General features: G+C 36.9%; 3 protein-coding genes across 5 annotated transcripts; 2 read left to right on the plus strand and 1 right to left on the minus strand.

Annotated features, from left to right (window-relative positions):
* Positions 1–6,611: 6,611 nt before the first annotated feature.
* LOC306863604 (cyclin-Y) lies at positions 6,612–64,993 on the plus strand. 3 transcript variants are annotated; one of them, XM_079407040.1, is made up of 11 exons: positions 6,612–7,097; positions 41,696–41,770; positions 42,275–42,295; positions 50,997–51,031; positions 52,058–52,161; positions 53,120–53,155; positions 53,443–53,500; positions 53,581–53,700; positions 55,983–56,149; positions 59,985–60,147; positions 63,629–64,993. In XM_079407040.1, the coding sequence occupies exons 1-11, from the start codon at positions 6,944–6,946 to the stop codon at positions 63,743–63,745; spliced, it is 1,050 nt and encodes a 349-aa protein (XP_079263166.1). In that variant the 5' UTR covers positions 6,612–6,943; the 3' UTR covers positions 63,746–64,993. The 3 variants fall into 3 exon arrangements, with proteins under 3 accessions (XP_079263166.1, XP_079263167.1, XP_079263168.1); XM_079407041.1 differs by lacking the exon at positions 42,275–42,295 and having other exon boundaries at positions 6,617–7,097; XM_079407042.1 differs by lacking the exons at positions 6,612–7,097; positions 41,696–41,770; positions 42,275–42,295; positions 50,997–51,031 and adding an exon at positions 51,729–51,746.
* Positions 64,994–69,839: 4,846 nt separating this feature from the next.
* On the plus strand, positions 69,840–72,245 carry LOC306862980 (gap junction delta-4 protein-like; the record flags this gene model as incomplete). Its single annotated transcript, XM_079406107.1, has 2 exons — positions 69,840–69,903; positions 71,041–72,245. The coding sequence occupies 2 exons, from the start codon at positions 69,840–69,842 to the stop codon at positions 72,243–72,245; spliced, it is 1,269 nt and encodes a 422-aa protein (XP_079262233.1).
* Positions 72,246–76,312: 4,067 nt separating this feature from the next.
* On the minus strand, positions 76,313–78,918 carry LOC306863487 (frizzled-8-like). Its single transcript, XM_079406836.1, has one exon. It carries the CDS (start codon positions 78,581–78,583, stop codon positions 76,844–76,846), a length of 1,740 nt encoding a protein of 579 aa, XP_079262962.1. The 5' UTR covers positions 78,584–78,918; the 3' UTR covers positions 76,313–76,843.
* Positions 78,919–144,179: the final 65,261 nt, after the last annotated feature.

The following is a 144,179-nucleotide window of genomic DNA, read 5'->3' on the forward strand; positions in this document are numbered from 1 at the left end:
GAAAGTCAATCAGTGTTGACTAGGCTACTACTGTTGGTTAACCCTGTCTGCTTTAAATGTTTGAAAATGATTAACAGTTGAAAACATTCATTAGAAAAGTAATTAAATATGATCAGTTACATTACTTTAATAAAGTAATTGAAATAGTTACACTACTTATTACATTTTGAATAGGGTAACTTGTAACCTATTAAATTCCCAGCTCTGGTTTTGGATAAAAATGGTTATAAATCCATCTTTCACAAGTGCAATGATAAAATACTAAATACCCACCTCATTCAGTGTTTTATTCTTTTTCTTATAAAATATCGCGTTACTTTTTTGGTGTGAGAAACTGCTGCAAACGATGCAGTGTGTGAGTGAACTGTCCTAATGAATCAAACTGAATCATGAACAATTTCAGATCTTTTTGCAAACCCATTTGATTGATTAGATCAAAAAATTGTGAATCTGGCATCACTAGCTTTGATTCTAAACAGCAAACAAACAGACATGACTTGGTTGTTGATATATTATCAGAAAAACTTAATCTCGGGTCGGTATACGTCAATCCCGTTGACACATAAGGATTTATCTGTAATATATACTGAGTAAAAGGGTCTACTGACGCCCCTGCCAAGACCACCAGACATTCACCCCTTGAACTATACAAGCCTCAAGCAGCCTTTCTCGCACAGGATCAAACTGCTCAAAAATATATTCCTGTGCCACTTCCACCCAATCAGACTGCAAGGTGCTACAAGTACCAACCTCCATTCTCAGTATAGAGATCATGATTGTTAATGGCTCTGGTTTCTGTGTATATTTCATGCCTGCTGTCCATTAAAGCACTTTGCGATGCAGCACACACAGTCTCTCGCTTCATATGAAGCTGTGCACACTGCTATACTGACACTATTGCTCTCTGTAAACATTGTTCATAAGCTGCGTTAATCATCTGTATATTGTAAGTTGTGAACAGTGTCGTTGTCTGAGTCTGTTAGACAGTAATAATCATTTGTCCTGTAGAGTCTTGTATTAAATGGTTTGTGGAGACACTTCTGCTGCTAGAGGAAATAAATGATGCAATAAAATGGGAATCAAAATGAGCAAATTATCAGCCTTTGAGTATAAATGCATTGTCTTCAGATGATATCATGATTATTAAGGACGGGTTTGTCTGTCAAAACATCATAATGACCTCTTTATTGCTAATGAAAGGAAAACATTATCTGAAATCAACCCGCTCTAATTAAAGGTTCAGATTAAATGACTTGGTCCAGAGCCGTGAGCACAACCCAACATGCCTGGACTGTTAAAAAGCTCTTGGACTGTGATAAAGACATTATTTCAGTCAGAAAACATTCATTGTCTATGATCTTTTATATTAGGTTGATAATAACATTCATTTGTGTAGCATCTATCAATGTCTTACTGTTTTTACACACAGCTTTTCAATTTGAAATCCTCACATAAAAGTACCATGAAAAAATATAGTCTACATCATTGGTCTCAAACTCAATTCCTGGAGGGCCACGGCTCTGCGTAGTTTAGCTCCAACCCTAATCAGGATACCCTAAGCTCTTCAGGATCACTAGAAACATCCAAGCAGGTGTGATTTGGAGCTAAACTGCGCAGAGCTGCGGCCCTCCAGGAATTGAGTTTGAGACCAATGGTCTATATAGTCTACTTTTTTTAAGTAGCACGCACACACACACACACACACACACACACACACGTGGTGGCAGCAGGAGGCAATGCCTGTAGTTTCTTTTCCATTATATTATGGCTTTTTAATTATATTATTACTTGACTGGTGAACTAAAGTTTTTAATCTAAAAAATAAAGGTTTTTTATTTGCTATGTAGGCTAATTATTTTCGGTGTGAGTAATTTTATTTCATTTCTCCCGTTATTGCAAACACAGCTGTCTTACGGTGAACAAAGTACAAGTACAAAATGTTCCTGGATCAACATCCTTGTTAATCCTGGAACAACATTCCAATCAACCAATCAGAATTGAGGGATCATCTTTCAGGAAATATCTGCTTCTGCGCCCTTGTTAATCAGCTATCATTTCACACTGAATTTAGGAATACATTATGGGTAGGGTTAGGTTTAGGGGTAGGGATTGGGTTAGGATTAGAAAGAATCCAAGAGCTGAAGCAGCGTCCAGCTCTGGTGATGCACAGTCCTTCAATACTCCTTCTGGCCGCTCTCCCGCCTCGCCGAGGCCCGCCCCCACGGCCTAGGCCCATCACCCACCACCAATATATTTGGTCTTTCTATTGAACCACAGACAGTGAGATTTTTAAATGTTTGAACGAGTATTATTTTTAATTATAAGTGTTATTTATTAAGGTTTTTATAGGTGTTATTTATTAATCCGACATTTCCGCTGAGGGTTAGTTTTTAGGTATTTATTAATACTTATGGATGATACTTCTCAATGTAATTTATTAGGGGTGGAAAGGGTAGGTTTAGGGATGGTGGGGTTTTGTCCATAAGGGGTGAAATGGGTAGGTTTTAGTGTGTCTGAGGGGTGGAAAGGGTAGGTTTAGGGATGGTGGGGTTGTGTCCATAAGGGGTGAAATGGGTAGGTTTTAGGAATGGTAGGGGTATATATGTATATATAATCTATAATGTAGGCATATCAATTATAATATATGAAAAATCTCACTGTCTTGGAAGGACAGGAATACAATTCTCCTCAATGGTTCTCACCCATCTCCTAGGCCTCATTCAGTCCTTTGGGATACAGAGTGATGAGTCTGTTTATCCAAAGTCTTTCTGCGCTCAATCTGTCCCATAGACTCCACAAGGGGTTGGTTTGTAGTATGGTTGCTCTAAGAGAAGAGAGGCCATGTAATAAGAAATGTTGGATCAAAAACCTGCGTTTGTGGATTTTATGGATGATGTTATGAGTGTGCTGGTATATTCTCGTTCTCACGTCATTCTTAGTCTGTCCGACATACTGTTTTTTGCACTTGGTGCAGAAAATTAAGTAGACACAATTAAGGGTGTCTGGAGAGAGAGTTCTGTCGACTTGATAAATTTGCTTCGTGGTTACATTTTTTATCCATTTCAGAGCAAGATAGTACTTGCACGGTCTTTGTTTCCCGATTGTTCTTTTACTCTTAACTTTACTTTGTACTAGAATATCTAATAAGTTTGTGTTCCTCTTGTATGCTGCAATTGGTTTATGTCTTTGTAGAATCTCTGTGTCCTCTAAAAATTTGGAGAAATTTTGTTTGATGGTTGAATTGAGTTGCTTGCTCTGGAATGAATAAAAAGCCACTAAGGGAACTTTTTTTGTTGTTGTTTCATCAGTTTGAGTTGGCAGTTTGGGGTCGTTGATGGATTTAAGGAAGTTTCTGAGGACTGATCTTAAAAATCCTCTACCGTATCCTCTGTCTTTCAGTGCTCTAAAGAGTACCGTTGTGGCTTTTATAAACTCGTTCTCTTCCGAGCAGATTCGGTGGAATCTTAAAAGCTGGGATTTAAGTATCCCTCTAAAAGTATGCCCGGGATGAAAACTGCTTTTATGTAGAAGGCAATGAGTGTCCGCCTCTTTAAAGTAAACACGGTAGTCCAGTTTGTTGTTTTCCTCAAATTGGGTGCCTTTATACGTGACTATATCCAAAAAGTTAACTTCCCTACTGTTCAACTCATACTTCACCGTAATTGATGTCTGATGTGCGTTTAGATGCTCAATAAATTTAATAAACTCTTCTCTCGAATGCTCCCAGATGCCCCAAATGTCGTCTAAAAATCTGTAATAGGCGAATGGTTTCACAGTGGCCGTTAGGGTTAGGTTAGGGTTAGGTTAGGTTAGGGTTAGGGTTAGGGTTAACCCCCTAGGGTTAAAGTGATTTAGCCAATGTCTTACTTGGCAAAATCACAGTGACAGTAGCGCGTCCTGTCGGTGAAGGCTGAACAGCATTAAAACTAAACCGATCTGGGGTGTGTTTCCCAAAAGCATCATTGGCTACATGATCGTTAATTCCATTGAACTCTATTGGTAACGACTATAGTTGCTTCTCATTTACGTGCAATTATCACGTTGAACCACTAGAAGGTGCTGCTGCATTGCATTGATTAAAAGTGAGCAGAGCTTGTCTGTCCACATGACAAGAACCTTTGCCTTGCCTTACAATCTTGAAAGATGTGATAGCCTACTTATTAATAACTGACTTGGAAATGAGAAATACCTGATGTTGCTGATATTGTATTTTTCTTGCCTCTACGGACAATATGTTTTGTATTTATACAAGTCTGTTTTAAGTTTATACAGTCTTCAATACTGTTACATTAGTTTGGGAATTTATGTTTGAAACAGAAAGATTTGAATTAGTGATATGATGACATATTCATGACATCAATGACATTAAACCAAACCAGGCTCTGATGACATAAACACAATGCTGGCCAACATGAACTTTCATTAAGGAGGCCTTTTGTGTGAAGCTTAAATAAAGCCTCTTTTGTTGGCGCCGATAAAGGTCACGGAACCTGTAATCTTACTTGCATTCCAAACAGCCGTGTCTTGTTTACAGAGATATTGTTGCTGTAGGTGATATTCAATAGCTTTTGTAGATTTACAAGTATATGACAAACACACACACACATGCACAGACACACATTCACACACAGACATAACTCTCACAGAAAAATTGAGAAAACATTTTGAGAATTTCATAAAAACAGTATGTATAATTGTATTCTTAATTACAATTGTTTACTTGTAAACATTACTTATAATTGTGCATGCTTAGCGTAGCAATATATAAGCAATATTCCATATTCTCAATATGCCTTAAAGTGGTATTGTCCCTATAAATCCTATATCTGATACATGCATTTCTAAATCCTCTAAATGATTGACATTATCAATAATTTGATACAAAATCCTGTTGTAAACACAATCTACTACATGCCTTCTGTCTGCTTATTTTAGCAAGTAACAGGCCTTTAGTATCATTCTATAAACATTTCCTTCAGGCCATGGTTCATGTGTGTTTTGTGAGTAATTTTAAGAATAACTTTTTATATTGTTACAAACTATTTAAGATAACCACTTACTGGACTGAAGCAACTTTATTGTTTATATATCAGCGGCGAGCAGTGACTTCTTTAAGCGGGTATGCTATATCATAGGCTATAATAAACTCCATGGAAGATGTCGATTTTAAAAGTAGGGCTGTAACCACACCATCAAAAGTGATAAAAAAAATTGAGAAAACCCATTGCCTTAAAATTATTAAATAAATAATAATTAAAAAATAAAAAGTTAAGTGACAATTGACAATCCACTTAACTTATACTTTCTTATTATTAATTACTTAATAATTTTAAGGAAACGGGTTTCCTCAATTTTTTAAGTTAAGTCAACTTATCACTTTTTTTTTTGTTTCATCTTAAAATAATTTGTTACCCCGCTGACTTAACATTTTTAGTTTAGTCAACTAAAATATTCCAGTTGTCCCTTAAATTAACATTGAAGTATCTTTAAATTTCAAGTCGACTAAAGTCAGCGGGGGTAACAAATTATTTTAAGTTGAAACAGCTTTTTTTATGGTTTTTCTTATGAAAAAAATCCCTACAAAGGTCAAAAGTGACTGATATTTCAATTCTTGTGTGGACATTTGGTCCCCATAATGCAGGGAATACCAGAAACACACACACACACACACACACACACACACACACAATTTGTCAAGCATGTTTTTTGTTTGTTTTTTCCATTAAAACTTGTTAAATTTGAATATGATCAATCAAAACTCTGACTACTACTGCTAATACGTTTTCATTAATAGCACTTTTTGCTCAAAGCACGTTACAATCAACAATGAACATAATACCATGATTTTTTTTTTTTTTTTGTGGAGAATGAAGTGTATTCTGAGTTGGATATTGTATTTGTCTTGTGTGTTTATGCATTTTGTTTCATATGTCAGAGTCAAGCAAATGTATATATCTGAAAATTAACCATGGTATTATTGTAGTAAAAACGTAGTAACTATGTTTTTTTTTTTTTTATGGCGTTTTGATTACCATTTGTATAAGCACAGTTTTACTACAAATACCATGGTTAAACTATAGTGCAGCCAAACCAAGGTTAATGTTTGGTTACCCTGGTTTGACTATAGTAACCATGTTTTTGTGGTTTTATTTGTAGTAAAAGCATGGTTAATATGTGTGTACAGCATTTTGCATGCAGTATATAAACCTACAAAATACAAACATTGTCTATAATATATGGTTATTCAACCTCATGGCACTTAATATATTATTGTACATCAAAATATTTCATGAATACAACACAAACAGTTTAATGTGTAACCAGTTTAACGTGGTTTAATAGAGACAATAAAAAAGATAAAATCAGCCATTCATATCGTGTTAATATAACAATCTCGGTTGCACTTTATTGTACAGTAACGTGTACTCTTACTTAAGAGAGTACTGGTAATACAAGTAACTACATACGTTATTACCTAGTTATTGCAATTACAATAAGTACATAGTATGTACACGAGAAACATTATTATGTAAAATAAAGTGCTACCACCATCTCTTCCAACAGATAGAAGATGTGTATCGTTCGGAAAGACGTCAGGCGCTGAACCGGAAGCTGTTCCGCGGTGTGTGTGTGTGTGTGTGTGAGCGAGCTCGGTGATACACTGACAGCTGAGCTATACGATGTAACAGCGACGCGCGGGGAATGGAATAATAACGCGCACATACACCTCCCCGAGAGCAGTCGGCATGGATCATGTGTTGATTTGCGGAGGGAAGTCGTGATTTAAGACGCTGATGTCGTTACACGAGCGTTTCTCACGGGAGTGATCTTCTCGCAGATCGCAGCCCGGGTTTCATCCCGTCATCCGCAGCTGTTACGCCCATCATCTGCGGCGGGGCTCCGTCGATCAGTGCCGCTCGTTGATCCGCACACACCGGGACTCATGGGGAACAGCACGTCCTGCTGCGTGTCCTCCAGCCCGAAGCTCCGGCGGAATGCGCACTCGAGGCTGGAGCCGTACCGGCCCGAACCGGAGCTGAGTCGCGAGGACACGGGCTGCAACCTGCAGCACATCAGCGACAGAGAGAACATAGACGGTGGGTGTGATCCAGCATCATCCACACACTCGAATATTATTCATGTGTGTTCATTAATAACGGCGCACTGAAGTGAAAACTCCTCGTGAGGGTTTTGTATTCAAAAAGTACGGTGTTGGTTTTGGATGGTGCACCACGGTAAACGGTATTAGGTAAAGTACCACGCAAATGCCATCATTCATACAGTATGGTATTACCCCACTGTACCATGGTAACGCCCTTAAGAGATCCACACATTGTTATGTAAATAGCACGGTGTTTTGCTGCCAGTAGTTGTGTCAGTTGCGGTAAAACACTAGTAAGTTGGATTTAACCATCATTGTTATGCATTATACAGCGTGGTCTACGACAAGTATGCACGTTTACCATAGTATTTATTTGCATATACACTACATCTTGGACATGCACCATGTAATAATGCATGATTATCCTCCTCTTTCCAAGGTACTTCATAGAATACTGTAGAATTACCATGGTAGAGTACCGTAGTGCTAGTGATAGTACCAGTATAACAATAATGCTATTTTTGGACATGCATTGATGATAATACCATGTTTTTTTGTTGTTGTTTGGAGTCCCATGTAAAAGTCATGTTACAGTAGATACAAATACCATGGTAACCTTACTTTATTTCTAAGGAAAGCACACATTATGATAAAAGCACTACTGTCTTGTCAGTGTATTACACAAATATCATAGTTACTGCCGTAAAACTCTAGTAAACTATGCATTATGATATACAGTGTGGTCTACAGAAAGTAAGGACTTTACTATTCATATTTACTATAGTATTTATTTACATAATACACCACTATTACCACAAATATACAATCTTGGAAATGTGCTATGTAGTAATATGCATTATTATCCTATACTCGCACTTCTAGGTATTTCAAAGAAAACTATGATATTATGGACTTTTATAGTACTTCTTTGTGGTTTGTTTTACTCACTTACCATGATAGTACCACGGTAATGCAATTTTTGCACATTGATTGTTGATAATACTGTAATTTTCTAGTAGCATGTTAATGTTGTGACACTTGAGTTTGGTAATCATTCAGTACTATGGTATATATTTAAATATCATGGTTTTACCATCTGTTGCCATGGTTTCTCCATCCAACGTTGCCATAGTACCACTGACTTTGGTGTTATTGATTCTTATTGTAGATTTATAGCTGAATGTTTTTGTACGTGATCGTTGCTACAGATAGAGTTCTCTTTTATTTGTTTTCTGAATTTGGCAGTAGATCTGATCTGTGGTGTGCAGTTAATGGACATCTGCTGAAGTGGAGAGTGGATCCAGCTATGTTCTAATTTAATTTAACATCTAGCAGAAGATAGAGGCAGATGAGAGTGTCATGTGACAGCAGGCAGAGCTCATGTACAGTATATGAGGTATAGCTGTCTGAAATAAAATATGTTTATTTTATTTCAGGTAGCATTTGTTTTATTTTCAAGTAAAACAAATATATATATATATGGTTTTAGTTTTAGTTTCAGTTGACTATAACAGCCCCGTTTCTTCCCCCCCATTTAATAATAATAAAAATAATAAATCTTTATTCAGTATCAGCAATTACAAATGTCCTCCCTTGTGCACCCTTCTAAAGGTACACTTCTGAATATGATTTTAAGTGTGTTTAAAGAAGCACAAGTACATCCCTAAATACATTGACATAGAAATCCTTTTATTGCACACACCCATGATGATACACTGCACTTTGAGGAAGTCCCATATTTCATCACCGCTAGCCCACCCATGGCAGCTGAGCTCTTGTGCCATGAGAGGAGAAGGGTGTTTTGGGTTTGGGGTCAGTCTGTGCCAGTCTCCTGTGATGGGAGAGGAGCTCTATTGTGATTAACACTGTCCATTGTGATTCAGACAGCTGCTGTGTGAATCAGCTTTATCCCACAGAATAAATCAGAGCTCTAATTCTCATTCTCTCATTCATGAAAAGCAGTGTTTTTATCACGTTATCACATTGCTTATTGCATCAAACCTTAGTAAAGTATTCCAGGTTACCAAGCTCATTCAACAGCATTTTGTAGCATATTGTTGATAAACAATTCAAAAAAAAAAAAAAAAATCTTGGCTACAGTGAGGCACTTACAGTCAAGTGAATGGAGCCAGTTTGTTACAATAGGCTTACTTAAGAGACTTATGGGAAAGGTTCTGAGAGACGAGCTCAACCTCTTTAACCCTTAAATGCATGAATGTTTCGCCAATCACTATTTTATATTCGGGTCTTTAGCGACCCAGACCTATATATCCAGCATGTATGGATCTCTAACTGCTGCAATACCAAACGACTCGCTTGATATTTTAAGAACAATTACAGAAGAATAAAATAAAGCATATTTCGTTACCTTTTGAAACTTAAAAAAAATTATATTTTTAATTTTCTTTTTTTTTCTTGTTATATTGTTTATATAACAACAAAAAAATTATATATTATTTAATTAAAATGAAAATGAATGAAAATTCCTTTTATAGATTATGGTCCTTTTATAGAATTTCTAGAACATATTAAAGTGTTATTACAGGTTATTTAATTAATTGGCCTCTGGTCACCCAGTCGTATGGTTCATGAGCTACACAATATAAATGTCCTTGGATTTCACATCGCTTTCCACATGCTTTTACTCATTCATATGATTCTGTACAACATCTATTTTGTTGCCACACCAGTCCTGCAATGCAATGTGACTCTAGCATGATTGAGAGTGCAGTACAGTAGGACATTTGTTTGCGAGTACACTGCCTTAGGCTTGTGTTTAGAACTGACCCTCCAAATGTGTGACTTGAAGTCAGACATTAGAACTGCTGACTTTCAACCCCGAAGCGTCTGTCTAGAAATCCCCTCGTCTCCCTTTGCCAAGTCAAACATGTTGCCTCCATCACCTTCTCAAATCTTCATTAGTCTTGTTCTCTTTATCCAGTGAGAACATACTCCAGGAGTTCTGCCCTGTTCACAATGCTGACGTGATCTAATCGTTAGCACACCCTGAGCATATTTGAGTTAATGTATGCCTCTTATCGGCAAGACATATCGGCACAATTGTTCATATCGGGCCGATATTTACATTTAAAGTCATTATCGGCCGATTCCGATATTGGTCCGATTATATCGTGCATCCCTACTTTTTGGGTAATTATAATACATCCTGAAGATGTTCAAAATATGTTTTGCTTATTTATTTGTTTATTTCATGGCTTAAATACACTGTAACAAAAAAAAAAGTTGAGAGAACTTAACATTTTAAGGCAACCAGCTTCAGCAGATTTTTGAGTCTTTTGTAGGAGATTCTCAACTTTTTGTTGTATAAACTTAAAACAACAAGTTGAGAACTCAAAAATCTGCTGAAGCTGGTTGCCTTAAAATTTTAAGTTGGCTCAACTTTTTGTTTTTTTACAGTTTACATTATGTTACTCAGAGACTGACAGAGACTGCTTGTCAAGAAATGATACGTCACAAAAATTTGTCAAGTTCACGTTTCACCAGGAAAGGAGTGGTTTTGATGCACAAAGTTGTTTTATTGTCTCTTATAACAAAAGTCTTGTATTTAAACCTTTTGTAAATAATAGTGAAAAACACTTTTTATAATGGTCGTTTCATTATTACCACTTAAGAGATTTTGACTTGTATACTGATGCAAAAATAACTGAAAGGAAACCAACAAAAAAATGCACAACTCCAGAAGGTGACAATAGAGAAGTGACAAACATATTCTATTTGAAGATTCCGTTCTAAATCATCTGATGTCACATGAGAGGGAGGGAGCTCAAACGAGACTAATTTTAGCCAAAATTCAGGGCTCATATTTGCACTGGCAGAAATGATAGGGAGATTTGTGTTAATTCTTGCTATTGCAACAGAGCACAGGTCTGGAGATTAGTAGTGTTTTAAAATCCCTCTGGATTAACACAGAGACGCTGGCAGTTTGGGATGCACCGTACGGGAATGCAACCGCTTAAATGGGCGTTCAAAACTTTGTAAAGCACATAAAATGTCATGCAGTGATGTAATGACAATTCTATTGAAAATAGACCATTTGAAAGAACTGAATCTTGGGACTGTCAGCATTTTTACTACAGATTTTAAGAATGCATTTAAATGCATTCAAATTTTCAACAATCTTATGTTGCAGATAAAATATTGAATGTATTCCGTGTTTAATCCAGCTTTAATCCAGTGTGAGATTGTGTTGCTGTTTCCTCAGATGCTTTCTAAAGCACTGACTTTAGTGGAGGAAGGTATGAGTATGCCTAAGGTAGACAGGAAAGTAAATATGAGATGGCTGTGAATGTGGAAAGACTGCTGACTGACTGCTTTAGCTGATGACAAACCTCAGCAGAAATTAAAGTGCATCTACATAAAACGAGTCAGCGGTGAAAACGCTCTCTAATCGTCCTTAATCACTGTCAGTCTTAGTCATGAATGAACCCGACTCATCTTTGACATTTGACATGTTCTCACTGTGATTTTGTCCTCTGAAGGAAATGACATACAGGAAGTGCATTGGTTTCCCTGCCTCACCCGTGTCCGTGCGGTGTGTGCTAGATTGTTTCATGTAGGAGCTGCAGAAATGTGCACGTTTGATGGGGTTTTGTGAAATATTCAAAAGCCCTTGCTAGGACTGGGCGATGTAGCCAGCAATGATTAATCTGATGCGGTTTTACAAGATTCAGAAGTTAAAAGTTTGTTCAGAGTTTTCTTAAAAGTTTTTTTTTCTTTCAAACTTATGAGGGACTTTAAAGCAAGTTTACTAAATCAAATTTAAATTTAAAATACAATAGAAATTTAGAAACAAACATATGTTTTAGGCTGTGTTAACTATATTTATTTGTTTATTTATTACAATAATGCATTATTGACTTACTACTGTTCTAAAGTTTGGGGTCTGTATTTTTGAAAGTTTTGAAAGAAGTCTCTTCTGCTCACATAAGCTGCATTTATTTGATCAAAACAGTAATATTGTGGAATATTATTGCAATTTTAAAGAACTATTTTCTATTTTAACTTTTTTTTTTAAATATTAAAAGTATTTTTTTATGATGCAAAGCTGAATTTTCAGTGTTACAATATATATATATATTTACAGAATACATTTGGAATTTTTTCAGTATTCTTTGATAAATAGAAAGTTCAAAAGAACAGCATTTATTTGAAATAGAAATATTTTGTGACATTTATATGTCTTTCCTGTCACTTTTGATTAATGCATCCTTGGAAAATAAAAGTATTAATAAAAACAATCTTACCGACCTCAAACTTTTGAATATGTTTTACTAAAACATTTTAGATTATATAACTTACCACGCAGTGAATCACTGAATTTATGTTTGTATTTATGAACGGAATCAGATTCACAGAAATGTAACACTCTCTTTTGTTACTGAGGGTTATTCAGGAGACATTAAAATGTTTGCCATATTCATAAGTGACAGGATGATAATTGCAATCTTTGGGAAGTTTAATGGCTAAATAAAAAAGCACATTAAAATCATTGCAATATTCGTGGTGTAGGTTAATGTTGTAATAAGTAATATTGTGTCAAACCACCCAGCCATAAGTCCCCCACAGCTTTGCTTTGCGTCTCTTTAATGGTGTCTCTCATGTTTCATGTGGAGTCCTTTTAAAAGCGGTTCTACCCACAGCCATGCTTATGTTTCTTTGCCTACTTTCCTAAGTAGGTCTGTAGACAGTCTGGCCTGAACTTCTCTGCATACACATGGGCAGCCGACCTCTTTCCAAACCACTTTCTCAGATTCACTTTTGTAGGTCAGCGGATGCCCCTCTTTCTTTACCTCCCACTTTTGTGCGAGTGAATCATGATATACTGTCCTCACTATCACATTTCCTCTATTATTTCATCATACTTTTTTCAGTTTGACTAGGTTTTGCTGTAGGAAAGCATCTTAAAACTGCTCTTAGAAAACATCAAAGATGAGCGTGACCGATTCCTCGATGGAGACGTGTGATGTGGCCGACTTAGATTGCTGCTTTATTCAGTATTGTAGCCCTGGAAACGGCTGATAATGCCAGCATGGTGCTCTGAATGCTTTCATGACGTGTGGAATATATTAGCTTATCAGCATAATCCCTCCCTGTCGATGCTGATTTGTGAAATATTCTTAATATGAATGGAAAATGCATGAATGGTTTAATACACAATCAAGCGTTTAGTGACTATTTTAACACACACACATATACATATATATATATATATATATATATATATATATATATATATATATATATATATATATATATATATATATATATTAATGTTTAAAAGTTTAGTAACAGTAAGATTTTTTATATTTCTGAAAGTCTCTTCTGCTCACCAAGGCTGCATTTATTGAATTAAAAATACCGTAAAATCAGTAATATTGTGAAATAATTATATGATTTAAGATAACTTTTTTTTATTCGAATATATTTAAAAAATGTAGTTTATTCCTGTGATGCAAAGCTGAATTTTCAGCATCATTACTCTAGTCTTCAGTGTCACATGATTGTTCAGAAATCATTCTAATATGCTGATTTGCTGCTCAAGACACATTTCTGATTATTATCATTGTTAATGTTTTGTGCAAATACATTTTTTTCAGACACTTTGTTAAATGGAAAGATACAAGGAACATTATTTAGGCTTTTTAAAATCTTTTGTGACATTGTAAATAGCTTTATTGTCACATTTGATTCATTTCTACTGAATAAAATAATTTCATTCAATAAATAAATAACCCACCCACCCCAAACTTTTATACATTTTTGTGTAAATGACAATCGCAATGCATGTTGTATTCATTCAGATGCTTAAACGTGGAACTCAGTTGACTAGTTTCCAGATAAATGCCGGGGAAAGATTAAAAGTTTGCTCTTTATAGGAAACACATAAAACTTCAGCATTTGAAAAGGACTGTGGGAATGGATATGAGTTGTTAAAGCAGCATGAGGAGGGAAGCCTGGGGCGCTGGGCGGCTCTGTTAAAGACTCGTCATTGCGCTACATGTTCAAAGGATGAGTTGTGTGAGATCCTCCTGTAAAGCCGTGGTGGGAAGATCAGTGGATGTGGGAGAGGGGGCATGTTCTTCAACGTGAGTCTGCACACGTGGATATATTTTTCAGATGCAAGACAAGGCCTTGAGGCAAACCTAGACCCTGCTTTGAGGAGTTTGACTCTTGACATACTACCAAATAATCAAATGTTTGAAATTTGAGAGTGTTTGATCTTTTGTGGGAAACCTTGTGGTCAGAACAGACACTCTGATAATATCAGCTTTCAGATGGACTGCAACACTATATAAAGCTTTTTGAACGAAGGACATACTACTACTAATATTAATGATAAAATATATTTATTAAGCAGCAAATCAGAATTTTAAAATTTCTGAAGTTCCATGTGGCATTGATGACTAGGGTAATGATGTTGAAAATTCAGCTTTACATCACATTTGTGAAACAAACAAACAAATAAATCATATTTTTTAAATAAAATACATGTAATTCACCCCGCCCAAACATTTAAATGGTAGCCGATATTATACTATATTACATTATATTATTTGCATTAGATTAAATTTAGGGCTGTCAGTCGATTTTTAATCTAATTAATTAAATGAAGTGTTGATTAATTAATCTAATTAATCGCAAATTAAATTTGGCTGTAAAATTACCCACAAAAGATCATTTAAAGCTATTATTGTGTTAAGTGGGAAAGTATCAGGTAGACATGGCAAATAGTAGCTTTAGAAAGAAATTATTTATTTGATTCAACAAAATGTATTACACAAACATTTAGGCTACCATCTCACAGAAAAAAAGTGAGAAACATTGTTCATACAACGAAATACAAATACTATAGAAGTCATTATAATCAGTGATGCTGTCTACACTGGATGCTGCGTGGTTCGACACGACAAATCCCCGGCAGAAAACTGCTGCCACATTCTATTTAGAGATCGACCGCTATATCGATTTACTGATATTTTTCCCGATATTTAAGAATTTTTCCATAATCGGATATCGGTTTTGTAATATCGGATTCCCGATAAATCAGCATGAGCGCGAAGGTGTGCATCGCGGACGGAGCGCAACAGAGGATTTTGTTTTCAAACTAAAGTAAAAGGCTGCTTCTTAAACCAGAGAAGGTGAACATGGTGGTGTTCTTGTAGAAAAAACATGGTCAGCGACAGCCAGTTTAGTTTTACTTTTCTTTTTGTTTTCGTTTTGAGAAGCTTGTTATCTTTGCTGTTTACCTCATGTTATGCTATGGAGGCTTTCCTTAATTGAAAAAAAAAATATATATATATTTATTTGCTTCCTCAGAGTTTGCTAAACATTCTGTAATATACTCGGTATATAGTACAGCATGTGATGTGTCCTGTGCCATGCCTCGTCTTATTAGTTTTTGTTAATAAATGTTATGTAAGCTAGTGTGTCATTGTCAACGTACTGTTTTATTGTTGTTGTGCTTTTTAATTAAGAATAACAATGAATCCATCTTTTGTTTTAGTCTTAAAAAAATGAAAGGTGTATAGATATAAGCAAAACAGACAATTATCTTTTCTTGTAAAATGTGACACTAAGATCGCAAATTTGAAAGTGAAAGCATACAAAAGGAATTCCTGTTCACAAAATTTAAATCACAAATAATACAGATGAAAAAGAACGGGTTGAATGTTGGAACACTTTCGTTACCATATAACTATAAACTATGATAAAAGTTCATCAGCATGCATCAAATGTTCAAATGTGCAAAAACAAAAAAATTAAAAACAAATTGCAACCAAATTATGTGCTTGTGCGACCGATTGAGAAAGTTAGTCGCAAAAGTGAGATCAGTGGGAAGAATGAGTCTAGAGCCCTGCATGAAAGACTGCTAATTCTCAAAACATTTTTTGTTAAGATGACTGAAAGGAGGAAAAACCAAAGTGAAGTATGGACTTACTTCACGCAGTCATTTATTTACTTTCCAGTAAATAAATATCGGTTCCGCATATCGGTTATCGGGCACACAAACATGAAAATAATTGGTATCGGTATCGGTTATAAAAAAATATCAATATCGGTCGATCACTAATTCTGTTTATGACGCGCTGACACAAATTTCGAATGATTTTCAACAGACTTAAGCTGGTGCAGCGTGCCGCGTCCGGTGTAGACCCGGTGTTACTAACCTATCGAGAAGAACCAACGCAACCTCGGCGTCCGATCGCAGGCCTTCCGCTTCTTGAGTTCACTCCAGCGCTGGGAAGCTGATCCGATATTTACACGGGTCCTACTTCTTGCCTTATCGTTCCGCAGATGTTTTCCTCTTTTGTTTTTTATCTGCCATCTCTCTTTCTGTCGATCGGCTCGGCTGTTCACTGAACGCTCTCTCCTCCACATCATGAGACACGCCCCTTACTGCTGATTGGCTACTAGTTTGTTTTGGTACTCGTTTTCTAAATTGTTTTTGAAAAATTACATACACCATCTTTAATTAATAATTAAAGAGTCTTTCATTCATTAGATTCTTTCAAACGGCTGATTCATTCAGGAATTCAGTAAACAGAATTAATTTTAGGGCATAACTGCTTTTATGGAGTTGTTGCTCTGCATCATATTTATCAACAGGCGACTGTATGAAATGTTAGATAATGTTACAGGTCTGGGGGCAGAGCCAGTGCGTTAACTGCGTTAAAATATTTTAATCACGTTATTTTTCATAACTAATTAAGTTTACGCGTTAAACTGACAGCCCTAATTTTATATTATTTGATATTATATTGTATTACATTATAAAGTGTCAATATATATATATATATATATATATATATATATATAAATAAAACATATAACATGGTTTAATAATAATCACAATAAACAATTTTACACAGAGTATTATAGTTTGTTAGCCCAATGACGGTGATGTTGTAGATATGTAGAGTTAGAACTATCTGATTTATTTCAGCACATCGACATTTATTTTGTTTAAAGAGACATTGATGTAGGCCAAATTAATCAGAATTGAATCAGAATCAGGCTGTTTGTATGCATAATCATTATGCTAATGGAATCTACTTCAAAAGACTCAATGTGCTGTAAACAAATAAATCCTCTCAAACCTCTCTCTTGGTTTTGTGAGGCCAAATGACCAACATAATGAGCTGAATGGAGGAGAAGAGTTTCAGTGACAGCTCTTTTAATCTGCACAGTAAACATTAGAGGTATAGGCCTTTTGCACTGGTCTGCAAATCTCTGTAGTAATTAAAGGAAGAGTCCACCCCAAAATGAAAATTTGCTAAGATTTACTTACCCTCAGCACATCTAATTAGAACAAGGTCCGAACAGATGTGGAGAAATGTAGCATTGCATCACTTCCTCACCAATGGATCCTCTCCAGTGAATGGGTGCCGTCAGAATGAGAGTCCAAACAGCTGATAAAAACATCACAATAATCCACAAGCAATCCACAGTCCAATAATTAATGTGTTTGTAAGAAACAAATCCATCAAGACTTTTTAACTTCAAACCATTGCTTCGGGCTAATTAAATGTGTGTTCACAATCCATAATATTGATTTCTCCTGTGAAAATCAACTTGAAATATGTACAGAACATGCATTTTTTACAACACTAGTTAGACTATTTATTTATTTTATTTTTTTAATGTGAGGGAAACAAGGGATTTTTCCACTGGAAAGAAGAGTTATTATTCAATAACTCATATTTTGGCCAGAAATGCCTTTTGTGTGTGAAAACACAGCTGTTCACTTCACAAGATGTTAATTGAAGGACTGGAGAGGTGTGGATTACTTGTGGATTTTTGTGATGTTTTTATGTCAACTGTTTGGACTCATTCTGATGGCACCTATTCACTGCAGAGGATCCATTGGTGAGCAATTAAAGTAATGATAGATTTCTCCAAATCTGTTGATGAACAAGCAAACTCTTCATCTTGGATGGCTTGATTGGGAGTACATTTTCTTTGAAAGTTAAATTTTTACCTCAAAATATGTTATTAATTACTAACCCTCATGTTGTTTCAAACCTTTATAATAAACAAATAGTGAGCTGTTTGTCATGCTTAGCTATTGCATGGCTTTAGAAGTCAAGGGATATAGTGCATGAGTTGCATGCACTTTTATTCTGACACTTGGTGCTTGAGTAAATGATGATGAGATGTTCGTTTTTGGTTTGTGTTTTGTTTGGGAATGAAAAGCAGGCGGCTGCATCGAATGCATGGCGGGTGAATCCGTAGGGGCTATTGTTCAGGGGGTGTAGGAGACATAGACTGGCTTCAGAGCCATGCATAAATATCACACAACCCTTTCATTAAAGCACACAGACATGAGGCAGCTGGTAAAATCCCCCCCGTTTCAGATCTCAGCTGTTTTCTTCCTGTCTAGCCTCTTTTTCCTCGAGTCTCCTCTTCTCTCTGTAACATCGCTACAGTAAGGCGTCTCCCCTCCTCCCTTTTCAACGCTATGGAAACGCATCCCGGCCCTTGAGCATCTCAGAGGGCGGAGCTTATATTCTACTAATTATGCATGGCACTTCCCGCTAATCAGTGTAGGAGACATGCCCAGATTTTTCTCCCTCCCAGCAGTTTTTGCGTCATTATTTGGAGAGGTTCGAAATGCTGCAGTGAGATGTTGGAAGTAGACTATATTTATCTGAGTCTGTGCCACACACGAACAAAAACTGTTCTCAGATGACTAGTGTTTTTATGTGGTCGAGACGAGGAGGAATTATTCCCATGACATCACTGCAGCTGCTGTATGTTGTTGGGTGAGGAGCTGCCACATGAAAGGGAAGCCCTTATGAATATGCAAAAAGGGGGTGTGGCTGCTGAACGTGTTTGGAGCGTATCTGATGACCTGAATGGAGATCAGAATTAAATTGAATTAGATTTTTTTTTTTTTTTTTTATGTTTCAAATGGACAGGAAATGACAATTTGAAAAAAAAAAAAAAAAAAAAGTGCATAATAATAATATATATATATATATTATTATTAGTAGTATTTATTTATATTTGAAGGATCATGTGACATTGTAGACTGGAGCAATGGTGCTGAAAATTCAGCCTTGGCTCACAGAAATAAGTTACACTTTTTAAAATATTCATATGGAAAACCATTCTTTTTCATTGTAATATTTCACAATATTGATGTTTTTACTGTATTTTTGATTACATAAATGCAGCCTTGGTGAGCAGAAGGAACTTATTTGAAAAAAAAAAAAAAACATTTTAAAAACTTACCTGTGAGTGTGCATGTTATGAAATAATTTATTTATTAGTTTAAAGCTAGGTTATGTCTGTTTTCTGTGTCTTCCTTCAGTGTGGAAATTGTATCTGGTTCGGTTATCATATTGGGCAGACTGTGTGTAATGCATAGTGTGCATATTGTGTTGCGATGCTGGCACAGATGGCATCACAGTCAGACCTGCTTCCTTACCAGCATGACACATACACACATTCTCACACACTGCAGTAGGAAAACCATTCCTCAAGTTACTTGAGTATCTGAAAATAAAGCCTCCAGGATTCACTCAAGATGTCCCCGATTAGACATGGTTACCGTTAGCTGATCCTTCACTAGAAGAACATAGTAACTTTATCAGGACAACATGTGATACTTTCTTAACATTTTAGATTTTGTCAGCTGATAGCATAATCTGAAAACCATTTAGGGTTGTAGATGTGCTGCACATGTTAGCAAACACACTGTAAATAATGGTGCTATTTATTTAATTTAAATATACCTTTTTTATAATGTATTTTTAATAGGACTGTCGATCGATTCAAATATTTAATCGCGATTAAACGCATGATTGTCATGAGTTAACTTAATCGCACATTTTTATCTGTTCTAAATGTATCTTAAATTAATATTTTCAAGTTTTTAATACTCTAATCAACATGGGCATGGACAAATATGGATGCTTTATATGTTTATTATTAGTGAAACCATAGTCAACATAGAGCATGAAGAGTAGACATGTTTTAAAGGTCATAGATGTTTTTCATAGAACTTGTTCATGTCCATTTAACACATGAAAAAAAGAACATAGAAATACCAGGTACCATACTTATATGGTACCAGGTACTCAATACCATACTTCTCTTCTTTTTCTTACACAAACCTGTTTACTATATTTTGATGCAGCTATTTATTTTTAATTGATATATTTGACTGTTGACAACGGAATGAATATGAAATAGTGACTGAAACGCAACCCATTAAGACCAACTTAACCAGCTCTCCCTTCCAAGATGTTAATCTGCACAAAATTCCTGATTTATAATCGAGCCATCATCCGATGAAATCAAATACACATAAGATAATGACAATAGTGCTGTGATTTCGGCTATACTTGCATGTAAAATTAGAGAAGCAAGCAACATAATATCTGTTTTAACTGAAAGCGCTGCTTTCAGCCGCACGCTGAACAGGGCAGATGCAGAAAGAGGTGTGTGCGCAGCGGGAAAGAGAGACCAACGCGTTCATACGGCAGTACCGGCAAGTCTTAGAAATTAAACAAGGTTTGGGCTAACCCTAAAGATGTGTCGCTACTCGTTTTTTGAAAAAAAAAAGGAATGTCGCAAAGTTGGCAACACTGTGCATCTCCATTTCTCCAACTACTAGGCCATGGTCCAAAAAGAAAATGTGCGTTAATAAAATTAGTGCCGTTAAAATGAATTTGCGTTAATGCCTCCATTTCTCCAACTACTAGGCCATGGTTCAAACTGAAAATGTGCGTTAATAAAATTAGTACCGTTAAAATTAATTTGCGTTAACGCCTCCATTTCTCCAACTACTAGGCCATGGTTCAAAAAGAAAATGTGCGTTAATAAAATTAGTACCGTTAAAATGAATTTGCGTTAACGCCTCCATTTCTCCAACTACTAGGCCATGGTTCAAACTGAAAATGTGCGTTAATAAAATTAGTACCGTTAAAATTAATTTGCGTTAACGCCTCCATTTCTCCAACTACTAGGCCATGGTTCAAACTGAAAATGTGCGTTAATAAAATTAGTGCCGTTAAAATGAATTTACGTTAACGCCTCCATTTCTCCAACTACTAGGCCATGGTTCAAACTGAAAATGTGCGTTAATAAAATTAGTGCCGTTAAAATGAATTTACGTTAACGCCTCCATTTCTCCAACTACTAGGCCATGGTTCAAACTGAAAATGTGCGTTAATAAAATTAGTACCGTTAGAATTAATTTGCGTTAACGCCTCCATTTCTCCAACTACTAGGCCATGGTTCAAACTGAAAATGTGCGTTAATAAAATTAGTGCCGTTAAAATGAATTTACGTTAACGCCTCCATTTCTCCAACTACTAGGCCATGGTTCAAACTGAAAATGTGCGTTAATAAAATTAGTGCCGTTAAAATGAATTTGCGTTAACGCCTCCATTTCTCCAACTACTAGGCCATGGTTCAAACTGAAAATGTGCGTTAATAAAATTAGTACCGTTAAAATGAATTTGCATTAATGCCTCCATTTCTCCAACTACTAGGCCATGGTTCAAACTGAAAATGTGCGTTAATAAAATTAGTGCCGTTAAAATTAATTTGCGTTAACGCCTCCATTTCTCCAACTACTAGGCCATGGTTCAAACTGAAAATGTGCGTTAATAAAATTAGTACCGTTAAAATGAATTTGCGTTAATGCCTCCATTTCTCCAACTACTAGGCCATGGTTCAAACTGAAAATGTGCGTTAATAAAATTAGTACCGTTTCATAGAGGAGATCAACACTTTTTGTCCAATAACACATATAGGGCCAGATTTACTAACAGCTTGCACCAGCGCATACCGTCTTTTGCCATTAAAATAATATTGTCAGGATTTCAATGTGCTAAATCATGCTAGTAACACATGAAAACATGCTAGCAATTTGCTAAATCATGCTAGCAACACATCAACCCCTACAAAAATTAACCATTTTATTATAGTAATAGTGTAGTAACCTTGGTTCTTTAGTAGATTACCATTTGTATAATCATAGTTTTGCAACTACAAATAGCACTGTTAAACTTTGGTTAGTGGAGCGAATGGGGGAAATTGATTCTCTAGGATTGACCCTGCAGGCTTGTTCCTAGAACTATGCGGTGCAAATGAAACCCCCTGTGGTTAAGTTGTGGTTCTCATCGCTTAAAGTGCCCCTATTATGCCCTTTTTAAGGTTGCTAATATTGTTTTATGAGTCTCCTAAAACAGGTTTACATGCATCCAAGGTCAAAAAACACTTTAGTTTTCTCAAAAAATAGCTTTAATTTTACCTCATTTCTAAATGATTCCTAAACGACTCGTGCGAAGCAGATCAAAGAATCAGTCTCTCTAAACCCCTCCTTTCCGTGAGCCCTCGCTGCTGTGATTGGTCAGATGGCGCAGTCCTTTGTGATTGGTCTACCGCGTACAGTGCGAATGACAGCCCATGAGCAGACATTATGCAAATGTGTTACTTCGTGACGTACAGCCATAAGAGAATAAGATTCGCATTCCTAACGACTCATTTAGGCGACTGCGAGCCAACTCTTTTTTTTGATAGGCAATAACTTTATATATATCGTCCACTTTCGACTTCACAACTTTGCAGAAAGTTTAAGTTCACACACTGCTACATGGCACACTGCATGAAAGGTAATATTCGAAAAGGCATAATAGGGGCACTTAAACTACAATAATCATGTTTCGTCTTGTTTTTTTCTTTTTCTTTTCCATGGTTAATTTTTGTAAGGGAAAACATGCTAGCAACATGTTAGCAATGTGTTAAATTATGTTAGAAACATTTTATTGACTTATGGTCAAATCTTCAAACTTCTCAGAATTATTGAAAACTTTCGGACAGAGCTTTGTCAAGCAATCGTCAAAGTGTGTAATCACACTTTGCTAATACTAATAATTAATATAGTGGTTTTTTTTGCCTTAAATGTTGCCTTTGTTTGTTTTGCTGAGCTTTCTACTGCCCATTAAATATTACATTTATTAAGTGTGTCTTACTCTAACCTTTCTTCATTGACACGCACACACACTCAGCATATGTGTGAAGCTTCATTGAGCTTGTGTTGTGATCAGGCACCTGTTAACACCTCAGCACTGCACAGATTCTGATATGGGCTCTAATGCCCTCAGCAGGTGCCGCTGGCCTGTTTTCTGCCCACACATTAACACGACTCGCAGCTGCCACACTTCACTGGCACACGCCGCACTGTTTGGACAGCTTGCTTACCATCACGCACAGGAAGCTCTCTGATATCAGCCGTGCAGATTAATGAGCGCTGTGTGTGAGGTTGTATTGATTTTTATTCTTTGAAGGCCGAGTTACCCTGATCTTCAGCTAATTTTAGCTGAGAACAATAAACATGTAGAAAAACTAGCAAAGATTTCAGAATCTGTTTAAACAAACCTTTCATTTCCAAGTGCATGAGGAGAATTGATGGTGAACTTATTTCATTTCACAGTAATATTGTGAAATATTGTTGCAATTTCAAAATACTGGTTTTCTATTCTAAAATATTTTAAAATGTCTTATTTCAGTGATGCAAAGATGAATTTTCAGCATCATTACTCCAGTACTCAGTGTCACATGATCCTTCAGAGATTATATATGTGACACTGAATATGAATACTTGAGAAATGATGTTAGTTAAAAACATTGTGCCTGCCCCTTTTGTTCTTTTTTGGCTCGTGTTCACCTGTTAAAACACAGTAGCTCCAGCTGTCTACTTTCATGTTTGTTTGCCCAGTGATAATGCAGAGGGTGGTCAGTGGGGAGGAAGCACTGAGGGGTCGTTCTCCAGCTGTGATGTTTCCTGATGGGCCTGTGAACACTAAACCTTCCTCATCACACAATCTCATTTATCATTACTGCCCTCCAGGTGCTTAGTTTCCTCACATACACCTTGGCACAGTAATATTTCATTAAAAAAAACTACATTTTGTCCACATCTGAAGTGACTTTTCTGCGCATAAAAACATAATACAATACCCAACAATTAACCAATAATTTTCGTATCCATCTATTTTGATATCATGATCCAAAAATATATTGTCTCACTCAAATCCTGATGGTTAAAATCATGTCATGCACTACCTTTAACTTTTGCTTACTTACACTATATAGACAACAATATTAGACACCGGTCCATTACTCCAACAGGGACCTTAATTATATTGTTTTCTAAATACATAAACATTAATATGGAGCTGGTCCCTCATTTGTTGCTATAACAGCATCCACTCTTCTGAGAAGGTGTTCCACTAGATTTAGGTAGGACCCTATAAAATCTTTTTTTTTTATAATTTTTTTCATAATTCAGTTTTTTTTTTCTGGATTCTGTTCTAATTTTTTTATATGGTTTTAATGGTTAAATTAAATTGTATTAATCAAAAAGCATGTTAAATAATTAAAATCATGAAACTTACACTATTTACATTTAGTCATTTAGCAGACAATTTTATCCAAAGCGACTTACAAATGAGGACAATGGAAGCCATCTAAATCAACAAAAGAGCAATGATCTATAACACGTCTCAGTTAGCTTAACACAGTACATGTAGAACATTTGTTTTTATTATATAATAAATAAAAAGAAAACATTGAATAGAAAAAGAATAGAGCAAGCTAGTGTTAGAGGCCTTTTGTGCTTTTGTTAATTGTATAATAAATAAAAAGAAAATAAATAGATAGAATACAAAAAGATTAGAAAAGCTAGTATTAGGTTTTTTTTTTTTTTTTAAGAAAACAAGCAGAAAATGAATAGAGTGCAAATCTATTCTTTTTTTTAAATAATATAATTATAATAGAGAGTGCTAGAGTTAGAGAGTCAAATAAAGATGGAATAAATGTGTTTTTAGCCGATTCTTGAAGATGGCTAAGGACTCAGCTGCTGGATTGAGTTGGGCAGGTCATTCCACCTGGAGGGAACATTTAATTTAAAAGTCCGTGAAAGTGATTTTGTGCCTCTTTGGGATGGAACAATAAAGCGAGCAGCTATTGCTAGCCAGTGCAAATTGATAAACAGAGGCGTGACGTGCATTCTTTTTGGCTCATTAAAAATGAATCTTTCTTCTGCTGCATTCTGGATTAATTGTAGAGATTTGATAGAACTGACTGGAAGACCTGCCAAGAGAGCATTGCAATAGTCCAGCCTGGACAGAACAAGAGCTTGAACAAGGAGTTGTGAAGCATGTTCTGAAAGAAAGGGCCTGATCTCCTTGATGTTGAATAAAGCAAAGCTGCAGGACCGGGCCATTTTAGTTATGTGATCTGTGAAAGTCAGCTGATTATCAATCATTACACCAAGGTTTCTGGCTGTTTTTGAAGGAGTTACAGTTGACAAGCCGGATGGTGAAATTGTGATGAAATGATGGGTTTGATGGAACCACAAGTAGTTCTGTCTTGGTAAGATTGAGTTGAAGGTGATGGTCCTTCATCCAGCAAGAAATGTCTGTTAGACAAGCTGAGAGGCAAGCAGCTATCGTCGTATCATCAGGATGGAATGAGAGGTAGAGTTGAGTGTCATCATCAAAGCAGTGATATGAAAAGCTATGTTTCTGAATGACAGAACCTAGTGATGCCATGTAGACAGAGAAGAGAAGTGGTCCAAGAACTGAGCCCTGATGCACCCCAGTAGTTAGATGTTGCGACTTGGACACCTCACCTCTCCAAGATAGCTTGAAGGACCTATCTGAGAGGTAAGACTTAAACCACTGGAGTGTGGTTCCTGAGATGCCCTTTGCCAATAGGGTTGACATGAGGATCTGGTGGTTAATCATGTCAAAAGCAGCGGACAGATCCAGCAAGATAAGTACTGAAGATTTGGAATCAGCTCTTGCCAATCTTAGGGCTTCAGCAACTGAGAGCAAGGCAGTCTCGATTGAATGTCCACTTCTGAAATCAGACTGGTTGCTGTCGAAGAGGTTGATCTGTGTGAGAAAGGCAGAGACTTGGTTGAACACAGCAGCGAAACGAAGAAGGGAAGGGTCAGTAGTTCTCTAAAAAGATGGGTTAAGGGTGGTTTTCTTAAGTAGTGGGGTTATACGAGCCTATCTAAATGCTGACGGAAAAACAGTTTAACAGCCATTTATTGAAAAAGGCATCTTTAATTAATTTAATTTATAAGGAAAAAAAAAAAACGATTTCATTTTAATGATTTATTTGTTTCTAAAATACTCTGTATTTACATTTTTCTGCTAAATAAATTCTGTTAAAAATTCTTCTGGTAAATATTCCTTAAAAATATGTTTTAATAATAATTTATTATTAGTTGTAGTAATATCATTACATTAAGTAATATGTTTCTGTCACCGTTTCTTCAAGTTAAACAGAACTTTTATTTTTATTTTGGGTTGCTGTGAAGACCTTTAAGTTTCCGTTTGTATATATGATGGTGGTTTTTCTCAAAAGAAATGGTAAAATGCTCATGACTCTCAGATCAGTTCTAGGGATTGTTCATGTGTTCATTTACTCATGAGGCGACAGAGGCTGAAAACACCGGGAGCGTCACACGCACTTTAGTATGTGTAGTAAAGGAAACTGTGCGTTTGCACCATTCATTCACACAGAGACACAGAACATGCAGGATTTATATGTAAATAGTCTTTTTGCAGCTTAATATTCACATACACTAATCCATATCGCGTTTTGATTTAAATGTACTGACCTAATTTGGATGTATTCATTCAAAAGTACACTGTAAAAAAAAAAAAGTTTTTAAAAAGTTGTTTCAACTTAAGGGGCGTGTCCCAATACTTTTGTCCATATAATATATGATAAATGACCTAGAAATGTTGTAGAATCTTAAACATTATTTGCTTAAAGTGACCAAACACAGTAGATGTGTGCTCTAGAGATGTACATAGGCAGTGCTGCTGGCTGAACCATTAATAGAGAGCAAGTCCGCTATACTTGATCTGGTGTTTCCATGGTACTGCTGCCCAGGCGACAGGCGAGGACGCAACGACAAGACAGAACAAAGTATGAACACAGGCTAATTACTGCTCTCCACCCTGCTGAACACTCAAACACGCATGCGCACATGCACACACACACACACTGCTGTTTCATCATCCATATCCAACTGTCAGGATGCACCACATAATTACTTGATGTGGTAGTTATCCACATCATTCCACATACAGCTTATGAATATCTCAGTTTAAAAAGAATGATGATCCCTTTTGGATTTGCAGTAAATGTTTCAGAGACTGTATTTGAGAGAATCTCGTGCATTACAGAATGTAAAGTTTATGCAGTGGTTCTTTCTGGAGTGGGAAACACAATTGACTTTCCTTCCTCTCTAATGGCTGCAGTGCGTCAGCGTGATGCTTTGATTTATTTAACCCTTTTTGAAAAGCTGGGGATGAGGAGGGTGTTGGCCGTTCTGTTCTTTTCTTCATTTTCATTAAAGGAATAGTTGATCAACATTCAATTGATGTCATCACTTACTCACTGTCATGCAGCTTCATACCTGCATGATCGGTCCTTCTTTTGTGGAGCACAGGAGTTTAGCAGAATGCTCAAGCTACTCTTTTCCATACAATGAAGACATACAGTGACCGGGACTGTCAGATCTGGTATTTAGTGTTATCGATATACTGTTATAGTATTTATTAATATTTTGAATTAGCTTTTATTTTTAAAGTTCAGGAATTTTGTTACGGGTTTAGTATTAGTAGTAGTAGCAGTAGCAAATAATTTCTGAATTATTATTTCAATTAAGAAATAATTGAATAGTTAAATAGTTTAAATAGTTTTATTAAACTATATGGCTGCTATAGTGATTTTTAGTTAATATCACAATTTAAGATTAAATTAAATTGTGGTCTTGATGCTTGAAAATATGAAAATTGATAATGTGACAAAGCCTTAAAACATTCGACATACAGTGTTGTTGAAAAGTTTGGGATCAGTAAAATGTTTAGTTTTTTTTTAAGAAGTTTCTTATGCGCATCAAGGCTGTATCTGTTTGATCAAAAATACAGAAAAAATTATAATTTTGTGAAATATTATTGCAATTTAAAATACCAGTTTTCTATTTTAATATACTTTGACATATAATTTATTCCTATGAAGCAAAGCTGTATTTTCAGCACCATTGCTCCAGTCTTCAGTGTCACATGATCTTTCAGAAATCATTCTAATATACTGATTTATAATCAATGTTGGAAACAGTTGTGCTGCTTATTTTATTTTTTTGGGAAATGTGATATTTTTCAGGATTCTTTTATAAATAAAAAGTTTAAAAGAACAGTGTTTATTCAAACTTTTGTTACAATATACACTACTATTCAAAAGTTTGGGGTCAGTAATTTCCTTTTTTTTTTTTTTTTTTAAGAAATTAATATGTTATATTAAGCAAGGATGTCTTAAATGGATAAAAAGTGATAGTAAATACTTAAAAAAATAACAGCATTTATTCAAAATAGAAATATTTTCTATGTATCAAAAAATCTAAGAAAAAAGTTTCACATTTAAAAAATATTCTGACAATAAATCAGCATATTAGGATGATTTCTGAAGGATCACTGACTACGTTTACATGGACATCAATACTCTGATTTTAATACGATTAAGTCAATACTCTGATTACGAATCTACACAGACATATACACACCTTAATCAAGCTATTACCGTTGTGTAGGCCTTTTCGCCGCATTTTGCGATAGTATACACAGACGGCAGTGGCCAACCTTTTGACGGCAAATAAAAGAACTTCAATGCCACCGTCATCTGTATGCGTGTACAAATAATTAACTGCACTTGAAGCTTTCATAAAATGAAAAATGAAACACCCAAAACTGTATATGACATCATCACGAAGACAAACTATATGTTTATAATTCTGGAGGGGACGTCGGATGGCGTGTGCCATTAATCGATCTATGCACTGTAACATATAAAACGGGAACATGAAAGGAGTATTCTAAAAGAAACTCATGTAAACACCTTAATCATAATATTGTCTGATTCAGAATAAGGTAAATAATTAAATTACTGACGTCTATGTAAACGTAGTCACTGAAGACTGGAGTAATGGCTGATGAAAATTCAGTGCTGCGTCAGAGAAATAAATGATATTTTAAAGTATATTAAAGTAGGAAACTGATATTAGAAATTGTAATAATGACTAAATATTACTGGGGTTTTTTCCCTCTGTATTTTTGATCAAATAAATACAGCCTTGATGAGCATAAGAGAATATTAAAAAGCTTACTGATCCCAAACTCTTGAACAGCTTCATTCATGTTGTCATTTTTGTCAAACAAAACAGCAGCTTTTGTGTAACACAGAACAAGTTTGCAACTACATTAAGGTTAATAATAAATACAGAAATCAATTTTTGGATGATATAACTGATTATTAGACTATTAAACCCCTCGTTCCGTGCCATCTGCGAAGCTAAAATGCATGAGGTTTTGGCCCGATCTGTTGTACTGGCTTCCTTCACTTCTCAAATCATTCCGTGTGCACACAAAAGCCGTGTTTTCTTTTTATGCAGAGCACCATTGTTTACACAATATAGCTTTCAATGACCGCCAAAACATTATATCCAAAGAGAGGATATGATGTCGTCTCCTGACAGGAATTGGGCTCACAGGAAGTGTGATTGGGGCATGTGGCAGGCCACAGATGGCTCATTTGCACCAGATAATGACTCAAAAAGAAATACCATCACCATCCAACTGTCTGTCCCATTAGACTCTGGGCACAAGGGCTGATTGAAGATGCAGACGCAATCTCACATTCGTTATCATATTTGATTTATTGCAGGCATGCACTGATAAAACTATTTGTGCAGTGCAACTGTTCAGTTCAGGATTACAGTGAGGAAACAGCACTCGTCTCGGTCTTTCCTATATGTCACTTCCTGTCGTCTGAGGATGTTGTTTGCTGTTTGTGTTGAGTGACCACCTTGTGTGTTTGTGCATGTCCATTTCAGTCTGTTGATGACCAGTGTTGTTACTGTTAACCAAAATTAAAGTCATTAAAGATTGATTTAGTTAATTGAACCTATTGAATATAAACCTATTGAATATCAGGGCTCGCAAAATCGCTAGTCTGACGTCCCGGGGCTATTGTGTTTTCCAGTCGGGCTACCAAAATGTATCACTGCCCGACGGGCCTTAAATACAGGGCTCCCACGCAGTGTTCCCTCTTAGCTGAGTGTGCGCGCGACCACGCTCTTCTTCCACCGCGACCGCGCAGAAGAAATAATGTGCCTCGCGCACACAAAAATGAGTTGGGAAGCCACTTGATTGAATGCCGCAGTAAAAGGGAAAGAATAGTAATGCTCGGGCAAAGCGCTATAGAGCTGATGTCACGACAGAGTTAGAACCGGTGAATAGAAAGAGAACGATACGCATCAAATGAGTCGCTGTAGAAACTCAATACTTCAATAGTTGCGGTGCGCTCAACGCGAGAGACAACGCAAACACAATGACATTAAATAAAACGTCCACATGTAGTAAAGAAGAGTGGCTTGATTAAGTGCTGGAAATAGCAGAGGAAGGGCAAAGAATGGTAACAAAACTCTGAAACATGTTCAGTCACACACAAGAGTATTGTATATATATATATAGACTCATCTATTGTTATGTATAGACTCGTCTAAATGCAAAACCGCAAAGGAAAAACTTTTCCATTTTTCATTTAATTGCTGTTGTGTGAAAGTACCCTTAGCAATCAGCACTGAAATGGAGTTCATCATCTCTGCTGCTCATGTTCATCTGTGAGAGGAACAGTCAGGCTGACACGGCTCTCTCAGACTCTGTTAGTTAACAGTCAAGATTTGCAACCTCCGGTTTGAGTGAAAGAAGCAGGCTGGTGTCTTGTGAGAGTTGAGCGAGTTCAGTGAGACGTCCGTCAGCATCAGCGCAGAGCTCACTGAACACCTCCATTATGCTGCATGCGCTCTCAAACGCTGTTTTCTCAGAAATCTCACACCCTGGAGACTTTAAAGTGCACAGAACTGGAAGTTAAGAAATGTTGTTAAAAAAAAGACCCTCAGTTTTAAAAGCAAATCACAATTGTGTTTAGAAAAATAATCATTTACAAAAGGAGTTACATGCATGCAAAGCATTTCAGAGGGTTAAATGTGCTTTTTACATGTAATAATATTAATAGTTTTAAAATTGTTATTAATATGTTTTAATATTGTGGTTACTCGGATCCTCGGATACAAAAAATAATAATAATTTAGTAGAGAACTTGGTAAATATATGCCAAAAAAATATTATATAAAATGTGTTTATTTAAGGTTGATACTACATTATTTGGGATTTAATTGTGTAAATATATTCATGATAAGTTGTTATGTTAGAGTTAATGTAAAAGTGTGATTAATCACCGAAAACTGCAATCAATAAAAAAAAAACATAATTTTAAGCCCTAATTTTAACGTGTCGCATCAACTTTTTTTTAATTACAGCAGTGGCCAAAATTGGTCGAAGACTTGGCATATTTAAGAGGTTTCAGTTGTTTTTGGCCATTACGATACCCATAAAGGGCAATTCACACTGCACAGACAAACGCCAACAAACAAGTTGGCTGTTGGATTTCGAATTTTATTAAAAATAACTTTCATGTTCACACTGCCCCAACAAACACCAACCAACTTCAAGTCACAGAGAGTCAAGTAACACCGTGCCTACAACGGACGCGACAGTTGTAATATTATTACAATCAAGCAGATGGTGTAAAGGCCCGTTCACACCAAGCACGATAACTATAAAGATACAGTTCTAAAAATCATTCTCAATATTAAAGAATAGCAGAGTCCACACCAGAACTATAATGATAAATGCACAGAGAAACCACATCGTTGGAATCACTTTCAGAATGATTTTTTCCAGCTGATGAACGATACAAACATTGACAGTCAATCAGAATCAATCCTGCTATAACGAGCTGAAGAATTTAAAGCGGCAGACGCTCGTGCGCTTTGATATACAAACGATATCGCTATCGTGTGCTAATATAACAGACCTCAACACCAAGAGAGGGATGTCAGTGAAAAAGAGCAGTTATGTCTTCATAAAAAAAGGAAGTACATATTTCACAACTTCCTTGAGTAGCTCATGTGACAAGTAGACTTTTTTGATCCTATCATGTGGTTTTGTGTCAGTGTTTGGTAAATATCCAGGAGGCACTGTCCACTGAAGTGTGTGTGTGTGTGTGTGCTGTGGGCAAGATGCCCAGAAGCTCTCCTGTTATCAGGTCTCTGACATCAGCTGTACCAAACACATACACACACACACATTTATATATACATTATTTGATTCCACATTACAAGTCAAATTTCATTAGGAATCAAATTTTTTGAATGATCCAACAGATTAAAACAGATCAGCACATTGTTATGGATTATACAGTTCTAAGGGTACAGGAAACATCGCCTTTTCCAAATAAACATGCTTCCTATAATTGCTGAGATTGAACAGTACTTTGCCAACTGTTTGGTCCTTGTTTTAGATAGCCCCCCAATGCAAAGTCCACGGATCGCCAGCCTGTGTACATGACCCAGACTACCAAACACCAGCACAATAAACTGGCATTTGTATCCAAGGTTCTCGATGGTAGATATCAATGACTGATATTTTATAATCTTAGAGCAATAAGAATCCTCCATAAACAAGTCAAATGCACATGACACCTCAAATAGTGTAACTGTTTTGCTGAGAGGTGTTAACGATATCTGGTGTATTAGCAATTCCTAGAAAAGTGTTTGCAGGTGAGTTAAACCATTCAGACTGTATGTTTAAAGATCTGCTCATCAGCCACGCAGGGAATCTGAGCAGCAATGAGGTCCACAAGTCTGTCATGTCTGGCAGTATATAATGCTTTAAATGATGAACAACTGTTCATGATGTGGGCTACTGACTCCAGGTGTTGAGGGGGGTCATGCAGCAGGCAGAGGGGGCAATGGGTGGAGGGAAAGCACAGTGATAAGTTGTATTTTGTAGGAAGAAAATACAACATCACCTCACTGATGGTGGCATTGCTTGTAGATGGTGAGTGATACAGAGTGGTCCGCACAGGGCAGTTTTGCCAACTTTCCCTGGAGTTTTAGACTGGACCAGTACTCCATATTTTGGGCTCTTTGAATAGACAAGAGAGTCTGCCTTGATGTTCTAGGCTGGAGCAGGTGAACAATGTTGTTATGGTGCAGCCTGGCTTCCACGATGACAGATGGGCCCTCTACGACTGCATCAGAGACCTCTATAGGTTGGTAGTGGGAGGTCCACTTCAGTTCAGTACCTGTCCTCCAGCATAGGTCATATAAGTCTGACCAGTCTGATGACACACCAAATCCCTGTGCCTGTCCATCCAGCTTTCCATTGGTCTTTCTTTTAAAACCCAGGAAGCTCTCTTCCCCACCACATGAGTGTAGCGCCTTCCGTCTTTTAAAATCCAGCATTAAGGATGCTCTGGCCATTTGCCTCACGCTGACATCATCACAGTTTAGCATGCTGGTAAGGTGAGACTGTCTTGTGGCTATATACTCCCACATGCAGTTTGGAACTTCAAGCCCCCCGTCCTGTCTTTTCTGGAAGATAAATCTTGTGGAATGTGTGTTGAGACAAAGCCATTTCCTAACCACGTTTACGGTTTTGTTGTCCATTTCACGCAATACTTTGTGGAATATGGACATTTGCAAAAAGACGTTGAATTTTAGAAAAAGCTAGTCTCTTATTGCTTGCACTTTTAGAGTTACAGGATGAGGTGATGCGTCAATGAGATCCAGTCTGGTCATAAACTGATGTGCCATGTCAGTCACTTGCAGACTCCATTCTCCAGCAATGTTAAACTTGTGACCCAGGTAGTTGTAGGTCTCATGTCTAGTGAACACTCTGTGGCTGGTCTAAGATGGTAAAAGAGGGGGGTTGGTCAGCCCTTGATCTATACCAACGGTTGCCACCGCTTCTCCTCTCATAGAAAACTTTTACTGTGCTTTACTTGTAGGCCAGACCATGTCAGGAATCTGTCAGTGCATGACGACATGTTTTTAATCACGCCTTCATCTCGGGATGCGACGACCACATCATCAGCATAGCCCTGGACTGGGTTCGGTGACAGGACATGGGGCATGTGCGCAAAGCCATTTTAGCCATTGATTTATTGCAATAAAGTTTACAGCACTCCATGGACAGCCAGTTTTGATTCCTACCTCAAGTGGTATTGGTCTGGTGAGGTCTTTTCCACAGATCACTTGTAGGTAGGAATCATAATATAAATCTTTTATTATGTCCACATAGATCTTAGGGAGCTATATCTTTTCCAATGCATCAATCATAACTCTATGAGGCAATGTGCCAAAGGCATCTCTGAAGTCAAGGAAGACAATGTATAGCTTAGCAGATTCGTGCTTAAAATCGTCAATGGCAGTTTAAACAAAACACATGCTCATTCATGCCTTGTCGCTCAACATAAGCTTTTTGTTTGTTGGACAAAATTCCAGCATCAACCAGCTAAGGTAGTATTCTTGAAAGACATGAACTCCATGTTGAGGGGTCTTCTGGTACATTGTATTTCTTCGGTATTCTATGAATGAGTGCTCCCTTCCATGAACTAGGGACTTCACCATTAATCAAACAGGTGTTAAATATGCTTTTCAATATGTAGCAGGATGTTTGCCTAGTGGCTTTCAGATTCTCGTAAGTAATACCATCTGAGCCGCTGGCTTTGTTATTGGGCAGATTTACAATTACTTTCTCAATCTCTTCTATTGTAAACGCCAATGTAAGCGGTGGCGACTCAGTCATTATGTTATCTAAGTCATCATTCCACGGGGGTAATTCAAGCGTGATATTAGTTTGATCGGACTGGCATTTTTCCAATAATAATTGTAAGCTTGCTCAATGTTACCAGGATCAAGCGGTGGCGTGGGAAACATGTAGTCATTTAGGATAATGTCAATCGCCTTTGCTCTGCGATGCTGCCATAGGTAGGTTAGTTTATTTTTGCCTACCTTTTGAGGGTTTCTCTGATGCTGTCTTGTGGCAGAGACAATCACTGGTTGTATCACCTCCCGCAGATACCGCAGTTGTTTTTCAATCCAATCGGCCCGGGTTTGCAACAGAGTTTGATTTGGGTCGCGCATTATCGTCCAGTGGCAATGTTCTTAAAATCCACACTACATACTTCAGTAACGGTAGTCCAAGTTGTCCTCCATCTGTGCGTTTTATGGACAAAATATTCCGGTTTTGAAGAAGGCCCCATTGAGAACTGTAAACAGCTTTGACCACTTCCTTGAAATCTCCAGTGAGTACACAGATTTGTTTTTCTTGTAATCGTTTTGTATCCAGACCTTTCCTAAATTGTCTTTCATGATACTGGAAATTTATCAATTCGTTTTCTGTCAGCAATCGTTCGTAATCCATGAACTCTGTAGATGGAATTTTGCAGGCTGACGGTAGATGTTCTGGGGTAGAGTCCAGGACTTGCTGGCGGTGTTTGTAAATTTTACCGCTTTCTATCGCCTGCTTAAAGGCTACTTTGATAGATGTTATCAAACACATAACAAGAAGTGCTGTGCGTAAAAAAATCATGTCAGAAGATTCTCTACATTTATGGCGGCAGTTGCGTCGTCACCACACTCTATAACTCTATAAATTTATTTATGAAATCTAATCACATTTTTAAATTACTTTTAATTGAATATTGCCTTTGAAAATGAATTGATTTAGCTCAATATTTAGACAAATGTTGAGTTAAAATTAGTGCATACGCTTCTTTATATTTTAAATGGTATATGACAAGGTGTAAGGTATATATCTTTTTTTTTCCTTAAAGGGATAGTTCAATCAAAATTGAAAATTTTCATAATTTAATGGCCCTTGCCAGTATATAAACCAGAGTTCATAACAAAATTATGACTACAACTAAAACTACCGATGCACCAATATTATATGTATCTGCTGATTCAGTTAGCTGATTATTCAGAATGATATCTGCTGATACTGATACCAATAATGATGGCCTCTCCCAATTGGCTGAAGACCGATAGTGTAGACAATTGCTTTTATCGAATGATACCGATTATTGGCTGATACAATAGTTCATCCTTAAAACTAAAACCATAAAAATATTGTACTTAAAATATGTTTAAATTAAAATGATAAATGTTTACATGGCATACAGCTGAAATAAAATATTTAAAAAATCTAGTTTAACTTGTTGAACTAAAATAACTAACTAAAACAGACAGCTGCAGCGAAGAGTTTAATGTTACTTGAACTTGAATTTGACGACTTAAATATTTATCTGTACCTCACATTAAACTATGGAACGGCTTCAGAACACTTGGACTTGACTTTATGGTGCTTTATAATGTTTTTGTGCTTTTGTGGGGCTTAACAATAACACAGAATAGTATACGCACAATATCGGATTTGTATCGGTCTCATCTGACCGATAGCCCGATCTGGCGGAAAATGCCAGTATAGCAGCCGATACCGATACTGAGTATCGGATCTATGCATCCCTAAAAGAAACAAAAACTAAAAAAATAACAACAAAAAAACACAACAAAACTAAAACTTTAACAAAAATTTAAATGAGAATGGAAAATACAAAAAATAACAAATTTAAACTATTAAGAAAACTATAATAATATTTCAAATGATACTAAAGTAAGTAATTTTAGCATTGTTTACAAAAAGAGAAAAAAAACAAGTCTTTTGAACTATTCAAAATTATAATATATATCCATTTTTTCCCTCAAACAAGAGAAAAGACAGTCCGTTGACTTGCACAGATCAGGTAAAATTTGTAGCTGATCCTTTGTTTCATTGTATTGTAACGCACTGAACAGTAGATCTGGATTAACTCACTGTCATTCATACATCTGCATGGATTTCTTTCACAGCACAGCACCACGAGTAGATTTTCACATCAGTCTCTGAGGATGTGATTCACCAATGCTCTGTTACTGCCAGCCTCTAGGCCCTTTAACACCACTGCAGTGTTAGGCTCTTAGAGGCAGAGAGCTTTTTTAAAACTGTATGGTAATAGTTATCTGCTTATCATATTCATATTAGTAGTATTCTTGCTGTGAAAGGGCCTTTAAACTAGTGCACACTGGTTTTGACCATGAGTGACCAATTTTGGGAAGGTTTCAGTCATAAGGCATAATCATCAGTCTTAATTGAAGATGTTGCATGATGTTTGTTTTAGTAAAATGTTATATTGTTGTTTATATAGTAATATTATGTAGTGTTATTTTTTATTTTTATTATGTAAGAAAAATAATAATAAATTCTTATTGTTGTTATTGCATGTTATTTGTTGTTGTCAGCAATTTTGGTTTTAATTTGTTTATAATAATAATAATAATTTATATAGCGCCTTTCCCAAGCTCAAGGACGTTGTACAAAAGCAGAAACAGAAAAGACAGTCGATTCACATAATGATAACTGTCTATTTAACTGATTAATTGATTGTGAAAGGACTGTTGCCCAGCCCGGGGATAGACATGATTGACGTTGCATATCATGGTACAATTATGTACGGAAAATAGAGATACAAACATAGAAAACATAAAACATATATACCACAGCTGGTAGTTCAAAATGAGCGGAGTGTCTAAAGAACATGATATGACTGAAAATATTGGGTAAACAAGTAGGTTTTGAGTTGTGATTTAAATACAGAGAGGCAGGTTATTGTCCTTATTGCCAGAGGTATAGAGTTCCATAGTTTAGGTGCAGTGATGGAAAATGATCTGCCACCCATTGAGGATAAACAAAATCTAGGTACAGTAAGAAGTTCACAACCTAACGATCGAAGTGATCGAGGCGGAACGTAAGGAGACAGTAGATCAGAGAGATAAGGGGGAGGTCATTGAGTAATTTAAAAGTAAGCAGAAGAATTTTATAAGTAATGCGAGACGATACAGGGAGCCAATGGAGTTTAAATAAGATTGGGGTAATGTGAGCAGATCGCTTAGTATGGGTTAATATTCTTGCAGCAGAGTTTTGAATATATTGTAAACGAGAGATAGAGTGCAATGGTAATCCAGCAAAAAGAGCTTTGCAGTATATAATAAAAGCATGCACTAATGATTCAGCATCTTTTAGAGAAACATATGATCGAAGTTGTGCTAACCGATGAAGCTGGAAAAATGCAGCTTTGGATAGTTTACTAATGTAAGCATCCAGAGTCAGTGCAGAATCAAGAGTAATGACAAAATTTCTGACAGTAGCAGATGGAAAAACTGTCGTAGCATCAAGGTTGAAACTGAAAGCATTTAGTGTTTAGTTAGTGAAGGGGGGCCAGTAATTAAAATTTCTGTTTTGTTTAAATTCAAACTCAGAAAATTAGAACTGAGGCAGGCGTTTAGGTCATTAACAGGCAGTATAAATCTGAATATCATCAGCATAACAGTGATAATGAAATCCATGACGACGGATAATATGTCCAAGCGGCATGATGTAAGTAATAAATAGTAATGGCCCGAGAACAGAGCCCTGGGGAACACCCTGACTGAGTAAAGTAGTGGGAGATTTATAATTATGCATAGTGATATAGTATTGTCTATCAGTGAGATAGGAAGAGAACCAGGATAGTGCAGCACCTGAGACACCTATCTCAGAAAGGCGGGAAAGTAATAACTTGTGACAGACTGTATCAAATGCTGAGCCGAGGTCAAGCAGCAGGAGAATGGAGAGATTACCTGAGTCACCAGAGAGTAACAGATCATTGACAACCTTAACTAAAGCAGATTCAGTGCTGTGATGAGAGCGAAAACCAGATTGAAATGCATCGAACTGATCACTGAGAGCTACAAAAGACTGTAGCTGATTGGCAACAACTTTTTTCATAATTTTCTAAATAAATGGTAAATTGGAGATTGGATGATAATTGGTGAAATCTGCTGGGTCCAGGTTTGGTTTTTAAGAATAGGAGTAGCGGCAGCAGTTTTCAGTGAAATTGGAACAGTGGCAGAGATAAGGGACATATTTACTAAGTGAGAGATAGGAGCAGAAATGACAGAAGTACAGTTTTTCAGAAGGAATGTGGTGCAGGATCTAACTGACATGAAGAAGAATTAGAGTTCTGTATTATCTCAGCAATTAAAGTTTGAGTTGTCAAGGTAAAATTAATTAACAGTTGAATAGATTGAGCTTGCAGTTACCTTACAGTTTGTGCAGCACTTTGTTTGAAAAAAGAAACAAATATATATTTAAAGTTTCATGCATTTATTTTATCATCACCATTTTTGATAATAATTTTGTATTAAGTCATAAAATACAGTCCAGGTAAATTAAAACCATATTTATTTTCACAAGGCATTATTTACATTTTAATAAATATTATTAAATAATTTTCAAAAAGCAACAATAACAACAGAAATACTACTTCTACTACTGATGATATTATTGTTATTATTATTAATGTTGTTGTCGTTTTTTTATTTTTGCTTTGATTTTAAAATAAAAACAACAAAAAATAAAAAAAAAATACTAATATATGTATATGTTTAAAACAAAAACTAACTCAGCTAAAATAATACAACTGATTAGACAATTTTATTAAAATTGTATTAAACCATGAAAAAGCAATTCAGAAAAAAATAAAATCAAAAACAGTTTGGTTAAAATAAATCAATAAATAAATAGAAACAGAGCTTGGTTTTAAACAATAATAATAAATTCTCAATAATTAATAAATAAATGTTATTTCACGGGGTCTTAAACAGTTTTGCACATGCTTGAAAGATGTTCTTGACATGGCTGTGTGAAAACTGTAGTGTATTTGTTGGAAGCAGCTTTTTCCTGAGTTTGAGGAAGTGGTGGGCTGTTCAGATCGGACCCCCTCCGAACACTCGAGCCCCTCTTCACAATATAAAGAGGGTGGGTCACAGGAAGAGAGGAAATGACTCAATCCCATTGAAAACTCTACTGTTTCCACACGTTCTGCCATATATGTGCACATTTTTTCAATAAGACACATTAATATTAAAGCATGTGTCCAGCTTCTCTGAGACCGGCAGCACATTCACCGTTCTCTGCTTTCCTTTCCTTTTTTCATCCATCTTCCACCTCTCTCTCCCACACGGCACCATCTTTTATTAATCAGTCTTTCCTCTGCACCCCAGAGTGCTCCATACATCTCACGGTCGAGGCTCCTTTGAGATTCAAGTGGCTCTTCCGCATAAAAGACGCTGCTTCAAAAGACTGAATACACAATGCAGCGGCTGCTCACGTGGAGGCTGTTTTTGAACTGTTTCACTGTCACGGGTTTATTAGATTTCACAAATCTCAGCGCGCATGTTGCAGCTGACACCTGAACACTGCAGTAAGAAATAAAGATGGTGTGCTTTAGGATCGGCTGTGAACTCGGGGTTCCTAGTTTCCTGGTCAGGGTGTGTGCCATTGCTTTTTCCTCTGATGACATCATGCGTGCATGTGTGTGTGTGTGTGTGTTAGTCGCTACAAGTTCAGGGTGGGAATTTGTGGGAAAACAGAGCAGAAGGGAAGTTTTAAGTCTCTGTATTTATGATGACGAAACCAAAAAAAAAGAAAAAAATATAAATATATATATATATATATAGTCAATTTTATAAATATTACTATATTATCTGCCTGAAGGTCTGGGTTGTAAAGTATAAAATAAAATAAAAATAAAATTAATTAATTAATTAATAAATATCACTATATTATACAATCAGTATGGGGAAACTGAGGAAGGAAGGGAGTTTCAAATCTCTGTGTTGGTGACAACTTGATGAGAATTGGTGGCAGACCAAAAAAATAAAATCATTTTGTAATAAATATAATAAATATTACTATAAGCTAAATAGAAATATAAAATCGAATATAATAAGTATATTGTAGTATTACTGTAAAAGTTAATAAACTAATGGTGGAGTAGACTGTCCTTGTATCTCACAATCATTAGGTCTGCCCCCTAGTGTTGGCATAATTACATAACATGGTAATAACATATTACTATTTTTACAGTATTTATGCTGTGCACAGTATAGACATTTTCATTATGAAATGATGATTAAAATGCATCAAATACGTTTTTTTTTTTCCTACAAAAAAGTATGGTGGTGTGACAAATCTAAATATTACATTATATAGTTATATTAGATTAAATAGTTAGATTATTGCTTTGGCAATCAAATGAAATTCTAATTATTTTAAGTTGCAGTACTAAAATAACTAAAACTGAAAAAAAAAAATAGCGAAAAATTAAAGCTAAAAAAAAATAAAAATACAAAATCACAACATTATTAAAGCTTAAATTAAAATCAGAATGAACACAGAAAATAGGGAAGGTAATTCAAAATAATAATACTGTAATAGTATATAAATTATACATAAATCACACCTTTCTCAACACAGTCAGAATTTTGCTACTTCTAATTGTAATTCAAATTCATATTCATATATCTCTGTATTTTAATACTATGTGTACGCTGCAACCACTCCGTGTTGTGGCTCGCCTGACTAAATGTTTCCCATCATTCTGTCAGAAATATACGATTATTTTTGGGGCTGTTCTAGTAATACTAGAATAGTACCTGAAGCCTCAGTCTTAAATAATAAATGGTATTTTTCTCTCTCTCCTCAGAGCTCAACATGGAGTACAATCCTTCGGACCACCCGCGCGCCAGCACCATCTTTCTCAGCAAGTCTCAAACAGACGGTGAGAGAAAGTCCATGTCTTCTGACTCACAGGACGAGTGGGACCGTCTCCCCTTAAGCCTGGATGCTGGAAGCGAACGTTAATTAAAACAAAACCGCGGTCAGGATTGCCTCAGTCTGATCCAACGATCAGGAGGCGACCTCACAGATGGCCCTGACTTAGTCAGACCAAACATTCCCTCCTCAGAGAAGACTTGCAATAATAGTCTGATTGAACACGATACCCCTGGGTGATGATGCTTTGTTAACTGTCAGCTCTTCTCAATGGGTGATATTTCTACCCAGGCTAATCTTATGATATTCTCCTTGTTTCTCAGTGAATTGTTAGCGTAACGTTTTTGGATTCTGGTCTCTCAGACGTCTTGGGATTCCAGTGACATTATAAAGGGAAAATTCAGTGATATAAACAAAATTAGTGGCGTATGAACTCTAAAGTCAAGAATAAGTAAATGCCAGCCTTGTTATCCATGCTCAGATTTAATTTAGAAACCTTCTTGTTTTTCAGTTCTTTTACCCAACAAGAAAGGTACGTTTGATCTCAGCGTGTTTGTTAGTCTGCTCTTGTGTTGTGTCGAAGCTTTATAGATTCAAAATGTCTGTAGTTTGATTTTGTGCTGCAAGCTGTTATTTGTTCAGGAATCTTCTTTGAAGCGTTAGCTTGCTAAGCTACAAGCTACTCTATTTAACTGCACTGAAGCTACACTTTGTAGTTAGCTATGCTAAAAGCTAACCAAAAGTAGCTATCTACATTAAAGCTGCTTAATGGGGCAACAGATTAATATCATTGAAAAAAAAAAGTCACAATGGTATTTTCAGACATTTACACTCAGTTTAGCAGCATTAAGAGGTTATGCATGTTGACCATGTCTGTGAATCTGTCCCATTTGTCTGGCTGCGCAGCTGTTTGTTTAGATTCATGTACGCTTTTCTGTCATCTGTAGGCCTCTAGTGCTGTTGTTTAAATTAATAGTTATGTTATTGATGAAAAATAGTCAAACTGCTAATATGCGAGTCATACAGTAGCTTTCATATTTGTGTGTGTGCGTGCGCATGAGGGGCGTCAGACTCCAGGGACTCTGATAAAATGTGTATCCCACATGACCACACACACAATGCCTCTTCATTTTGACCTGCACTCTCAGTTTGTTTTCTGCGTCAGGCTTTTAACACATCACATGTCAAAGTAACAAAGTAACAGATACAATAGTGGTAATTAAATGCGAAATGTAGTTTAGTCATTGTGGTATGGTGAATCATTTGGGTGCTAATGGAAATTATCGTATGGGTAAGATGTCTCAGAGGTCTCTTTTGTTGCATTCAAGCAATTAAACAAACTACCAGACACACCAAAACGACATCAAAGAAAAAAAGTTGTGCTTGAACACACCGCAAATAGCGTTGGGTACTTTTAAGAGCATCGGCCAAATTACATCGGTACTACAGAGTACCAATTCACATTAAATTAATCAAATTTCCCAATTGCCAAATTTCGGAATGCATCTGGGCGTGAGAGTAAAGTGGGTCACACACCGGACAAGAAGCGCAGCACCACGCCACGTCTTTAAAATTTGAACACATTGTTTTCTATGAGTGTATGCACACCGGCGGCGATGCTGTTCAAAATCCTGCCGCGCTACTCACATAGTTTCCCATAAAATCATATTATATTTGTCCCAAATTATTGCGAATGTACATAATGACTTCATCCTATGATGGAATATTGTGTATTGTGCATCTTTCAACACAATTTTTGTCTTTCTGTGGCTCTAATACAGTCCATATGCTTTATATAGAGCGCCATAATAATATAGATCGCACTTTCTATTTCCATTTTTTAAAATACTAAATCAACGCAACTTTATTCATTCTTGAAGTGAACAAGATGTGGCACAACGCTTTTCATCCAGTGTGCAAATGCCTTGTTTATACTTTCGTGAACCTCTGCAAACTGCGTGTGCACCTCTCTAAACGGACGAGGCGTTTATACTTTTCATGCAACTAGGTGTAATTGTCCTCTAAAACTATATATATATATATATATATATATATATATATATATATATATATATATATATATATATATATATATATATACCTGATACATTGCACTTGTGGAAACTCCAAGAAGGTTGCAGTTCTGGAAAATGATGGTGCTGGAGACTAAATGGTTCCTGATGGTTTTTCACCTAATTCTTCACATTTATTCTTATTTCTTTTGCAGTTAACGTGTCTTTTCTTCTCCAGCTGTTTTTTCTGACCGTGCTGACCCAATGAACATTTCGCTGCCCAATGGTCATGCCTTAACTTTGCTAATTCTATTATTGCATTAGCATTGCATCCTTCTCATGGCTGTACTTCGTTCGCCTGATGGGCCTTTTTAACAATAGAGTCAATGTGAATGTCCCACTTCAGGTCCTGAGAGATGGTTCTGCCCAGGAATATGAATGACTCCACTGTTGTTACAGTGCTGTTCATGATGGTGAGTGGGGGGAGAGCAGGGGGGTTTCTCCTGAAGTCCACGATCATCTCCACAGTTTTGAGCGTGTTGAGCTCCAGGTTGTTAAGACTGCACCAGACAGCCAACTACTTAACATCCTGTCTGTAAGCAGACTCGTCACCATCCTGAATGAGGCCGGTCAGTGTGGTGTCGTCTGCAAACTTCAGGAGCTTGACAGAGGGGTCTTTAGATGTGCAGTAATTGGTGTACAGAGAGAAGAGCAGTGGGGAGAGAACGCAGCCCTGAGGAGCTCCAGTGCTGATCGTACGGGTGCTGGATGTGTATTTTCCCAGCCTCACTAGCTGCTGCCTGTTTGTCAGGAAGCTGTTGATCCACTGACAGACAGTGGTGGGGACAGAGAGCTGAGTTAGTTTGGGCAGGAGGAGGTTTGGAATGATAGTGTTAAAGGCCGAGCTGAAGTCCACAAACAGGATCCTCACATAAGTCACTGGTCTGTCCAGGTGTTGCAGTATGTAATGCAGTCCCATGTTGACTGCATCATCCACAGACCTCTGTGCTCTGTAAGCAAACTGCAGGGGGTCCAGTAAGGGTCCAATGATGTCCTTCAGATAAGCCAAAACCAGTTTTTCAAATGACTTCATGACCTCAGATGTTAGAGCCACAGGTCTGTAGTCATTAAGTCCTGTTATCTTGGGTTTCTTTGGGACGGGGAGGATGGTGGAGCGTTTGAAGCATGAAGGGACTTCACACAGCTCCAGTGATCTGTTGAAGATCTGTGTGAAGATGCGGGCCAGCTGCTCAGCACAGGATTTCAGACAGGCTGGTGTCACACCGTCTCGGCCTGGTGCCTTTCTTCTCTTGTTCTTTTTGAAGACTTGGCGCATGTCATCTTCTCTTATCTGCAGTGCAGGTGTGGGGGAGAGGGGGGTTGCAGGAGGTGTGAATGATGGTTTTTCAAACCTACAATAGAACTCATTCAGATTGTCTGCCAGTTGTTGATTCTCCACAGTACTGGGGGATGGTGTCTTGTAACTGGTGACGTCTTTCAGACCTTTCCACACTGAAGCCGTGTCACTGGAAGAGAATTGTATCCTTAACTTATCGGAATAATTCCTCTTTGCCACTCTGATCTCCTTTTCCAGTGTGTATTTGGTCTGTTTATACAAGACTGTGTCCCCATTCCTGTAAGCATCTTCTTTGGCCTGACGGAGCTGTCTGAGTTTTGCAGTGAACCATGGTTTGTCGTTGTTGTTGTAAGTTAGATAAGTCTTGGTAGGAATGCACATATCCTCACAGAAACTGATATAAGATGTTACAGCCTCTGTGAGCTTGTCCAGATCGTTTGCAGCAGCTTCAAAAACCCTCCAATCAGTGAGAGAGAAACAGGCTTGTAAAACACGTTCTGTCTCATCTCTTTACAGTCCTTAATACAGGTTTAGCTGACTTCAGTTTCTGCCTGTAGGTCGGAATAAGATGAACCAAACAGTGCTCCACGGGCAGCTTTAGGACTCTCTGATCAGAGTGATATGCGTCCTTTATTGTTGTGTAACAGTGATCCAGTATATTACTGTCTCTGGTGGGACATGTAACATGCTGTCTGTATTTTGGCAATACACGGGAAAGATTTGCTTTATTAAAGGCTTTATTAGAAGGCCTTCTATATGTACTTTCTATATGTAAATTACCACTTTTATGTTTGGTTAACCTCATCAAGACAGATGCTAATCTATAAATATCTGTGGGCATAAGTTTATATGCTTATGGTTCTAATCTTAATATCACAATCTAAAGAAACCTTTTGTGTTTTAAAGAAGCTTTCTGAGAATGTTACAGTATGTTTATGTAATAGTACATATGTGCACATTAAACTTTGTTCTACAGAGACCAACAATGGCAAATAAATAGAAAGGTTTATGAAGCTTTGAGAGAGCAAACAACATTTGAAAGTCTAAACTCTAAACCCTTGGCAAACATCGCCAGCACTGTTTAATAGCTTGTGCAACTGCTGCATGATAATTTGAATGTGCTGTTATGTGCTGACAGATTTACTCACCGATATATAGATTTACTTAGTTTTTAAGTAAAAAAAATAAAATAAATAACTTTAGTAATTAGTTTAGATCGGGGTGGGCAACCTTTTTGACTCGAGGGCCACATCAAATTTTCCACATTAAGTGAGGGGCCGCATAATATGTTTATGACAAATTAAGCTTTGATTTTTTTTTATTCTAAATTGACACTCACTTACTACTGTACTATGTATACTTGTACATACATGGCAGTTCTTTTCTTGTACCATCTCTACCTATTTGTATGAGCACTTTATGACACACAGATAAGTTGCATTGGTGTACAAGTCTATGTATAAGACACATTTTATCATTTCTTTCAGAAATAATGTAAAATAAACAAAACGTTTACAAACATTAGAAACATGTTTCTATATTCCCTACACTCCACAAAAAGTCCTGTAAATTTAGCAGTGTTCAGAATAGAAAAAAAATGAAAACTTAAGTAAAAAACAAACAAATTATAGTGGCATTCACCATAAACATATTATAAACGCCCAGCCTTAAATATTTAAAGCGAAACTAAAAACTAGCGGCGTGGTTGCTGGAATATGCACAATTTAAACTCACTTGCCTTTTCTCATTCATCACCAATCCTGATGTGCGCGCTTTGCGCTTGAACTTGATTGCTTTATATAAATCACCTTGGAAATTACAGCACGTTTCAGATAAAAAAAACGCAATTTGTAATCCAGAAAAAACTGTACTATATCCATTTTCATAAAAATGTGTGTGGGAAACAGAAGAAGAAATCATATCTTTGCAAGATAAAATGACAAATTATTTCCATGTTTTCCCCAAATGACAGCACCCGTGAGCAGGAGGATAACACTGGCATTTGTTCTGATACTGGAAAGTCTTTTAAGCATTTTTAAAACAGTTCCAATACAAGGCATTTTTCAAAACAAATGAACACTTTCACATTTTTAAAACATGTAACTTATTTACTATTGTGCCAGTTTTGTAGTGTATATAGCTATTTTGACTTTTTATTTTGTATTCGCTGTGCGGCTTGAACGCGGCGTCCGTCAAAAATAGACGCGGCGCCTGTCTTTAGTGAAGCCGCGTGGAGAGCCGCTTCTGAAACGCGCCGCGGATCGACTGGAGCGGCGGGATGGTGTAAATCAGGGGTTATATACTGCACTACAGGCTACAGCGCCATCTATTGGATTTAACTGATATTGCATATTGGAACAACTGCCTCACGGACTGGATGAAAACGCCCGTAGTTTGCCCACCTCTGCAGATTCTTTTTTTTTTTTAAGTCCCTCGCAGGCCGCCACAAAAAAAAAAAAAGAGTGCACTCTGAAAGGTTATGCAGGGCTCTAAACTCATTCTTCCCACTGGTCGTTTTTTTGCGACTAACTTTCTCAGTCGGTCGCACGTGCACATGATTTTGTCTTTTGCTACATTATGGGATTAATCAATGCATGCTGATGAACTTTTATCATAGTTTATAGTTATATTAGGGGTGGGAGAAAAAATCTATTCTCCGATGCATCGCGATTTTCTCTTCAACGATTCTGAGCTTGTTTTTTTTCGCATATGGCACGTGTGCGCGCTAAAGACGCGGCGGCCTTCATTGCACAGAATTTGCGCTGTGAGACATGTGCGCATTGCTTGACAGTGTGTGCATCCACCCGCTGTGTTTTAGTTTAGATATGCTTTCATTTATGCAGCTTAGAATGCAGTAATATTAGATGCACGAAACTCGCGCACTGACAGACTTTCACGTGCACTTTGTGTTTGTTTGTCCCGAAGCTCGATTGCGGCTGAGGTTAAATGCACTTGCATTTTCGAATACTTTTATACGAAAAATTGATGTAGGTCACACAGTCCGTTATGTTTTCAGAGCAGGACAAAACATCTGATATATCGAAATAGATCTGTGCATTAGTGTGAATGCAGCCTGTTAAAGCTACCACTGTCTATGATCTCATCAGTAATAATCAAACGGCAATAATGCAGAGGGAAAAAGAAAAACCCATAACTATTGTCTGTAAACTTCCGGATACTTAAAGAACACTTATTTGAAATAAGTAATTTTTTTAAAGTAGCCTGCTTATATAATAGTAAATTTTGCACAAAATAAATTTGATATAAAATTGATATGAAAATGTAACCGTGTGCAGTAATATTGAAAACTGAGAATGGGATGCATTGTGATATTGAGTTGAAAATGATAATAGTAATTGAACTGAATCGTGAAACCAGTGAAGATTCACACCCCTATTTTTAAGAGAGCAGTACTGACATACAGAGATTCCAACTATAAACAAAAAGCATAGAAACTGCAATTTTGGTTAAAATGTAAAGTTGTAAAGATGTATTTGCACAGCAGAAGAATAAATTGGTGAAAAAATGTAGATCAAGAATCGTTTTGGAATCGGATCGTGAAGTGCCTGTAGATTCCCACCCCTAAGTTATATGGTAACAAAATGGTTAATATTCAACCCATTCTTTTTCATCAGTAGCCTAGTATTATTATTTGTGATTTGAATTTTGTGAACGGGAGTTGCTTTTGTGCTATGATATAAGCCGGGCTTTGGATGCTTTCGAATTCGATATCTTGTTGTCACGTTTCACTAGAAAAAATAATTGTCTGTTTTGCTTACATCTATACACCCTTCACATTTTAAGACTGAAACAAAATTATGGATTTATTGTTATTCTTAATTAAAAAGCACAACAACAATAAAACCGAAAGCTACAATGACAAACTAGCTTGCATGAGGTTTATTAACAAAAATGAATAAGATGAGGCATGGCATACACCACATGCTGTTTTATATACCGACTAATAAATTACAGAATGTTTAGCAAAAACGGAGGAATCAGATAAATAAATAATAAAAAAAGAAAGCATCCATAGCGTAATGTAAGGTAAACAGCAAAGATATCTTGCTTTTCAAAATGAAAAGTAAAACAAACTGGCTGTGGTGACAGTGCTTGCATGTTTTGTTTTACACAAGAATACCAACATGTTTACCACCTCTGGTTTAAGTTGCGGTCTTTTATTTTACTTTAGCTTGAAAACCAAATCCTCCACCCGCCGCCGATTCATTAATATTTGCATAATTTTTTACCGCGCGCACTTAGGGATGAGACAATACACCTACCTCCCGATTCGATACTATCACGATACTTGGGTGCTGATACAGTATTGCGATTTTTTTTAAGAATTTTGATTCTACAAGTATTGCGTTTCGATATTGCTGTGTTGCGATTTGTGTTTTTAACTCCAGACCATGGGAAAAAGTTGAATGATACACTTAATATACAGACTGTCACAATAATAAAAATAAAAAACACACATCTTAGCAGTCACTATTTCGATTCGATATTACAATTTATTGTGATTTTTGTTTGCTTATTAAAGACTAGACAATGGCAAATAGTTGATTATACCCATAAAAGAGACTGCATATGATGAGTCATATTAACAAAAACAATGCATGACATCTTTCTAAACTTTATTTCAGGAGCATACGCATGCACAGTGTATATTTAAATTTTATATACCTTGAACTATGAAACTTTAAAGTACCAAAACCCTGAACTTGCACATGAATATAATAGTCAAATGTTCAACAAAATGCTGTTACATTGCATACCGTTTCAGTCATGTTTAGTCATGTTTTCCCGGCAGTTGGGATTCAAAACGTGAAGGTGCAAAAAGAACTCTGGAAGAGGTTTGATCCTCTGCGTCCGTCATTGTTTTGCTTTCTCGCGCCGGCTTTAAGCGTATATGGCGTCATCTAATGCAGCGGCACTGCGCACGCAGAACGATCGCTGTATGACATCAAAGTACCGCAAGAGCTATAGAGAACAGATGCTCCGCGTGCTTTCGAATCGCTCTCGCGGTACTTTGATGTCATGCGCTGATCGGCTGCGTGGTGCTGCTCCAAGTCCAACACACCTATACATTTCGCCCTCTGTTGGAATTACAAAGTGCTAACTTCTCCCCATCACCTCTTAGGAAAAATTAAATAATGAAATAAAATCGATTCGTAGGTAAATCAATCGATTTTTCAATCGTTTGAAAAAGAATTGTGATAGTTACGTGAATCGATTTTTTTGCACTAGTGCAAAATGTAGAGAGTATAAACCAGGCTCTACACCTGAAGCACTCTCACTGACAGCGCCTCTCTGAATCCTGAATCTGAATCCTGCGACTCAGCAACACACGCTGTATGGAGCAGACGCTTTGGAGCAGCGCAGACCATGCACTCGTACAAATGCGACCATGTCAAATTTGAACTCGCACATTCTCAAAAAATTGGCGCAGTCTAGAGCCCTGTTATGTCTTCAGCTGTATACAATCAGTAACCGTTTGCATCAAAACTTAAGTATGCTTTGGGTTAATTGGGTCTTTCTTGGCTAGAATAACACCCAAATTGGACCAGACTTCATGCTGATTTTCAAAGATCTCTGTAAGAGACTAACCAGCTAGATTAAAGAAATATTAAGGATGGTTTAATTAAAGCACATTTTCTTTTGGCACCTTTTCCTTTTCATTTCTCTGCCCCCCAAACTGTTAATGAAATACCGTCCAACAGTTTAAGACCTCAGATTGTTTGAAACATTCCTCTTGATATTACTGACATCACTTTAATTGTGGCTTTTGTCTTTTTGCCTCTCTCTAATTAACTGTAGTGACTGTTGTGCTAGTGTTACTAATTATGCGTTTCTCTTTCCAGTTCGGGAAAAACGGAAAAGTCTGTACGTCAACCATGTAAGTAGCAGCAGCTATGACACCAGTGGATATGTGTTTTCTGTTTCTCATAATGCTTGTGTCTGCGATGAAGTCATCTCCCCACGTGTCACAACACCCACAGAACTGATCAAATCCCACACTCAATCACATGAGAATGCAGAAACCAGTGCTGCATGAGTCTCTGGGCTTGTGTTGCATCATTAACAGCATTGCTTTTCTGTTCTACTCTTGTTCATTCTATATAAATGTTTTAAAGAAATAATTCACCCAAAAATGGCAATTTGCTGAAAATCTACCCTCAGGCCTTCCAAAACGTAGAAGAGTTTGTTTTTTCATTGGAACGGATTTGGAGAAATATAGCTTTACATCAGTTGCTCATCTGCAGTGAATGGGTGCCATCAGAATGAGAGTCCAAAGAACTGATAAACACATCACAGTAATCCACACCACTTTATCAGCTGTTCGGACGGCACCCATTCACTGCAGAGGATCCATTGTTGAGCAAGTGATGTAATGCTAAATTTCTCCCAATCTAGATAAGGAAACAAAGTCATCTCAGATTTCAGAACATCTCATTTTTAGGTGGACTATTCCTTTAATATGCATGGCTTGATATTCTTCATTTCATTACTGCATGCTATTCATACACAATGTGCAATGAATAGCTTATGTTTTGTTCCTATTTTAATGTCTTCTATTACTTTGCAAGTTAACACACATTGCGGAGTCCAAGGTAAATATTTGCTCATTGCTCTGTTTACTTCCCTCACACTGATATTGTGTCTGTTTTGACACTGTAATGCTTTGTTTACATTATTATTGTTGCTTATCAGTTTGAAATCTTGCATAATACATTACTGTGTTTATATTGTAATGGATTGGGATTCTAACCCACACATTAAGCGAGAATCACTCGGGTATAAATGAGATGATAATGGCTTATCTGGGGCTGCAGGTGGCCTAATTTTCAGCCTGTTTGCTGAAAGTGTGTGTTTGAGAATAAATTATATTCTAGTTTGAACTCTGTGTGTCCTTGTCTTTCAGCAACATCCATCTGGCCCAATGAGACGCAAGTACAGCTCCTGTTCGACGATCTTCCTGGACGACAGCACCGTTAGCCAACCCAACCTCAAATACACCATTAAATGGTACTCGAACCCTTAGCGTAACACTGATTAAAAGGTTTATGATGGATATCTAAATAAGGGTATGGTAAGAGAATTGGATCTTCAAAAGGATGGCTAGAGGATTTGGAAATTGTGCCTAAGAGCTTGTTACATTGATAAATAACCACTTGTACAATCACATGAATGGATTCAGTCTGGAAGTGAGTTTTCTAAATCATTCAGTCCATGATTCAAACCAGTGGCCAGTTCCACTCATCATATTCATTATGGATTTAAGTATGTTAGGTAGTAAGCCAATAACTTTTATTTTATTTTTTGGCCAATAACCAAAAAAATGGTCAATACAAAAATGATATACTATTTGAAGAAATGTAATAATAATATTAATAAAAAAATATATAATTCATCAAAATAAAATGTCAAATCAATGATTAGATGTCACAACATTATAATGCACAGTATAATAACTTTGCTAAATATTTAACAACGTTAATACATTTGTGTTTTTAAGGATGAGTGATGCATTATTAGATGACAGCAAAGGTAATTTTAATGAAAAAAATTAGCATGCATAATCATATATACTGTGCATAATGAACCACAAAATATTGTGAGAACGGTTCAATATATGGATTTACAAAGAAATGTATTCTTTTATATGAGGCCCCTTTGTTGCATTGAATTCTATGTGAATTTATTCAGGATTAGTTTTACAAATGATTGACAAAAATCCACATTGCCTGTGTTTTGTCAAACATACTGTAGTATGGTTTGGATTCCATATAATTCATTGATCTACAGATTCATACAGCATATTCTTTGATATGCACATTGCACAGTTAGCGAGGACAACGCAATAGCAGCACAATACAAAAGATAAAGCTATATACAACTTCTCCTTCAGCTTGAATTTATTTGATGCTTTATCTTGTTGACTACTGTTATATCAACTTCTTGCTGCTATTTCTTCTGTTTGCAGTGTTTCCCTCGCAATATACTACCACATAAAGAACAGGTATGTTTTGCATTTCTCTATCTACCTACATACCAACCAATTTTTTATCAGTCTTTTTCTCTGTCTCTGGCTTTGTGTCTTATCTTTCTGTTAAATCTGTAATACCATATAAACCTTAAAGCTCCAAGGCTTCACAGCTGCTGAAATATAACTTTTAGACACGGTTTTGGCAACATTGAAAATTTATCACCACACACTTTCCTGGTTCTTTACTCTTCATATGAATACAGCGTAGAATAAGTACCAGTCTTCCCTAATCTAATTTCAATTCACCCTTCTCCTTTCAGAAATGTGGATGGGCGAATGCTGTTAGACATTTTTGATGAAAAACTTCATCCACTTTCAGTAAGTGTTTAGTTTCTTCAGCTTATTTATAAGATGTGTAATTACAAGTTTGAATGTCCTAAAACTTCCTCTTTCCACAGAAATCAGAGGTGCCGTCAGACTATGACAAGCACGATCCTGAACAGAAACAGATCTACAGATTCGTCCGTACGCTCTTCAGTGCCGCCCAGCTCACGGCTGAGTGTGCCATAGTTACTCTGGTGAGTGAAAGGTCATGTGACTTGTTGGCGGACAAATGAGAGTTCATCTGTGTCTTTTTGGATTGGCTGGTAGCACAAGTTAAAATAGGGTTTACCATCAGTGAAGTGGATTTACCATCACTCTGTCATATTTAGCGCTTTATTAGTGGGCGCTAAGTCCAGCAGCTGTCTGAGTGTGACTGATCCTCCTCTATGATGAAATCCATCTTTTGAAGCCTTGTTGGTGTGTAATTTGCCCATTTGCTGACACTAGTTCATATTGAACAGCATAGAGTAGATTAGCTCACAAACATACTCTTATAAGCACATATTTAATACACAGCTTCCCTCGGATGAGCCGAAGCCCCCTGATGCAGAGGAACCAATTAAATGTGATTTCGGTCTTACACTTTGTACAAAAAATTAGCTCTTATTAGATTTCTTTTCCACTGTGGGAAAACTAATATTATTTGACATTGTTGTCCCCAAATTGTGTGTATATGTGTATTTGCGCTGCTTAGTGCTTCTACGTCTTTTTTGCATTGCATACATCATGCGCTCTTCATTTCATAAGGACTTCTTTGTTCGCCCTACATCCATCAGCAGTGTTTATGAATGCTAAACACGGCCATGGCTATAGCATACTGTCATACACCACGTCAACAGAGCACAGACTTACAATTCAACCACTCAATAAATAGTTTATAACTTTCCTTTAGAAGTACACACAAAAATATTATTGGAGTTACCTAGGAAACCATCACTTTTGCTGGTGATCATACTCGTTCTTTGCCATTAAACATATCAATTGCCTTTGTTTGACATGTTACTTGTGCAACAGACAGGAAGAATCATGTGGCATGTTAAAAAGAGGTGTGCTATTTTTTTCATAATGTCTAGTTGCTAAAGCAACAGACTTTAAAGTGGATAAAACAGAAATAAGGGCTCGGTAATCTATCTGTTCTCCTTCAAAATTCCTGTGCTTTTTAACAGTACGTCTCAACCTTGTGCAGTCTCATAACACAGAGAACCTTTCAACAGACATGGAAAATGTATGAGCGCCTCAGGAAGCAGTTTGATCAGAATGTATTTTTCTCTCATCTTTATGGTATAAAATTGAAATGCCTAAAGTTTTAGATAAAATAATGTATCCTTGTGATTTAGGAGTCAGTGGTACATAGTGAGTTTTTGTTAATCAAGTGTGTATTTCTGCCTTTTTCAAAAATCATGAAATATAGCAAAATTCCAGAGCAAAAAGATTAGCCAAAATCGCTTAATTAGGGGATCTGTCTTATTTTCAAGTACTGTAATCTTTGTCATAGTACTGAACAATCATCTTAAGCATAATTAAATCATTGCTTTCCACATTTGTTTGTATAATGCTTTTCATTATGTCGATGGTTTCAAAACGGCAGAAAATGCTTTTTGCTATATTTGTTATTTGGCAGGAATCTTATGAACAGGAATCTTAAATTTAATCTTAATGAGGCCCAGTGAGCAGTCACAGGTAACTGTGTCAAGGTGGTGAAGTGTTGGAGAAAAACCTTAAAGAGAACCAAACTCAACTAATCCAAATTTTTGTTCATATTTCCAAAGGGCAGCATGTATACTGAAAACAGCAGGGGGCCTAAAACAGATCCGTGTGGTACCCCATACTTACTAATGTTAGATTTGCTAGTTCCACGTTTAAACATACAAATTGGTAATAGTCAAGTCTAAACTAGCTGAAAGCAATGCAATTTTCTAATCAATGTAAGAGTATGTCATCATGATCTATAGTGTCAAAAGCTCTAAGCTCTACTAAAACTGGAGTGAAATGCAGTCTTGGTCATATACCGGAAGCAACTCCTTTGTAATTCTAAATGCAGTCTCTGGTCTATGATGGGCCCTGAAACCTGGCTGAAATTCTTCATAATCTTTGTATTTACATAGCATATTTTTTTATAGGATTCATAGTGTGTCCAAAAAAAGTACTTTTCTATTAGTGCTATTAAAACTGAATGGTGTTGGTTTGCAGTTTGTTATCAGTGAGGCATCAGGTGTTTTTGTTGGTTGGCTGAGCATGTGTGTTTGTTTGTCTTTCGGCATTTATGCCCCCTGACCTACGTGTCAGTCTTGCAGTAATCACATATTTGCAGTAACCTTGCTCCAAAAACAGAAATGCAAGGGTCAGTCGCCAGAATCTAATAACAAACATTGTTTTCTTTAAAGTTAACTTGATTGACAAGATGCTTTATAAGCATATTAGTCAAATCTCGTTTATGTTTCACTTAAAATTTATGGAATTTCTTTCTTTCTTTTAGGTGTATCTGGAGAGATTATTAACATATGCAGAGATTGACATTTGTCCTGCTTATTGGAAGAGGATTGTTTTGGGTGCTATCCTGTTGGCGTCAAAAGTGTGGGATGATCAGGCCGTATGGAATGTTGACTACTGCCAGATCCTCAAAGACATCACCGTGGAAGACATGTAAGTGTGTCTCTTGAGCCTCCAGATTCAATATAACGTTTCGCTCTGAGGTGCAAGTAATTTAATATGTAGGAAAAACGAGCTACAGCGGTATGGAAGCATATGTGTAGCTAAATTCAATTTGAAATGTAATAGGCAAAATGGCAATGCAATATGTAAAATAACAATGTATTTCTGTATTTAAATTTACGTTTTCCCATACATATGTGCAACATTTAGTGCAAAATGAAAATGAAAATTCAATTGTATAATTTAAATTTGCCATTTTCTACACTAATTTTAGTATGCAAATTAAAAACATTTTAAAGCTTTATAAGTTGCAAAATTAAAATGAAAATGTATTACCCAAATTGATTAGATAGGTTTAACATGTCCTAGGGGTAGGACACTTGGGATTGCATTTTCATCGTGATACCGCGTGATAATTGTATCAAAATGCAAGGAGAGTTCCAAAATGCATTCTGAGCCAAAGGTGCAGCAAAAGGGTGGCAAAATGGTGATTTAAATGTCTTTTATTTTTCTTAAATGCATTGACACTTACATATATGACGTTTCAATTCCATTTTCATTAAATACCCCGTGATGAATATAGTTTAAGTCATTGTGGATTTGAAAATGCATTCTGAGCCAAGCACGCTACATGTCCATCATTACATCAAGGCGGGTCTCGGCAACAGGACGCACAATAGGTCAATATTCATCGTTAACCAAACACTTTTCACCTGCCTGAACATCTTTCACTTTTTACACTCGGATTGATGCACATAAGCAAACAGACAGTGCTATTCTACACTTATTTACTACCTTCCCTTATATTTTATTACTCTTATTTTTAATCCGTAAAATAGCGCATGTTCCATGGCACCTGAACTTCACGCGCCTGCCACAACATCTCTCACCTATCGTGCATCCTGTTGCCGAGCCCCGCCTTGATGTAATGATTGACAGGTAGGGGGCGTGCTTGGCTCAGAACGCATTTTCATATCCACAATGTCTTAAACCAAATTCTAGCGAAAGTTTGGAGTGAGATTAGGGGAGGGGTCACACAAAGGGGAGGGGTCACTCAAATATTTGCAGCACCCAAATTTTTGCTAGCATTTCAATTTTACCTATTGTTCATAATTGACCAGCACAAATAGAAATGATAACATCTGGTACATCTGATGAAAGACAAATTCATTCTAATAAAATACAAAGATTTATGTATTTAAAAATACAAAATGTATCAAAAATAAAAATCAATTTTGACCCAAACGAGCCAACTGAACAGCAGTACTCAATGTACATACTGTACACATATACAGTAGGATTACAGTACTTACCCTGAGCATGTATGTCAAGCTGTGTGTTTGTTTGTGTGTGTGTGTGTGAGACAGAGAGAGTACACATTTCAGCTTATGTTTCTGTAGTAAATGTTTGTTGCACATTTTGATGCCTGATGGGTAGAGGACTACCACATAAAGCACTGTCATGATGGATAATAGTGTTCCATTCAGAGTCAAACTGTTCCTAGTTTTGGTTTTGTTCAAACCCACCATGGAAAACACACTGCATCTGAATTTGAGTGGGGAAGCCACAGTGCTTTATTTGGGAGCCCCCTACCCCTGTCATCAAGGCATCAAAATGTGCAACAAACACAACAGAAAAAAAACATAAGCTGAAATGTGTACTCTCTCTTTCACACACACACACACACAGCTTGACATACATGCTCAGGACAAGTTTTGCAATCCCACTGTGTGTGTACATTGAGCACTGCTGTTCAGTTGGCATGTTTGGGGCCAAACGTTTTGTATTTTTTATACTTTTTATGTAAAACAATTTAATTTATTTGGATTAATTTATCTGTCTTTTATCAGATTTACCAACCGTTATAACATCTCTAGTGCTTTCCTTTCAGGAAACCAATGCTAAGTTAAAGCTTCTGGTTGCAAAGCAGTTGGGAGAGTTTTTTTTGTTTTGACTGCATCAATACTTTAGCACGAATTTGGCTATATTCCCCAAAATCAGCTCTCACTATCTTTTCACAGGCAAGTGATTTTGTCCAGGAATCTTAAGATCGAAAAAAAGAAATGAAGGGGTTACCTACAGCATTCATCGGATCTTTCTCTTCCAACTTACACTCCATGTGAGCGCGCATCCATGTTGCTTAGTAAAGAACGCGCGTACGACAGAATTGTGTAATTTAAACGGAAACAACAACATCCTAATTTCTGATTGGCTGGTAGGTAGCATTTAACTCTGTATAACTCGAGAGTCCAGAGAGTTATGAACTCAGCAGAGAACTTACCTCCGTATTCCCTCGTCTATTAATTGTATAGCGGGACAAGTTATCCCTTTCTCAGCGTGAGAAATACAAGGTGTGGCGTGAGAGCGTGTGAACTGGTTGAAATGCGTGAGTCTCGACTTGAGAGCCCTGCTTAAACTATATTCATCACGGGGTATTTAATGAAAATGCAATTGAAACATCATATATGTAAGTGTCAATGCATTTAAGAAAAATAAAAGACATTTAAATCACCATTTTGCTGCACCTTTGGCTCAGAATGCTTTCTGAGTGACATTCTCACTGTATTTTGCTACAATTATCACGCGGTATCACGATGAAAATGCAATCCCAAGTGTCCTACCCCTAAGTCTAAATGCATTTAGGAAAAACTACAGTTTTTACTTGGACATGTTAAACATATCTAATCAATTTGGGTAATACATTTTCATTTTAATTGTGCAAATTATAAAGCTTTAAAATATGTTTTGAATTTGCATATTAAAACTCGTGTAGAAAATGGCAAATTTAAATTATACAATTGAATTTTCATTTTGCTCTAAATGTTGCACATATATATGAGAAAATGTCAATTTAAATACAGAAATACATTTTACATTTTGCATATCACATTTCAAACTGAATTTTGCTACACGTATGCTTCCATACAGCGGCTTAGTTTTCAATAACTTCCATTTTTATTATTGATCATTTGCACCAGTTTCCCAGGACGCAAAAAGTATCTTGAACAAAATTCTCTTGAACCCAAGATGAAAACGGTGCTTTACTCTCTGAAGTTTTATGTATTATTACAATTTTCGTACAAGTTGAATTTGCAACTGTGGCTGGAAACAGCTTTGATGCACAGCCTTCAAACATTTCTAAGATATATGCTGACTTACAGTTGATGTAAAATGTTTATGATGTAATGGATTCTGAATGAAGCAAGATAATCACCAAATCATATACAATAAGGAACGTATTAATTGTATGTAGAGTCTGTTTTAATTTTATGTTGAACACAGAGGATACTTGACACTTTCAGCATTTTGTCACATCTGCCCTGTTATTTTAAAGGCCGTCCTGACTAAAGATTCAGTGAAGGAGGCAGTCATATTGTCCTCAAAGCACACCGCAAACAGCATAGAGGACCATAGAGTGTGGGTTTGTGGGTGTTTGTTGCCTTTTTGTTGTCAGAGGCCTCACAGTTGGTTATATTTAGCTGGACGGTTTCTGCACGAGTTGGAATAATTATGCGGTTGGTAGGAAGGGGTGACAATAGATTGTTCATTTTGAACTTTGAGGAGTTTCATCGGTGGTTAGAAATTCGGGAGTGAATAAATGTAGATTTTTAATATGAACAGATGATCAAGGCTTGTCGTTTGGTATTCTTGACAGGATTGTAGTTTTAAAATGAAAAGACATTGATGTTCATTGAAACATGCTAAATCAGAATTCCCTTCAATAGCTAAACTGTCAAGGTTTTCTTTTCGCTCATTTCCACCCACTGACAAATGTCAAAAGGAACATACGCCAAACTATTAATCTTTGCTTTCTCTCTCCCACCAGGAATGAGTTGGAGAGACAATTTCTGGAGTTGCTGCAGTTCAATATTAACGTTCCATCAAGCGTCTACGCCAAGTACTATTTTGACTTGCGTTCGCTTTCAGAGGCGAACAACCTCAGCTTTCCCCTTGAGCCTCTCAGCAGAGACAAGGCCCAGAAACTTGAGGTGAGTGGTCGATACTATCATTGCATAATGATACTTGCTTAATATCATTAGCACACATTATATAGCTCAAGATATTTATCTCAGATTGTCACTCAAGATGTCATTCATAGCCCAGTGTGTTGTGGTTTCTATTGTTCATTGTTCTAGCAAGTTACAAAGAATAATGGAAGTAAAACATGAAAGCTTGCGTTGGTACAGCTTTCGCTCACCATGCGTTCACACCGCCACCGACGACAGCGTCAAAGTGGCTGGAAGTCGTTCATTTTCAATGTGAGCCGGCAGCGAGCTCCGGCGAGAGTCGCGCGGCGCGTCTTGGACGGTGAGGGCGTCGAGGAGGGTTAAAGTCAGGTCAACTTTATGGTAATGAGCTATAACGCGGTTGGGCGGCAACCAATCGGAATGTAGAAGTCCTCCGCTTGAGAGGGTTCCAGAGAACACAGTCCTGTAAACTTTGGTTACGACCACATTACTTCCAAAGCATTTTCACGCTAGAACGCATGTTTTACAGCGGAAATGCAATTAATTTGCTCAAAACAACATCGATTTGACCAATTGCATTTAGGCTACACTTCTACCTGGACAGTTTGGAATGTAGGCTGCGCACAAATTAATGTTAATGTTAATTAAAGACCTATTCTAGTAAAGGTCTCCTAAAAACTGCATGTTGAAATTAGACTAACATAGCACTTAACCATGAACACAAAAACACACCACAAAAATGGCTTTTATTGGTTTATTTTGTTAGCAAACAAGTAACTATAATTAAATTCTTTCCATCTATCACTTTCTTACCTTCACAATTAAAATATTTAACAAATATTTTTTTCAGCGTCGTTGGCAGGACGGCCAGATACAATTTTGACACTCTTGCTGGCAGCGGTGTGAACGCACAGTAAGAAGGGATATCGTGACATGTTGTAACTGGTCCATTGGTTCAGTAGCAGCAGGGCTGAGTAATTACCTCGGCTGAATCCCCATGTGTCTCATGCCAGCATTCAGCCTTGATGCTGTACAATTACAGTCCTGACAAGACCAGGCCTATAATGATGTTAGTTAGTTCAGCTGTGTGTGTCTGTGTGTGCGCGTGCAGTTACCTTTGGTGGCATAATAGCCCACTAGTCCATCTAGAGTCAGTGGTCTGTGGGTGGACAGCTCAATCGATCAGTGGTTTGTGATCCATTTCTTTCATGAGGACCAGCCCCCCTGCTTCTAACTTGCACTGGTCCTCTTAATACGCTCCCACACACAATCATCTGTCATCTCAAAATAATGGACACAAGTTGTATCTTGTATCAAGAATGAAACGTTGTCCCACTTATTCTTGGAGGTTCTGGTACTTGGAAATTTGGTTCTTGCATCAGAAAGTACAGGTTTGGCCAATGCTTTTTCTGTTACACCTTCAGTTGTATCAGATGTGAATTGTATGACATTTTTAACTCTTATAAGTCAGCAGATAACTTGCAAGTCAATAATATAAGGTTATACTACTACTACTACTAATAATAATACTGTAGAAAAATAAAAGGGCCAAAAACAGAACCCTGGGGAACACCTTGAGTAAGAGGAGATTTGTCTTATTTCCACATTTGTGAAAAAAACAACAACATGCTGGGCCTGAAAAAGTCAAGTCAATAAATGTATAAAAGCTGTTGAAGTAATTTACATTTCTAAAAAAAAAAAAAAAAAAAAAAAATTATATATATATATATATATATATATATATATATATATACACATACATACACACACACACACACACACACACACACATACAGTGCCCTCCAAAAGTATTGGAACAGTAAAGACAAAATTGCTCTGTTGGCTGTGGAGTCAAGACATTTACAAATATGAATAAAAGACGAATGAGACAAAACTACAGAATGTCACATTTTATTGTTAGCCGTTTCAACACATACATGTTTTACCAAATAAAAAGAACAGCACTTTTAGAGTTCATCCCACTCATTGATGTGAGCATAAGTATTGGGACAGTTGAACATAAGGCAGATATAAAAGATTAAAAGCTATTATTTAGTTGTAGATCCCTTGCACACAATCACAGCAGTGAGTCTGTGACCCATAGACATCACCAGACTCTTGGTCTCATCCTTTGAAATGGTTTTCCCAGCCTTTAATGCAGCCAATACCAATTGTTTCTTGTTTTGGGGAGTTTCTGCCTTTACTCTCCTCTCCAGCTGGTGAAATTCATGTTCAATCAGATTTAAATCTGGAGATTGACTTGGGCAATCTAAGACTTTCCATTTCTTTGCCCTTATAAATTCCTTGACTGAACTGGCAGGGTGTTTTGGGTCATTGTCCTGATGCAATATGAAGCACTTCCCAATGAATCTGGTGGCATTTTCTTGAATATTGGTAGGCAAGATGGTTTTGTACCCTTCCAAATTCATTCTGCGACTGTCATCATACATTAAGTCATCAGTAAAGTTGAGAGGGCCTGTTCCAGAGACAGCCATGCATGCCCATGCCATGACACCACCTCCACCATGCTTCACAGATGAAGATGTATGCTTTGGATCATTTGCAGTTCCCTTTTTTTCTCCAGATTTTTGCTTTCCCGTCACTTAGATAAAGGTTCATCTTTGTCTCATCAGTCCATAAACACAGTTTCAAAACTCTTCTGGCTCACCTTTGTGCTTTTTTGCAAACTCTAATCTTGTCTTTCTATTTTTGGTGCTGGTCAGAGGTTTGTATCTTGCTGTGTAGCATCTGTAATTCTGTGTCAAAGTCTCCGGAGGACAGTAGATTGTCAGAGCATCACCCCAGCTTTCTGGAAGTTGTTGGCGATTTTACAGACACGTCTTTTATGGTTAATTTTCACAGGTTTTATGATTTGTCTGTCATCAGCTACTGTTGTTTTCTCAGCCGATCAGGTCGTTGTTGGTTGCTGGTGGTTTCCAAACTCTTGATTTGTCCATGCTCTTTGTTTTTGCTATAGCTATAATTGACTTCCTCTTTTCTTTTAGCATCCAAATCACTTACTTTTCTCTCAAAGTCAGCTCCCTCATCTTCATCCTGGTTTGTGTGTGTCATCATCGAATGCAAGATTCAGAATACAGAAGTAATGGATATAACTGATACGACACATTCCCTGCTTTTAATAACTGAAGAATTAATGCAACAGGACACAGCTGATCACTTAGAAAGACCTGTGAGGCAACTGTTCCAATACTTATGCTCACATCAGATAGAGGGATCAAACACTAAAAGTGCTGAACTTCTTAGCTGGTAAAACATCTATGTGTTGAATCACCCAATAATAAAATGTGACATTCTGTAGTTTTAGCTCATATTCATCTTTTAATCATATTTGCAAATGTATTGACTCCACAGCCATCAGAGCAATTTTGTCTTTACTGTTCCAATACTTTTGGAGGGCACTGTATATATATTTATTTATTTAGTTTTTTTTATATAAGTTGTCAAATATAGAATAATAAAATGTTTCTCATGTTTCTCACAGGCGATCTCCAGGCTTTGTGACGACAAATATAAAGACTTGAGAAAAGCAGCCAAGAAGCGCTCAGTGAGCGCAGATAACCTGACTGTGGTCAGATGGTCGCCGGCCATCATATCCTAATAACGGTGGACATTGGGGACTTTCACGAGAGACTGAGAGAAAAAGACTGTCAGAAGAAGCGTTCTCTAAGAGGACATACGTGCTTAGTGCCTCCACAAGACTCTTGAGCCAGAGGTTTTTGTTCTAAAGAGTGCCCTTGCTGGTCGTATGGCTGCTGTATATACAAGACACCCACACAAAGATCACTTTCCAACCTGTGGCTTAGAGAAGAGAGGAGGACACTGCTACTGCAGTTCAGAAAAAACTGGAGTATGTGAATATAAATGAGGGAGAAAGACGCCTAATGACTGGAACAGCATTCCAACAGCTCTGTATCATACGTGTTTGCCATTCTAGGTGAGGAAGTACTCGTACTGCGTTAATTGATCTTGTATGGTTAGAAAAATTCCACCTGGATGCTCAAAGATGTGTCGTATCAAGATCAAGAGCCAAAATCAACCACTTCAAGATATTCCCTAGATATTCTTCTATTGCTTAAAGTATTTCTCTCCAAATGGCTGTGAGCTGATCAAAATATAAAATTACCACTGTTCTTACATACATTTATGTAACATTTTATCACATTAAGATTTATTTTAAATTAAAAACATACTTAATGGCGGTTAAAATTAGTCACAATGCAAATTAATGGGAAAATATACAATATGGACCTCTTTTTTTAGACTGATTATTGTTTTTGTTTGTTTTGTTTCTTCAATTTGTAATACCCGATAAATGCAGTTTGCACCATTTAGTCTTATTATATAAGAGTAAAGGAAGCTGACTTTGTATTTTCAAAAGGAAAGTGTTGTGTAGGGTTTCCAAATGAAGTTCGTGGGACTTTCCTTTTGAAACACAAGATTCGATAAATGAATGCCTTGAAATAATATGTTTCAATTGAAAATGTACAATGTCGAAACGGACTAAAATTGGAAGTTTTAATACTGAAATCAAAGGTTTTTCTTCTGCTGAGCCAACAATGACATTCCATCATCAATGACCATGAACGTGTATATTTGTGTCGCTATTTTTTTTTTTTATAACCTCAACAAACGCCAGATATACACATGCTGTGTCACTCATTTCCAATTCTCAAAGCAATACATTGTGTGTTCTACCTATTCCGTACAATGCCTGCTGGAAAGATTGAAGCGGATATTTGAAAGGCTCCTGGGGAACTTTCAGATAACATTGAGTTAAAATTGGTGTCTTGAAGTCAAAATGCTTGTTATTAAAGGTGACGCTCCAAGTGCCACTGCGATACAAATGTTTGGACTGATTGCAGTGATTATTTCTCAATTACGATGCGTCAAACCAGAGACTGAATTGAATTCCTGCTGTATCCACTGCCATCACCTGCGGTGCCTGCGTTTAGCGGGGAAAATGGCCTTCGATGTAGAATACGAAGTTAACCATTTTATCATCCCTTCTCATTAAGACAGCTAAATATGTTTTTAGTAGTGCTGTCGATTAACGATTAATCGCATCCAAAATAAGTTTATGTTTGCATAATATATGTGTGTTCTGTGTATATTTATTATGTATATATAAATACACACACATACAGTATATATTTAAAAAATATGCACATGTATGTAAATGTCTGTTTATATTCATATAATTTATAATATAAATAAATACATTTAATACATAAAATAACATATTCCTCTGCATGTGTATTTATATATACGTAATACATATACACAGTACACATAAAAACCTTTATTTTGGATGAAATTAATCATTTGACAGCAGTTTTTAGACAGCAGAATTAGTTTTAAAATCAGTTCTTCAAAGCAAGTGTTGCATTATGCCATCAGATGTATGTGAAAAATATTCATTGTTATCTGTTGAGAGTAACTGAGACATTTTCATTTGGGAGACTTCACTCAGAAACACCTTGAGAATTAGAACTTCTAAAAATAGATTTTGTATATTGTACATACATACTTAAACATAAGAAATTGAATTATGATCTTGGGATATTTATATGAGACCAGTATTTACTTTGGTTAATTCCTGAATTCTGGACAATTATGGATAAAAACTTAAATATGTCAGTTGTTTTATCAGGAATAAGTACATCTTCTGGAATCCGACACCGTTTCTAAGCACTGTCATTGAAGTGTTTTTTTTTTTTTTTGTCTTTAGTGGTAATCTTCTGTCCTCGATTGAATTTCCAGTTGAGTTTAATCTTTTTTCTGCATCACAAAATTATTTTTTCACATTTATCACATTTTTTTTTTTTTTTTTGCAGCAATGAAAACAGCTTTTTTCCCTTAGTAATTGCTTCAGATTACATCAAAAAGACCATTATTTTCAAGCAGCATGTGCTTGTTCTTACATTAATTATAATTCTATTTTTCTTTTCTATGTATTTTATCTCCAATGCCCAAAAGTAAAAAACAAACATTTTTTACTTAAAAAAAGTTGAATCTAAATATAGTGCACACTTTGTGTCTTTTGTATACAATACATTAAGTAGGCTATGTGATGCTAACATATCCGACTGGACATACAAAGGTTAAATATTTCCTGCAAAATCAAAAAAACATTTTGCAAGAAGAAAATTAAGCCTATTTTAGGATGACAAGATTGTATTGTCATTATGTTTTGTGGGCGTAATTATTTTATTCATACAATATATCATTTTTAATTTTGTGGTGAAATATGATCTAGACAGGTTTTGTGAGAATCATTCCCCATGTTTAGATACTTTTTTTTAAAATCAGAGACATGATACTAGACAAAACATGTAACTAAGGCAGTGAACCCAGATGTCTGTTTTGGTTTATTTCCTTAAGATGAAGGAAGATTGACCAAAATACTTCAAGGAAGGTCTGTTTTTTGAAAATGGTGGTGCTTTAGACTCCCTTCGCACACTTTAAGAGTGTTGGAAACTGTTTGAAATCAGGCAAAACGTTCGAGAAAAGTGTCTTTGGGGAAGCAAACGTAAGCATGAATCGAAAGACTGATTTGAAGCATTTGAAGATTGTATTATTCTATTTATTTTCTATGAGCATGTGGGGATGCGGCCCAGTGTTGGACCTGAAGGCGGTGTTATAAACTCGAGTCCTGATAAGAGGCAGTAGGCAGGCGAGTGGCAGTTTTAGCCATGTGCACTGAACTCTACCTCTGCATAGAGTCTTTGTTTCTTATTTAATACCTCTCTCTTGCTCTTTCTGTCTGTAATCTTATTTTCATTGCAATTTCTAGGAAATTACCAATTCAAATCTTTCAGAACATTTATACTATAAGTGGTTTCCTGTGAAAAAAAGAAAGAAAACTGCTGTAGTTGTGACTTTTTAATTTTATGTTCGGTTACTGATTGTATGCCTGTTATTATGAATACATTGTTGTTGTCATTTGTTTCTGTTCCAAAGTCAAACCCTTCTTCAGTATGTGCCAAAGGCTGAATCCTATCTCCTATGTATGATCTTAGTTGATTCTACTTTAACTAAGTGAACCCAGTCGCCTGCGGCCGTCCGCCAAGGAGCTAGAGGCTACAATGGTCGCATGCAGTTTTTTTTTTTTGTTCTCAAACTTATGATTTTAACTGATGCTCCCAGTACAGAAGCAATGTTTAGAAACCGCCACAAGAATAAACTTTTAAAAGTTGCAATAAAAACTGGTCTAATGTGTTTTCAATGAGCCTCATCACATTATAAGCTGTAAAGGGAGGACTGGGTCATATTTTTCAGGGTAGGATTTATGTATTTTGTTTTATTTTTCTCCCCTTTTGATGTAAAAAACAGTGTGTTAAAACAGAAAACCTTGGTTGAAGCTGTTCAGAGACTGAAAAGTATAAAACATGAGGCATTTAATAATTCACAGCTATTTTTTTATTTTTATTTAAATTTTCTAAATTAGCTGTACATATCAATGAATGAATACCTGTAGTGACTATTTGCACACAGACATGCAAATTACTATATGTTAGTAATAGTATAATATTATTTGTCCTTTGTGGTATGTATTGCTATTTTTACATCATTTGCCTCATTTTCTCAAACCCTTGCATGGGTAAAATGGATTTCTCATAATTATTTCCAGTGCTAACCGCTGAAAAACAACCTTTGTTTTTGATCTATTTTTATTTTTTCACTGTGAAACTCAAATGAGTCTCAATTTTGAGTAAACTTTAAGATTTAATTTTCAGAGGTTCTTAGGTATTTCATATTTTAGTGTTTGACAAGTTACAGTAAAGGTTTTCTGCTTTTTACCTGACTCTTTAGTGTTTCTCAAAGTGTTGATTTTTGGAAAATTGCACATACCATAAAAATAAACATAAAATGTACCATACTTTTCAGACGGATTTAACTAGAAACCACTGAGAGAGAGAATAGACGTGTGAACTTTGGACCCTTGCAATAACTAAATCGTCTTTTTTTATTATTATCATTCAGTAAATACTGTGTATAAAATCAAATTTACTGTTCATTGTTTTAAGATCTAGAAATAAGGTTTGATGCATTTTACTTGACCGAACAAATTCAGTCATAAGTTGCACTGCACCTCATTTTATGAAATAAATAGTTCAATGACATTCAAAAATAGAGCATCAATTATAACAGCAAGCCATTCTGAACCGAGAGCATATGGCGCATGCGTTTCCATCCTAAGTCTTTGGCTTTGCTCCTCTAAATGTGTCCCTGGTGAACTACACCGCTGCTTGTTACTTTAAAATATGTCTTTATCTAGCAGAGTCGGCCTGCAGAGATACAGAGGCGAAAAAGATACAATTATAGAAATATTTTAGACTGTAATAAGTCATCTGGGACATACAGTATCTGTTCTAAATTGCCAGTCACCACAAATGTGGGAAATGTATTTGTGTGTTGAAAAGAACAAATTTGGTTAGACTTGCAAATGCTGTATGATTTGCAATTGTCTCTTCAATGCAGGCATCAAATTAAACTGTTGTTCGCCTACTCGCTTTAAAAAACAGGATGCAATTTGCTGTACTCCTAGTGTAATCAATCTAATAAACACGTTCCAAAATAAGAACCAATTCCCCTACTTGACTATCCAAGACAGATTAATAATAATATTTAAGCGGGGTGCCTGACGCAAAGTAGCCTTTATTTTTGCAAATATTTCTTGTTAATGAATACGTGTACGTTTTTATTTATAAAGTGATTGCAAAATAACTTACAGACCTAATTTAGGTCCACCACAGTTTCCCTCTCACTTAATGTGTCGAAAAAGTTTTAAAGTAAGTGTTCACTACCCAAGCAGCTGACAATATAGTTTGCATACCCGTAAGTCTCCATTGATTAGAACGCAAGTCCTTCAAACCCTCTGTCCAGATGTCCCTCATTCAGAGGTCATTTAGACAGGGCTAAAAGCTTCTAGAGATTCCACTATGATCTACTCTGATCCCATGGCATAGAGTCATGCCAAACAACTCAAGGACAGAGCTAAAGAGGGGATTCTTTTTAATAATGTAATAATATTAGAACCACCTTGCGCATCTCTAACAGAAGCCAACCAAAAATGTCCTTGTAGAATTCATATGATAAGGTGAATTAATTTGACCTCAACACCCAACAAACAACTTAGACACAAGTATGCAAAAGTCTTCAGTATCCTAAAAGGTTCAAATAAATGAAATTCACGTCAACACAGAAAGTGTTTCCTAACGATTCTGCGACCCACGACCTCATGTGACTGACACTGAACTGTCATTGAAATGCTTTCCATCATACATGAGAATTTAATATGGTTACTTGATGCCTGATCCAGCAAGTTATTCTCCTGTAAGGACAAACAGAGCCTAAATATCACAGCAAGGCCTGCATGCCGACATGCCTTTGGTGGGTAAGAATAGCCTCACAATGGAGCTCACGTCTCTCGTCTTCTGTTGTCTGGGAACAGTTGTTGTCAGGATAGAGGCAGAGGTAAGATGGGAAGCCAAGTTGGTGGATACGCGTGAGTCTTGCTGTTGCGGATTTCACCTGACCGGGAATTTGAGTGCTTGTAAATAGGGCTTATTTTTAATGCCTACTTGGACTGAGTTTAATACAGACTGTAAAATATCTTTCTTGTGTGGAATCAAGTGGGCTGTGAGTTGACCAGTGGGATATCCTGGGTTTGGAGGTCTAAATCTGCTGGCATGGCTAAACACACTGCATCTGAAATTATCTTCATAACATTGAACCACAACATCACCCTTATAGGTATGTATACAGTTTTGGTATTTTAATACGAATTCATACAGGAGCTCCAGAAAGTATTTGGGCACTTAAGTGAAAACCTTCAAAGTCATTGTATTAGACTTTCAAAGCATTTGTTTTAAAGATAGCACATTTGTACATGGAAAACGTTCATAGAAACATCGGTTAGATTTTAAATAATAAAACAATAGATATGCTGTCGAAAAAAATTAAGATGAAAAGTATTTGGACACTTGCTGGTTGGTAAACTTTAGATGTTGCAAAGATACCTGTGTAAAGTTCATCAACTAAAAAAAAAAAAAAAATGTAGACCAATTCCTTCATTTAAAAAAAATGGCTAATTCGTTGGCAGATGCCACTTATTTTTCCTTTGTTATTTATTGTGTATCTAATGCAATGACATTTGTACATTCTGAACTGTTCAAATATTTTTTGGGAGCCACTGTATATTGCATGTGGACAAATGTCATCCACCAGTTTTCACAGGTGTAATGTAAAAAAATATATATAATCCAGGATGATTTGCCAACACAATCTCACGACCAATTTGTACGTATTTCACAAGGTCGCTAATTCATACGAATTCGTATGACCTCACATGTTTTGTATGATTTCTGTGAGGGGTAGGTTTAGGGGCAGCGTTTGGGTGGTCATTCATATGAATTCCTATGAATTTACCACCTTGCAAAATACATAAGATTTTTCACAATTTGTAGGAGTGAGCTCATAAAATATGCATGAATTGCCTTGAGATCAGGTTGTGATTTGCTTGTATAAATATTCTAAAATGTATTTATATTATTATTTTAATTTTTGTTATTACTATTAAGAGACAAAATGTCTTTATAGTAGAATAGTACAAAAAAGAAAAAAAATTAGACAAAATCATAACATCGAGGACAATATCCACTGAATATCAAGTGTAAAACTGATATGATCCTACCAGTGTTCTGCTACAGATACTCAACATTGGGCCATATCTTATATGCTGTCATTAAAGTAATATCGAAGATCAGTTTGTCAAAAGAATACTTGTCTAGTTTATTCAATTGACAACTTTAAGTCACTTTCCAGACCAATTTCAAGGGAACATAATAAATATGTTAAACTGACAAAGAACTGTCTGCTTTTGCTCCTTAGGGAAAGCATGGCTCGTCCTGGTGGTATTCCTTAGAATCCTGGTCTTGCTGTTTGCTGGTTATCCCCTCTACCACGATGAGCAGGAAAGATTTGTGTGTAACACCATTCAGCCCGGTTGTGCCAATGTGTGCTTCGACATGTTTTCCCCTCTTTCCCTTTTCCGATTCTGGCTGGTGCAGCTCACAACCCTTTGCCTTCCCTATGTGATGTTTGTCATCTATGTGATACACAAAGTGAGTTCTGGTCTACCTGCTGACAGCGGAACTTCGGAGTCCATTAAAGCAGACTCCATCTATAAGATCCATCAAGAATCGTTCAGGAAAGCATCTCTTTGTAAGACCGTCGTGAAGGCTGAGAAGGGGCGGGTGCAGTTCTTCACAGGAGCCTACATCTTGCACCTGTTGCTTCGGATACTTGTAGAAGCTGGCTTTGGAGCTGCACATTATTACTTGTTTGGCTTCCACATCCCCAAACGCTTCATGTGTCAGCAGCCACCTTGCACAACAACGGTGGACTGCTACATCTCTAGACCCACTGAGAAAACCATCATGCTGAACTTCATGTTGGGGGCTGCCGCTTTGTCCTTGCTGCTAAACGTGTGCGACCTAATCTGTGCCGTCAAGCGCTCCGTGAGGCAAAAAAACAAAGGAAAGATGCTAGTAGAGAAGATGTACGCCGAGGAGCAGTACTTCCTGTCAGGGAACGGGAATCAAGTTGTGGACGCCAGCATCCAGCCAACTCAAGATGTGATGGGACCGGGAGGGTTCCGCAAAAGAGGGACCAGAAACTCAAGTGGCGATGAAGCTGCTTCCATTCTTTTGGACGATGACCCTCCACCACCCTCAACCCTTGGAGGAATGCTTACAATTGCTGGAATGCCTGGTTCCAACAACAATGACGACAGCAGCAGCTACCAACCCACCCAAGAAGAGGGGATGGTAAGAGAGGGCAGTGAAGTGGCACTGTACCCCAGTGAGCTTTTGGGGACTCCTAGATCCGTCCGAGTTAGCAAACGCAGTCGTCTCAAACCTCCACCACCTCCACGAAGGGACAAACTAGCTTCTCAAGGTGCAATTGATGTCTCAGGAGCAACAGCGTTGTGTACCAGAAGAGTAGGACAATATACTCTGGTAGAAATGACCACAGGTGAGGACGTACCGACTTGCAATGGAGACAGACAAGAAAAGAGGTCGGAATGGGTTTGACTGTCTCTCCAGATGAATAAGAAGCGTTCATTTTGAAGCATTGTAAGTTGATTGGGACTGGAACAGAGTGACTTGATCGGAATGGTTTGCTTGGAGAAACAAGGTGAAATGAGAAGTATTATTAGATGCCAATGTCATGGATACATGCCAATCCTTGGAACAGCTCTACCCATCGGCATTCACCTGCCTCTCATGTTTGTGTTAGCGCATTCTGTCTTTCTTTCACAAGCCAGACGGGCCTTGACCTGCCTTGCCCCTGCGACAATCAAGGGACACCGAAGGCCTTTCTAAAAACAGGTCTGTTGCAACCACCCAAGGTCTCTGTGGTTAAGCTAAGACTGACATACTTTCTGCTTCAACAGGGGCGGCCACCAAACAAGAACAACCCTGAGGGTACTTAGGTGCTTTAAAGGTCCTCCAAAATCCTCCAGCCTGCAAAAACTCAGGAACTGTCGATTTTCAGTCAACTGGACCCCATCATAAAGCAATTACTGCCCAGGATGCTTTTGTATTTATGGAGGCAGCTTGTATCACTATTTCAAGGACCCGCTGGGGTTTGGTTTGGAGCTTTAGAACAAACACTTAAAATAGAGCTCCGTAATCTGGTGTAACACGAGAGCAAGACGATGCGCGCCTTTCAGACTCTCAGAAGCGAGCCGCAACATGTAAACGTTTAGACATGTTAGCTTTGGACAGTCACCTAGACTGCAGCCCTCCTGTCCTCACAATGTCAGTCATGTGTCTTTTTAAACATGCAAGGGACTACTGGGATTGACTATTTACGGAGTTTCCTTATACATCACTAATGATGATTTGTAGTTTTTATCTTTTCTTTTGCTACTAGATGCTAGGGATCTTTAATCTGATGTCAAATGGTTTGCAAGTCAGTGACTCTTTGGCATTGTTTTTATTTTATTACCTGACCAAATCACACTCTTCCTTAAAAGAGCAGAGAAATATTATTAGTATTTCACACATTACACAACTTTAAACTGGTGACTATTACAGAAAGGACAGACTGCACAAACTCCTGTATCTCAAAATGCAATACATTCAAATTCAGTTACATTTCATTTAAATTGTGATGACAGCTGGATTTCAAATGGAAAATAACCATTTCCAAGATCCATAACTGGATCCCACTTGTGAAAGTTCATGTGACCACAGAGTAACATATTACTTGGAGTCTCCAGTAATGTGTTGATGAGTCGCATTTTTGATTAGAAAAATGTGTACTGTTGGTATGCCACCAGAAACAGGTTTAGGAAAACCCACCAAAGATCCTATTAAAAACTGACAAATCATGCTCTCCAGTGGACAGACATGCACAGAACTCAAGTCTGAAGATGGACAATTCTCCATTACTGCAAATGTTTGCACATCAATGTGCAATAATGCAATTACGTCTCTTTGACACTTCTTCAGGAGACTCAGAATGTTTATGTTTCCTATAAATATACTGTTTGTATCTATATGTAGACCTACTGTAATACTAAAACTGAACTGTAAACATTCTGAAATTGAATTTACCTTTTACTGCATTGCATTTCATTAATAACTAGCTAGAGATGCATTTCCCAAAAGCATCGTTAGCTAACTATGATGGCAAGTTCAACTGAACTCTACTGGTAGCCGAATGACAGAATTTGCGACAATACTTGATTTTGGGAAACGCACCCCAGGAAGGCTAAAGGTGTTTATAAAGACTACAACAAAGTTACAGTTAGCCAATTATCATGCCAGTTCTTTTTGGCTGTGAGAATTGTCCTCTAATCTACAGAATTAGACAGTGCATGTGATTTAGATTTTTAATAATGTTTATAATTATATCATCACTACAGTAGTGCAAAATGTGTTTTCAGAAGAAGAAAAATTAAAACCTGTATTTGAACACTGCACAACGTTTGTTCTTGATGTCACATATTTAAGGTGAGAACTAATATTAAAATAAAAGATGTTTTGAAACCAAGGAGGCCTGGAGACGTACCTGTCACACGTGCAGCATTCACTGTTCCTGCTCTCTCTCTCTCTCTCTCTCTCTCTCTCTGAGACTCAGTGCTCTCTGCTGGCAGGAGTTAATACTGCACTCCTCTGCCTTCAATAAATCTTTATAGAAATGGTAATTGTGGCCGGGGTTTTCAAATGGCCGTAATTTAACCAGTCTTTAATTGGTCGGGGTAACACTGGGCTAAATGAAAATAAACTTATTTTAACTCCTCAATATATATTTAAATCGCTAAAAATCTCAGACTTATTATTGAGGGGTGATTTATTGTCCTGACCGCATCTAAAGAGGCGCGTGGTATCTGTTAGTTTTCTCAGCACTGTTGAGTAAAAGCAAATCACAGTAAAATACTTGCGATTACTCCATGTGGCTTTTGTTGATTCATTTTATAGAGCTTGCATTTCTCTAATAAGGCTAAGAAAAAAAAAAAAATCCGAAATTGCATTGTCTTCCAGTGGATTTTAGTATGTCTGTGAAGCGAATTTAATAACGAATAGCCTATTATAGGCTATTTCTGTAGATTTAAATAATCATATTAGCTCGCATCAGTAAACTAAAATGAGATGATTAAATATTTCTAAATATTAAGTATGCTTCAGTTTTTTTCAACACTTTCTTGACTGTTATTGCATTTATGCGACTTTTATGTAACGTTCAGTCAATAATATTGTTATAGCCTAATAAAATACACAAGATTTCGATTCTGAGCTTCCTGCAAACCCACGTTTATTTGTGAAACTGGAAACAATTTTAACAAACAGTTCCACATTTTCTCATACAAATGTATCTTTCACACTCAATTCACTTTTATGTCCGTGCCTATTCCTCTGGGAAGTGTAGAATTGTACATATCTGCAGCTACTTAATTACAGCTACCTATTTATTGGTAAATGAAAATAACTTAAAGTTTCTGATAATGTGCAGCTATTGATGCAAGGCGTTAAAATCCTGAAAGTTCAGGTAAACTTGACTGTACTTCTTTACATTGACCGCTAGGTGGAGACACAGTACAGCTAAATAAGTAGCTATATCTGAGAAGTTTAATAGGACTGCACTCTAAAAATTAATAACTTTTTTAAAAAAAAAGAAAAAAAAAAGTTTTAATTACATGCCTTATTATGAAGCACTTTACATAGGTTTCCATTATTATTAGGCTACATTTTCAAAGTATCCACCAAAATGCTTTGTTTGTGAAAATGTATAGATGGAAATGCCAGAGCAAGTTATTTTTAAGTGCTAACAGAAATCAAAAAGTGTGGCAACTCATTTAAAAATAAAATATCGTTCTGGAATACCTATTGTATTAGAATCTAATAACAAATAAGCACTCTGGTGTCCTTTGGCTAAAAATACCAAGAAATATAGTTGTATGCAGATCATAAAACACAAGTTAGATTACAAAAAAATAACTGACACAAAACTAACCATCCTGCAACATTTTCAATGTCATTCTTTGTCCAAGAATCTCCACTGGAGTTTCACAGAAAGGCTCTGTGGATTACGTAAGAGACCACCTGTAGGTTTTATTCACGTCTCTGTGAGTGTACCTACTATTAATACAGCTGAAATTCAAAAAGGACCTTTTTATAGTGTTAAAAAAAAAAATCAAACTGTCACAGGTTTTCTCTAACAAAACACGGCTGGGGCCCCGAGCTTCAAAAAATTTCTATAACGTCGATCAAAGGACAACGGTCTCAAATTAGACATTAAAAAACTTGGCGCATCAGTCTAAAGGTTCTATCTACATGGCACCTTTCTTCTAGACTTTAAAAGAAAGATCAAAGTTTCCCCAGATGAAAAGGACCTGTTTCCTGCATTTAAACCCCATTCCCCAGCCCTCTTTTAGTAAATTAAGTAGCAAGCACGTGAAGGGTTCAACAATTATGGAGATTCTCCAACACAAGGCCCTTGTCTCTAATTAGGCCTCAGATAGCTAAAAGAGTTTCTCTCAACAGAACCTACAAAAGCATCTTCAATGGGAATGACCACAAAGAGCCGACGGGGAGCATTCATTACCAGAAGCTTCCTCAGCATTAAAGCAGCACTTGGAGAAATTCAGATTCCTCAAAAAGTTTTTATTGTCAAAATAAGTCATATTTGCTTTGCATGTGGCATCTACACTATATACAAATGTACAATAATCTTATAAATCATCTTTTATACACCATTTACAAGTTTGTATAAATACATTTCGCAATTTAAAAAAGAAAAGGAACAACAACCCGTATATAATAACAATAACAATAATAGGGCACTAAAACATTAAGGCTTATTTAAACCATCTTTGATTGTTCAGACAATTCAAAACTTGTCTTCCAACAACGCGTAAAAGTAAATGACACGAAATGCTGCAAGTTGGGGACGTGTCTTACTCCACTAGGAAAAATGTAATGCCCAAAATTCTCCTTAAGAATGACTGATTGCATGTCATGTCCATATCAATAGAATGGAATTAACGCAACGTAATTGTTTCTGCATCGCTGCATTGTTGCAACCAGTTCGTCCGCTAATAGAAACCATCAACAAGTTCATTTGTATGCAAACGACTGAAAAGACTGAGAGACCCCCCGACAATTAAGAGGGTTTTCTTGTTTCAGACCTGGGACAAAGGCATCTGCTTGGGGCAGGACACCGAGCTGGCGGTACCGGACCTCCACGTTAATCCCGTGCTCACGTCACTGTACATGGAGCCACCGGAGCCCTTGCTGCCCCAGCAGCAGCGCGTGCAGAAACTCCTCCAGGACTCCAGGGTCTTACCGGACCAGGTCCAAACTCCAGAGGTGATGCCCACCAGAAGGCACATGAAGTATTTGAGCATAAAGACGGCATAGTCCGGTCTCTTGGTCTCCTGCTCCAATAAACACGAACAGTTATGAGTGATCTCCCAACTCTGTCTGTTATGCTGCTCGTAGAAGTAACACGCCACGATGATGGTGGCGGGAACCGTGTAGAGTACCGTGAAGATCCCGATCCGGATCATCAGCTTCTCGAGTTTGTCCGTTTTAGTGCCACCCTGCTTAATGACACTTCTGATCCTGAACAGCGACACGAATCCAGCCAAAAGGAACATGGTGCCGATGAACAGATAGATCACCAGCGGCGCCAGCACGAAGCCCCGCAGGCTGTCCAAGTTCTGGTTGCCCACGTAGCAGATCCCGGCGACCGGGTCACCGTCCACCGAGCTCAGCGCGAGCACGGCGATGGACTTCATGGACGGGATGAGCCAGGCGGCCAGGTGGAAGTACTGAGAGTAGCCCGCGATGGCCTCGTTGCCCCACTTCATGCCCGCCGCGAGGAACCAAGTGAGCGAGAGGATGACCCACCATATAGAGCTGGCCATCCCGAAGAAGTAGATCAACAAAAACACCACGGTGCACAGCGCGGGGCCGGTGGTCTCGTAGTGGATGTGCTCCACGTCGTACTCCCGGTTACACGCCACTTTTTCGTGACCGGCAATCAATCGCACAATGTAGCCGATCGACACAAACATATAACACGCCGAGAGGAAAATAATCGGGCGCTCGGGGTATTTAAATCGCTCCATGTCGATTAGAAAGGTAGCGACGGTGGCGAAAGTGGATATGAAGCATAACACCGACCAGAGTCCGATCCAGAAGGCCGTGAAAGTCCGCTCGTCCTGGGTGAAATACGGGTTGTGACACGGCATGGCGCAGTTCGGGATCTGACCCGTCTTGACGCGGTTGTACAGCGGGTGTCGGTCGCTGTTCACCGCCACCATCGGCGCGCGACACTGGCAGCCCGGCTCGCAGGGTTTACTCGCTTTGGGTCCGACACCCGCTCGCCCGCTTTTCTTTTTGTGCGGATTGAAGGCTTTGCTGGGGTAGTTGGTGGGTTTGGACAGCACTGGCGACACCGTGGTGGAGTCGGTTCGGTTGTAGTCCATGCACAGCGTGTCTGGTGCTCCCTGCACGGGTAGCAAATCGCACCTCATGCGATCCGGCCAAGGGAAGCCGTACTGCCGCATGAGCGGGGCGCAGCCCGTCTTGGCTCGCTCGCATACGCTCCTGCACGGCGGCAAGGGTTTCTTATAGTCCTCCAGGCATATGGGGGTGTACATGCTGCACAGGAAGAACTTGAGATCCGGAGAGCACTGGATCTCCACCAGAGGCCAGAACTGGTGCACCTCCAAGCCGGCTTCGTCCTGCGTGTCGTGGTTGAACTGGTTGGGCATGTAGGTGTAGTTGTAGCCGATGCCCTTGCACAGAGGAACGGCTATCTCCTGACAGGTGATCTCCTTGGCCGTGGTGCCGCTTGACCTGGGCAGCAGGGCGAGCGCGAGGAACAGGTAAATCCCCAACAGGTAGCACTCCATTCTTTTCTCCCCCTCCAGTCAACACGAGCAATGCAGCGCTGGAAACAGTTCAGTTCAGATCTTGAAGAGCAGACCCATCTCCGCTTCACTTGTTTGGCACGGACTCGCGATTGGGTTGCATACCGAGAATAAATAGCCCTCGACCGGGCGCAGGCAAAATGGCAGAGGGAATAAATGCAAGCTTCTCGTATTTCCTCTCCTTGTTCCCGCTCAGAGCGATTCGTTCCAAAATAAAGCCACGTTTTAATAGCCTAAACTTCTCTGTTAACAAAAACACTCCCGGTGTTAACGCGTTTTCTACATTCGTTCCGTCCACGAGAGCCTTTCTCATACAAATCAGTGCCGTGGAGTAGGACGCGCCGAGTATAAAAGACAGCCGAGCGGACACGCCCCCCATGCGCCCACCGCCAATCACAAAGCGGCGAGGGCGGGTCACCCAGACGTGTCAATCACGTTTGCTCAAGGTGTACAAATGCAGAACGTTGTTTTTGAAAAGAAACAAATTAGATCAAATATACAAGATTGTGCCTGAAGGAGGCAGATCGCGCATAAAACAAATGTAATAAAACCATATACTAGAGATTCAATACAAACGCTAATAGCATTTATGTTATTTGATGTCTTTGTTTACTAGCAGTGTGTATTATGAAAAGTCTGCTTTATTGTGGCGAAAGTGGATGCAAAACTTTTTTCAAATATCAGACATGAAGACAAACTGTTTATTGAACAGTGACTAATGACTTTATATAAACATGTGGCCATAAAACTGCATGCACAATATTCATAAACGACTTGTTAAAATAGTTGTATGTAGGTTACTTATATATTTAAATTAACATTCAACAGTTTGTGGCTTTGGGTCCAGCTGCAATCTCACCAGCAAATGTTTACTGTCCGAGTCTCATTATTTCAGCCTATTATTTTACAAAGCTCTGCATAGATAGATATATATATATATATATCTATATATAAATACAGCAAGAGTCCATCTCATCGGGCCCCCTAATGTATTGGGGTTAATTTGTGAATGATAGGGCCCGGCGGGGGGTTGTCCCGCTGGTGGAGCGGGGAGTTGATGTTTTAATGAAGGTGTGGATGCGCAGAGCTCCTGCAGAGGATGTAATTACTGCAAACTCAAGAACAAGCAAAGCAGTTTGTTAAACAGTGGCAGCGGACAAGCAACCCCTTCCCCCAACTCATTATCACAGGCCGTCTTAAAGGAAACGCAATGTAATAGTAAAATTAGAGTGTGTAAAACAAATGATTAAAGAGCTCCTTCACAAATACTTTCATGTTCAATAGCTACAGAAGGAGTTTTTTTAACAGATTTTATGTGCGATCTCTTTGAACTATTGTCCGGTGCCTTAAAAGGCCCATACGTCCATCAGGAGTAATTACATTTAACTAAATGTAATATGTATAAAGCTGTTTCCTCTGCTACAACTGTTTAATGATTTCCATTACAAAGCTGCGATGACGTTATGGGACATCACAAACCTGAAACCTGTTGCGCTAGTTTGTTTTTCTTCTCTTTGAGCTCCGATATCGCGATAATTATTTTACTTCTTTCTTTAGGGAAACTCGCAGGGATTTAGGAACAGGTGTGCCCTCTGAGGCTTGTGGCAAATGCGGGCAGATGAAAAGTAGAATCGCTTTCACTGATTATGTCCATTATTCCCCCAGCCATATTGATTAACAGGAAGATAGAGCACACTCTAGTCTCCAGCAGTTGGAGCGTAACCTTTTACCCTGGCTCTGTCCCAGCTCCGGCCGGGCTTGGGTTACATAGTGCCCGGGCATTCCAGAGTACAAATGGAATTAGTGCATCTGTTCGAAAGTTAATTTTCAAATCACCACTGAATGAGTCTTTAGAAAGAGCTGAAATGGTGGCCGGTGGCCGTCAGCCAGAATAACACGCCTTCTCCTGTATCGGGCCTAAGGATTCTTTGTGTGCTTATTATTATTTCTAAAGCGTGGATTATGAAGCTTCAGATGGGAATTAATTTTCTACAAGAAGAGAGTCTTTCAAATAGTACTCTAATAATACAGTGTGGAGCTCTACGTGGATTTCTTTTGTAGGTTTTATGCAATCTGTTCAAATGTTTTCAGGCTATAATATCTAAAAGGAAATGTAATTAAAGGATTTATAAGGTCTATTTAAAGTATTTGTGGCACAATGAAATGTGTAAAATATATTGTCCTAAAAAGAATAATACAATTTGAGCTGTAAAATGCTCTTATTTATTTATTAATTTCCCTTGTAATATTATTATATATGATAGATAGATAGATAGATAGATAGATAGATAGATAGATAGATAGATAGATAGATAGATAGATATTATTTAAATATGTTAGGAATATAATTATAAAATGCTCTAAATATTTATTTATTTTTAATATGAGTATCTAGATAGATAGATAGATATTATTTAAATATGTTATGAATATAATTATAAAATGCTCTAAATATTTATTTATTTTTAATATGAGTATCTAGATAGATAGATAGATATTATTTAAATATCATAGGAATATAATGATAAAATGCTCGAAATAAATATTTATTTATTTATGTTTGTATGTATATATATATATTATTATTATTATTATTATTATTACTTTCTCTTTTTTGCAATTTTAACTAATGTTATGTTAAATATTGGTACAATGGTTTAATCTGTTTGAATATATATATTTTTAAGTTTCTTGAGCAGCCAATCAGCAAATTAGAATAATTTCTGGATCATGTGACACTGAAGACCGCTTTGCATCATAGGAATAAATTACATCTGAAAATATATTCAAATAGAAAACAGTTATTTTAAATTGAACAATATTTCACAACATTACAGTTTTTTTATTTATTTATTTTTTTTTCTCCCTTGTATTTTTGATCAAATAAATGCAGCCTTCGTGAGCATAAGAGTCTTTTTTTTTTTTTTTTAAACATTAAAACATTTTAATTATTCCAAACTTTGACCATCAGGGTACCTTACTGTAAATGCAATATCTATACTTTTTTAAGTAAGGGACAAGTTCAGATTATTTTCTGTTTTAATGCATTATGCCATAAATGATGTGAATATAGCTTAATTTGTGGCAAACCTGCAACATCCCGTCAAGGTGTAATTATAAGTTTTCCAATAACAATAATAGCTTAAGTAATCTTGTTTCTAGTAATCACCTCTCAATACAGGAATCCTAATGGCATTGAGCATGTTAATGAAACTCTGTCTGTGTGTGCATAGTATGTATTGATTTGGCACACAGTGTGATTACATCTGCAGGACTCTTATCAGGGATGTTTACGTTTCATTAAGACTTTCAGCCAGACTAATAGAGCAGAATGTGTATTTGCCTAGTACCACACTCTTTAGCACATGCACTCTAGCCCAGAGAAAACATCTATCTGGTACCTGAGTGGGAAGGTGTAAGATATGAGAGAGAAAGAGTCAGTCATTAATGCGGGCCGCTCAGTGGACAGGTAATGATTCACTCTGAACTGCTGCTAAACTCAGATTTATGGCTCATGCTGCAGTTATTGAGTGACAGAGAGCATGTGAACATTCTTCTTCAGGGCTAGCTGTCTTATACCTGATTTACCTGAGGTCAAGAGGAGACACTATTGAGACAATTAAGCTGTCTGTAGATGTCTGTCAGAGTGTGAGAGGACATGCTTTTTCTCCTCTACCAAATCCTGCATCTCAACTGGAAAACAGCTCTGTTCCATAATGGAGTGAGCTGCCTGCTTAGCCACATTAAACCAAATTCTGTGTACACAGAGGCCATTCACTAAAGAACTGATGCTTTCATGTATTCCAAAACATGTATCCCAGAATGCACTGCAAGTTCAGTGACAAAAAAGAAGAAAAAGTCACACAAGCCGATACCTTTATAGATAATAAATGCACTTTAGAAACCATTTTACGCATTTCTGAGCAATATTTGTGTACAGCGTGCCATTTTTTAAATGTTTATTAGCATATCTCATAGTTAGCTCAACAAGCTCTGAAATCATCTGTCAGTGAGTTGAATCGGCTGTTTGCTTTGAACAAATAGTGCACAAGTTAGCAGTCTAAGGCAAAACATACACTGTAAAAATGTTTGAAATATTTACAGAAAAAGAAATAATGCTACAGTAATTGGTTAACTACAGGTTACCTTACCGTTCGCAATGAAAACAAGTAAATGGATTAACATCACATTATCTGAAATTGCACTTTAAATAATGTCAAATATATGCTTTTTGCAATTAAAAACTATAAATGATCAAATAATTTACAGTGAAAAACAGTAAAAGGAAGAACTCCCTTTTGTCAGCAGTAATATACTGTACATGATGGTGTTTTGTGTTGCATTTTCTGTAATTTAGTTAGTTATTGCATTATTTTTTTGTGACGTGTATTAGTCTAATGGTGTTTTGTTTTTGTGTGTATGAACCTGTGCACCATTTATATAGAAACAGGGCCATTTAACTCTTATTTTGCTCTCTGTTTTACCACTTGTGTTATTATAGTGGTTATCAATACATTTGAAAGTAAAAAAGCAGATCTTAGAAGCTTAGGTTGTTAATTAAGATTACTTGATGAAATAAATGGTAATAAATTGTAATATAAATGGCACCAATACATTTATTTGTTTGTTTGTTTGTTTAATTTTATTGTCTGTCCTGAACAGAAATTCATCTTTGACACTGGCATAGAAAATACATCATAACAGATGATACTATACACTCACATATCACATAATAAAACATACAGGAGAGAAGAAAAAAAAATACAATAAAATATATAATTAAGTATGCATACACGTGTACACATGCCTACCCAGAAAATACCTCAATTAAGAATTTGGTTTAAAACAGTCACCGCCAATGGTATAAATTATCTTTTATATAAGTTCTTTTTAGCCAGCGATTGCCTTTTTTTCCATAAAGTTTAAAAACAGCTCTTGCGTTGTAGTCTGTTTCTGACCAGTTATCTTCATTAATTACTCGTGTTAATTTATTTTTCTGTCTCATTGTTAAATTACCATACCACGATACAATATTATATGTTAAAATACATCATTGCATGATACCTGAAAAACCGTCACATTATTTTAGTACAGTGAATTTCTGGCAACCACATCTGACAGTTTTTCAAATAAAGTTAACAGGATATTTTTAAGGCCGCTCACTATAAATTTCAGCACAGATCTAGCATGCTCTCCCACTGCCGCTAAGTCAATTAACAGTCTTGTTTTAAGGATGTGTTTAAGAATTGTTTTGCTATGTTTGTTCTTTGACTTTGCCCAGGCCCCCACATTTCTCCATAGAGCGACGTTGGTGGGGGAGGGCAGGGCAGCTCAGCCCCCCATCCTCATCAGCATGTGTTTTCTTTGGGCTTGGCAGCTAATCAGTTGCAGGTGGGGCTGAGCTCCTCTTGGGTCCCCTGAGGTGGTGGAGCGCGCTCCCTGGGTGTCCCCTCACCTTCACCTCATTACATTGACAAACAGGGCCGGCCCTGCTAATCAATCCACCGCTGAGAGCACACAAGACACGACATCCTTCTCATAGATCCACTCGCTGTGTCTGTGTACCTCAAATCAGCAGGTTATTACATACCATAGAGCATACATCAGTAAAAACCACGCAGCGTGGAGTGACGATTGACAGTGTTTTGACATAAAGTTAGGAATGTTTGTAACTTCTTGTTGCAATTGAACAATTGCATAACACATAATATGCATTACACATAATAATTATGCATAATATGTTAATTCATGCTATGTGTATTGCAGTGATTATTAATCATATACAATTAATTACAGCAATGCCCAGTTTCTGATGTTACTGTATGTATGTATGTATATATATATATATATATATATATATATATATATGTATATGCATTACACACACACATATATTATGTAAACAAAAACGTTTATTTTGGATGCGTTTGATTATATATATATAACACACACAGTGCCCTGCTTAAGTATTGGAACAGTAAAGACTGCTCTGTTGGCTGTGGAGTCAAGACATTTGCAAATATGATTAAAAGATGAATATGAGACAAAACTACAGAATGTCACATTTTATTATTAGCCATTTCAACACATAGATGTTTTACCAAATAAAAAGAACAGCACTTTTAGAGTTCATCCCACTCATTGATGTGAGCATAAGTATTGGGACAGTTGAACATAAGGCAGATATAAAAGATTAAAAGCTATTATTTAGTTGCAGATCTCTTGCACACAATCACAGCAGTGAGTCTGTGACCCATAGACATCACCAGACTCTTGGTCTCATTCTTTGAAATGCTTTTCCCAGCCTTTAATGCAGCTAATTCCAATTGTTGCTTGTTTTGGGGAGTTTCTGCCTTTACTCTCCTCTTCAGCTGGTGAAATTCATGTTCAATCAGATTTAAATCTGGAGATTGACTTGGGCAATCTAAGACTTTCCATTTCTTTGCTCTTATAAATTCCTTGACTGAACTGGCAGGGTGTTTTGGGTCATTGTCCTGATGCAATATGAAGCACTTCCCAATGAATCTGGTGGCATTTTCTTGAATATTGGTAGGCAAGATGGTTTTGTACCCTTTCAAATTCATTCTGCTACTGTCATCATACATTAAGTCATCAGTAAAGTTGAGAGGGTCGGTTCCAGAGACAGCCATGCATGCCCATGCCATGACACCACCTCCACCATGCTTTACAGATGAGGCTTTATGCTTGGGATCATTGCAGTTCCCTTTTTTTCTCCACATTTTTGCTTTCCCATCACTTAGATAAAGGTTCATCTTTGTCTCATCGGTCCATAAACACAGTTTCAAAACTCTTCTGGCTCACCTTTGTGCTTTTCTGCAAACTCTAATCTTGCCTTTCTATTTTTGGTGCTGGTCAGAGGTTTGCATCTTGCTGTGTAGCATCTGTAATTCTGTGTCAAAGTCTCCTGAGGACAGTAAATTGTCAGAGCATCATCCCAGCTTTCTGGAAGTTGTTGGTGATTTTACAGACACGTCTTTTAGGGTTCATTTTCACAGCTTTTATGATTTGTCTGTCATCAACTACTGTTGTTTTCTCAGCCGATCAGGTCGTTGTTGGTTGCTGGTGTCGCTGGTGGTTTCCAAACTCTTGATTTCTCCATGCTCTTTGTTTTTGCTGAACTTCTTAGCTGGTAAAACATCTATGTGTTGAATCACCCAATAATAAAATGTGACATTCTGTAGTTTTGTCTCATTCATCTTTTAATCATATTTGTAAATGTCTTGACTCCACAGCCATCAGAGCAATTTTTTTTTTACTGTTACAATATTTTGGAGGGCACTGTATATATATATATATATATATATATATATATATATATATATATATATATATATAATGTATTTGTAATTTTCTAAGGCTATTTTCATTTTATTTATTAAATGTATTATTTATTTATTTGTTTGTTTGTTTGTTTTATGATTTGTGTGACAGGGATGACATATCATGGTGGCACTTCAGAAAACATAAAAATAAAATTACCCATTAAAAAAAACAATAATTAAAAAAAATAAAAAAATAATAACTGTTATGTATATATACAGTATATATAATGCCAAAACCCCCCATAGCTTATGTAGACTTGATTGACACAGCAGTAATATAATATAAAGTATGACCTAGTTGTACTAAATTCCTTATTCATTTAGTCAAAGTGCGTGTTTCATTGAGTGGTGAATGTGATTGCATGAATGTAAGTTAATTTATCTTCCTTTCCCGGTCATATCGCGGGATTATTATGATTATTATGCCTTAAGAGACTGACAATGCCAATTCAATTAAATATACCTTCTACCAAAAATTTAATTTTCCTTCTGCTTTTTTATAGAAGTGAGGACTCAATGTGTATCAATCATTCACAAGCCATTTAACTTTCAAAATAGAATGCATTTCTGAGTAAAACACACTATTTAATAAGACTTGGATGGGACCGTAGGGTTGCAAAGTATGCGTTTAACCCCAGAATGGAATAATATCCGAATGTTAATGAAGAAAAACAATGTTTAAATAGTTATTAGTGAACATTATGTGATAGCCTAGCCTAGATGACAAACCCACTAGTCAACATCACTACTAGCTACTAGTTGACCATCTAGCATATATGACCCAACCCTGCTCTCAACTTACGCTTTCTGTCTGTCTTCATTTCAGGACAGCTGAGCGGTGGATGAGAGACACATGGAGGGATGGACTGAAAGAAAGAGAGAGAAAAGCAAGAAGGTAAGGAGGAAACTCCTCACACAGAAGTTGAAGCAGCCGCAGCAGCATGAGAAACAACCGGAAGGCTTGAAGCAGATGTATAATAAGAGCGTAGCACAAGCAGCCGTATTTGTTTTCTTGCTTCATTCTGTCAAACCTTTCCTGCTCCGTGGGCAAGAACCTCCAGCAAATCCACCCCGGGCCTCCTCTAATGCTCATTAGCAAGAAGATTAAGACATGTTTATTTACACACTAAAAGAGTGAGTGGGTAAACAGGGGAGCTTATTTATTAATTTACCCTTAACGGTGAGTGCACTTGACAAGCTGGATAAGAGGGAATTGATGCGAGGATGCAGGCTGTGTTTGAAGTCTGCATGGGGATATCTGCCGAGGGTTGAGGTGCTGGGGTGATGGAAGTAAAGTAACGTTCCCAGCGACACGAAGGCAGGGGGGTCAAGGTAGGCCCATCCTTAGGAGACCCGCAATCGCCTACGATCGTGTAGCGTTTCACCCAGGAGATGAAGCCACCTCTGGATCTCTGTTTCGTTTTCTACGCCCACATGGTCTCAAGTGGAAGCTTGATGGATCTGGCATCTTTTGAATAATACATGCCCTGGATAATGAATAGCGCAAAGATCCATTCGAGTATTGTTGATATGACTGTCTCGCTCTCATCTTTCACTAATTGCCGGTAGTTGAATCTTACAGTATGGGTACTGATGAGATAAGAGACGAAACGTTATAGATTTACTCTGTGTTATTGCTGGGTGAGCGAGGGTTACTGAGTAAAGGTGTGAAAGGAGGAAGAAAAGGAGGAATAAAAGTTGCCAGGGTGGAGAAAGTTTACAACTTCAGGTGTATTTCTCGACCTTTGAACAGTCGGAACAATAAACGTTCACCTTCAGGTTCAGTAAGCGTGACAGTCATGCATTACCAAGCTATGATTGATTGGTTCAAAACCAATTTTTAAACGAAACAGACTGCTTTACATTTACAAATTCATTAAACACGTCAACCAGAACAGATGAGGAATACAGGTACATCTAAAAAAAAAAAATTAATATTGTGAAAAACTGCATTTCAAAAACTTATTTCAAAAAGTGAAACTTTCATATATATTTTAGATTCATTACATGTAAAGTAAGACATTTCTAAAGTTTTTTTGTTTTAATTTTGATGATAGTCAAAATCCAGTATCTCAAAATATTAGAATATGTCCTAAGATCAATCAAAAAAAGGATTTGAAAAGCAGAAAAGTTCAAGTTCTTTAAAGTACTCCATAAAGCAAATCAGCATCTCCATAAAGCTTGTCAGCAGATGGAAGCATAAAGTGCTTCAAAATCTCCTGGTAGACGGCTGCATTGACTCTGGACTTGATAAAACACAGTGGACCAACACCAGCAGACGTCACGGCACCCCAAATCATCACTGACTGTGAAAATCGTCACACTGGACTTCAAGCAGCTTGGGTTCTGTGCCTCTCCAGTCTTCCTCCACACTCCAGACATTAATTTCCAAATGAAATGCAAAATTAAAATTTATCTAAAAAGAGGACTTTGGACCACTGAGCAACAGTCCAGTTCTTTTTCTCCTTAGCCCAGGTAAGATGCTTCTGACGTTGTCTCTGGTTCAGAAGTGGCTTGGTAGCCCTTTTCCTGAAGACGTCTGAGCGTGGTGGCTCTTGATGCACTGACTCCAGCTTCAGTTCACTCCTTTTGAAGCTCTCCCAAGTGTTGAATCAGCTTGGCTTGACAGTATTCTCAAGCTTGCGGTCATGCCTGTTGCTTGTGCACCTTTTCCTACCCAAATTCGACCTTCCAGTCAACTTTGCGTTTAATATGCTTTGATACAGCACTCTGTGAACAGCCACACCTTTCAGTAATGACCCTCTGTGACTTACCCTCTTTGTGGAGACATCAATGTTTGTCTTCTGGATCATTGCCAAGTCAGCAGTCTTCCCCACTGGTTTCAAAGAACAAGAGATACCCTGAATTTATTCTGTAGAGATGGTCGTTTATTGAAACTCAAATATAAATATTCTAATATATTGAGATACTGGATTTTGACTTTCATGAGCTGTAAGCTCTAATCATCAAAATTAAAACAAAAACAACTTTTGGAATGTCTTACTTTACATGTTATGAATGTAATATATATATGAAGGTTTAACTTTTTGAAATAAGTTTTTCACAATATTCAAATTATTTGAGATGTACCTGTACTAAAATACAATGAATGCACGTTTCTTGCATGTAGCGAGGATTGCGTAACTAATTCAACCCAAGAGCGGCAATCGACCGAGTCTTGAACTCGATGGTCTGTTCATTCCTAAAAATAAAGTTTCCCAAAAGGGGTTGCCATAGAAGAACCATTTTGTGTTCCTTAAACAACATTTCAGTGAACAGTTCTTAAATAAGCCATTTTTCTGACATCTTCAATAATCTAAAGAAACTTTTTGTAAAGAGCCTAAATATTCCATTGATGTTAAAGGCTCTTTAGATGCCAACACAGAACTTGTATTTTTAAGAGTGTTAGTTAAGATGTAATGCAAGAAGGAGAAGCAGAGCCTCTTTTGTCCTTGAACACAATCAATATCTCGAGAAACTGTGCACTTACAGTGCAATAATACGCTTAGCACTCTATAACTAAGTTTAATTATGCCATAGTAATTTAGCATGACATTTGCAGAGTTGGCACTTTTGCTTTTTATGTATGATATAACTTGACCTTGGAGGTACCCAGACATTTATGACTGAGAGTACCAAACGTCAAGTTTCACCTTTGAATGTCATAATGAAGAGCAAACAATGTTGTAATATTTCTTCAAGAAGTCAAAACTCCATATTAACCCATATATTGTGAATATTAGAGGGTTTTTTCCCCACCACAATATCTATAATATTTATGGTCCTGAATTTGACCCGGTGAATGCACCACAGGGAACTAATAAATAGTGAAAGCTTGATTTTTGCACTTTTTAATAAATGCTACATTTCAGTATCAGCACGGTCATGCAAGATGAATGCAACGCACTCCACTCTGCATTGAGAAAGTACAAAACACACACAGACAGACTGACAAGAACATACTAGATTAAAGCAGACTGCTTCAAATTCACCACCTAATTTGGCAGATGATAATTAGGCCATTTCAATTTGCATAACGACATGAGGTGTTTATGTTGTGTGTGGTGTTGGCTAAATCAGGTTAGCAAATGACAGTGGCTTCTTTTGAGTGTTTTAATATGTTTTGATTTCATCAAACGAGAGGAGAGAAAGTGACTCATTTAAGACAATAGATCTTATCTTTTAGAGATACGATGTGGCCTCAGCAGTCACACATCATATATTTGTGTATTTATTGACTTGATCTAAGGGCAAGATTGTCTGTTTGAAGCAATGATATGTCCCGTTAGCATTAACTCTGGCTGTGGTTGTGCTGGAAAAAAACAAAAATCCAATTAAACCGACTATTTTGGCTCATGAAAGATATTTAATACATAATTCCAAGCCTGTAGCAGCAAAGCATTACATAAACCACAATATACTGCATACACTTTGTAGCTGAAACAGTGTATTTTTTTTCTCTCCGAACCCAGTTCCAGACTGTCAGTAGCACTAATACACCCATAAAAGACACATTTATCTTCTCAATCTGATCAGATCTCCATATATATGTCCAGAACAAATAAAAAGTACACTAGTTACACAACCCTGCCTTTTCATTTATGTGCTACACCTATGATTAAATCATATATATGCATGCGTTTTGCTTTGCCATGTTCAACACAGGGCAGTATGGCAGACAGAAACCTCAATCCTGACCATGGAACAGGAAAGTCATGTTTTTTTTTTGTATTTTTACAATAAGTAATGAAAGAGAAGGGTAACATGTCTCAACCTCAAATCAATAATGCAAATAGGTAATAATGAATTCAATTTGATAACCACTTCAGTTAACCACTGGAAAAGTGGCAGTATGCAGTCAGGCTTGGTACTAAGCCCATGCTAAATTTGAATACCACAAAAAAGTGACTAGTCTGAAGGTTTAGGATTTGAAAAAAAAATAAAAAAGAAAGAAATATTTTCATGTGGTATCTAAATAATAATAATTAGTATTATATTATATTTTATATTATTTTATTTTGTTTATTTAGACTTTTTTTTTTTTTCCTACCACTGACATTATCTGTTGAACTTGGCTTGCTAGGGTCCTTCGACAGTGTTCACTAGTCCCTACTCACTGAGCACAGGGTAACCATTTATTCTGTACACCCTGCAGTGTCATCAAACACAGACCAAATTTTAGCGGTGCATATTAGAGGAGTTTAAGGTTTGATGCCATAATTTACTATAAATAAATATAAAATGAATTACCATGTGTTATACATGTGTATATAATAAATCAGTGTGTATTTATATACATAGAAATTATTATTATTTAATTAATTAATATAAATAGTTGTATTTGAAAGCCTAACCTGAGTGATAAATGCCTGGTGTGGTATTTAATATAAGGTAATTATTTCTACAATAAACAAAATTAATTATAGTTGACATGTCTTTTATCATATTTAACCATAATAATGATATTTATGTTGTCATGTCTAACGCAATTTATACCAATGAACAAACATGTACAATCCACACCTGGAATTAATTAAAATAAAAAATAAAAAATAAACTGGAGCTTCCAGTCTTTCCCAGCCTTTCTTTTATTTAAAGAAACAGTTAACTCAAAAAAAATTAATTAAAATAAATAATAATAATAAAAAAAATTATTATAATAAAAATTCCCTAAAAATGCTCAGGCCACCCAAGATGTAGATGAGTTTGTTTCTTCATAATTTTTGTAATAAACAAATTCATCATTAAGATATTGTAACTTTAAATCGTTGCTTCTGGCTAAAATCTTCATTCATCTATCCATTGCTTTCTCACATTAAAAAAAGTTGTCTCATCTGAATTGGGAGAGAAATATGCAAAGATCAAGCACCGTTTACAAACAAAAACAGTCTATAACAGTTCTAAACAAATACAATAGTATACAATGCATACTGCACAGGATTCAGTATTCTATTTCACTCGGCTTTAATGAGATTTGCTCCACACTTCCACTCAGGCAGGAAACAGTGTGATCTGAAACGAAAAGTGTTCCAATCTCAATACAATGTACACTTGCTGCACTCAGGTGCAAGACCGCAGGCCCGCGAGCCGTCAGTGCAGCAATAGAATCTTGATTGACGCCGAACACGGCGGATCCACCCAGGGGCCCCTGACCCTGCTCTATGTGTGAGAGCCTGAAACCTGATGATGGCCAAATCCAGTTTGGAATGGCTGCAGGCAGTGACCTGCACTAGAGGGGGTCACAGAGAAACAAAGAGCATTCAGGTACAGAGCGAGACGCTCTCCTGCTCTGATAAGAAGAGCGAAGAGGCTAATGTACAAGAGTTTGCATTGTTAGCAGCACTGAGCACAAAGATGAATGGAGCAGAGGGGCTTTTTCGGCTGTGGAAAAAGGGTGACGGAGGTGATTGACAGGAGCATAAACACTCCAAATCCGTATAGACATTCCAGAAATTGCTAACAGTATTGAAAATATGCCATACGCGACAGCAATAATCCTCTTTTGTGTCTGCGAAGCTAACGCTAATTCACTTCTCATTCACAACACCCGACAATTCATCCTTTCACCAAGTAGGATAGCAGTATTTTCAGAAAAACACACACTTTGGCTCTCTCTCTCATACACACACACACACACACACCAAATTAGGCCTCAACGACATAATTCAGAACCCTAAACTTGTTGTTTACAGAGTTAGCATTAGCGACACAAACTGCGGTGAGCATTTTTAAATGCACAGATGAGCTGGGATTTGTGTGTGGTAGTTTGTTTTGTACTCAGACTGTAGTCAAAGAAACCCCGGATTACTTTGTACATATCCAGTTACACAAAAGAAACAGATTAGCCTTTCAGTGTGAGCCGGTGAGTCATATGGTTCCTGAGGAGCCTTTCTCAAACTTACATTGAGCTGTATAGAGTTTTGACTCCTATACAGGTGAACACAGGTGGAATACTGCCCTGCTTTCGCTCCAGCCGGCAGCTAGTAACAACCGCAACCCCTGCAGGAAAATATCACTCATCAAACAGCAGAGAAGCAGGGAACGGTCACGTGCTGTGATGCTAGCCAAGCTTTGCCATTTAATGAGGGTCAGACTGATTAAGTTCATGCTGCCGTTTTGGAGTGATAATGTGTTGCAGTTCTTATGAGCGACGTTATCGTGTAAACTGCAGTGTTTTGTATATATAACCAAGCATTTAAAGTGACTAACTGAGCAGACAGTGAAGGTATTTCCGTGTTCATATAGTTACACTGAAGATGAGACATATTGTTCTTTACTACGTATATATTTACTCTTCCAGCATTGCTATGAGTTAGATGGGCTTGGCCTATAAAACATGCTTATCTTATAACTTTTAAAGCAGTAGTTTACTCAAAAATGACAATTTTCTGAAAACTGACTTACCTTCAGGCCGTCAAATGTGTAGATGAGTTTGTTTGTTCATTGGAACAGATTTGGAAAAATGTAGCATTACATCACTTGCAGTGAATGGGTGCCGTCAGAATGAGAGTCCAAACAGCTGATAAAAACATCACAATAATCCACAAGTAATACACTCTTTAAACTCTTGCTTCTGGCTGAAATACCAGTCCATAATCCAAAATAATGCTTCCTCTAGTGAAAAAGTCCATCTACAGACCAACATGTTTGTTTAGAATTGTTTTGGCTTGTAAACGGTGCTTGATCTGTGCATCTGCATTTCTCTCCTGATTCAGGCAAGATGACTTTTATATTCTATATTATCAATATATTAAATATGAAATTGTAAAAACGAGTTACTGTTGTAGAAATGTTCCTGAGCAGCCTAATATGAAGGTTATTTTGCAGGTGGTCTTGTCTCTCTGGTTGCTCTTTTGTCATGGCAAAGCTTCACATATCTTGCAGCCAGGTTTGAGCTTGATGGGGTTTTATTTACAGCAGGTATGACTTTTTCCTTGTGTGATTTCAGATGGAAACTTTGTTACAGTTTGTATGTCTCAATTCATGTATAGGTGCTCTCTTTTCCAATCCATTTTTTCTCTCTCTCTCTGATAATAATGCTACAGTACTTTGATAAGAAAATGGTACTAATTGATTCTCATATTCATGTTGCATGGCACTTGTGTGGTACTTCAGTGTACTTTACTGTTTATACACCTATACTTATTCTTCATTATTACAATTTTTTTTTTTTACTTTTTTACGTAAATAATATAGAAATTATGTTTCTGAAATTACAAACTGGGTGCTTGAGAATGCTTAATTGGGATGCCTTTTAAACATTATTAATATGTTTTGATTTAATTTATTTTAAAATAACTCCAAATATTGTAATTCAATTTTATTTAATTTTATTTATATCTGCTTTTAATACTGGTTTCATTTGATTGTATTTATAAACTTGCCATTCATAAAAATGATGAAATTAGGTGCTTGAGGTCCTGGGTTGCTTTTTGAACAGTATTGAAGTGCATATATATAAATATATGTGCATGTGTGTGTGTGTGTGACCCTGGACCAGTCATAAGGGTCAATCTCTCGAAATTGAGATTTATGCATCATCTTGATGTTTGGTTTTTTATGGTAGGACAATATTAGGATAGCTATTTGAATATCTGGAATCTGAGGGTGCAAAAAAAAAAAAAAGAAAAAAAAAAATGTCCAAATGAGGTTCTTAGCAATGCATATTACTAATCAAAAATTAAGCTTTGATATATTTACAGAAGGACATTTACAAAATATCTTCAGGGAACATGATCTTTACTTAATGTCCTAATGATTTTTGGCGTAAAAGAAAAATCTATAATTTTGACCCATAAGGTGTATTTTTGGCTATTTCTATAAATATACCCCAGCAACTTAAGTCCAGGGTCACACACAGGGTGTGTGTGTATATACATGGGGGTGCTTTGGGATTGACTAGTCAGAGATTTGCTGGGTGCAGTAATTGTGTCTCATTAATTCTTACAGTAATGCAGGGGAGCTATACAGGCTATGCAATTAGCAGGCTGAGCCCTGAATAGAGCAGTTAATCAAGGGACAAAGGCAAGAGCTCAGCAGCCATTATGCTCAGAGGATGTCAGCCCATTGTCAGGGACATAAGGAATGCATGCAGACGTGCCTTCATTTAGGACAACTCAGGCAGGGGAGAATCCAAGCCCTCTCCAGAGCTTTTCACCTCCCAACTTAAGCAAACTTTCTGCTTTTTCACTCAGTTCAGAAATAATGCTTTGACAAAAAATGGAAACTCCTTCCTAAACTGACAAGTCAGGAGAAAAATCGGAAAGGAGACTTTATTGTAATAATAATTATTGATTAGCTTATGATGTTTTTTTTTTTAAATGACACCATAAGTTTTATTTTATTTTATTTTAATTAATTTTATTATTCATTTTTTATATCCATTGCCTTTTCTTTTTCTTTTCTTTTTCTTAATTTTTTTTTTTTTTTTTACATTTTAATATAAAATATAATAAGAAAATAAGAAAATTAAATATCTGTCTGTTGACAACCCGAATTCTGGAAAGGTTGGGACGAAAAGACTTTCAAATCACATGAGCTAACATTTTATTCTCATTAGAACATAGATAACATAACAAATGTTTAAACTAAGAACGTGTACAATTTTATGCACAAAATGAGCTCATTTCAAATTTGAATCCTGCTACAGGTTTCAAAATATTTGGGACGGGGGCATGTTTACCATGGTGTAGCATCTCCTCTTCTTTTCAAAACAGTTTGAAGACATCTGGGCATTAAGGTTATGAGTTTCTGGAGTTTTGGTGTTAGAATTTGGAGCCATTCTTGCCTGATTTAGGGTTCCAGCTGCTGAAGAGTTCGTAGTTGTATTTGACATATTTTTTGTGTAGTGAGGCACCAAATGTTCTCTATAGGTGAAACATCTGGACTGCAGACAGGACAATTCAGTACCCGGACTCTTCCACTACGAAGCCATGCTGTAATAGCTGCAGTATGTAATTTTGCATTGTCCTGCTGAAATAGACGTCGTCTGGAGGGGAGCATATGTTGCTCTAAAACCTTTATATACCTTTCAGCATTCATAGTGCCTTCCAAAACATGCAAACTGCCCATACCGTATGCAATTACGCACCCCATACCATCAGAGATGCTGGCTTTTGTACTGAACGCTGATAACACACTGGAAGGTCTCCCTCCTCTTTAGCCCGGAGGACACGGCGTCCGTGATTTTCAACAAGAATGTCAAATTTGGACTCGTCTGACCATAGAACGCTTTTCCACTTTGAAACAGTCCATCTTAAATGAGCCTTGGCCCACAGGACACGACAGCGCTTCTGGACCTTGTTCACATATGGTTTCCTTTTTTTTAAGTTTAAATCTAGATTAAAGACCCATCTCTTTAACCTGTCTTACACATAATACACTATCGCAATTCTATAATTCAAGTCCGTTAAAGGATTGTTAGGCTCCATTAATTAGGTCAACTGGAACCGGCAACACTTTCCAAAACACCCAATGTATTTGTTACATTGTTCGACGAATGGCATCTATTAGTCTAATATTAGTCTGTTTCTTTCTTATTCCGAGGTCACCGTAGCCACCCAGATCCAGACTGTATCCAGATCAGATGGTCACTGCAGCCACCTGGATCCAGTCCGTATCCAGATCAGATGGTGAATCAGCACCTAGAGATGACCTCTACAGCCCTGAACGTCAGCGGAGACCAGGACAACTAGATGAGCCCCAGAGACTGATCCCCAGTAAAGACCCTGTCTCCTAAATGGCCATCGGGACAAGACCACAGGAACTCTTCTTTAGCCTAGATTTAAACTGCTGATTTTGTCTGGCTAGAGGATAATGACACTATTTCGACACACTATTTACCCGTCTAAATACTGTAAAGCTGATATAAAGCCACCCAGCTTTATATCAAGCTGATGTAAAGCTGCTTTGACACAATTTATATTGTTAAAAGCGCTATACAAATAATAGTGACTTGACTTGACTTTGCATTATAGAGCTTTAGTTGGCATCTGCAGATGGCATGGCGGGTTGTGTTTACTGACAGTGGTTTCTGGAAGTATTCCTGGACCCATTTAGTAATGTCAATGACAGAATCATGCCGATGAGTGATGCAGTGTCGTCTGAGGGCATCCAACAAAAGTCTTCGGCCTTGTCCATTACGCACAGAGATTTCTAAAGTTTTTCTGAATCTGTTGATGATGTTATGCACTGTAGATGATGAGATTTGCAAAGTCTTTGCAATTTGACGTTGAGGAACGTTATTTTTAAAGTATTCCACAATCTTTTTACGCACTTTCACAGATTGGAGAGCCTCTGCACATCTTTACTTCTGAGAGACTCTGCCTCTCTAAGACATCCCTTTTATGTTACAGACTTGATGCCAATTAACTTAATTAGGTGCTAGATGTTCTCCCAGCTGAATCTTTTCAAAATGTCTTGCTTTTCAGCCCTTTGTTGCCCCCTGCCAAGTTTTTTGAGACCTGTAGCAGGCATCAAATTTTAAATGAGCTCATTTAGTGGATAAAAGTGTAAAATGTATTTGTTTAAAAATGTTTTATGTTTCTATGTTCTATTGTGAAAAAAAATATATTGGCTCATGTGATTTGAAAGTCTTTTAGTTTTCATTTTATTCAAATTTAAAAAAGGTCCCAACATTTCCAGAATTCGGGTTGTAACTAAGTTTTGTCTTAGGCGTTGGGCTATATAAATTTATAGACAGTTTAAGTGGTTTATAAAGACAATAGGTGTGTTTGGTATGTCCTCATTTAGATGCTAGATAAACGTATGTGTGTGTTTGAATGTGTGTGTGTGTATTTTCACCCCAGTCCACAGTTGCGGTCATATCTGTCGACTCAGTAGTTTGTGAGACCTTTTACCACCTCGGAAGAGCGAGGGAGGAGGAAGGAGGAAGAGAAATCACCAGAATACTCTACCTTATCTTCCCTTTCTGTTCTCTCTCCGCAGTCCCTTTATCTCCCACCCCAGATAATCACTCACTCGGCAGTGTCGAGTGAATGAATCTCTCCTGGCCATTAAAATTAAGCATTGAATTATTGACATGTAATTAGCATGTCTTTTCTAGCAGGGCCACTGTAAAGTTTCCCTCTGCAGTTCCAGTGAAAAGCTGTATCTTTCACTCATTGTAGCTCAGCTATAACAGCATAGTAATGTAAAAAAAAAAAAAAGTATGATGAAAAGTGCCTTAAACCACAGGCTCGGAAATCCTATTTATCAAATAATACAGCTGCTAAAACTTTATCAGCATTTATTCTCACAAGTAATGCTGTCTCCCGCTTGTTATCTTAGTTGTTATGGAGGAGACGGCACAGCGTTCGGATTAGGTTTTGGATTATGCAAACATGTCAAAATATATGTGCGTAATGAGCTGCAAGATTCTCTTTCAAGACAATTATGACTACAGCGCTCTTATTTATTTATTTAACGCCTCATGTTTAAATTATTTCTTTTTTTAGCTGGGGAATTTTGGTAAGATTCTTTTTTATAATCCACAATCAGTGTGCCACAACAATATGCAGTTTATTAATAAATACATCTCACATGACTCTGAATAAAAGGTTGCTTTTCCATTGCAGTTGTCAGTTCACCTGACAAATTCCTCTCGAAGCTGAATTCCACTGAATACTAACCCGCAGATTAATTTCTCTCTTACTTATGCATTTTTTCTCAGTTTTACAGACCTGTGGTTTGACAACCTGTTTATATTAAGCCTAAGTAAATCAAATTCAGAAGTTGCCTGGTAATCTCATTTTGTTTACAGCAAACTTTAGGAACAGCAGCTTCCTGTCTGCCTGACTTAATTTCGTCTGTTTGCAGACAGGCTTTCAATTTAATGGGGAGTAATAAGAGATAATTTTTAGTAACCTACATTCTGTGGTGCTGGCATCATCCTGTCACAGAAAGTAGGTTGTAGACACTGGGAAGGTAGTGGTGGAAGTGTGTAGAGCTTTGGCAAAACTTCCGTCACCCACTTGTGTGTATGAGATGCAGGCGAGAGACACTTAAAAGCTCACACAAAAATGACATTTCTGTCATTATTTACACACACTCATGTTTTTTTCAAACTTGTATCTTGATACTGGTTTGGAGCGTCATGAAGGCAATAAAAAACCCAAAAAAACAATCACTATTTCTTTTAAATGTGCTTGAAAGGGCAGAAAGGTGTTAGACAGACATGCCACTGATTTAAAAAAAAAAAAATCTTTTCATTTTATATTATTGACACACTATTTTCCTTTTTTGATATTGTGCAGTTGCTTTGACACAATTTACATTGTTAAAAGCGCTATATAAATAAAGGTGACTTGACTTGAAACTAGTCATTGGTTTGAGGGATTAGTTTACGTAATCTTTAACCTCCCAGCTTCAATTCAGACTCTTTTTGTGAAGCAACATCTGCCAACATTTTGTTCCCAGTCCTGGAAGGAAGAAAGACAGGTGAGAGGAACAGCCAGCATCCTTTGCATTGTTGGCTGGCTTGTATCAGGATTGAAAGAAAGTAGTATCATGTCTCGTCTCTCTGAAGGATCTCCTGGTGGTCTCCAGTTTCAGAGAGTGACCATAAAGCTGTTTCCCAGCGCCTCTGTTCCATGCCTCATTGGACAGACATATCAGTGACCTTTTGTGGAGGTCTCATACATCCGGACCCTTTCCGCCACACCCCAAAACAGGCCATACGGTTCATCTGTTGCTACTTTGCATGCGTCATTTTCAGATTGCTTTCATAATCAAATTATACTTATTAATGGTGCTTGCTAGTTCAAACAAATAGTGATTCTTGACGTATCAAGCACGTTAAGTATAACAAGTTTATTTTTGCTCACACTTGACTATTAAGCTCAAAATAATATTCTGCATGAAATTTGGTCTTTTTTGTTTTGTTTTGTTTTTGTCTGCCAAATGGCTGAATGAAAATGCAAATTCACTCTCTGACAGTAGGTGGTGCTTATGGAAATGCAGAAATTCTCTAGTTAAGCCCAAAGTATACTTCGTTTTTGCACTCAAACACGTAGCCTATCAAAGTATACTCAATTTAATGTTGTGCACAAATGCGAGCTGTCAACACATGCACTCTTGAAAACTTTCTTCATGTCCAGTGTCTGCTCTATTTTTCCCCATAATTTATGACCAATAACAAATATTTATGAACTCTTTTACATCAAAGCTAGGCTATCCCATACCCTCTCGCTCAAGTCTTTGTCAATTCAGCCGTCTGTTGCTGTTGCAGTCTCCGCTGTTTTGTTGTTGTTGTTTTGTCACTTAAGTTTCGTTTTCTACTGTGAAACAATGGCCCGGGCCAGTGTGCCACCTTCAGGAACAACTGATTACTGCAAAACAAATTCAATGTGCATGAATTTGTGTATGTGCAACCTGCACATACACAAATCGTGTGGTGCGTGTACAGTATGCACAAACTATTCTGATGACATAATTTATGTCAAACACACTGTATACTGTCCCTCGCGTATGTGTAAAAATTGAAGTGTACTTTGGGCTTTACTGTACACAAAGCATCCATTTCCATTGTGGACACATTCTTGTCACGAAGAAGTAAGAAAGTCTAACAATGGTTTTAGCAGTTACATTTTTTGTATTCGCTATAGTGTTTATCAGATAACACCAAATACAGGAGTACTATGATGGTACTCAATTCGCTTAGCAATAGAGTCTGTTTGAGAGCACCACCAAGTCGTAGTTTTATGTAACAGCAGCGGTTCTGGGCATGTGACTAAATATGCAAAACTTATTGGTTGGACAGTTGATGCAATGCAAATGTTCGTGTTAGTAAACAGTTGCATTACCACTCATTCAAATGAAAATGTTTTTTGCACCAAACATTCGTCTTGGTATTAAATATTGGTTTATAATTTACATTTTTGTGCTGAAAATATGAATAACACCCCAAATTATGATGCTCAATGAGGTGTCAGATTTTCACCTATGGACAATACAACATTTAGACTGAAAGAGGGATCTGAGCCATATCTAGGGACCAGAATATCATAGAGACTTGTGAATGGACTCTTTTAACCTGGGCAGGTAAGAAACCTCATAGCAAGATGCTTCTGGGAACCTCATCAATAATGCCACAATAATTGTGGCAGTGAGTTTTGCATGGGCAAGTAGCACTCATGTGTTCTTCAAAAAATGTATAAGTCTGGTTTGGGAGGTGCAGTGGTGCTTTTTTGGTTTGAAATTTTGGCCAGACACATTGACAAAAGAATGGTTTATGGATTGTTAAGGGTCATTTGTAACAAAACAACAGCTCTGATAGTATTTAAAGGTACATTTTTTTTCCCCAAATACAGCTCGCAGACTAACAATGTAATGTGTATTCCAGTAGCTAACAATGCACCTTAAGAATGCAGATGTGTGTTTTGTTTTTAAAAGCAGAGAATTAGGGGATACTGTTCGTCCTCATTATTTTGACCCTCCCTTCAACCTATTCTATTGTTGTCTGCAGGTGCTAATGATTATGTGGCCCGCTAAGTACACCAACTCATTTGCTGAGGTGGAAATAAATTACTTCTTTAGAAGTCTTTCCTGTTGTCTCCCTAATATAATTTAGTTTGGGATGAGGGTTTGACACTCTGTAAAACCTTGAAGATTTTGGCCCAGTCTCAAGAAAACAATGTTGGTTTAATTCCTGAGGCTGCCTGGCCACCTTACAGAAGGAAAAACTCACAGAGTTCCTTTCATAAAACCAAGGGAAGTGTCTTATATTTCCTTATTGGTGTGGTTCCTGTGCTTTATGTTTGTGTTGGCGCCCTATATCCTGTAAGGTGGTTTTTCTGTATGCACTGGTATGTAAGGCCTATGGCGGATGTCTCCGATCACATGTTCTCTGGTGATGATGGGATGGACAGCAAGATTTTTCCACTCATGTCCCAGCTTGACTGTCTCACAAAGTTTGCCTAAGAATATTCAAACACTAACTCACAATGACAAAAATGAGCAAGCACTTTAATACGTATATACACATTGTGATATTGGCTCTTACTGTGTGTCTTTCATTGTAAGAGCTGGAGTATGAACCTGGAGCCTGGTTGTAGTGCCCTGGGGTCTCAAATTGCTAGGGGCCTTTAAAGCCTTAGGCCAAGAAGTCCAAGAGTGCCCTCGTTGCATTTTAAAATGTAAGGTGACCACTAGGGCCCCTTGGCACATGGCAGCTGACGACTAGGGCCCTTGGACCCTTGAGCGCATATGTTGCAAGTTGATAACTAGGGCCCCCTGACACTTTGGCACATACAGCACAAGCTGACCACGAGGGCCCTCAGGCCCTTCACTGCACACGTCACAAGTTGACCACTAGGACCCCTGGGCATATGTGGCACAAGATGATAACTAGGGCTCGTAGGCCCCTAGCTGACCGCTTGGACCCTGGGCTTCTTTTTGCTCACAGTGTGAGATGACCACTAGGAACCCTGGACACCTCAGTAAATACCACACAAACTAAGCCTTCAACACATGCATCATGAGCAGAACACAAGCATAAAGCAAGGCCCCCTTAGAGAGTGCAGTGCAAACTGAACCCCAGAGACCCCAGTGCACAAAGTGCAAGTTTATCACCAGGATCACTGGCCTCCTCTACACATACAGACGAGTTCCTGATTGGCAAGTTACAATATGAACCCATCACATAATCCCTTCAACCCAAAGACATGAGCCCCAGGCGGGACCATGATCCAGCCCAGGACATGGACTGCTTCCCAAACAGGTTATTTGCAGAGTCCACTGAAAATGCTGAGCTCAGCACACCTCATACTGCTTACTGTACTATCATAACTCACAGTTCATCTTAGGGAAAGGGTGTCCAAGCCAAGGAAAATTAAAACACTGATGGTCGTCAAGTCCCTCTAATCCTAGTATCCAACTGTATCAGGGGACAGATCATATGAGCTCCAGTGTTTTAACTTCTTGATAGTCACCACATCAGCTCATGTGCATGAAGTTGAACTTTGCTCAAGTTCATCATCAACGGTCACTGTTGCTCTTGGTATCACTGAGAATTCAGCTACACACCTATTAAAGGGTGGAGCGGTGGCTCAGTGGGTAGTGGCCTCATGGCAAGAAAGTCTCCGGTTTGAGTCCCAGCTGAGCCCTAAACTCTCAGTGTAAAGTTTGCATTTTTTCCCCCATACACGATAGGTAATTTGTTCATAAATGGACTGGGTGATTGTGCATTCAAGGTCTTTCTCTGTCTTCGTCTAGGCTTCCCTGCAATCCTGCATAGGACAAGTGGTTTAGAGAATGGATTATTATTATTGCAGTTTTTGTGAACTGAATTGAAAACCCAAATATATCAATATCCACTATATGCAAACCAGCTACACACACATTCCACTGCAACTGTTTGTCTTTATGTAATCACTCTGATAACAATGTGTCTGGTGAATAGAGTAATGTTTGTGATTGTGAAAATAGATAAAGAGGGAGTGAAAGTGTGATACGATAAAGGGACAGAAACATATCAAGCTTTGTTGATGGGTGATCTTTGCGTCTTGCGTTGGCCCAGGAGACATGGACAGTGACAAAAGACATCAAAAATGACAACAAGCTACACAGTGTAGTCGCAAATGTCATTAATACCCAAAGTGTGAGATGAAGGGAGTGAAGACACCATAAATGAGCGACACGTCCATTTGGACTTTTGATCAATTTTTAAATTCCCAGCTTTCATGTCATGTCCTAATTCTTTATGCAGAACCAATTTCAGACAACACAGTGGAATCTCAGCTCGACAGGTTAAAAATTAATGAGCCTGTCAATGCGGGAACATTATGTTACTGTTTAACCGCACACTTCGTTAAATATTCAATCTCAGGAAAGCAAACATTGGATCCCTGAACTCTTAGCTTCACCTCCCCCTGCCGTGTGTGTGCTTTTATGTTTGTGTGTGTTTACTCAGATGCTTTGTCTTAATTGGAATTGTTTCTACAGGACTTTCAGGCGGCGTGCTACACCGATGTAGACTAGCTAATACATCGTTTTCGTTATTTTCACAGTTGCCCAGAAAATTGAGTGGTGGTGTCTTATTAAGGAACCTAATTTAGAGGGTGAACACCTAACCAATTATATCTAATTGGATGATTATAGCACAGCCTTCAAAAGACACCTTTCTGACTCTGGAGACAATTTTATGACTGAATCGCTGAATACTTTTGACCCCCAGTTTGCACTCAACAGATCATGATTAGCATTGTATGAACCACAAACAAGCTATGAAATCTTGGCAGTGGGTTTAATAACTGCAAACACAAGACAATTTAGAGGTGTAACAAACATTCAATCTTATGACTTTTTTTTTTCAGTCACTTTGTTGGTGTTCTTTCTCACCCCAAACAAGAAGTGTTAAAACTATGCTAGCTGACTATTAGCAGAAGAATGAAAGACATTAATCAAAATGTGTCAAACAAAATTAAAATGACTCTTAGCAAACGTGTGTGCACCAGTGCAGGGATGACCAAAGATGTGTAATATAAAACTGAGTCAGTAACGCTTACCATCTGAAACATTTGAATTCACCATTGAGTAAACATCCGGCCACTTGGCTACGGAGCACACCGCCATCCCTGTCAATCTCTGGTGGTCGACAAAAGACTTTAGTAATATCTATTGTCACTTTACAACTGTGTCCTACATGCCGTATGGCCTGGCAGCAGTGACAGATGAGGTGAACATGGTGCGGCTAATTCAGCATGTCCTCTCCCAGCAGGCCTCCTTACACAACGCTAATAGGATGGGACCCATTGTCTGTGGGCCAGGACCACCATGCTCCTCACCATCCACACAAACACAATGACCCTCGCTGGGCCTTGTCTCAGCGAGCGAGTCTTTTCAATTTTAGAACAAGAGAGACTGATGAGGGCATTCATGCATTGAGGAATAGCGTCGAGCTAGTGTCGTATATTCACATATGGTGGATATACATTTTAAAGCACCATGAGAATATTTGCATATACTACTCATTTTTACTTTTTTACTTTAATTAATATTTTGTAATCTGCAGGGGCTGACAGCTACTTAGTTGTAGCTCATTAGCATGTTAATACAGTAACTAATTCAGCTGGCAAAATGCATTTCTTTTAGGCAAAGTCAACTTGTGTGGCAAAGTTAGCCCCGATCACCAATGACTAAAGCTGGCTGCACACTAGACGATTTTCAAATCTTAACCAATATTAAAACCATGCGAGACACAGACAGGGGAAGTCGTGGCCTAATGGTTAGAGAGTCGGACTTGTAATCCGAAGGTTGCGGGTTCGAGTCTCCGGCCGGCAGGAATTGTAGGTGGGTGGAGTGAATGTCCAGCGCTCTCTCCACCCTCAATACCACGACTGAGGTGCCCTTGAGCAAGGCACCGAACCCCCAACTGCTCCCCGGGCGCTGCAGCATAAATGGCTGCCCACTGCTCCGGGTGTGTGTTCACGGTGTGTGTGTGTTCACTGCTGTGTGTGTGCACGTTGGATGGGTTAAATGCAGAGCACGAATTCCGAGTATGGGTCACCATACTTGGCTGAATGTCACTTCACTTCACATGAAGACAGTTCAACCAATTGTTAGCCTTATAATCCTCTGAATGCACACACTAGATGATTCGAGCAGACCGCACACTTGAAGATTGTAGGAGCGATTTCACAGTGACACGTGATCTCACGGAGACTCGCGAGATCAAACGTGACTTGAGAAGAAAAACAAATAGAGGACAATCGACGCTGTCAGCTGGCTCTCCTGGCGTGCGATCGGTTTCACAGTGAAAAACTAAGTATACAAAAGAAAATGGGTGATGTTCTCTGCTTTCACGGCATGTTTGTGGCTGCCAGGTTTCAGCTATGCATGCAACAGCCGGTGAGTGACACTTGCTTGCTCTCATTGGCTATCGCGGGTATCACGTCAGAGGCAGCCCGTTTGATATTTACGTTTTGAGTTCGGCGACGCTCCATCTCGTCAAAATCATCTAGTTAGGTAACTAACTACTTGCGCAATCATCTGATACTCTTTGTAACCTGAGCTCAAACATACTGTAGCACATTGTGGCCTTACTCGTAGTTTTGCAGTAAATTTGCAAGTAAATTTAAACCAGCATCTTTATGCCATATGCTGGCTTGGATGTAACAGTCAGGAATTATTAAAATAAAATAATTATTAAAGTAGCTGTCAAAACATCTTCTTTACTGTTCTTCCAAAACAAAACAAAAAACAACTATAAAAATACAAATCTACATATCGGATGGCCTGAATGTGAATAAATTAACAGCATTTTTTTACTTGTGGGTGAATAAAAAACAAACAAACAAAAAAACAGACAAGTTGCCATGCTTGAGAATGGCATGATTTATGTCATTCTCAAGATCACACCATCTCCAGCTGTTTAAACAGTAAAATGTCAGATTTCTTCGTTCAGAAAGTATCAACCGGTTCAATACAGTCTTTAAGATTATATAGTGATAAACTGTTAGCTATCACTTTACATATAGATTGGGGACCAGCTATGTGTACTCACAAATACTTGAGGTTTTAGTTTCAGAATGTGAAAGCCGTTTGCGAGGTCCACACAGGTGTTTGTTCAACAGGAGAGACATCACCGCTGACCTCTGTGCTTCAGCCAATCGCAAGCCTGCAAATCTCTTCAGCTCTAAAGCTATAGGAAGACTATAGGGAGTGTGTGTGAGCGTGAGAGAGGCATCTGGAACAGAAATCTGAATCCAGGCTGGAAGATTAAAGCAGACTCCTATCTGGCGCCGGTACTCAGAGTAATCCATATCGTTGCTCAGCGCTAATGTTTCCTCCGCAGAATCAAGCAAGGCTTTGCTATCTGATTGGGCGCTCATTTTGCGATGGAACGGGATGCGAGAGAATGCAGAGGAGCCTTTGAAATGGCCTGATGTTCTATTAGCAATTCTAAACAGCTCTCTCTGTCACAGTAGCACTTTTCCCACATCAGCTTATATTTCACGTTGTGCCAGGGGGCGTATGCACGAATGCATTCCGGTTTCAAACTGTTTTTGATGCAGTTCAGCTGCACCTGCCTTGCCCAAGCAGAGACGTGACAATCCCAGAGTTCCAAGCAGCTGCAAAGGTTTTCAACACTCTGAAATCGGAAACTGTGATTTTCAGATAATACAATTATATAATTAAATAATATTTCATTAATAATAATATTTTAGTCATTATTGAAATTGGTAAAGTTATTTTTACGTAGCTTTAATTTTATCAATAATATATATATATATGTGTGGGTGTGTGTGTGTGTGTGTATTTGTGTGGGTGTGTGTGTATTTGTGTGAAAGTATGATGTAATTCTGTTAAATTATTTATATTTAATAATTAATTACTTGATCATTTTATGTCCGGTTACTTTAGGGGACTTTATTTATTTATGATTAAGATCATATATGCAAAATATATAAATATAATAAAAATAATTATATTTCATAATTATATATATAATAATATATTATATGCAATATTTAATTAATTTTCACATTTCTGTATATCATACATATACTGTATGTAAAATTAAATATTTTACTCATTTAATTTATTTTTTAAAAAGTTATTTGGGGAAATTTATCTTGATATATCAAATGTAAAAGAAAAAAACATTTATAATATATTAATCATATTCAACATTGTTTAATTGTTGTTTAATTATATTCGTAAAATGTAAAAATATAGTAAAATCAATTATGTTTAATAATTAATTACTTGTTTAATTTAGTATCAAGTTACTTTATGGCACCTATTCTCATTTTGCACGTGTAAAAAAATTATAATATAATAAAGTTATGGTTTCATAGTATATTTTTTATATTATATTAATTATTTTATTTAGTATCAAACTATTTCAGGTTGCTTTATTTTTATAAATTGTCAAATTTAAAACTATATTAAAATATTGTAAATTAGAATATTGTAAATATTAATTATATTTAATATTGATTATTTATCTCATAACTGATTCTTATTTTACAGATTATCTATGTAAACGTAAAAATGTAATAAAATTAATTCTACTTTAATTTTCAGTTAATTCTCATTTAATATTAAATTATACTCATGCTTAAATTAGTTTTATAGATTATATACATGCAATTGTGCTGTTTATTCCATCAATTTTATTTAAACAATCTCAGATAAACTAGCTTTCTGCCTTCAATGGAAGTCAGCAGGTCGGTGTGTGGGAGTGAGTGAGTGAGTGATCGTGTGTGTGTGTGTGTGTGAAAGAACATAGTAGTGTCCGTGTGAATGTGTGTATGGTTTGTATGACAGATGGACACCGGCTCTGCACTTTTGCGAGTGGAAAATTGAAGCCACATCCCCTCTGACCTGATTACCATGGTAACCTTTGACCCAGAGGTCATCTGCACACAGAGCCTCATGCATTCATGCAGCCTTTCAGCAGCAAAACAAACCCCTGCAAGACGAATCCAACAAGAAAAACACTGTCTCATTTAAAATTCATAGTCCGAGGGCCCCCAAAACATACATTTAACATGCACTTTTCTATGGCAATAACCATACAACCAACAGGCATCATCACAGACGTGCCCAGGGTAAAAATATTGTGAAAATAGCAGCAGAGGCGCCGCAATTCTCCGCTGACAAGAGCATGTGGAAGCGTTCTAGTCCCAGGGCGGGTCTCTGACAGTCTAAGTATACACTGAAGCAGGTGTATCTGAGCCATAACAAACCCACTCATCCTAGTCAAACAACAGCCACGGGAAAAAATTCCTGGAGTCGAATCATTTAGGAAGGGAGGACAGTTTAAGGTAATTGCATGGTGTGTCACATTGCCCATCCTTATTTTTTTTACAGGCCTAAAATATAACCACAATTGATATCGCCTCAGGAAGTGTCAGCTTGGTTGAAGCATTTTTCTCAAGGTGATTGCTGTTTAATGGGTATATGTATGTGCGCTTGAAAATAATATAGTATGGCTCTCAGTAGATAAATATAGTCCTGATTAATATTTAATATGTGTTTATATATATTTTTAACCTCAAATTTTGATGTTGCAAAAAATTTGGCCCATATATGTGAATGTACATATAAAAAAAAAAAAAAAAAAAAAAAAAAAAAAAATTATATATATATATATATATATATATATATATATATATATATATATTATTATTATTATTATTATATTTTTTTTTTAAGCTGCAGTCCGTAACTTTTTTTGGTTAAAAATTACCCGAAATCAATATTAGAGCAAGTACATAACCAGCCAGTGTTCAAAAATATCGCCTTACTTTAGCCCGATTCACAACGGTTATCTTGTAATAATGTAATATTTTTTTTTACTAAGAAATAAAATTTGTTTCAACGATGTTCATTAGCCTGTGCTAAAGTTAACTAACATTTAGTTAATTATTGTATTTTTATTAATTAATGTTAACAGATATGTATAAATACTAAAACAATGCATTAGTAATTGGACCTTATTGTAAATTGTTGCCAGATATAATAAATATAATATTTCAGAAATGTTGAGCTTCAGTGATAATTAAATTTAGCCATATAAACATAAAAAAACTTTAGCTTTTATTAATTTAAATTTTTAATTTATATTACATTTATTTGGAATGTAAAGTAAAATGTTTATATATTATGTTTTGTATGTAATATAATAATTCATATATATATATATGCACACACACACACACACACACACACACACACACAGACACATACATTATATTTTCAAAATAAAAATTATATATTAAATTACACAGAAAATCCCATGAAATTGTATGAAAAGATATGTAATATAAAAAAATAAATATCCATATAAATTCTGATGCAATGTTATGACTTAAGAATACTCAAAAAGACCTGTTTTTTGGTGTTTTTTGTCATTTTTGGAGCAGTGTTCATTCACATTGCCTACCATCCTGCACATTCTGCAAAACATCTCCTTGTGTGTCCCATGAAAGAAATACATGAGGATGAGTACATGACATAATATTCATATCCCTTTATCAGCCTTGTCACTAACTTCATCTACAGTGTCACTGTTTGGTCATATACAAGTTTATAAAATTGCAGCAACAAGCGTTTTGAGCTGTCATATCTCGAAGTGACTGTGGCTCCTCTGGCTTTAGCACCCATCTGTTCAGCCATACACCGTCCAGGACCGGCTTGGCGTGCAGAGCAGTGTGTAGCTGTCACAGAGGACCAGGGTTTTGTGTTTGTGATGGGGAGGCAGTTCGTCTTGTTAATTCTGCAGATGGACAGGGGTGAGGATTTGCCCCGTGGTAAAGTACGCTCACTGGCACTGAATGTCTCACTGCTGTTCGGGAATCAGTCTCAGACGGGCAGACGGCCAGACGGCCAGACGAGATGGACAGACAGCCAGACAGGCAGACGGACAGACAGGCTAAGATATCGCCTGCAGTTATTCAGAACCCTGCAGTCTGGCTGGAGTGAATTTGACTGGAGGCAAGGGGCAGAGCGAGGATTGCTGAGAACACCACACACACACACATTGCTTAGGCTTTTCTTTCTCTTCTTCCCTGATATAATGATCAGATATGCAGAGCGGTTGTGGTTCCCCCCACAGACCCCGGATTTCTCATGTCAAATCACTTTGACTGCATAGGAGTCATGGCAGGGTGGAAGCCCTTGTGATCAGACCTCCTCTCCGTCTTTCTACGCTCACTTGCAATCGTTCGCAATTTAATGATTGCGGTTCTGATTCTGATGCACTTAAAGGGATAGTTCACACAAAAATTAAAGTATTGACTTACCCTCCACTTGTTCCAAACCTGTATGAGTTTCTTTCTTCTGTTGAACACTTGAACACAAGAGAAGATATGTTGAAGAACGTTGGTAAGCAAACAGTTGATGGTAGCCATTGACTTCCATTTTTGTTTATTTTTTTCCCATTCTATGGAAGTCAGTGGCTGCTGTCGGAAATCATAAATCAACATTCTGTCATCATTCACTCACCTTCATGTCATTTTAAACATGTATGACTTTCTTTCTTTCATAGAAAATAAAAGGAGAGATTTTAAAGAATGCTCATGCTGCTCTTTTCCATACAATGGAAGCGAATGGGGATTCTGGTTGTTGTGCTTCAAAACGACAAAAAGCACCATAAAGCATCAGAACATATCAACTTGTGCACAATTTTCCTTGTCATCTGAAGTCACAAAGCTTTGTGTCAGAAATAGGCTGAAATATAAGCTGTTATTTACAGAGATACATACAAAACTTGTAAGAACTACAAAAATGGCTCCTTGGTTCCTAATGCTATTGGTACTTGTGTCGTGTGACAAAACATCACTGAAATGGTGCAATGTTGAATTTTTCCTCAATTTTTTAATTGTTTCTTGCACTGAATTTAAAATATTTGATTCGGTTTCAGCCACAATAATATTATTTAATGCAAATCATAATTTAATACAAAAGTGTGAATGCACACTATTCTAAAAGTTGGAGTCTGTAAGATGATTGTTTTTTATTATTATTAATACTTATGGTAACACGTTAGAATAGGAAACACTTATTCACTATGAACTACGACATTTCCCTCAGTATATTCCTAATTTGCTAAATTGTTAAATTTAGGTCTTGGGTAGGATTATGGATGTGTAATAAGGTCATGTAGAATAAGGCATTAATATGTGCTTAATTACTACTAATAAATGACTAATATTCTAGTAATATGCATGCTAATAAGCAACTAGTTAAGAGACCCTAAAATAAAGCATTACCAGTGTGACCATACGTATTCAGCAAGGACAAATTAAATTGATAAAAAATGACACTAAAGAAATTTTATACAGAAATTGAGATTTATATTTGACATAAATGCTGTTCTTTTTAATTTTCTAATCATGAAGAAACATAAACATGTATATAGTTTCCACAAAATAAAAATAAAAATCAGAACAACCGTTTTCAATAATAAACGTTTCTTGGGAATCAAATCAGCAGTTTATGCCACTGAAGACTGCGGCTGCTGAAAAAAAAAAAAAAAAACACATAACATTACTGTTTTTTTTTGTCTATATTTTTTATTAAAAATGCAGCCTTGGTGAGGATAAAAGACTTTAAGAAAAACATTTTAAAAATCTTACCTCGGCCACCATCCTTTTAACAGCAGCTTATATATTTTTTCACTACAATTGTCATATGAAACTACTAAACTGCATATCATATGCACGCCAACAAATTTCGTATCATATGGATGCAAAAACAGCGTATTATATGCGCGCCAAACATGTTCATATCATTTGTACGTCAAAGTCCATTTTTGCGTATAAATACCATTTTTATTTGCCGTACTATTTATACCATTTTCATGAGTAACACACAGTTCTCGGTTTATTTCACCTTGAAATTAGCGAGTCTTCTTGACCAATTCATTAAAATGATTAGTTAAATTGGACTACACTGGTAGTGATCTTTGTTGTTGCATGCAACCAGTGAGGAAAAAACAATATAAGACACTGAAAGCATTGTGTATTTATTGTTTTTGTATTATTTTCTGATGCCCAGTATTTATCTCTCATCCCTTTTTCAATTCACATTTCAATTCAGCACAAAAAGTTCCTCACTTGTCGCAGAGATGCTGAATTATGGTAAATGGGGCAGAATGAGAATTAAAGTGTGAGAGGAAATTTTCCTTCCTCCGCCCACAGACACACACATTCACACTCTTGCACTGAAATCTCATCTCCGGATCTGCTGCAAAACAAGATAAACTGAATTAATACCATTATTTTACAGGACCGTTCCTCCCACTGACTAAAGCTAAAGAGAGATGAGATGTAGAGGTGATGTAGATCAATGGAAAACAGAACAACCTTACAGCTCTTTGAATTATGGGATAAAACGGCCACATTCAGGACCAGGTGTTCATTTTATTTGGAGTTTAATGAGGCAAATCTGAAGCGCATATTTTTATTTCCGCTGTATAATATATAAAATGTTCTCAAACATTCATGAGTGGGTTGTCTGTTGCACTTCTGAACAGGAAATATTATTTGAATATTTAAAGTAATTGACTATTAGTTTCTTGGCAAATCTGGGCATGTATGAGACGATGTTGAGATATTTTGTAAAATATACAATATACAAGTTTGGAAATTTTTGTTTTTGAAAGAGAAGTCTCTTAAACTCACCAAGACTTATGCAATATTATTACAATTTAAAATAACTGTTTTCTATTTGAATATATTTAAAAATGTAATTTATTTAATATATGGCCAAGATTAGGCCATAGTCAAACCAGTTTTGACAATATGGGTCCTTTAAGATCAGTCAGTGCAAGTTTCTTTCAGTTCCTGGAGTCGGACTTACATTTTAGACTTACATTTTAACAACTCAGACTTACATTTTAGTCTGGGACTAGGCCTAAAAATTGCTTATAAATCTGTCATTATGCTATAACATTGCCAAATCTTGTATTTATTTATTTTATTTTTTTCCAGTTAGCACGTTTTTGTATTTCTTTTTGGAACAGATTGATCATAGGCCTCACTGCTCTGAGCTTATGCACCTCAGTGTTTGAGTAAAAACAAAACAAAACATCATTTATGGATAATTTTGAAGTTCACTCAAGAACTAAGGTGCATGAGCTCAGATCAGTGAGGCCTATGGTCAATCAGTTCCAAAAAGAAACACAAAATGTGCTAATGGAAAGAGAAAAGAATGAAAAAGTTGATAATACTGATTCAAAGATTTGGCGATAATATAGCATAACGAGAGAATTATAAGCACCGTTTTATAGGGTGGTCATTTTTGACCGGCAACATCATGTGTAACAAGGTGGGAAAATCCCCCCCAAAAGTAAAACGAATATAATCATTTTTAAGGTTTTATACCCTTCTTTGAGCAAAGTCAGTCAGTTTTAGTCCATTGTGAAAACATTAACTAGTATTAACATAAGTAGCACATTATTTTAAGGTGTCCTTGTTAAACATGTTACATGTACTTACTATTATAATAACAATACATTAGAATTGCCTGCAAGTAACTCTAAGCCAAACCCTAATCCTAATGCTAACCATATAGTACGTATATGTAGTTAATTAATATTACTCAGTAATTAAATGTATAATTACACGGTAACAAAGACACCTTAAAATAAAGTGTAAAAAAAAAACATCTCTCTGGGTCAAAATGACCGGAACACAACATGAAGGTTATTAAGTCTCCGTTGGCTCTCCATTCAAACTAATAGCCGTCTAGGAGAGACATTAAAGAAATGTTTATTTCCTGTGGCAGCAGACATTATGTGCCATTCCAACACTGAACACTCCTACACAACAACCTTAAAAATTTAGCTCTTTTCTTGTGCTATATTGTGTTGACAGCAGAACACATGTCCTAATGACCATTTGTAGAAAATAACATCCTTCTCATGTTTGCTAAGAAAAACTTTCCTTTCAAATCCAGCAAGCTGAAAATAGCTCTTCTTCCTGACAGCGCTTGTTTGTTGATCGTCCCAGTCATTCTTAAAGCACATTAACAGTATTGAGAAGCAAAGATGAGTGATTTCCTGGAAGTCTGAAGAATGTGCAAGACATACAATTCACAGTTCATTAACTCTCAACCCAGACCATATAAATAACAGAGAAACACTGAAGACGGCATAAAAACCAGACAAACTTTGCATTCATAATGATAAAAAACATCCTCCTTTGACAGCAGCTTGTGACCAAGGCTTGACAAAATGGAAAAAAACTCAAGTGATGCTAAACATCTGTCCTCTTGGTTTGAATCATCTAATGAAACGCACATGATTCTTACCTTCTTTAAAGAAAATGTGAGTTGTTGCCATTCAAATGTCATCACCATGATGCTAGGCTGTTTCCGGTGGTTGCTATTGTAGATGCCAACTTGCCCGGGTCAAAGAAGGCCTCTTCTAAGTCTCTTCTGGTCAATGTCAGTCTAAGTGTGTTTGGAGCAAAGTTACATGCCAACGTTTAATAATCACATATCAGTTTGTTTCTTTATTTAATAAGAAAATAAATTATGCAGTTGTCATGAACGACTTGGATCATAACACATTTGCCTGGAGAACTAAATATATCTTCCTGTGTGTGTGTGTGTGTGGAGACCACAAGTCTGTTTGGAGACTGAAAGCAACTGGCAAATGTCCAATACAACCATTTAAACCATAATGATCTGAGCCTCTGTTTCTCTTTGTCATTGTGCCATGTTGACTCACAGAGCGAGTAGTTTTCTATCTACTGGAATTCTCTTTCTCCCTCTATCAGCTGTAAAAACATTGGCATGACAATTAGTAGCTCGTACTGGACCTGTCTAAATAAAGTGAAAGAGAAAAAGATGAAGACTTGGGAAGAGGTGGTATAGATTTGGTGCAGATAAAATTATCTCCATAGGATAGTTGAACAATAAATACAAATTCTATACAAAATTACTAAAATATAAAATTATTTGACTTTTTTTTTTATTAAGGTTAGTTGTAAAATGTCCTAGAAAAATGACTCGTAAAAAAAAAAAAAAAAATATATATATATATATATATATATATATATATATATATATATATATATATATATATATATATATATATATATATATATATATATATTATTTTTATTTTTTTTTGTATTATTGATAATGATTAAGGTGTGTCCATTCAAAGTATTCAAGGTATGAGGAAAATATGTTATTACTTTTTAATTCATGGTTATGCCACATGACATTTTTTAGAGTCAGCAAATGTAAAGTGGTCTGTTGCTCACAGTCAAATCGTACAACTTTAGGACTATATAATATATTTAATGTGCTTTTTTATGAAATTATGCGTTTTGGAACATTCTTTGTATGGAAAGGAGCAGCTTGGACATTCATTTAAATATCTGTTTCACAAAAAAAACAGATTTTCACAACAAAAAAAGATGACGGAACTCAACTGCCAGTTATAATGAATGTAATGTTTAGCCATTGAAGTGCTGTTGTAGTAAAACCTTTCACAGTTTACTTAAAATGATTGTGTTCATTATGTCACTTAATTATGCCGTTGAAATCATTTTCATATCCTCAGGCCATTTCAAATGTAAAACAATCGCTTCTGTGGTTTATACAAAAGCTATGTTAAATCAGTATGTTTGCGTTTTCCATTTCAACAGCTCATTTTATTAACATTCAAAGGTTTACTTGAGCACGAAGCACAAAAAGCTCCCTTTGGCTCTGTTTGGATTGGGGAAAAAGGTAGATCGGCCCATCTCGTCACCAAATCAAACAATCTTCTTCTCTTCCAAGTAAATGTGATGTAATCTCATGGGTGCCATCTTATGCACTTGTCCCTCGCTACCTCACACCTGTTGCTTTCTCTCTGCCTTTCTTCTTTGATTTTTTTTTTTGATTCAGAGCATCCAAGAAGCGAGAAACAAACGGAGTGCCGGGGAAAAAAGAGGACTGAAGGAAATCAAAGGGAAATGGGCAGAGTGTTTATCGGAGAGGGAGGGATGGGGGTGGTTTGGCTGGCACGGACGGAGTCTGAATATTCAAACAAACGAGACCCCCACCTCACACTCCTGCAAATATTGTCTTATCCATTAGTGGGAGCACGGGAAGAAAAGGGTAGTCTGTCATTGTGGGCCTCATGAAGGAGAAGTCAGGGGAGGAATTCTTTTCAAAACCCCTTCTGCAGTGCTCAGTGGACAGGGCCATTTGTTTGGCCCTATTCAGACTCCGTAGACCGTAGCAACAAAGAGCGCTTTCAGTGCACCTCACTGTAAAAGCATGCAAAAGAGAAAAGCAGGGCAGAGGAAAGAGAAGAAAGGCGAAAAAAGAAGAAAACAACTTGAGCGAGACAGGGAGGACTTGTTCAATTTAGATATGTTTATACGGACCTTTGCTTGTGTGTTTGTTTTTTTCCTCACGCCGGACACGGAAAAGCATTCGTGGCGAAACTAATAGGGTCGAACGGTATTGAGCCTTGAAGGAGAATGTTACCCAACACTCGCCTTTAAAAACTGACACCGGGCTGGCTCGCCGAGAACTCAACCGTGGTCTGGGACACCCGAGAACACCATCGGCATAAATCATACCTGACGTGAGCTAGCAGAGACAATGTCCTGTGTGTTTATGTATTTACTCCGATGATTATTGCTTTAGCAGCTCCCTTCTGCAGAGTGGATCAGCTCACCTCGCCGTGGGACACGCAAACACTTCCAAAATGCGTCCGGGGTGAGCGCATGTGGCTCTATATAACTTATGCAGCAAGCCAAATGGCCTGTTTAGTGGCCTTCGAACTTATAGTTCTCCCACAAATAAAGATAATTTTGTTATTTCCTCAGCCTCATGTTGTTTCAACCCTGTTTCACAATCTTTCTTCTGTGGAACACAAAGGAAGGTGTTTTGAGGAATGTTCACGCTGCTCGTTTACATGCAAAGTTCATAGTGACCACGGATGTCAATAAATAAATAAACAGAATAAAGAGCATCATAAAAGTAATCCATATGACTTGTGAATTTTTGAGCTTATAGGAAAAAAAAAATTATATAGACACAAATTTATTTGCTGAAAAACGTTCCTTTCTCCAGAGTTTTCAAATCTGATTCACACCTACTGTATGTTCAGTTAAAGAATTGTGCTAGATTTGATGCCATTGAAATCCAGCTCCATTGCTTTTGCATGTCATGCCACATGTCGGAATATGTGGAACTGCAAATGAGATATGGGATGTTTAGTGAATAACCAAGTGATGAGACTAGTTGCAAGCTTGAAAGAATGTTTCTTTCCACATAGAATGTAAAACCGCTGCTTGACGTTGCACAATCACAGCCAGTCAGAATCTATGATGTTTAATAGACAACTATGAGGAGTAGGATTTTGGACCAATGAGATTTCACACTGGGCAGAGCCACCCAGTATCCGCTACACCCACTTTAAAACAAATCCCCCAGACAGTGACCATGTGCTGATTCTGAACACGTCTCTCACATAGACTGACAAAGGAGTATACTTTAAAGGCTTGCGCACTCAGCTGTTTGTGAAATGGAGCTTTGTGCTCGTGTATCCAACCTCTCTCATTTGGCTCAAATCCAAATATTCCATAATATTTCTATATTTGCGATGTAACGTATCTGAATGCTAAACTGTTATTTATTAAGTAAATTATAGAGTTTGTACTTCAGTAGCATTCCAACGGTGACACAGAGGCGGGCGCTCTGATGTTTGGTTCACTATTTTATTTTGATAAAGTATCAACTTTAGCAGTGCTGGAACTGATATGTTTTGTGTGTGTGTGAGGTAACTTCAACTGTTTCCTTATACCAGCAGAATCAACTTTAAACACTTATTGTCTTATTAATAATCACTGTATAAAGTCTGCTTTTATTTGTGTACACTCACAATGAAAACAAAACAGATTATATGTATATGTATATATATATATATATATATATATATGTGTGTGTGTGTAAAACCAAGTGTACCAAGGGTGCCGATATTTTTGGCCATGACATATATATATATATATATATATATATATATATATATATATATGTGTGTGTGTGTGTGTGTGTGTGCGCGTGTAAATATGTGTGTGTGTGTATGTATATATATAGTACATGCATATAGTACATACATACATACATATATAAGACTTTAGATGAATGAATGAATGAATGAATGAATAAAATTAAATAATAAGTATAATATAATAAGTAGGAAAAAAAAGGATTTTAGAACTGGGGTCCACAGTGAATAAATAAATAACAATAATATAAAAAAATAGATTGAAATTAATTAATTAATTAACACAGTACTATAATGAGTAGAATAAACCATAATCATGTAACTTAAAATAACATATATTCCAAATATATGATATTCCAAACCCCCCCCACCCCGATGGGGATCTTTCACAAAAGGATGATCATATTTGAGGGATTCGTGGCATACAGGTTTGGAACGACATGAGGGTGAGCAAACTATGAGAGAATTTTCATTTTATGGTTAAAATATATATATTTTTTTTTCAGCAGAAGAAAAATAAATCATATTCTTTTTGTTCACTTTATTAATCCAGTATTTTCATTTCATTCTCCTCTCTCTCGGATCCCGGGCATGCCTGCAGTATGGAGTGGGTCTAACCAAACAGCAGTGCTCTCATAAAGATTATTTTTCTTGGAGTGGAGGCGAAGGAAAGTAGGACAGGTTTTCATCAGTATAGCTCGCGACGTGTCAAACGTATTACGAATCATCATGCAAATATGGAACTTTCTGGTAATTAAAAGTCACTCTTCCTGGCGTTCATGAAGGAATAGGTGTAGGTGTGCGAGCTTTCATCTGTACATCTGTATGTTTGGGTGTACGTGTCTCAGATAGATCGATGGCTTGGGGGTTGGTGATGAAAACAGCGCGCTTGGTCTGTTTCTTTTTTTTTTTTTTTCGTTTACTGCCAGCTGCTTTATACTGTGGACAGAGCCATAGCTTGACCAAAATAAACCTGCCGAAGACAGAGATGGAGGGAAAATGTTATTTTTTTCTCTCCACTAGATATGGCCCCTGTCCAGACAGCCTTATAATCACACTGTTCATTTCTATTTTATTGACAGATGCAGCATGTAGGGTTGGAGAGAATACAGAGTGGTTTTCAAACCTCTGGGAAGGATGGAGTAGTGGACCTGCATGAAATATTGTGTGGATGGCATTATTGTACTTGGACCAGGCACTGCGCTCTCAAAAATGACGTGAAAATATACATGCCATTATATAGGAGCATGTGCTGCACTTGTGTTTAGTAAAACTGTCAGTACACTGATATTAAACAAGCCCTTTCAATCTCAGGTTCTCTCTCGAACTTCTCAAGCCACCCTGATGCAAGCTGATGTGTTTAACAGAATCAGAAACCGAGGAAACCGCACTATGAAAGCAGCAGCTCTCCCAGATTTTATGACTGGATTAAACTGAACTGTGTGCATACCACTATTAGACATTAACTTAATACACCTTCTGTAAAGGGTCTGTAGTTGCGGTATATTCACAAAAGGAAAATGTATTCCCTTTCCCTTACCATTGTAAATTTGCTACTATAATAAACTATAAAACTATGGTAACTTATAATTACCAAAAAGTTTCTTACACTGTACTATATGGATGTGTGGTTTCACAGTGGTACAAAACTGTTGAAGAAATACAAAATAAATAGAAATAACGTTGAAATTTCTGATTTTTTTGTTATGGGCTACTATCAAATGTTTTAGCAGGTAGTATTTTATCAAATTGAAATTACATAAAGTTCAAAGGTCTGGGGTTTGTTATTTGTTGGTTGGTTAAAATAAAATATTTTATTTATCAAGGGTGCATTAAATTGTTTAAAAGTCACAATTGTTTTCAGCATTTACAACAATCATTGAATACACACACACACTGATAAATGAATTACTAAATATTAAACTGTTTTCAACACTGATAATCAGAAATGTTTTTTGAGCAGTAAATCAGCATAACATAATGATTTCTGAAAGATCACGTGTAATGATGATGAAAATTAAATCTTGCATCACAAGAATAATTACATTTTAAAATAGAATAAAAATATATTTTTTAGTAATATTGTAATAATGCAATATTATTTAATTATATATAAATTGTAATAATATTTCACAATATTATTGTTTTTACTGTAATTTTGATCAAATAAATGCAGCCTTTTGTGAGCATAAGAAACTTCTTTCAAAAACAGTTGAATGAGAGTGTTTATAGCACTATTTTATATATTGCATATATTTAAAAAAAAAAAAAAAAAAAAAGGAGGAGCTTAAACTAGCCTGAATGAGTTTGGTGTTCTCCCAGGCTAGGTTTAAGGTTTTTGGGCACTTGTCTTTAGGCCAGGCTGGGAGACCGGCGAGACCAGCTTAACCCAGATAGGACTAACAACTATAGGGGAACCGATGTATACTTAATGCATAAAGCATGAATGCAATACCTGGATCATTACTGTACCAAGACATTTATTTTCCGAGTGTGTTCACCTCTGACAGGTGGGGATCATAAAATAGCGCCTCTGTGTCTCTCCTAGAAGCCAGTCTCAGAGGCCACGAACACACATGCACACACTTTAGCAGATGTGCTCCCTGTGTGTATTTGGTCAACGCATGTCATCCATGAAATCCTCACATGAATAGGAGGAAGTGAACAGAGCCAAAGTCCTCCTTAAGGAAGGGAGGGAGAGAGATGGTGACAGATGGAATGAAGTAGTTGACTTCTTTATTTTAAGGACTTTATTTCCTTCACTTTGGCAGCCTGCCATTTATATGCGCTCGCTTCTTTACAGAGCACATGTTAAAACATGCAATTGCATGAAGGCACATGGACGCACACTCATGCAGACATAACTGCACACATATGCAATGCTTTGTCTGGAAAGAAAAATAACCAGTGCGGTCTCAATCACTCAGCTCTCTGCAAACGCACAAACCTTTATTTAAGCTTGGTGGAGAAAGCTTGTTCCCAAAATCCCAGTGAGTTTTCCGCTCCCAAGGTGAAAGAAACCCATAATGATTGCTAGTCCAAAGACTCAACTGCTAGTTATACTCAACAAATCTGTGACACTGCTGCCAAAGAAAGAAAGAAGTACACAGATGGTTATGAAATAAGCATTATGTGTGTTGTTTTACTATAAACAATTATAGTTTTTAAAATTATATTTTTATATTTTCATTTTTCATTCACTTTTTGTAATTTTGTTACATGCTTTTTATATTTTTGTAAGCTTTTTTTTTTATTACTATTTATGTTTAATTATTTTTTTATTTGTTTACTTATTTACTTACTTATTAATAGTTAGTGAGTTAGTTAAAGAAAAACAATCTTGATGCATATGTACTTTATGAACTCATTTTACTCAATGAACTCAAAAAGTTGCAAAAACTTAGAGATTAACAATCAACATATGACCACTAATATCAGAGCCTATTTAGTGTTTAACCCAACTATTAGGCAATGATAACAGAAGTTATTTACAAATAGAATTCTTAAAGTTGTAGTAATACAAACAGCTTGTGTAAAGAAAATGTTTGTCAAAATAAAATAGATTCATAAATTGTAATATATTTAATATGAATAATATACATATTTAATATATTTCAATGATTTTTATTTAATTCGTGCATTTTTATGAAAATTATTATAGGGATGAGAGGAGCGTGAACGTTCTTCTAAAAAGGAAATTTGTATGGGCTTGGAACATGGTGGAGTAATGGCGAATACAAATTGCGATTACAATTTTGAGCAAACTGTTCCTTTAAGAGTCAGAGAGAGGGTGGAAAATGGTTGTATAAACCTAAATTATGACGGTCTTTAGCGAAAGAAACCTTGACTAACCTAATGAGTGAACTTCTTGGAAAAAATGTTTCTACATATATCCAACGTGATGTGTCATTCCTTTATTGAGATTATTTTGGGAGTGGCTTGTCTGAATAATACAGCCGCTGAAGACCATTGTCCCAAGTGTTGTTATTGTGACCTTGCACTTGGAATAGGACCCAAGCGACCATTCTAACCATAGACGTCTTAACCCGGTTAACCTCCCCAACTCCTACAAGCCAATAAAATGCATTTTGTCAGCCAGCAGAAGCCTTTGCAGTAAATTTGTAATTCTTTTCTCGGTTAAGTGACCAATTCCTGCCGTGCTGAGCAAGGTCTCACTTCATGATATCTATCCAAACCTTGACAGGAAGCATATTTCAGTGTGCAGGATTCATGTGGTGACTAATGTTTGGTCGTCTACCAGCCCTCCCTTCGGCTGTTCGAGCCGCCGCTGAGAAGGGGGAAGAGAATAAGTGCGAGCCAGCTTCTATTTAATGTTTTTCCACTTAAGGGTAAAAGCTCAGCCAAACCTGAGAACACCTCCTAAACCCACTTCCAGTGTTTGCTGCCACTGCGAGCGCTCAAGCTGACAAACACGCCAATGCCATTTCCTTCTGGCAGCCCCTCCTCTTAGAAAAAAACCCTCTTTTTTACAGGAAGTTGGTATACGTTGGTCATTCGAGGTAGCTTGTATCAAATCCAATAATAGCTTCTTGTAAAGCGTACATGGGTGTTTTGACAAATTGTGACCTTTGGATAAGTTGAACAACATTCTTTGCGGTTTGCCTCATTTTAGTGGAGCCCGAGGCTTTGAAAGACTGAGATAATGAAACTTGGGCTGATGTTTAAAGCTGTCAGTTAACCAGGACAGGTGCACAGTCATGAACAACAATATAACCGCAGGCAAAGCAGACTAATGCAGGTTTGTTAACACTAGCAGACAGCTTGCTTGTCTTCATCTCATTCAAAGGGTTTGTAACCCTTATTTACCTGCGCTGTTCATTACTGGGATTTGAATAAACTGCTAACACTAAGTTTGAAATTTAATGTCCGGAACACAAGCATGTAAAGTAGGAGTTTGCAGCAAAGTCAATATATGGATTTGTTAACCTTAACCTGTATTTAATATGCTGTGTGTGTGTGTGTGTGTGTGTGTATATATACACACACACACACACACACACGTACACACACAGCATATTTAATACATGTAAAGGAATAGAATTACATTTTTCTATACATTTTTGAACAAATTATAAGCCTTGCCCCCATTAGGTTTTATATAGGCCTATATTCTGAAAAATCCTCTAGTTCCCACAAATTTGTTGGTTTTCCAGCATCTCTTGCATATTTGAACCCTTTCCAGCAGTGACTGTATGATTTTGAGATCTTTTCACAATGACGTTAACTGAGGGTTTCACAGAAGACAAAATATGCACAATTTACCCTTCAAATTCAAAAGTTTTCACCCCCTGGCTCTTAATGCTTTGTTTCCTTAATTTAATTAAGCTCACTGAACAGGCAACTTTGAGTGTATAAATAGGGTCTTTATATCTAAATTTAAATACATACATACATACATAATTTTATGAAGCTTTCTGAAGCCTTTTACATTTTATGAAGGGGTCCCTTGGAAAGTAATCATCATATTCGGGGACTCATGGCATCACAAACTTTGGAAACGCCTGATCCAGAGTACCCTAGCATTGTTATGGCAACTTTTTCACTGCCAAACAGCATTCACACACTTTAGAAAATACTAAATACAGTTAATTGTTTATATATTTAAACCTAAATGAATGTGTACAGCCTGTTTTTCCGTGTACTCATCTCTCGTCTGTCCCACAGCCAGATTGTGTGCATATCTGTCTCCACACAGGACCTTCCCTCCAGCCATGAATAAATTATGCCTGACATGTTGCAGGAAGTTCCTTTGGCAGCAGATACTTCCAAACACTCAAGTATACACTCAGCAGTACCACCGTATTGGCTCTTCCCAAGTTTTCCTAAGTGAGTGCGTCAGATCTTGGCAGAGTGGAACATATCATATGAGCTTTGTTATTATCAGCAATCTGCACACGCTCACAAAAAGATGCCTAGCTATTGGTAAACTGATCACTTCTATTTGATATCTCTGTGAATTAGCCACGCTAAGTCAAAATGACACGTGACAGCAGAGCAAAGCCAACAGGAAATGTCACGGGTTAGTCAGCACTTGTCAGGGATGTCTTCTCTAGCAGCGCCCAGGGCCAAGAACATAACAAGACTTGATGACTTACAGACAGAGAACAAGACGTTATACACTTTAACATCTCTGCTAAGCCTGAGTGAGGGCAAGATTGCTCTCATCTTCCGTTTAGCTGTCACAATAGACTCAAATTCCACTCAAATGACTTAATTGTGGTGTAGTTTTACAAATGCTGAATTTCAGGTGAATCGAGAAGGAATCATCGTCAGGCCTGGATAGCAATTCTCACGCCTCAGGCTTTCATCGGATCCAACGGAAGGACACCTTGCCCTGTTTCTAGTGCTGTTACCATGGAGGCCAAAAAGACCCAGGTAGCTAAGGAAAATTGACACACAACCAGCCACCCACACTTAGACACATTAAAAAGGGGAAAAAGTTGCATAATTGTAGAGAATGTCAGCCAGCGAGAGCGCTCCACATCCTCTCGAGTATATCCTGTTCTTTCAGAAGGGGGTTTCTCCTCGCGCTGCTGAACAAATGGCAGGAACTGGGCCTGGAGACAGGGAGGAGAAAGAGACAGGGGATGCATGGGCTTTAGACTCTGTGAACAAGCTTTTAACGCAACGTGTTGAGACGGATTACTCTTCCGAGCCCTCGGGGGGAAGCTTTTTCTGCAGATCACTTGCTCATCTCTCCTTCTATGGAGTTTTGTATGCAGGTATAGCTCGTAAATCATTGGGGTTTCATGAGTGGGGAGGAAGCGATACAGAAAATCTGATTTCAATCCATTCACTTTCAATAGGTATCAGGTGTTCTTGGTGTTCCTACACAGGTGGGTCCTGTGAGTATTTTGTTTAGGGACAGTGAAAGAATGTAGACAACTGAAGTCATACATTGTTTAAATACAAAAAACTTAATACATAATCATCCCTGTTATTGAGTAATTTTAAAATTGGGACCTAAAAAGTACCATCTTTGAGACGACAAATGGTCTTATTTTGTTTTTACACCAATAGTGTTTTGTGTATTTGTCAAATTCGACCTTTCAACCCTGCTTTTATAAGAAAAAACAAATGAAACAAATGTGTTCATTTAAAGAATATATATGGTTACCAATTACTACAAATCAATATTTGATACCAAACCATCTAGCCACAATTAAATGATAGCTTAATTTAGGCTAAATATGCAACCCTGTTACTCTTTCTTTCTTTCCGAATTACTGTATTTAGGCAGGTCCTAAATTAAAGTAACATGGTTAAAAATGCAAACCTCATTAATAAAACAGCTCATTTAAAATGTATCTTTTGGACTGATCTACAAGACAGCAAATTATCTCATTTTGTTCGTACATAGTGTTGAGTGCATTCGTCAACCTCAACCTTTCAATCCTGTTATTATAAGAAAACGAAGATTTTGAAATGAAAATATATGCAATTAAATATTTTCTTTAATTAATGGGAAATGTGAAGTTGTTAGTAATTGCGAATTAACAGTTTGATACCAAATCAGCTCACAGCTGAGCTTAATTTAGGCTAAATATGCAACACTGTTACGCATTATGGAATATTTTCCAGACATGTTTAGACCTTAAAATAGATTATTTTTATGTTTATTTATGTTTGCTTATTTATTTCAAATCACTCAACTTTGTGTTTTGAACTGTTTTAGACAAGTCCTACATTAAAGTAACAGGGTTGAAAAAATTCAAACATCATATAAAACAAGTGGAAAATCAAACTGTACAAATATAAATTAGTTTGACCTCCTGTGGAGACAAACAACATTTTCTGAAGGTGAAGAACCTTCTTTCAGTGACCCATTTTTCTTTTTTTTAAAAGAAAAGACAAAGTTTCAAGCCTCATTTTGTATCCTTTTGTGTAAAGTAGCCCTTGTTGTCCATAAAAAGGGGTTTGGGTCGAGAGCACGAGTGAATGAAGCTCGTGTCTTTCTCCAGATATGGCCTCATCCACAGTTTCTGTCACATAATAAATATTCTGTCAGTCAGGAATTAGCTGGAGGCTTTAGAAAAACCTGAGAATTCTTCTCAGTCAGTTCTCTGATTCAACACGAAAAACAGAACACGTAGCATTTCAGGGGCCTGACCCCCTAATTAAGGCTCAAAGCCCCCAATACAAGTAGCAACACAAAAGCTTGAGTGCATTTACCGTAGAGACGTGGCCTGGTGGGTAGCATGCTTGTTCTGACACGTTCTCCGGTGGCGCTTATACAACCCGAGTTCGATTCTGACTCGGGTCATTTCCCGACCCCCTCCCTTCCCTCTTCCATTTCCTGGTACCTCCATGGTTGTCCTGTCTATAAACTGGCGTCAAATTACCCAGATTGTTCATGTTATATGAGTAATGTTTCAACACTGTTTCCAAACAAGCTTTCAGTAGCTACTAAATGCAACAGTTACAAGTTAGTCAGAGTGCATATTTTCACTTGCCACCAAATAAACGCAAATGTCCTTGGCTAAGTGCACCTTGTGAAGTTATAAACGTGCAGTGTGTGCGTGGAAGCATGTGGGAATGAATCCCTCTTTAAATAAATTGTGAGATGATTAGCTGTAACAGCCTTGAAAGCGGGGGGTGGGTGACACCATTGAGGTTTTCATTGGCGAATTGGCCATGCTAATGTTTGCTGACTGGATTTGCCGCCAAAAAGCCCAGAAACTCCTCCACATCATGGCCTGACTGTGTGGTCTCTCCAGTATACCCTGTTTCAGGGTTTTCCTATGACTGAAAGCACCATATTAGTCTCTCGCCAGACCTTTAAATGGAACTATGGCCTTTAAGATGGTCGTGGCGGTGTGATTTTGGTCCGTCCCAGCATATGTTAGGTATTATATTTCAGAATCACTCTGCTATCATCTCAAACCTCAGTACGATTCCGATTCCCATTCCAAGCTCGAATGAAACTGCATTAATATGTTTTGCCCTGGCTTGCAAACTGGAAGGCCAAATAAAATAAAAAGTAATTGCATATTCTGAAAATGAGAGCTATTATGCTATGGTAGAATAACTCTTTATGTTGTTGTTATTCTTGGCGATATAGTTCACGTTTTGATTTAAGATTTAATAGTAATAAATTGTGGCGATGTTAAGTATCAGTGTGTTCGGCTCAGACCCACGTTCCCAAAGCCTCTTAGTGGAGAAGCTAAAATAAGTTCTGGTTTGTTAAGGCTGCGGAGGCTGCCATTATGTGGTTTGATAGATCCTGTTAACGCTAAATTTATGCACAAATGAAGTACCTCATCAGAATCTGTGGCCGTAAGACAACAGCACACTCCAAACGTGGCCAGACGACACTTTTTCATTTGTTATTTACAATCTGGCTCAGGTTCAAGATCTGCAGAGGAGCCAAAGAGCACATCGGCTGACACATAGGCCTAAAGAAACAAAAACGAGCAATGCTAATGTTAACTTTGCAAGTGTTTTATTGTCAACAGTGAAGACTCCGAATTCCAAAGCATAAACAATGCTTAGCAATATTTTTTCAGGTGCATGATTATCAGCAAGTATGACAATTTGTTTCTTTACATCTCTGACAATTGGGTTTTATCCTCATATGACATAGGAACTCCCATATATTGCATTTTGTTAGTTTAAAACAGTTGGTTTGATATTGTTTAAATAAATTATATAATTTATAAACTTAAATAAAATTAAAATAAAATATGAATATTACATGAAAATTGTAATAAAAAAAAATGTATTAGTATAATTAGAGTATTGATCAATCAATCAATCAATCAATCAATCAATCAATCAATCATTTTACCAAAATAAGAATAATACAATGATACAAAATGCATGTTATTGTTTATTTAGTACTGACCTGAATATATTTCACATAAAAGATGTTTACATATAGTCCACAAGAGAATATAATAGTTGAATTTATAAAAATGACCCCTTTCAAAAGTTTACATCCTCTTGATTCTTAATACTGTGTTGTTACCTGAACGATCCAAAGCTGTGTTTATATATATATATATATATATATATAATGCATAATACAACAATATATCAATGTTACTTTTAAAAATGTCTTCAGCCAGGTCTGTTGGCTGGTTTTATAGGGGTTATGGCCACTTTTTAGCTGGTCAGGCTGGGAGACCAGTTTAAACCTGTTAAGACCAGCAAAGTTTCACTGGTTTTAAGCAGGTTTTCTCAAGATTTAGCATCAGCTGTGTAGATCTCTGTTTGGATGACATCACACACTTGTATTTCTTTGATCATATTTCTTGATTTTCCACACAAGTTTCCAAGTTGGAAGTCCAACTCCAGTGTCACTCTATTGTACTTTTTCAAGCAGGAAATTTTGACTTTAAGCATAGTTTAAAGAACTATGGCGAAAGCTCTGAAGTCAAGTTATTCCTGCGGTAAGAAGAGCAGCTCAACAGCTGGAAACAGAATGGAAAAGATGTTGTTTGAATTAACTGTGTTGTTTTTGAACAATTGCCACTAATTTGCCATCTGGTTTGAGCCCCATTGTGGTGAGTTTAAAAGAACATTAAGCAGGCTTTTCAGAGATGGGCTGACGTGAGTGTGTGCTACGGTTACAGTGTGTGTGTGTGTGTGTGTGTGTGTGTGTGTGAGAGAGAGAGAGAGAGAGGAGGTTTCAGGACACAGAGGTTACAACCACAGCAGCACCTTAATAGGCATGAGAAGTGCAGTATTCAGTGTCAAATGAGACGTTCTCCTCTTGTTGTTAGTGAAAGACTGAGTCTGCACCTGCCTGTCAGAGTGTGTTCCTCAAGTAGAGGTCACTTTAAAGAAGTCTTCATTGTGCAAAGTGGGAACATCTTTCTCTTCAAGTTGTTCAAGACAATAATTTTTTTTGAGGAGTTTAAATTGTGTGAATTTATTTGCCTGTTTTCATTAAGTTTTGATATAAAACTACCAGTGTGGGATTAAAGCATTACAAGCAATGCAAGTTACAAAATCAGATGACTTTTTCAAGTAACTAATAAAGTGGCACATTACTTTTCAATTTGAAAGGCCTTTACAGTTGCCAAAAATATAACTTTTGGGTTTTTTTGTTATTAAAAATAAATAAGCAAGCCCAGTCCAGGTGACAAAATGTAACACAAAGGTAACAATGCATTACTTTCCATAAAAAGTAACTAAGTAATGTAATTATTTACTCTTTTGGAGTAACGCAATATTGTAATGCATTACTTTTAAAAGTACAATTTTTCCCAACACTGAAAACCACTAGGCTCATTCTTTATTCTTGATTTATTTTTCTTAATTACTTAAATAACTTATTAATTGATCATTATTCATTTGGTGATGTGTGTGTTTATTTATTGAATGATTTATGACATATTGGTAAAACAACATATTCAGTGAAAAAAAAAAGTTGAATAACAACTTTATTCACCAGAAATTAATTGAATCTTATAAAGTGGGTTAGTATCTATTTAATCAATCTGTCAATCAATCACCATACACAGGATATTCACTGGGGATAAAAAAAAAAATCAGGAATTATTTGAATCATATAGAGTGATTCATTCATTCATTCAATCAATCATGCCATATGTGCAAAACAGAAAATACAGGATATTCAGTGAGAAAAAAAATGTTGGTAATCAGAATCAGAAATAAACTGAATCATATTCATCCATTCATTCATATATGTAAATCAAGAAATACAGGATATTCAGTAAAAAAAAAAAAAAAAAGTTAATCACAATCAAGAATAAATTAAATTATTCATTCATTCATTCATTCATTCATTCATTCATTGCATATACAAAAAACAGTGTGGTAATAGAAATCAGAAATTAATTAAATCTTTATTTATTTGTTTGTTTGTTGTGATCAAATTGCCCTTAAATGTAACTCATAATAACAGACACACAAATAAAATAATAAAAACCTTTATACATCACCAAATATCTGTTTTTCAATTCCCTGCGTTTGTTACCTTTGTCTCAGAAGTTTGTTTTTCTATTTATGAGATATTAAAATGGCAGTGACAAACATGAGACTGAGTATAAAACGAATAGGTACCGTGTAAATGAATGTGAATAGAATAACTCAGTTCAAGTGGTCTTGGGAGAGAAATGTTTGAGTGCATGTGGAATCTTTTTGATTGCAGACTGATGTGTTATAGGCAATCTGAGCATTATTTGAGACAGAAAAAAAGACCACATAAATCTGAATTTTAACTCTGTAGAAAAACAACAAGATACAGGATGTTTCAGTAAATGTCCCAATTTACTGGTCTGTTTCTTCTTTTTTTTTCTTTTCTTTTTTTTGCTGCCTAGGAGAAACAATTGAGACTTAAGAGACAGCTTGCATTTTCTTTCTTATTAGTGTGTGTGTGTGTGTCTGTGTGTGTTGTTGTTGTGTCCAGTTTCACTGAGCTGATGACTAACTGCATTTCAGCACACTAATCAATAAACCCCTTTCACCTGCACACACACACACACATGTACGTCCATCTGAGAGACAGGGAGAGAGATCCCTAAGGTATTAGGCAGGTAATGCATTATTGAAGAGTGCATCTTGCCAAGCAGACTGTCCTAAAATAGTGTACTACACTGCAGTCAAGCACACAAAAAACACTGACCACAGCTAGATTTTCCTGATTCTCAGCTACTTTGTAAACCAAGGTAAAACCTTCAGCTCTCTCTGACAGAGCACAAAGATGCTCTGCTGTTGCTCTGTTCATCCAGGGAGTCAATAACAATGTAACTCTGCATTTATTTTAAAACCATTAATAATGCATGGAATTACAGGTTTGTGTCAGAATTGTTTATGGTGAATGCCAAGTCAAAAATCAATCCTACATATGAAGTGGAGCTCGATGGTAAATATAAAAGCTAAATATATCAATGTTTTATTCAGCAAGGACAAGACCATGAGGAATTAATGTTTTGTGAAAGAGATTATTTTTTGAGATGCAAAATACTGTAGAGTCTTTTCAAGGTGTTTTATGTCTTTTGGATGATAAAACATAAATTTATGTTTAAGTTTATATATATATATATACAGTGGGTACGGAAAGTATTCAGACCCCCTTACATTTTTCACTCTTTGTTATATTGCAGGCATTTGCTAAAATCATTTAAGTTAATTTTTTTTTCCTCATTAATGTACACACAGCACCCCATATTGACAGAAAAACACAGAATTGTTGACATTTTTTCAGATTTATTAAAAAGAAAAACTGAAATATCACATGGTCCTAAGTATTCAGGCCCTTTGCTCAGTATTTAGTAGAAGCACCCTTTTGATCTAATACAGCCATGAGTCTTTTTGGGAAAGATGCAACAAGTTTTTCACACCTGGATTTGGGGATCCTCTGCCATTCCTCCTTGCAGATCCTCTCCAGTTCTGTCAGGTTGGATGGTAAACGTTGGTGGACAGCCATTTTTAGGTCTCTCCAGAGATGCTCAATTGGGTTTAAGTCAGGGCTCTGGCTGGGCCATTCAAGAACAGTCACGGAGTTGTTGTGAAGCCACTCCTTCGTTATTTTAGCTGTGTGCTTAGGGTCATTGTCTTGTTGGAAGGTAAACCTTCGGCCCAGTCTGAGGTCCTGAGCACTCTGGAGAAGGTTTTCGTCCAGGATATCCCTGTACTTGGCCGCATTCATCTTTCCCTCGATTGCAACCAGTAGTCCTGTCCCTGCAGCTGAAAAACACCCCCACAGCATGATGCTGCCACCACCATGCTTCACTATTGGGACTGTATTGGACAGGTGATGAGCAGTGCCTGGTTTTCTCCACACATACCGCTTAGAATTAAGGCCAAAAAGTTACATCTTTGTCTCATCAAACCAGAGAATCTTCAGGTGTTTTTTAGCAAACTCCATGCGGGCTTTCATGTGTCTTGCACTGAGGAGAGGCTTCCGTCGGGCCACTCTGCCATAAAGCCCCGACTGGTGGAGGGCTGCAGTGATGGTTGACTTTCTACAACTTTCTCCCATCTCCCGACTGCATCTCTGGAGCTCAGCCACAGTGATCTTTGGGTTCTTCTTTACCTCTCTCACCAAGGCTCTTCTCCCCCGATAGCTCAGTTTGGCCGGACGGCCAGCTCTAAGAAGGGTTCTGGTCGTCCCAAACGTCATCCATTTAAGGATTATGGAGGCCACTGTGCTCTTAGGAACCTTAAGTAGAGCAGAATTTTTTTTTGTAACCTTGGCCAGATCTGTGCCTTGCCACAATTCTGTCTCTGAGCTCTTCAGGCAGTTCCTTTGACCTCACGATTCTCATTTGCTCTGACATGCACTGTGAGCTGTAAGGTCTTATATAGACAGGTGTGTGGCTTTCCTAATCAAGTCCAGTCAGTATAATCAAACACAGCTGGACAAGGATGATCAGAAGAAATGGACAGCACCTGAGTTAAATATATGAGGGTCTGAATACTTAGGACCATGTGATATTTCGGTTTTTCTTTTTTAATAAATCTGCAAAAATGTCAACAATTCTGTGTTTTTCTGTCAATATGGGGTGCTGTGTGTACATTAATGAGGAAAAAAAAAAAAGAACTTAAATGGTTTTAGCAAATGGCTGCAATATAACAAAGAGTGAAACATTTAAGGGGGTCTGAATACTTTCCGTACCCACTGTATATATATAAAACACAAAATTCGGATTATTGCCTTAGTAACTAACTAAAATAAATTAGTAAATAAATAAAACAACTTTTAAATTAAATAAATGAATTAAATAAAGTTAAGCAAAATAAGTAAATTGCTTAATAAAGTATAAATAAATTAAAGAAAAAAATGAACAAAAACATAATTTTACGTCAATTAAAATGCAAACTGAAAATTTAACAGTAAAAACTAATTGAATTGCTTTCAAAAATCCCATATGAACAACACAAGCACATTCAGTTATTATTTATTCATTTAAACAATATAAAATTGCATAACTTATTCATTTGAAGGGGGAAGGTTACATTAAAAAAAACATACATTGTAACATTAGACATTACATTTTGATATTAAATCCACTTTTGTTTTACATATAATTTTTCTATAGTCTATACAGTATTTGATGCAATTACATTAGAAGTAACTAATTAAATAACAGGAAAAAAATAAGAGTAATCCCTTTAACTTTTCAAGGGAAAAGTAACTTTTAATTAATTACTTAGTAAAGCATTGCACTCAGCACTGTTTATAGTGTTGCTCCTGTAAAATTGGGACAATACAGTACATCATTTATTTGCCATTTTAAAGAATTTGCTGTTCTGGTAAATATTTAATGTAGATAAAACAATAATTAATAGCTAATGGTTTGTAAAAATGCAGCCCCCTCCGAACATAAGAATGCATCTCCAAGAATAAATAATTGATGCGAGCAGTTACAAAGCAAGTCTCTAATGCAAGACTTCATTAAATAATCAGGAAGGTTATCTGATGTGCTAAATCTTTTACTTGCAGCTCATTAATTCACAGTTTCTTGCTAAATGATGCAGTGGCTGAAAAAAATTCAATAAATAAAAATCAACAGTGTCTAGAAATTTAAAATGGCTCTACCTTAAAAAATAAAAAATGGATTATTATTGGTCTTGTGGGAATGTGTGGCAAAGTTCAAAGAGGAAGTAAAGCATACAGGTCTCAGCAAACACATTATGGAGATACATGATTTACTCCATTAACAACACACATGTACATACATTTTTCTCTGTTGCAATTAATAATCTCGCCTCTATTCACGGCTATCAAACAGACTTCAACTACTGGATTGAACTCAGCGCTTTCTCTCTGTATGTCACATCACGTCAAGATTGGCTCTCACATACGTTTGAGAGCGTCGCATTGTTGTCACATTGAATATTTATAGCAGGGTTTGGAAAAAAGACAAGAAAAAAGCCCTGATGAACATCTTCTAAATAATACAAACATGTAGAAATGTCAGCGTGATTTGTTAGCTTAGCGTGAGAGCAGCCGGCTCTGACAGCATGGCAATCTACATGTCAATTTCCCTTAATTGGCCGACCCGAGTTTGATGCCACTTTTGACAGCTGTTGGCGGTGAGGCCCTAGATCTGCAGTATGACATTCCTCCATTGTTAGGCGATGTTACGTCTGTTTTCTGCAAAAAGCCCTTCTTGTTGATTTTTAAGGATCCTGATCCATAATAAGGGGATTTGGAGTCTGGTTGGTTTTTTTTTCGAGGTGTGTGGGGTGGTGTCAACCGAGGAAATTTGTGTTTCTCTTGCAATTTTTGGTGCCTAAAAAGTGGCACCCTGGAGAAAGAGGGTGAAAAAATCAGAACACACATATATCAAGACTTTTTGGTCTAATTAGGATTGAGGCATGTTATTTGCTGCGAGGCATGCACCGACTGTATTTAAATGCAGCCTCCTCCTGTAATTACTCTGCCAAAGGGCTTATTCTTTCAGCTCGCCTTACATGCCTTTATGAACAGCTTACATAGACAGTAAGAAGGCCTTAATTGTATTTCCGAGCTTATACGGTGGCAATCAAAAGCAATGAAATATGATAAGACCATTTCTGTTTGCAGGCTTTTTTGCAAATGCTTTTTTTTTTTTCTTTTTTTTTTTGAAAGGTTAGAGGTCTGAGATCTGCTATGAATAGAAACTTTGATCGTCAGGAAACCACTAACATGCAATGGACCGAATAAACTTCCTTATAGTAATAAATCTGATTGTTAACAGAACATCAGTGAAATATGTTTCACATGTAAAATGTAATTGAGTTATTGTGTGAACTGTAAAACTTCCCGCCACATTGTTGAGTGGTTGCTAGGTGGTTCTGGTTGGTTGCTAGATGGTGTCTTACTAGTTCAAAGGGGAAAGTTCTATGAAAGAGTCCAAAAAGGTTTTATTTATTTATTTGTTAAAATCTAGTTTTAGACACATTTATAGAAATGTATTTTTTGTTTTCTTGTTGTTTCATATGTTTCTGAAAAACTTGTATACAATTTTTAAGAAAAGTTTACATTGAATGTGAAAAAAATGTGTAAGCTTCAAGTAAAAAGGGCTTAACACTTTGAAAACATTCGTTTGGAAGCAAGTTTCTGCCACAGGGATTACAAAGTAAAGTATAGTAACGTAAAATAATAATAAAAGCAATTGCAACTTTTTTCTCACAATTTACATCTTTACAATTTTGACTCTTCTGAGTTGTCAGATGAAAACGTAGAATTGTGAGATAAAATATCACAAGTACCTTTTTTATTTTTTGCTAACAAACAAACAAAAAAAGTCAGTATTGCGAGATGTAAACTCTGAAATCTCAATTCTGATTTGAAACTTTGTTTCTCGGAACTGAGAAACAGTCTGAATTTGAGATATAAACTCAGAACTGCAAAACATAAGTTATGAGTCAAAAAGATGCATGTGTACCTAAAGTGTATACTTATTACAGTAACCCCCTAAAATGCATTTCCATTTAATTTTCTCTTTTTATTGCTGTTATTTGGATTGAATTTCTATATAAACCTGGCAGTGAAACACAGTTCTGCCACAGTTTCCAGGATCATGTAATGTACTGTAGAAATAATAACAAACACAATGACTTCTACAAAAGCAACAATGCTAATATTATTCAAACACAGCTATGAATTTCATGGTAAAAAAAACTAAATAAAACATACTAAAACAACTGTCTGGCCTTTTGTCACATTGACATTGGTAAAATGAATTGGCTGTTCTTGCTCATGTCTGTGGTTTGGCCCGGGTCCCGCGCAGACAGTCCACCGCACCCTGTTGGGCCGTATCCAGGGAGACGGTGAGGCCAAGCGTGCAGGACAGGAAATGGTTTGAGCAGGAGTGTGTTCATTCCGGCTCCACACCCTCCCTGACTGCAGACGACTGCACGATACACACAATAGACGCAGATGCTGATGACCACACACCCAACTGCTGCTATTACTCACTCCAGACGCACTGACACAAATGAGACGTGACCATCTACTGAATCTCAACGACAACAATTCAATCCACTTAGACAGAAGAGGAAAATCTTACATGTATACAGAAATCCTACATGTGTACAGAAACGTTCAAACGGCTTTAGAAGACTCAAACTATAACTTCCATGCCATTTTTTTAATGACAGCCACTATAGTCACCCTCTCCTAGTCAAAAAATCCTGACGTCATCATTTACAATCGATTTTACTGTGTAATATGACATACAGTATGAGTAAAACTCACTGTAATTTTTGTAAATGTTGTAAAATTAAACAAAGATTATTGGAGTATATTTTACAAGAAAATACTGTTTCAGTTTTTCTACTTTAAAATTTCGCAATGTGTTTAAATACTTAAATGTGCTGTGTTGATGTTAATAGATAAGTTCTATCTGTTAGATCATTAGATGTGCTCCAATGCAAACTCACGCACATAGAAATGCAGACGTTTGCCCTTAATATAAAGAAACAGCATAGAGGAAGGGCTTGTGGTTGTTTTTGCATTGATTTGCACATTTGGGAATGATGAATTACACTTTTTTTGGCTCCCACCAATGCATTGCTCTCCTACTGTGTTGTTTTGCTCTCTCACAATTTCATTGGCTGTTGTTAATCACAAGTCATCCAAACACTGTCTATTTATTTATTTTTTATTTTAAAGAGAACCGGAATTGTCAAGCGGAACATGAACTAGAATTATAGTTAAATTCCTTACAATTACCACTGCTTAGTTTTGTGTGACATGAGGGTGAGAAACTAATGTCATAATTTTAACTTGGGTGAATGACTCCTTTAAAGGTCCTCAGGCATATCAACAATTACAAGTGCTTTATCATCATTTTTCAGACCTCTGAGTCATCAGATGTAAGATCAGCACTTCAATCTTGACTCCATCCTGGTGGTCTGGGCGGTTTACTCCGAGCGGCTCCAGTCAGTCAGTCTGTCTCCTGAGAATGACTGTAATCCACTCTAAACACAAATAAACCTGGATTACTACCAAAAGCAGGCTTGTGCACCATCCTATGCACCTAAAACCAATATTGCCATGGGATTTGCAGTGCTCGGCTTTGACTCCTCTTGAGTTGCTCACAATGCAGGTTAGATTGAATTTGTTTACGCACCATTTCCATTCAAAGGGCCCAGAGTGAGGAGGTGTGAGAAGGGTCGGCCGGGATTGAGGATCAGCCTCCATTTGCTGATTAAGACACCATGACTGAGATAGAGTTTCTAAACGAATGTCTCGCCAGAAGACGAGACACAATAGAGGAAAAAGTGTAGCGCACAAGGCTAACATCTTTAGCTTAACTGCTGTGTGATTTGTAGTGAAGTTTAAGAGTCTGTCCTATAGCTAAGTGCAAAACTGTTTTTTTTTTCAGGTAAGTTTTCTGTCGTGAGGAAAAGTAAAATACTACTCATGGTGACAAATCACAACCATCAGAACTGTTACAAAAGCTGCCAGTGGGGAAGTAACTTCTCAAACGGTACTAATATGTACCTTTGAGGTACTAATATTCACCCTTTAGGGGTAAATAAGGTACAAAAGTGTACTTTTTGAAAAGGTGACTCCTTTTGTACTTTTTTTTTCTTAGAGTGTTTTTATAATGCACCAATTATGCATATAAGAATCATAAATACAAGTTTACAGTTGAAAAGTGGGCATAAACGGCCTCTCAAGTTGTGTTTACAATTTTGAAACTCAGGGGGCGTTTACACGACACTGTTTTCAACTAAAATAGTTTTTTTTAATGCATCTTGGCCGTTCATTTACTGTACAAGACAACATCCTTTTGGAGCCAGAAAACATTTGAAAATTTTATTTTTATTTAAATATACACATTTTTTTAAACAGCATACCGCTATTGCCTCTGTGTAAACTATGAAAACGCAAATTTGCGAAAACTTTGATGTCATACACATGCATATTATGTGTTCATTCTATAGACATGCACAAGTTTCTTTACAAAGTGACATCGCCAACTACTGGCCTGGCATGCATAGTACAGCACTTTTTGTATTTTTTGTCGATCCGTGTGACTCATGGGTCATTTTGACAATGCTGTCATCTATATGCAAAACCCTTTAAAAACGAAAAGAAAGAAAAACTTTTCCATTTTGTAGTACGTTGTTTTTATAAGAGACTATTTTGATACCAGAGTAGATTCTTGCAAAAAAATGAGTTCTTCTGAATTCTCTATTAATGAAAAAAATTGCACAAAACTTTGATGCAGCACAACTGTTTTCAGCACTGATGATACAATAATAAAATATTTGTTTAGCACCAAGTCAGCATATTAGAATGATTTCTGAAGGATCATGTGAACAAAGACTGGAGTAATGATGCTGAAAATGCAGCTTTGCTTCACAGGAATACATTACATTATAAATATATTCAGAAAGAAAACAGCTATTCACAATATTACTGTTTTACTGTATTCCTGATCAAATATATGCATCACCGGTGAGCAGAAGAGACCTCAAACTTCTGAACAGTAGTTTACAGTGTGCTTTTGTTGTTAGAAGGTATTTGGTTAGATCCTGACATGAATTGATAGATATGTGAACTCTGCAACCCTTCAGCTTTATCAAACATCAGGGAGCTGAAACCTTTCCCCAAACATGCTAATTGGTGTCTTTCGGTCTTCCTTCCACCTCCCCGTCTTTCCTTCCACCATACAGCACATTCCACCTGTCAATCATCTGCAGCGGTCACAGAGCGGCCTATAGGCTGAATGCAAGAGAGTGGCGGCTTAAACAGCACTGACTGTGAGCAGTTGTCCTCTCACTCTTTACTTCTGTTCTACTCATTCTGATTCTCCAAGCCAACCGATGTGCTCAGAGAGACATGAGCTGAGGCAACAGCTAGGAAATCAGAATATGAGAATGTGAAAATGCTTTACAAGAAAGCGTAAAATAGGCTTTCACAGGTACTTGTGAAATTCATGTCTACTTATCTAGATCTGTCTAGATATTTTTATTAGGATTTTTTTTTATCTAGACCATTGTGTAATTTTAATGACAAATTGTTTTTTTTCCTTTCTTTTTTTCTCAACCTGGTCTCATAAAAATACGTACCTCTGTGCACTTTCAGTGCAACATGGTTTTACGTACTTTACTGCATGTTTCGCCGCAGTTTCAAAGAGAAATGTCCACTGAGTGGCGCTAAAACACAGGTTAAATACGTGAACCCTGGCACGTTTTTATTATGTTGATATAGATACGTATTGCTGTGTTTTTATTACGTTGCTACAGGTACGTACTGCGGCGGTTCAGAATTCAAATATCCGGGGTCTGTCCCTAAAAGTTAATGCTCTATCGTGTTGGAAATATTCCCTACACCAGACCCAACCCTAAACCTACCCGATAGTGTTAACAAATGCAAAACTGGTATAAAAACGTATTTGTTGATGCAACCGTGCCAACTTCCTTTCATGCAGATTTGAACTGTTTTGTCGAACCGTAGTTACACGCCTTCTAAGTACGGCTCCGTACTCCGTGAGCGACCGAACAAACTTTCCGTCTATGAAAACCCATAGATACGAGGCTGGATATATGCGATGCTAACATTCAAAAGCACCAGTTTTCAAATCCCTCAGCATATTAATTTTGTTTTGAAGTCATAACATGATATTCTTAAAGTAATTGTGCGAAAAATACGCTTTATTAGTCAAAACTCTGTAAATTTGTGTGAAAGGGAGTAAAACGTTTACTGCCTCTAGTGTTTGTTTCTTTAGGAAACTGAAACTGCAGTAATATGTAGTTATTGGTATGTATTTTGTGTCTCGCTAAAATGTGCACACAGGTATGTAAATGCCATGAGACTAGATAGTTTTTTCTTCAAATGTATGTTTTCTTATTTTTCAGTATTTTTGTAATATAATAATATACTATAATAATGTTCATGTCAATTAAGCTAGATAGATAGATCGATCGATAGATAGTTTAGTTAAGATAGATAGTTCATATCTATCTATCTATAAAATAATTTATTTCATTAACAACCATTATTGTATTATATTATGATATAGTTATACCATAATATTCATAACTAACTAACTATTTTTTTTTTTGTAATACAGAAATGAGAGGTATATTTTTTTCACATTAATAGGAATACAAATTTGGTGAGAAATATGCTTAATTTATAATGAAAATATTGTAAAGAACCTTAATGTTTTTTTTCTCTTCTGAGGTGAAATGTGACCTAGGCATGTTTTTAACAGGTTTTGTGCGGTTATGTCATTAAATTGCATATATTTGGGCAGAACCATTAGTCACGCATGCTCTTTGCTTTGTTCATTTCTGTTAAGAGAGTGTCAGAACTCAATTATACTGCAGTAGTGGGTTGTGAGAGAGAGAGTAAGCGAGGGAAGTGAGTGAGCGAGCAAGGGAACACGTGGAAAGAGTACAAAACGTTTAGCTGTGCAAGTTTTTTGCTCAGGCGGGGCAGGAGATGCCTCAGATGTCTGGGGCTGGGGGCTTCACGCTGTTCAGGAGGCCTTCGGAACTTGTCATCACATCAGGAGGTGCCTGTAGGAGGGCAGTCATACCCTTCACACACACACACACACACACTACCCGTTCACTACTGCTGCCTTCACCGACAGATCACAGCTGAGGTAAGTTAACATGCGCGCACAAACACACACACATACAGACACACAAAAAAACCCCTAGAAATGAAAAATCAGACGAGAACTCTTTAATATCAACTGTGTCTTAGACAGCAATGAGTTTCTTCCCTTGCTAAACAGACGCCAATAATTAAAACATTACATTCTCAAAATACTGAATTTGAGAGCATAGAGTCTCTTCCAGTGGCTGTAACAGAAGTCTTTCATATATTGTCACCAAACAGAGAAGCACAAGACCTTCACCTGCTGTGGAGTGAAGGCACTAGATTGATTAGACTGGAAGATGAGTCCCATATAGATGACCTCAGAGGAAGTGACCCGTAATTAAGCCGTTTGTCTCTCATTAGCCCTGCTCTAACTGGAGCAAATTCCTACATGTCCCTGAGTGAACCCTAAACAAAGCGACTCCAGCTGCAGGGCCACTTTTAGCTTGGAGCACTTCACAAAATCATATCCAGAAGTGTTATTCCAAGATCTTCATCAAGACAATTGGTTACTTATGTAGTTGTATGTAAATTTGTTGTTACGGGTCCTCCAAAGGAACACCTTTTCTCTGTATGATAATGTATATTAACTTTGTCTCATTTTTTTATTCATTTATCTAAAGTGAAACACAAAAATCTGAAAAACAAAATACATAAATATATGTGTATATATATATATATATATATATATATATAATAAAATACATCCAAATGAGACATGAAATAAGACCAAATGAGAAATAAAATGTCAAAAAAACCGACAAATAAAACGCATAGAAATGACATAAAATGAGACAAAATCGGTCATAAAATATCTAAAAATGACATAAAATGACATTAAAATTAGACAAATGAGATTAAAATGAGACATAAAATTTAGACCAAATTAGAAATGAAGTACATTGAAACTGAGACAGAAAAAAACATTGAAATTACATAAAATGAAAAACATCTAACAATGAGACAAATGAGATCAAATGGGACAACAATGAGATAAAATGGGACAAAAAAGCTAAAAAAAAAAAAAAATTTTAAAATGAGATAAAAATGACAAACATGAAAATACGAACATGAGACAAAATCGGTAAAGGAAAACATAAAAAATAGGACATAAAATATCTACAAATGAAACGCACTGAAAATGACACACAAACTATCTAAAAATGAGACACGCAATGAAAAAAAGTGACAAATAAAATACATAAAAAATGAGACACGCAATGAAAAAAAGTGACAAATAAAATACATAAAAAATGACATTTAAAATGAGAAATAAAATACATCCAAAAGAGACATGAAATAAGACAAAATGAGAAATAAAATATATAAAAGATGGGACTTGAAATGAGACAAAACTGTTTTTTTTTTTGACAACCAAAAGACTTTTAGTAAAAGTCTCATTTTGCTCTCGGTTTAATCTCATCTAAGCAACCCCACACAAGTGTTTAAAGATAATCTGGTTATTTCTTAGTCAGCCAGTGGTTATTATAGGTCTCATAAGTCATGACTGTGTTTGCGTGTGTGTTGAATAGGTTGTGTTGCATATGTGTGTGTGTGAAGCCCCCTGAGGTCAGAGGGTGGGACGGGCTCTAGCTGATTGATAGCCGCATGGCCTGGTGTGGAAGGTCATAAGGGTGACACAGGCTTGACTGGGAAAATTTATACTGCCACAGTCTCGAGGTCAGGGTTTAAACATTGTTGTGCACTCTTGGTAATTTCCATAGCGTTGTGAGAAAGGAAAAGCTTCGTCTGCGTGAGCGTGTGTCTCCACAAAACCTGCTTTAGGGTCTTGTGAAAAATGCACCGAACTGGAAATAGAAGCGTTATTTGTTTGCTATTTGCTTTTAGGGTGTTTGATTTGACATACTAATTGCCACATGGTGGAACAAAATATCATGAGGCTCCAGGACTGAACGTGTTATTGAACCAAAACAAGCTATGTTTAGAAACTCAGGCAAACATCCTGGGTCTTCACATATGAAAACAAAAAAAGAAACAGAAAGAAAATACTCCAGAATTCAAGCTGATGTGAATTTTTACTAAAACTATAAAATAATGTATGGGGTATACTTCACCACAATATCAAGAGACAAACTAATTTAAACCACTTCACCATTTCTCATTATTTTAATGGGAATAAAATACTTAAAACAATACACTGAATATGTTGTTCTGAACTTATTTTATAATATTTAAATTTTATTAATTTGTTTATTCATCTGGTCAAATTCTTAAATTTAATATATATGGTTATATTAATAAAACACTTTAGGTGAAATGCAATTGTGTAAATATAGAGCTTCAAATTAACCCTTTAAATTTGATATTTTAAAGATGGAAATATGAAAAGATTGAAAAATGAAATGATACTTTTACAAATGAAACTAAAACCACCAGTAGGTCTTAATGAGTAAGTCATTGAGCCTTCATTCAAATGATTAATTCATAATGACTGATTCATTCAGGAATTAAGAAGGTGACTTTATGAATGGGTCATTGAATCATTCACTCAACTGATTTGTTCAAAAATGCATTTAGTATCGATACAAAAGTGGCTAAATAACGCAAAAACAGCATTGCTTCTAAAACTTAAGTCACTTAATAGAAACTTCAGTCACGCTTTATTTTAAGGTCAAATTCTCACTATTAATAAACCATTAACTATGACTTTTGCCTCAATAAACTCCTAATTTGCTGCTTATCGATAGTTAGTAAGGTAGTTGTTAAGTATTGTGTAGGATTAGCAATATAGAATACTGCCATGCAGAATATGTGCTTTATAAGTACTAATAAACAGCCAATATGTTAATAATAGGCATGCTAATAAGCAACTAGTTAATAGTGAGAGTTGGTCCCTATACTAAAGTGTTACCTTAACTTGTTTACTGAAATGTAATAAATCAATATCATATTTGCAATTGTGCTGATATTCAGGAAAAACATTATTCAGATCTTGCTTGTGTGATATTGCAAGAATTCATTCAAGGGCATTTCCCCCAGATCTTGAATTTGTATATTAATTTTGGTGGAATTTTTGCTGATATATACAGTACTCTTTCCTTCAAATGTAGCATTGGTAAGTAGCTTGTAGTGTGGGAAGGTTCAGAAGGATCTAATAAATATATACTTTATATATAGTACAGTAATGAGAAATTGGGTGGAAATGTAAAATATTTTGCATCAAAACAATGCAAAAAAATCTTAATGCTCATAAAATAC

The sequence above is a fragment of the Barbus barbus genome (assembly GCF_936440315.1).
Source record: "Barbus barbus genome assembly, chromosome: 44".
Classification (NCBI taxonomy): domain Eukaryota; kingdom Metazoa; phylum Chordata; class Actinopteri; order Cypriniformes; family Cyprinidae; genus Barbus; species Barbus barbus.

Coding starts and splice junctions, on each gene's coding strand:
- LOC306863604 (XM_079407040.1), top strand. CDS start 6,944: ATGGGGAACAGCACGTCCTGCTGCGTGTCCTCCAGCCCGAAGCTCCGG. Junction 53,501..53,580: donor AAAAACTTCATCCACTTTCA/GTAAGTGTTTAG, acceptor CTCTTTCCACAG/AAATCAGAGGTGCCGTCAGA. Junction 56,150..59,984: donor GACATCACCGTGGAAGACAT/GTAAGTGTGTCT, acceptor CTCTCCCACCAG/GAATGAGTTGGAGAGACAAT.
- LOC306863487 (XM_079406836.1), bottom strand. CDS start 78,583: ATGGAGTGCTACCTGTTGGGGATTTACCTGTTCCTCGCGCTCGCCCTG.